This window comes from Castanea sativa, chromosome 1 (genome assembly GCF_040712315.1).
Source record: "Castanea sativa cultivar Marrone di Chiusa Pesio chromosome 1, ASM4071231v1".
NCBI classification, from domain to species: domain Eukaryota; kingdom Viridiplantae; phylum Streptophyta; class Magnoliopsida; order Fagales; family Fagaceae; genus Castanea; species Castanea sativa.
In genome coordinates this window covers 65,044,508-65,188,686 of record NC_134013.1, presented here as the reverse complement: position 1 = coordinate 65,188,686, position 144,179 = coordinate 65,044,508, and the positions used below count along the sequence as shown (strand labels likewise).

The 144,179-nt window shown below is 36.5% G+C and overlaps 5 protein-coding genes, 1 long non-coding RNA gene, 1 other non-coding gene and 1 pseudogene across 7 annotated transcripts; 7 read left to right on the top strand and 1 right to left on the bottom strand.

Moving 5' to 3' along the window:
• Positions 1-4,874: 4,874 nt before the first annotated feature.
• On the top strand, positions 4,875-8,973 carry LOC142642151 (protein SIEVE ELEMENT OCCLUSION B-like). The gene is made up of 7 exons (XM_075816509.1): positions 4,875-5,623; positions 5,894-6,001; positions 6,131-6,579; positions 6,831-6,940; positions 7,123-7,265; positions 7,438-7,920; positions 8,056-8,973. The coding sequence occupies exons 1-7, from the start codon at positions 4,958-4,960 to the stop codon at positions 8,713-8,715; spliced, it is 2,619 nt and encodes an 872-aa protein (XP_075672624.1). The 5' UTR covers positions 4,875-4,957; the 3' UTR covers positions 8,716-8,973.
• A 47,396-nt stretch (positions 8,974-56,369) lies between these two features.
• On the top strand, positions 56,370-56,876 carry LOC142632303 (uncharacterized). The gene has a single exon (XM_075806743.1). It carries the CDS (start codon positions 56,370-56,372, stop codon positions 56,874-56,876), a length of 507 nt encoding a protein of 168 aa, XP_075662858.1.
• Positions 56,877-59,063: 2,187 nt separating this feature from the next.
• LOC142622601 (uncharacterized) lies at positions 59,064-82,146 on the bottom strand. Its single transcript, XR_012841930.1, has 5 exons — positions 81,912-82,146; positions 74,784-74,912; positions 59,665-59,993; positions 59,445-59,563; positions 59,064-59,349 (listed from the first exon to the last, which is right to left on the bottom strand). It is a non-coding gene; the product is annotated as an uncharacterized LOC142622601 (long non-coding RNA).
• A 2,333-nt stretch (positions 82,147-84,479) lies between these two features.
• Positions 84,480-88,552, top strand: LOC142644538 (protein SIEVE ELEMENT OCCLUSION B-like). Its single transcript, XM_075819127.1, has 7 exons — positions 84,480-85,241; positions 85,567-85,674; positions 85,842-86,290; positions 86,522-86,631; positions 86,809-86,951; positions 87,122-87,604; positions 87,767-88,552. Exons 1-7 carry the CDS (start codon positions 84,546-84,548, stop codon positions 88,427-88,429), a joined length of 2,652 nt encoding a protein of 883 aa, XP_075675242.1. The 5' UTR covers positions 84,480-84,545; the 3' UTR covers positions 88,430-88,552.
• Positions 88,553-95,517: 6,965 nt separating this feature from the next.
• On the top strand, positions 95,518-99,458 carry LOC142642141 (protein SIEVE ELEMENT OCCLUSION B-like). The gene is made up of 7 exons (XM_075816499.1): positions 95,518-96,263; positions 96,575-96,682; positions 96,849-97,297; positions 97,526-97,635; positions 97,816-97,958; positions 98,104-98,586; positions 98,763-99,458. Exons 1-7 carry the CDS (start codon positions 95,577-95,579, stop codon positions 99,420-99,422), a joined length of 2,640 nt encoding a protein of 879 aa, XP_075672614.1. The 5' UTR covers positions 95,518-95,576; the 3' UTR covers positions 99,423-99,458.
• Positions 99,459-108,344: 8,886 nt separating this feature from the next.
• LOC142622429 (protein SIEVE ELEMENT OCCLUSION B-like) lies at positions 108,345-112,123 on the top strand. Its single transcript, XM_075795891.1, has 7 exons — positions 108,345-108,962; positions 109,273-109,380; positions 109,545-109,993; positions 110,222-110,331; positions 110,512-110,654; positions 110,800-111,282; positions 111,459-112,123. The coding sequence occupies exons 1-7, from the start codon at positions 108,345-108,347 to the stop codon at positions 112,116-112,118; spliced, it is 2,571 nt and encodes an 856-aa protein (XP_075652006.1). The 3' UTR covers positions 112,119-112,123.
• A 13,423-nt stretch (positions 112,124-125,546) lies between these two features.
• LOC142632293 (protein SIEVE ELEMENT OCCLUSION B-like) lies at positions 125,547-135,066 on the top strand (annotated as a pseudogene).
• Positions 135,067-135,565: 499 nt separating this feature from the next.
• Positions 135,566-135,637, top strand: TRNAT-UGU (transfer RNA threonine (anticodon UGU)). Its single transcript has one exon. It is a non-coding gene; the product is annotated as a tRNA-Thr (tRNA).
• Positions 135,638-144,179: the final 8,542 nt, after the last annotated feature.

Sequence of the window (144,179 nt, the reverse complement as noted above, 5' to 3'; positions counted from 1 at the left end):
TGAAGATCACGAAGTTGCTTGGTCACAAAACCCTACGGTGTATAAACATAGCAGTTTCTTCAAGATGAACTAGGGCAAACTAGGTTTCTAGTCACTCTTCTTCACACTTGTGCAATTGTGCTCTTTTGTGCTCTTGTGCGATTGTGCAACCTATGATGGCCCTTTAAAATAATCCTTATATATGTTTAAGGTTGCAAGAAAAGAAAGCCCAATTATGTATCAAGCAAAACTAAAATCTGATTTTCAGAAACCTCGATAGATACCCTATCTATCAAGCAGCTGTTAAGACTCGGGCTGAAACAGCTCTTTCAGTCTCGATAGATACTAGTTGTCAAGATAGCGGTCGAGCTTTAATAAACAAAATTTCTTCACTTGATTCTTGGACATACTTGCATGGCTTTAACACTTGAATTTGAAACCTTGTTTCTTGAAATATTAAACACATCCTAGATCTACCCAATTACAAGTAAAGTGCATTTTGTCAAAGGATTAGCCAATTACATAAAATGTTGACATATGTTCCTAATACGAATCACATATGTCCTAACACTTGTAGCCGCTTGATTGTTGATTAGTGGATTCTTAGGAGTGGTGATCTTAAAATCACCCCGTGGGGTTTTTGCCTTGCGAGGTTTTTCCCATTTGCAACAAATCACCATGTCTAATTTATTTTCCGTTGCACTTAGTATTTTTGGTGATTTGTTGGTGCCTTCACTATTTGCATGCAACTAAAATTAATTAATCAACTTGGGTAATTGAATAATTAACCAGGGTCAAGATATCTTAACCCAACAACCACCAATCCACAAAGGTACACTTAGGCCCTCGATTGGAATCATGGTCCACCTAGTTTTAAGTGACCTACTTATCTATCTTTTTAGCTTTAGGGAGCCTACCCACACTTAAAGAGATTCTAAATCCCATCAAAGGAGGATACTATTTATATCTCTTGTTTGTTCAACCATATATTTTGTGTTCACCTAATTCTAGAGGATAAAGTAAAAGGTATAAAATTGAAGGATGACTCAAAAGTTATGGCATACCCTAAGACGTTTTGGATAAAAGAAAAGAGGTTCTCACATATAAGTGACTTATCCCAAGGTCCAAAGGTATATCTTAACTTGAAAGGTTTATAAGATCATAGCCTAATTATTATCATAAGCCCAAACCAAAAGACCTTTTGAAAAATAGGGCCTTGGACTTAAGGTATCAAATATGCTATGGACTTCACATCCAACGTCTTACAAAGTCAAATGAAATTCCCTAATCTTGGGCCTCCTTGTTGTATGCCTAGGCCCAAAATGATGAGAAATTCATGGACTTTGAAGGAAATGCCACAATATATTCTAGCTAAAAGGCTACTTAAAAAAAATGATGATAATAAAATGAGAAAAAAGAGCCCAAATGTGATGAATACATTGTAGGCTCATATTTGAGACAAATGGTTAAAAATATCTAAGTACATTCTAATGAAAGCTCAGTAGAGAAAGGTGAGAGCATTATTGTAAAGGGACTAAAGCCTAAATGAAATAAGGGGCAAGGTTCATGAGAGGAAAGGGAGTGATTTTGTAATTGGACCTTCATTAAGATGGACTTAAAAGACAATCTAAGGACATCTAAAAGTTGAAAAGAATCTTTTAATTGGGACATGAACTTCATAAAGATGGGACTTCTTTTTAGGCACCATGGCACTGCCAAGATCAAGTAAACAAGCCCCATTCCAATTTGGGTCCAAGAGAAACACAGAAGACGCTTGGTCAAGATAGATGACACACATCAAGAAGAAGTATTTCAAGAAGGGGAATCATCTCAAGTAACAATGGTTGCTCCAATTAATGATAAGACTGCACAAAGGATATTCAAGGCAATAGAAGAGCAAAGCGATGTTCTAAAGAAGATTGGGGGTCGCCTCACCAAGCTAGAAGAAGCCAAGCTGAAGAAGGTCACACATGTAGAAATTCCTGATGATGAAGAAGTGGAAGGTTGGGATGAAAGAGACAAAGCCAATTATGAAAGGAACAAGTAATTTGAGAAGCTCACCATGGAGACCGTGGCTATGATAGAAAAGATGGAAAAGATGCAACTAGCCTTCCATAAGGCTCAAGGATGGATGACTGTCTCAATAACATAAGGGGCATAAGTTCAAAGACTCCTATCGCGTTGCCTCCAAAATTTAAGATTTCTGATGCGGAAAAGTTTGATGGAACTAGAGATCCAAAACAACATGTTAGGAGATATCTAAGCATTGCTAATATGAAAGGGTTGTATGAGAAGCAAACTTTGCATGCATTTCCCCTCTCATTCACGGGAGGTGCGTCAAGATGGTACTATAGCTTGGATCCGAGCAAGACTAAAGTGTGGAATGAGCTAGTGAAATTGTTTGTGGATCAATTCATCTTTAATACTATGATTGATGTAACTTTAAGAGACTTGGAGACCACTAAATAAGGGGTGGGGGAGACATTTTTCGAATATATGACTATGTGGAAGGGAAAGGCATCAAGGATGGTCAATAGGCCAAATGAGAAAGACCAAATCAACATGATATCAAGAATTTGCTCCCAGAATATAATAGTAGGTTCTTATAGTTGCCTATTAGTTCTTTTGGAGAATTGTGTGATTGTGGAACTAGAATTGAAAATGCCATCAATAATGGGCAATTGGAGAAAGGTGCGAGCCAACCTCCAATCAAGAAGACATATAGGGGAGGAGTAGCTATGTCTAAATCAACAAATCCCATGAATGTAAATTCCATCATACCTCAACAAACGTTAGCCTACCCACGCTTCACAAAGAAAGCCTGTTGAGAATTTTCCGACCTAGGAATGACTTTTGCCCAAGCATATGGAAATTTGTCCTCTAAGTGATTCATCAAACCTCTAGATCCCATACCTATGCCCAATCCTATACCTCCCACTTGGAACCTCAATGAATATTGCCACTTCCTCCAAAAATTCGACCATAAAACTAACAATTGTTTCCACCTCAAACACGAAATATAGGACCTCAAAGACAATGAAACTCTTCCAAATCCCAACATCAACACTAAGCCTAACATTAGGAAAAACCCTTACCTGATTATCACCAAGCTCCTTCCCCATATCAGAATTGGGTGCAAATAGATGAGATTAAATGGGATTGTTTAAAGTTGATAGAGATCATAGAAGTTAATGCGGTAGAAGTTCAAGGGATATGGGATGACGAGGATGAGATTTTGAAAAATGCGGTGGCTGTATAGGGAATACTCCCCAAAGGGATAACTGAGTTAAAGAAAATGGTTATGGAAGACAATGTGGCAAACATTACTAGGAGTGGAAAGCACTACAAGCCATCCTTTTTGGAAAATGATCATCCTAGAAGAGACATAAGAGAAGGGTCCAAGGCCACGGAACCTAAAGGGAAGGAAGAGAAAGGGGAGGAAGATAGAGTTTTGACTCAATTGAAAGAGACTCAAGCCCATATGTCTGTATGGGGCTTGCTAATGGCTTTTCATAAAAATCGTAGTACTCTCTTAGATGCCTAAATGGGAAGGAAGTACCCATAGAAACCACACCGCAAGAAGTGGTATCTCTCATGGGAGTTCAAGCTCCATCTCATCCTCTTCTTGCCTTTTTTGACGAAGAACTTCCTCCCGAAGGAGCCACTCACACTAGGCCATTGCAAATCACCATTGAGTGCATGGGTGCCAAGGTTCCAATGGTACTTATTGATAATGGGTCCTCATTGAATGTATGCCCTTTTAGGATCGTTTTCACCATTGGCCTAAATGTGGAGACAATCATTCCTTCTCCTTTGACTGTTAGGGCATATGACAATACTTCAAAAAATGTTATGAGAACTTTCAAGGCTCCATGCAAGATTGGTCCATTGGAGACGATTGTGGAATTCCACATGATGGACATCACCCCTAACTACAACCTTCTCTTGGGAAGGGCAAGGCTTCATCCCATTGGAGGTATTCCTTCTTCTTTACACCAAAAGATGAAAATCCTATGGAAGGGAGGTATTGCTTTGATAATTGGCAACGATGAGATCCTAGCTCTTGTTTGTGGACTTGAAGAAGGAGGAAGTGAGTTTCAAGTGAGTGGCTTTGAGTTTGTGAACATGGCTGACTATAAATTGAAGGATGAAAGGTATACTACGGACTTGGTCCTATGTTGTAGCCATGAGGTGATTGCAATGATGAAGAACATAGGGTATATGCCTGGTATAGGTCTTGGAAAAGAAGGAAAAAGGGTGATTGAATTCCCCAATTTCAAAACTCAACTGGCCAAGGAAGGTTTGAGATTCTTTGAAGGTTGCGATGGAATCAAAAGGAACCTTGGTACCCTTAATGGAACTTTGTGAAGGAAGAAGGAGACTTTCCTTTTGTGGCTTTCCCAAACTTTGGGTAGGTAAGGATGGAAAATTCTATCTGGGTTGGGAGATATCCTCCAATGAGAACCCTACTTTCAAGGAGAAACCTATTGTGGTGATTAAGGAAGTTTAATAGGAAGTCGACTGGGTTGGTGGTTTCGGATTTTGTCACTCCTACTATACATTTTTTTCTTCAATTTCCAAAAACATGTTTTTTTTTTGGGTAACAATATATATATACATACTGAGTAATAATCAAGTGTAAAATAGTTTTAGACCCATGGTAAAATTGTCCTGAACCCAAAATGGTCTGGATCCAGATTTGGTTCCTACTTTTTTAATGTCGCTAATTCAGGATCAAGATAAATGAAGGTGCGACAACTTGGGACCACAGGAGCTAAAACTTCCACATAACGTTTAGCTTTAACCGCAATGGAAGCAAGGAAGTTGATGCAGCTAGCTGCGCTTTATTCCTTTACTCATGGTTATATAAAGGCCAGCCAAAACTGATATCAAACACACAAGCAATCTTCTCTCCCTTTACCGTTATCCAAGAGTTTCCAACCTTCTTTTGCTTTGTTGTTGTTTTTTTTTCTGAAACATGGATACCAAGGCAGTAACTGGTCCTCAGCAGAAACCAAATGCCACCACTCCTGCCCAGCAACCAAGCCAAGCTAGCAATGTGCTATTACAAGCTAATCAATTGTTGCAACCTGGCCAACAATTGGGTCCTTTGCAGCCAACCTCCAACTTGGGTTCTCTGCAGCAAACCAGCAACCCAGCTGGTACATACCAGCAACCCAACCCACAAACCAATTATGGTTATGGTGCAGTGCAGCAACCAAACCCACAAACCAATTATGGTTCATTGCAGCAACAAAACCCGCAAACCAATTATGGTGCAGTACAGCAACCAAACCCACAAACCAAACAAGTTTCATTTCAGCCATCCAACCAACAAACCAGCCCTGTTCCTTATCAGCAGCCAAACCCACAAACCAACCTTGGAGCCACATGGCACCAACCCAACCCACTGGGTTCTTTGCAGCCATCCAGCCTGCTCAGTAAGCTGGCACCTAATGCTATGAACCAACTGATCAGAGGTGACCGAAGCATGCTTACATTGTCTGATGACAGTGTTCTAGTCAGTCATATTCTGGGATCCCATGCTCCAGATGGCCGAGACGTTGATGTCAAACCCCTTCTTCATCTTGTTGAAGACATTCTTAGACGTGCCACTCTCACTCCAGACACCCTCTTAACAACGGTATAAACTAAAGTGTCATCAATAAAAAAGAAAATTCAAATATTCATTTATTATATTATTTAAGTTAATCCAATCATATTTTTATAAACTCATCACATTCATCTGTAAGTTTATATGTATGCGGGTTTACACCATCAAACATGATGCAGCAGATATATATACAAGTAATTTTTGGTTGGAAATGTATATATGTAATTTATTTGAATTGAAAGCATCCAGTTCTATGTTCTTTGTTTTCATTTTCTAATTATTGCTTGTGTTTTTGTACAGGGTTCCCAAACATACCTTGATCCAGGCTTTGATGACAAGACCCACCATACCAGTTTTCTTGCCATGCTGGAAGCTCTGTCATATACCATTGACCGAATTGCTTGCGAGGTTATAACAAATCACGATTACAAAATCTTGTCCCATCTATATTTACATCAACATTAAAATAGAAATTAGAATCTTTTGATTATAAAAAAAAAAAAAAATTAAAAGTTTATTTTTTTAATTTTTTTTCAGCTTCAATACAAGGCTTTGGGTAGCACAGATGCACACCAAACCACAGTGGCAATATTTAACATGGTATCGCACTATGGATGGGACGCAAAGTTGGTGTTGGCCCTAGCGGCATTTGGATTGAACTATGGAGAATTCTGGCTTCTTGCACAGATTTACTCGACAAACCAACTTGCCAAGGCAATGGCAATCCTGAAACAAGTGCCTGGCATCATTGAGCACGCAATCCCACTGAAACCCCGGTTCGATGCACTTAATGATCTAATCAGGACCATATTAGAAGTGACTTGGTGTGTCATTGAGTTTAGAGATCTACCATCCATTTATATCACAACGGACGTACCAGCATTAGCCTCAGCCATGACCCATATTCCAACTGCCGTGTATTGGACTATCAGGAGCATTGTGGCCTGCGCAACTCAGATTTCTAGTTTCACTACCATTGGTTACGAGTATGTCGTTTTCCTCTCCATCCCAATTTACAATTATTCTCATGCAATCTTTAAATTTAGATACAGTATGGCCCATAAAAGGTTTGTTAAGCATTTCTTGAATTTTTTTGTACACACTAATAAAAAGAAAGATCTAAATTGTTTTATCAGTAGTGTAAATACTAGAATGTTTGTAAGGCATTTAACATTCTCAGCAAAAAAAGAAAGAAAGGCATTTAATATTAACAATGCAAAATGGATATTGATTGCAGGTTTGCGTTATCCACCTCAGAAGCATGGGAGCTATCCACCCTGACTCACAAGCTCAAAACCATACTTGAACATCTTAAGAAGAAGATGGAAGAATGCGTTCGATACATTGGTAAGCCAGTTTTATCCTGCGTTATATAACATGCAATGCCATATATAAAAAATGAATACATAAAAGTATCTTATACAATTGCATACAATTGGTACAACACTCTTTGCACATACATGGACTCGATATATTTCCGTTACATAAGATACCACTCATAGACACTGAAATTCTCCTATTCAATGCAGAGGAGAGGAGGGATGTTGAATCTTATAAAATGCTTGTCGAACTCTTCAAAATGATCCACATTGACAACATGAGAGTTCTCAAGGCTTTGATTTGCCCTAGGGATGATGTGTTGGCACTTGTTGATGGTACCACAAAGAAAAGGGTCGGCTCTTCTAACACATATCATTATCATTACTGTTGCACAATTATCGACATTACAATTTCTACTATCAACATATAGCATATATATATACTTGGTCTTAATTTTTAAGTTGTGATAATATAATTAGTTATATGATTATCTATATTTGATTGTTTCATTTTGGTAAAACCAGGTTAACCTTGATGTTCTTAGGAGGAAGAATGTGCTATTGCTCATTTCAAATCTAGATATCACCCAAGATGAGTTGTCGGTTCTTGAACAGAGTTATAACGAGTCCAGGAACCTTGATATGAGGCTTCAAAGTCCATATGAGGTTGTATGGATCCCCATTGTGGATCAATTGACTGATGCCAGGCAAAGACATTTTGAGGAGCTGCAGAATCCAATGACATGGTACTCAGTGTACCACCCTTCCATAATATCGAAGGCATCAATCAAGTTCATCAGGGAGGAGTGGAACTTCAGGAACAAACCCATTCTTGTAGTCCTAGACCCTCAAGGGAGAGTGGTTTCCCCCAATGCAATTCACATGATGTGGATTTGGGGGAGCCATGCTTTCCCTTTCACTACCTTGAAAGAAGAAACTCTTTGGAGAGAAGAGGCTTGGAGGCTTGAGCTACTGGTGGATGGTATTGACGCAACCATATTGAACTGGGTAATTATATATATGCATTTGTGTTTGTGCGCAAACACTCTTTTAAGAAAAAAAAAATGTTAGAATAATGATGAGATAATTAAATTATAAGGATTTATCATAGTAATTCACATTTCCCTCTTTTTCATTGAACAGATTAAAGATGGAAAATACATTTTCGTGTACGGAGGGGATGACATGGAGTGGATTCGGAAATTTACAAAGGAAGCGAAAGCAATTGCAGCGGCTGTACGCATACCCTTAGAGATGGTGTACGTAGGAAAAGCCACAAAAAAGGAGCAAGTAAAGCGAGTGATAGCGAACATTGTACAGGAAAAACTCAGTACCTGCTGGCAAGACCCAGCCACAATATGGTTCTTTTGGACCAGGCTTGAGAGCATGCTGTTCTCAAAGATTCAGCTAGGCAAGGATGAGGAACACGACCTTGTGATGCAACAAATCAAGAGGGTGCTTAGCTTTGACAGAGAGGGTACATGGGCTGTGCTTAGCAGAGGGTCTAGTGTGTTGGTTAATGAGCATGGAAACATTCTCTGGTCTGCCTTGTTTGAGTATGATCAATGGAAAGAAAATGTGCCACTGCAGGGTTTTGACGTTGCTTTTCAAAACTATGTTGCCACGCTTCGTGGTAATTCTCACCCTTGTAGCCGCTTTGAGTTCTCACACTATGCTGGAAAAATCCCAGAAAGCATGAAGTGTCCTGAGTGTCACCATTACATGGAGAAATACACCTCGTTCCTCTGCTGCCACGATGAAGGCATTGTCCCAAGCTTACTTGCACTAACTACTAATACTTAAACCTACTAGCCTTTTCCTTAATTACTATAGCAGCTAATGATGTGTGTTTTATTTATTTATTTATTTTTTTCTTCTTTCATCTTTTATATGTAAAAGAGTTAAGTGTGAGATGTCCTCTCAGTTGCCACTTTCTAGCGGCTTATGTATCCTATTTGAAGGAATAAATAAAAGTTATGTGTGTTGCAATAATATTCAATGATTATGTACTTATATTGAAGACTATTATACAGTAAACTATACTCCGATTATAAAAACCAATGGAGTGTTTTCTTTGCATGACAAATTGATGACACTGCTTCCATATCTTTTCATTCCTTTCAAAAACAATTTTTTTTCTTGATTTGGTATTTTGCCACGGAGGTTGAATCGAATATGACCTTAAGAAGCTACACATTTAGTACAGAAAAGGCTAATTTAAAAAGAAAAAAAAAAATTTTGGTTCCGCAAAAGCATCATCTGCGTTTGCCCCAATAACTTTTAACTTAGTGGTAGAGTGTCAGTCTTTTATATTGAAGGTTTATAGTTTAATCCTGCCTGTGGCGTATAACATATGATATTCTTTTTCTTTTTTCCGGAAAACATTTTTTTCTATTAATATAAGTGATATAATGCACTTTTTTCTACTTTTAGAAAGAAAAAAAATTAAGGACAAAATTAAAATTGTACAAAGTTAAGTGTGTGAGAAGTATTTATTGCTAATTTCTCCCTCTATTAGGTTGCCACATCTCTCTTCTTTGATGTTGGAGTAAAAAAAAAAAATGAAAAAGAAGATAATTCTTGAATGTCTAAAAATTCTTTTAATTTATTTTCCATAAATTATATTTTATTTCATAGATTTTCAAAATATCTTCAAATAAAAAAATTATGGACAAATTTTAAAATTTATTATAAAACTTACTATCTATAAGATATATATCATTATTTCTTATAATTCTTATTTTTGATCGTGAGAATTGCGATTCGTGTGGACTGCTTTAAATTCTCATTTTCAATGGATAAAGAGAAAAATCTCCTAGTTGCAAATTTCACAGTGATTTACTTGAAGTCTTCACTTAATTAATTTAAAGGAAAATTAAATAAACTTTTGTTGGAGTTGATTTTAGTAAGTCCAAACAAAATAAGAATTGGCCCAATCAACTTTGATTCGAAAGAGAAGGCAGTCAAGCCCAAAACTTGTTTTATTTATCAAATATATAGAAGCTATTAATGCATGGCAAAGTAAGGCCAAAAGACATGAACTCACTATAGGGAAAATATATGAAATAATACTTTTAATATTAACTAGTCGCTAACTCGTACTATGCACGAGAACCTATCTATTTGTGAGGTAAACTAAAATAATGTTATAAAAAATTTGAGAAACTACACCATTGTACGATTTGCTCTTGTGTGACTTCAATTTGTGTTACAATTTGATGAAGAAGCCATTGCTTGAACATGCAATGACTTACAAAAAATTTGTCAGATAGTTTCAAATACTGCACAAACATAACTCAAAAATTCATATATTAAAACTTCTGAAAGACCAAAAAATATTAAAGAATCAAATAATTCACTGTTTAGAAATTATTGAAAAAATATATATGTATATATATATATATATATATATATATATATATATATATATATATATATATATATATATTGTGGGGGGTAAAAATGCTTTAAAAATGCTTAAAGGCACGTATGGGCCTTGGGCATGGTTAGTTGGTATAAGTCTGTTCAATCAGAATCTTCTGGGCCCACAAGTTAGTCCGCACTATAATGGTCCGAGGAGTAGTCCGAGGTGGAGCATCTCTTCGGACAAGCCCAGTAAAGGCCATGGGACTTGCTAAAGGGCTTAGAGACTGAATTCTGGAAGGTCTGTTGGGTAAAGACGTGATTCAAGTACCCAGTAGAAGCAGGAACGTGGGAGAAATATCTAAGGAAAAAGCTGCTACCATTGCATTAAAGGCCCTGCATCTGCCTCCCTGGCCGCATTAATGGGGAAATGACCTCTGAACAGTGGTATTCAACCTTTCAGCTATGATTTGAAAACTTTAAGAAGATGGTGGATGAGACAAGTATCTAGGAGAAAGATCTGTGTTACACGTGGATGAAACATGGAAGAAGAAGAAGGATATAAGAAGACGAGAAAGGGAAGAAGAAGGGGATCTTTTTTGAAAGCTAAAAATTGTAATCTTTTGCGTAGAGAAAGAAAGGCTATACAAATTGTCCTCGGCCTACGTCCGAGGAGGGTTTTTTGTCATATTCATCTATTACTTGCATACTGCGGCATTCTAGCCTGTTTATCAAACTTTCCAATATCCCTAACCTAGGTTTCAAACCCATACTCTACAAATTTCATTGCATAAGGCTCTTTGGGCCTGAGCCCATCACTCGTTTGGGCCCGGGTACAAATTGTGCACTTATAATTGGTGTCGTCTGTGGGAATCTAGTGTTGAAGGAATTGGAACATCATGGCAGGCTTAGGTTCGCATCATGCAGAATCTCAGGAGTCCCAGCGCGAAGATCATTTTGAGCGTTTTGAGCGTCGGAGGGATCGAAAGGGAAGCGTGCATACCGTATACCCTGATGCAAGCCATTTGCGTGGTGGAAGCAGTGCCACCCATGAGGATGATGCCAAGGCCATGCAGAGGGAGATTGACCACCTTAAGAAAAAGCTATGTCGTGTCAGACGAAGGCAGGCTTCACCCCCATCCAATCCTTCCTCAAGGGGGTCCCGGGGAAGCAGTTACAGTCCAAGGTCCAGGACTCCCCTTAACGAAACCTTCTCTTACGAAAAGGATGACCTACCAAGTTGTAAGCATAAGAAGTTTCCCTCCAAGGGCTTGGGGAACGATGCTATGAGCCAAGCGTTGCACCAACTCTCCAAGTCACCCTTCTCATGCAGGATCGAGAAGGGAAGGCTCCCAAGACGATTCACTCAGCCCACCTTCACCATTTATAATGGCAGGACAGACCCAGTCGAACACGTGAGCCATTTTAATAAGAGGATGGCAGTACATTCTCAGAACGAAACCTTGATGTGCAAAGTCTTTCCTTCTAGCCTGGGACCTATTACTATGAGATGGTTTAACGGACTAAAGTCGGGGTCTGTCGATTCTTTCATAGAACTCACTAGGGCATTCGCGTCTCGATTCATTACATGCAGCAGAGTCCATCGGCCTTTGGACTCATTATTATCTATGGCCATGAGAGAGGGTGAGACTTTGAAAGCATATTCTGATAGGTACTGGGAGATGTTTAACGAAATCGATGGAGATTTTGATGAAGTGGCGATTAACACTTTCAAAGTGGGCCTCCCAACTGATCATGATTTAAGGAAATCTCTGACCAAAAAGCCCGTACGAAGTGTACGTCACCTCATGGATCGCATCGACGAGTACAAAAGGGTTGAGGAAGATCAACAATAAGGTAAGGATAAGGCGAAGGTTATCCTGCAAGAAAGAAGGGATTTTAGGTCGGACAGGTACCATAACAATAAGCCGAGGAGAGATTTCTCTAGGCAATCTGGTTCAGCCACTCCTCAAGTAGTTAATACCGTATTCCAAGAACCAGTGCACCAATTACTGGAGAAAGTTCGTAAGGAGCCCTACTTCAAGTGGCCCAGTAAGATGGCGGGGGACCTTACGAAATGGAATCAGAACCTTTTTTGCCAGTATCATCAGGATGTGGGTCATACCACCGAGAATTGTCGGACTCTTTGGAACCATTTGGAGCAGCTTGTTAGTGAGGGAAAATTGAAGCAGCATCTATATCAACCCAACAGACAATGAAATCATTCGGGTTCAAACAATTAGAAGAACAACTCATCTCGTCCGCCCTTGGGAATGATTAATGTCATCTTCGCTGCACCTAACAGGACCGGTTCCTGTCCTACAAGGGTGATAGTGGTGTCGCATTCCCAGGCCGAGGAGTTTGGCTCGAGGCCGAAGAGGATCAAAGGGAGTACGCCTATACTGGGGTTCTATGATGAAAATAAGGTTGGGACTATTCAACCACATGAGGACGCCCTAGTGGTCACATTGAGGATAGGGAATTATGACGTCAAGAGGGCGATGGTCGATCAAGGTAGCGGTGTGGATATTATGTACCCTGACTTATTCAAGGGGCTTAAGTTAGGGCTGGAGGATCTCACTCCCTATGACTCGCCGTTGATAAGTTTTGAAGGGAAGGCTGTTATACCAAAGGGACAAATTCGATTGCCCATACAGTCTGGCTCGAAAACGGTCGATGTGGATTTCATTGTGGTTGACGCATATTCTCCATACACGGCCATCGTCGCCAAGCCTTGGCTGCATGCTTTGGGTGCTGTCTCCTCGACTTTACATGTTAAAGTAAAATTTCCCTCGGGTGGATTCATTGAAGAAATTATTGGTAGCCAATCAGTAGCAAGGTAATGCATATCGGCTGCAGTGCTGCATCAAGCCAAATCAGAGTCCTCGGCCTTAGCTGTGGAAGACTTATAGCAATTAATAACTCTAGATGAACCCGGTGCGGTGACAGTAGAGGAGGCCACATGTGAAGATTTGGAAAGATTTCTCATAATTGATGACCCCAAAAGATTCTTTCAAGTTGGGATACGGTTACCACACTAAGAGAAGATGGAATTGGTGATGTTTTTGAAAAACAATATCGATGTTTTTGCCTGGGATCCCTATAAGGCTCCGGGGATTGACCCAAGCTTCATTTACCATCATTTGAACGTTAACCCTGCTGTTGTTCCCAAGAAGCAACTATCTCGGCGTTCTTCGAAAAAGCATTCCGAGGCCGTCAAGGAAAAGGTGCTCAAACTCAAAAGGGTTGGGGCTATTAAAGAAGTTTTTTACCCAGAATGGTTGGCGCACACTGTCGTAGTAAAAAAGAAGAGCAGAAAGTGGAAAGTATGTGTGAACTTCATAGACCTGAACAAAGCCTGCCCAAAAGACTTGTTCCCGATGCCTCGCATCGATCAGCTAGTGGATGCTACAATCGGGCATCCTCGGATGAGTTTTTTAGATGCCTTCTAGGGTTATCACTAGATACCATTGGCATTGGGTGATCAGGAGAAGATTGCCTTCATTACTCCTACGGGGAATTATCACTATAAAGTGATGCCATTTGGTTTGAAAAATGCAGGGGCTACTTACCAAAGGATGATGACCAGGATGTTCGAATCGCAACTTGAGAAGACCATTGAGGTATATGTGGATGATATGGTAGTGAAGAGTAAGATAGTACCTATGCATGTGAAAGATTTGGATGACACCTTTCAAACACTTAGGAAGTACAAGCTGCGCCTTAATGCCTCAAAGTGTTCTTTTGGTGTGGGCTCCGGAAAGTTCTTAGGCTACATGGTGACTCATAGAGGAATAGAGGTGAATCCGGCATAAGTCAGAGCCATTCAGGGCTTGCAACCACCTCGAAATCCAAAGGAAGTTCAAAAATTGACCGGGATGACTGTTGCTCTCAGCAAATTTATCTCTCTATCCACTGATAGGTGTAGACCTTTTTTTCAACTGTTAAATAAATGGAAACGATTCCAATGGTCCGAGGAGTGCGCTTTAGCTTTTTAGCAACTTAAGGAATATCTTTCCCAGCCACCCATCATGTCTCAGCCGGAGGTCGATGATATCCTGTTTGCGTACCTAGCTGTAGCTATCCATGCAGTCAACCTGGTTCTGATAAGGGACAATGGTAGGGTACAAAGACCGGTTTATTATGTCAGCAAATCTTTGAATGAAGCTGAGGTGCGTTATTTGCCTTTGGAGAAGGCAATTCTAGCCGTAGTCCATGCTACACAAAAACTTCCTCACTATTTCCAGTCCCACACCGTCGTGGTTTTGACTTAATTGCCTCTCAAGTTAGTATTACGAAGTGTTGACTACTCGGGGAAGGTAGCCAAGTGGGGAACTATTCTAGGAGCTTTCGATATCAAATATATGCCATGCACCTCGGTGAAGGGTCAGGTTCTCGCTGATTTGGTGGCAGAATTCGCCGAACCATCGTTAGAAGAAACTGCGAAGGAATCGCACATGGATGAAAAATCAATTGGCATGATCACGAGAAAATGGCCTCCGATTTGGAAAGCGTATGTTGATGGGGCAGCAAACCAGAGGGGATCTAGCGTTGGACTTGTTTTGGTATCCCCTGAGGGAATTACCTTTGAGAAATCATTGAGATTAGCGTTCTCGACCACTAGTAACGAGGCTGAGTACGAAGCTGTCTTAGTCAGTATGGATATGGTACGAAGAATGGGGGGAAAGGTGGTTCATATATCCTCGGATTCTCAATTAGTTGTGGACCAAGTGACGGGGACCTTGGAGGCTAGGGATCCAAGAATGCAAGAGTACTTGACCCAGGTCAAATGTTTACAATCCGAGTTTGATTCTTTCATCCTTTCACACGTTTCTAGGAGTGGAAACACGCATGCGGACTCGTTGGCCACCTTGGCGACGTCCTCGGCTCAGTGTTTGCCTAGGATTATCCTCGTCAAAGACTTGTTGAAACCGACTTTAACTGCCACAGGTGCCGTCCATATCCATCTGATAAGGCTCGGACCTAGCTGGATGGACCCCGTGGTTTCTTTTCTAAAAAGCGATGTTCTGCCTAAGGAGAAGTCTAAAGCATATAAAATTCGTCGAAAGGTGCCTCAGTTCTGGTTGTCCAAGGATCAGAAGTTGTATAAACGCTCCTTTTCTGGACCATACCTGTTGTGTGTACATCCTGAAGCGACGGAGGCACTTTTGGAAGAATTGCACGAGGGAATTTGTGGAAGCCATACTGGGGGGAGATCCTTAGCCCATAGGACTCTGACTCAGGGATATTGGTGGCCCAATATGCAGAGAAAAGCTCAAGACTACGCAAGAAAATGTGACCAATGCCAAAAGTTTGCTCCCAATATTCATTAGCCTGGGGGAGTCCTTAATCCTTTGTCTAGTCCTTGGCCATTCGCTCAATGGGGACTGGATATAGTCGGGCCTTTTCGGAGGGCTGTGGGAAACAAAAAATGGCTACTCGTGGGAACTGATTACTTCACCAAGTGGGTCAAAGAGCCCCTATCAAATATTAGGGATGTGGACTCCAAGAAATTTATCTAGAAGAACATCATCACTAGATTTGGGGTACCTCACATGCTTATTTCAGATAATGGTGTGTAATTTGATAGTAAAGCTTTCAGGAAATATTGTAATGACTTAGGTATCACAAATAGATACTCTACTCCCGCTTATCCTCAGGGAAATAGGCAGGCCGAGGCCGTTAACAAAGTTATAGTTAGTAGACTTAAGAAGAGGCTGGATGACGCAAAGGGTAGATGGGTGGAGGAATTGCCACACGTTTTATGGACATATCGGACTACGCCGCGAAGATCCACAGGAGAAACACCCTTCTCCATGACCTACGGGGCCGAGGCAGTAATACCTTTGGAATCTGGGTTCCCCACATTAAGGACAAGTTCTTTCAGCTGGGAAATAATGATGGCCTCCTGGAAAGAAGCCTGGATTTGGTTGAGGAACGGCGAGAGGCTGCCATGGTCCAAATGACTTATTATCAGCAGAAGCTCAAACGAGGATATGATGCTCATGTGAAGCTGAGGCCACTAGCGCCTGGGGATTTGGTGTTGAGGAAAGTCATGGGTACTGCCAAAAATTCAGCATGGGGAAAGCTAGCACCAAATTGGGAAGGACCATATCGGATCATTTCTATAGCGGGCATAGGGTCATATCGTTTAGCTGATCTAGATGAAAAAATTGTACAACGCCCTTGGAATGTAAACAACCTACGAATGTATTATTATTAATAAAAATCATTTTTGTCGTTCGTTGTCCAAATTATCATTATACATTTCAATTCACTATTTCTAAGTATCAAACAGAAACTTGGTCATGCATGGTCCTCGGACCACATGCGTTATGGAAATTGATATCCTATTATTTGTTAAACAGAACCTTAGTTATGTCAGGTCCTCATACCTTCTACTTTGGAGAAATTAACATTTCAATTCACTATTTCTAAGTATCAAACAGAAACTTGGTCATGTATAGTCCTCGGACCACATGCGTTATGAAAATTGATATCCTATTGTTTGTTAAACAGAACCTTAGTTATGTCAGGTCCTCAGACCTTCTACTTTGGAGAAATTAACATTTCAATTCACTATTTCTAAGTATCAAACAGAAACTTGGTCATGCATGGTCCTCAGACCACATGCCTTGTGGAAATTGATATCCTACTGTTTGTTAAATAGAACCTTAGTTATGTCGGGTCCTCAGACCTTCTACTTTGGGAAAATTAATATTTCAATGCACTATTTCTAAGTATCAAACAGAAACTTGGTCATGCATGGTCCTCGGACCACATGCCTTGTGGAAATTGATATCCTACTGTTTGTTAAATAGAACCTTAGTTATGCCAGGTCTTCAAACCTTCTACTTTGGGGAAATTAACATTTCAATTCACTATGTCTAAGTATCAAACAGAAACTTGATCATGCATGGTCTCCGGACCACATGCCTTGTGGAAATTGATATCCTACTATTTGTTAAACAGAACCTTAGTTATGTCAGGTCCTCAAACCTTCTACTTTAGGGCAATTAACATTTCAATTCACTATTTCTAAGTATCAAACAAAAACTTGATCATGCATGGTCCCCGGACCACATGCCTTGTGGAAATTGATATCCTACTATTTGTTAAACAGAACCTTAGTTATGTCAGGTCCTCAGACCATCTATTTTGGGAAAATTAACATTTCAATTCTCTATTTCTAAGTATCAAACAAAAACTTGGTCATGCATGGTTCTCGAACCACGTACCTTGTGGAAATTGATATCTTATTGACTATTAAACAGAACCTTAGTTATGTCGGGTCCTCGGACCCTCTACTTCGGTAAAATTAGCAGAAACCATATGACATGAGTGTTGATACGTTGATGAGCCACAGTAAGTTTGATGGATTGCTTTATGCCCCAACTAAATGCTAAAGTTCAGTTTTAGATTGTGTATTGTTGTATTACATGTATTATGGTTTTGAGGCATGATTTACATATATACACCAAGTGTATGTACTGTTATTTGAAGCTACTGCTAATCGAAATGTTGCAATGACATTAGTATTGTTGTACTGAAGGTTGAAAGCCAGTCGAAAGTCAAATCTTCCAAATTTCTCATTAATTTTTGTCAATGAATACATCGGAGATAAAATTTTGAAATAAAAATAAAAAAGAAAAAAATTGAGCCTTAAGGAGAGTCCTAATACACAAAAAAAAAAAAAAACCTCATCACAAAAAGGAAAAAGGGAGTCCCAAATGGCTTGAGCCTTAAGCCTTGGAAGGGGGGTCCTGCTCGGAAGTGTTGGCAGCCCCTTTCAATTTGCTGTCCTCCTCTGTTTGTTTCAGCTCTGCTTCGAATGAGAACTGGACTTGTTTCCCTTTGTCTCTTGCCACGGGTGGAGGGACATTGGGCTCGGCATTCTGGCTTGTAAGCTTCTCAGCTCCATCGCCTTGTTCCTTCTCTTTGTCAAAACCAGCAGGTTCTTTAGGAGTTGGAATGGGCAGTGGAATCATGGATGGATGCGTTAGAGGCGCCGTCTCAGGGGTAGGTGCGACAGGAGGAAGCTCTTCGAGCACCTGGATGTCTTGGGGAAGCCAAATGTTTTCGGGCTTCCTCAACTCGGAAGTTGTGGGAATCCCTACCACATTTAGAGCTTCCGCCCACACTTGTTGGCAGTACTCCCGGCACAGCTCAGCGAACTCCTTTGTCAGTTGATTTTCTGTCGCCTCCACCCCTTCTTTGTAAGCAGCCTTCTTCGCGGCCTCCATGCTGTCCTTGAAGGTACGAGCCTCTTCCCTCATCCTAACAATCTCCTTTTTCAGGTCGGAGTTTTCTTGCTAGGATTTGGACAAGTCCTCATCCTTCTGACGTAGAAGCTTGCGTTGCCCCTCCACCTGGGTTCTCATCGTCTTCAGGCTGGCCTCAGCACTATCCCTCTCCCTCTTCTGCTCTGCCAACTACGTGGTTAGGTTCTCGTTCTGCGCAAGAGCTTGGCCTAGGGACTTCTCGGTCTCCTGCCTGACATCAAGTTCAGCTGCAACTTTCTTCCGAGAGTCTTCCACCCACTCCTCGACAGCAAAGACTTCTTGAATGGCCTGTGTTAAAATATTAAAATAGATTCATTATTAGTAAAGCAAATTCAAAGTACATGAGAACGATTTTTTCATTAAAGTGTAGTGAAAGCAGTAAAGTGGGAGTAAGACCGAGACACTCACCAAAGCCAAGTCCCTTTTGAGAGAGAGAAAAAGGTGCGGTTGCTTCATCTTATCCAGGGCATCCATGTCCTTTGGCAAGAGAAGAGGCCATTCCAAAGCCTCAGCCAGGTGATGAGCGTGACCTTGCTGGAACGCCCTGATGTTGGATTGGCAAGAGATTGGTGCCCCATCTAGCTTCAGCTCAGGAAACCAGTTGGCCGGTGTACGGCGTACCTCGGCCAGGTCACGGTTCTCCCCACTTTCCTTTGAAGAGGCACGTCCCTTACCCTTGCCGACTTTTTGCTGTTGTTGTTGCTGTTTTAGTTTCTTCTGCCTCTCCACATCTGCCTCCTCGACCTCATTTTTCCTTTTCTTCTTAGGCTCTAGAATGGGAAGCTTAGGGTCGGAGGGAGAAGGGGGAGGTGGCAAAGATGGAGGGATCTGTGACTCACCCGCGTCCTTCTTAGAGGCTTTCGAGCCCCTCTTCGTCATCAGCTTCCTTAGAGTGGACATGTCGTCTTCTTCGGAGTTAGAGTCGGGCCGTGCAATTATTAAACCTTGTATGCCCAAAGTTTCAGCAGCCATGTACTCTTCGTTCGAGAGGATGACGAGTTGATCCTCTCGAGGTCTCTCTGCTTCTTCAAGGTGAAACTGGTCGATCTCCTCGTCCAACGATTGTTGCGAGGACGCAGGCTCTTCTCGGACGGCGGTTGTTTGGGAGTGTGCCGAGAGAGGAATTGCCGCGATGGGGCGAGAGTATAGGATGATGGAAGGGTTGTCTGGGAGTTCGTGGTCAGAAAGGAAGCCTCTTCATGAAACGTCTATCCTTCTGCGTTGTTTGTCTCCTGTGGTGATCGCGTTGTCAATCTCTTGGAAATCCTTTAATAAAGGATTGTATCCTAATATCAGGTGGGCTACTCTCACTTGTAGATCTTCGCTAACAAAGACTTCGGAGCGAAGAACGCGGTTGAGTTCTGCGACGTTGCAAAGGTTTAGACGCAGACGTACGTGTTGTTTATCTGCGAAAAACATCCGAGGAGACGAGCATTGTTAGATTAGCGATAAATATCAAAGGAAAGTGCAATAATGCGCAATGTAATCACAAATGGTAAAGATAATGGGATTAAGTCATGGGTTAGGAAATCTAACTCTTATGGAGTCACACTTGGGTCTCCCCATTCGACGGGGCAGTGAGGGCAGTCAGACCAGTTTCCCGAGGCGATGAAATAGTCGTCTTTCATGCCTTTGTTAGACTTGGGAAGACAGGATATGAGCCTAACAATGCTAGACCTGGATTTAAGGTAGTATCCTACACTCTTAAGTTTATGGCACTCGTATATGTAAACAGCATCGTGTCATGTGAGGTTCAGACCCATTTGCTTGTTTAAAACATCGACACAACCTAAGACTCTAAATACATTTGGCGTGCACTAATCTGGGCATAACCTATGGTTGCGTAGGTATTCGCTGGTTACGTTTTTCATGGGGAGGGTCATCCCACCTTCTAGGAAGGCGATGATGGGGATGATAACTTCTCCCTCTCTCCTAGCGTTACCTATGGCTTCTACTGGGCAGTATCTTAAGCCTACGTCTTGGGGAATATGATATTTGGCTCGAAAACCCTCCATACCAGCGTCGGTATCTACTAAACACTTAAATCTACCCATTTGGTGGGAGTGAGAACGAAAATTTAGAGAAGGGAAGGGGTCTAGATGGTGGCCGAGGTCAGAAGCCGAGAAGAAATGAGTAAAGGAAGTTGAAAACTTACGGGAAATAATTAGGCTATTCTTCACGAGCTTCTTGAGAGGAAAGATAATGATTAACTCTTAGATGTGATTGATTTTTGAAAGAATGGATGGAGATACGGATTTCTAGGCATTTTGATGTGTGGGAGGCCTCGAATCAGAAATGCGTCCTATTTCTTAATCTTAATAAAGGCTTGTTCAATACTTGCTTGCACACACTTCACTTGGTTCTTTTATCCCTTTACCTCAATTGGGGATGAGTGGGAAGATGAGTACACTCTATTCGGGCCAAAGTCTTTTGAAGTTCATCCCACCAACTCATAATGTGTGCCATTACCTATGATAGGCTTTGAGTACGTTAACAGTTTGCCACAGTTAGGGTCATATTTTATTGTAATTGGCTAATCCTTTGACAAAATATACTTTACTTGTAATTGGGTAGATTTAAGATGGGTTTATTACTTCAAGAAATATGTTGTTTAAGTCAAGTATTAAAGACATGAATATTGGTCCAAGAAACAATTGAAGAAAAGCTGTTCATTAAGTCTCGACAATAGTTGGACAGAAGCCTACTATCGAGACTTAATGTGAAGCTTGACAGATAGCTCGACAGTAACTCGATCTATCGAGAATTACAATTTCATAATTTCCAGATTTGAAATTCGGCCCAGACTTTTGTATTTGTTTAGGATTTCTTTTCTCACAACCCTAAACATATATAAGGCTTATTTAAAGAGCTGTCACATACGGATACAGAGACCAAGAGACTTATTTTCTCTGTGTGAAGCTACTACTTTTGTACGCCATAAGGTTTTGTAACCAAGTGCTTCCTGATCTTCATTGTTGATGAAATGAAGAACTTTGTAGCCAATAAAATTTGTTCAAGTTGCTGGAGTTAATCACGTACTAGGATCCATGCAAAGGGTTAGTCACAAATTAGAGGTTTGTGCATCAAAGGAAAGAAGGCTACTACAAGATCAAGTCCAATTGGATATTGGAGCAAAGGTTCAACTTTAGGTTGGTATTGCAGGATAGGCAAGGGTAGTTGGTAAGATTTTTTATAATTGTAACCGCTTGATTGTTGATTAGTGGATTCTTGGGAGTGGTGACCTTAAAATCTCCATGTCTCCATGTCTAATTTATTTTCTATTGCAGGATAGGCAAGGGTAGTTGGTAAGATTTTTTATAATTGTAACCGCTTGATTGTTGATTAGTGGATTCTTGGGAGTGGTGACCTTAAAATCTCCATGTCTCCATGTCTAATTTATTTTCTATTGCACTTAGTATTTTTGGAGATTTGTTGGTGCCTTCACGATTTGCATGCAATTAAACTTAATTAATCAACTTGGGTAATTGAATAATTAACCGGGGTCAAGCTATCTTAAACTAACATGTGGTATCAGAGCGGGCACACTCTTATTTGGTTTTAATCTTTGCTGTGTGATCCATTGATCCCTGTTGTTATGGATCATGGGCAATCCTTGATTATTACTCCTTTATTTGATGGTACTAACTATGCATACTGAAAGTAAACATGAAAACTTTTTTGCAGTCTTTAGATGAGAAAGTATGGCTGGCAGTTGAAGTAGGTTGGAAGAAACCTGAAGAGCCACCTGCAACATGGGATGATGCTAAGATCAAGGTGGCAAACTTTAATAGTAGAACATTGAATGCTCTGTTTAGTGCTGTGACCAATGAAGAATTCAAGAAGATCTCTTCTACTGACAATGCTAAGGAAGCTTGGACAATTCTTTAGAATACCTACAAGGGGCATTAAAGTTGTTAAAGATGACAATGCCAAAGGCTCACTACCAATTTTGAGGAAATAAGGATGGATGAGGATGAGTCATTCAATGAATTCTATGTCAAGCTCAAGGACATAGTGAATTTAGCCTTCAATCTTGGAGGATAGATTCCAGAGCCCAAGATTGTTAGGAAGATCCTCAGATCTTTTCCAGAGAGATTCCATGCCAAGATCACTACCATCGAAGAATCAAAGGATCTTGACTCTATTCTTTTGACAGAGCTAATTGGAAACTTACAAACCTATAAACTAGGGTTAGCAAGGGTTGGTGGCAAAGGTAAGAACATGGCCTTTAAGACTAAGAATGATGATAATGATAAGTCGTCTGATGATGAGGATAACAAGTTGAAATCATATATCATCAGAAAATTCAAGAAGTTCATTAAAAATGTGAATTTAAAAGTAGGTGATAAGGATCGCAAAAAGTTTTCATTTTCTCAATTTAAGTCCTAAGACAAAGGCAAGAGAGAATCCAAGGATGCTGGTCAAGGCAACAGTGTTCCTGCTAGACCAAAGTGTCCTTGGTGTCACGAATTTGGACACATGAAGCAAGAGTGTCCCACATATCTCAAAACCATTGGCAAAAGCAAAGCCTTAGCTGCCACCTTAAGTGATTCGGAACCAAAAATAGATTTTGATGAAAGTGACCAAGGAGGGAAGTGAGTGCTTACACAGCTACTATTGGGTCAAATGAGGAAGTAGTATACGTAATTGATAAGGAAAAAGAGTTGATGGAATCAAATTTTGAGAAGATAGATGATCATGATGACATCCATACTGCCTACATAAAGTTGTACAAGGTCTCTAAGAAGCATGAAAAGCTCTAAAGGTTGGCCACGATAAAGCTTAGTGAAGTCGATTTAGAACGTGAGGAACTCTCCACCAAGGTTGATGAAGTTAATCAAACCGCTGGAGCACTGAGGTTTGAGAACAACCTTCTTGTTGAAATGACCAAGAAATTAGATGTTGAACTATTTCGGGTTAGAGCACAACTGGAAAGGACTTCAAGTGCCAAACTGGATGACATGCTGAATGTCCAGAAGTCTACATCAGACAGAACAGGTCTCGAGTATGATCACTCTCTCTCCTCTTTTAGTACATTTTCTAATGCTTTAAATAGAGTTATTTTTGTTCCACTTGCTAATAATGATAACTCTGAGGTAACTGATCTTAAAACTAAAAATGTGAGTGAGGATAAAAGTGGTAAGGGAAGATCCAATCTAGGAGGACCCCCTAAGGTTGGTAAGAAAGAGACTAAGTAGAATAATCATTGCTCCACCAACAAGAAGTCTTAACCAAAGAAGCCTCATTTTTGTCACTACTGTGGAGCATCTAAGCACACTCGTCCAAATTGCTATAAGTGGTTAGCCACCCAACAAAGCAAAAATTTGTCATCGCTGGGGAACCAAAATCAACTCCAACTCCCTTTAGCCCCTTTAGGAGAACCTCTTAAGGCGATCATGCTTCTCTTGAACTTCATTGGTTTCAACTCTCTTCCTTATCCACCTGGACAAAAGTTCATGCAAAAGAAAGGATCTCCATCCAGGTCTCCCGTCTGGAAGGAAAAAGATTCTAAGTGATTTCTTCTCTTTTCCGATCTCTTGCATGGTTCGTGTTGTGGTTTGAGTCAATCTAGTTTTGATGCTTTGTTTGTTTGTTTGCTTTTTTTTTTGCTTTGTTTTAAGTTTTTTTTAATAATAAAAAAAGAAAAATTAGAAAAACACAAAAATAATGTGTGTTTGTGTATACTGGTACTTGTGTACCTTGGATGGCTTTTGAAACAAAGTTTCCCAACTTCGTATCATTTGTAGCTTAGATGAGCATCTTCATGCACAACTAAGCAATTTAAGCTTTGTGGCCCATTTTATGTGATTTGTATGATTTGGTTGATCTCCTATCTTTCATATCTTAAATCACTCTTTTTGACGGGAAGGACTGGAAAATCGTAAGAGAAAAACATAAATATCCATCTTACCACTAAAACTCGTCAATCATAAGACATCTGTGTGCAATTCATAAAAGCCATGCTTGGTAAGGTGTTGCACTTACACAACAAAATAAGGATGTTCAAGCTTACATAATTGGGTATTTTCTTTTCTCTCCTACATGCCCATACATGATATGCTTAAAAGAAAAAAATATGCAAAGAACATGCAAAACAAAAAGAATAAAAATGCTTTTAATATGGTTGCATGTGTGTTTCTAGGAGATATGGGAGTTATATAATGTACCATAAAGGTGATAGTCCCTATCAAATAGTTATGATTGTGTGTGAATGTATTTGATCCTCCTATATCATTACTTTTCATATAATGAAGTACTTATGCTCTCTTGCTAAAGTTTCACACACAACATTCATACTCTTTGCTCCTTTAGATACTATTGTACAGGTACAATGTGATTTGGCTATTACAAGGAATACGTGTGGTAGTATATGCTTTCTAAATTGTCTAAACTTGTTTTGAAATAAAAGTTGGTTAGACTTGTTTAATGTGTTTTGATCTAGGAATGCTTTGCATCTAGAGTTGAGGTTGTGTTTTTGTTTAACATGCTTTTTGAGTTCTTGCTTTGATGGTTAGCTTGGTTGCATTCATCTTGTGTTGTTTCTCCTCCTTGGTATCTTTCCTTCAATACTCTCGACATATAGCTCGATACCTGCTCGACTCCTCCTCGATACAAGCCTCTTCTATCAAGATTTTTGGGTTTCTTCTCGATACGTCTCGATAGATAGCCCGATCCATCGAGCCAAATTCTTTGGGGTCTTTGTCTTCTCGATACCTTCCTCGATCTATCGAGAATTTTTGCCATCGATACCTTCTTGATACCACTCGATCTATTGAGCTACATTTTTCTATATGTACCTGAAGTTTGATCCGCTTCTTTTCTATCTCAAATATCTCAATTCCTCTCCTTCTCTCTCAACCCTAACCCTTTCCTTTCAACAATAATCCTTTTCCCTCCTCTTTTCGGCCTAATCCAAGCTTTGATTTGTTGGTAAGTCCCTCTTAACTCTCTTTTTCTTCATCTTTCATGCATTCATGCATCATTTTGACTTAGGCTTTAATTTTTGGGAAATTTGGAGGAGGGGGGGGGTTTGTGTTTTTTTTCGAAATTTTTGTCTTTTTGACTTAGGTTTTAATTTGATCTTACATGATCATGCATTGCATTTTATGTTCATTATAACAATGTTTCATGCATTTTAGGATTGTTTATACATTGTGAGTGTTGTTAGGTTGGATTGGGTTTCTACCCATGATGCAATTTTCTTTAGCACGTAACATGTTCTTGAATTATCCTGCATTGCACATTTCTTGTTTCCTTTTTTTTTCTTGTGCCTTACTGTTAGGACATATGTGAATCATGTTAAGAACATATGTCATTTAAAATTGGCTAATCCTTTGACAAAACACACTTTACTTGTAATTGGGTAGATCTAGGATGGTTTAAGTCTTCAAGAAACATGTTGTTCAAGTCAAGAGTAAAAGCCAAGCAAATCTGTCCAAGAAACAAGTGAAGAAGTGCTGAATTTTAAAGCTCGACAGCTAGTTCGATAGATGGCATCTATCGAGGTTTAAAATTCAGTTTTAGCCCGATGCTTGACAGTTGCTCGACAAATATCTTTTTTATCACGATTTACGAAAATTAGTTTTTCAAATCTGATTTTACGCATATCCATGTGTATGTGTTTAGGCTTTCTTTTCTCATAACCCTAAACATATATAAAGATTATTTTAAGGGTTGTCATAAGGTTGTTGCACTTGTTGTTGCAAGCATATTGTGACCGGAGACAATTTGCCCTAGTTCATCTTTCTCTTAAAGAAGCTTCTGCGTTTGTATACCGTAGGGTTTTATAACCAAGGAGCTTCGTGATCTTCATCGTGTTGATAAACTGAAGAAATTTGCAGCTAATATCCTTCTTAAGTTGGTGTGTTAGTCACGTACTTGGATTCGTGCAAAGGAGTAAGCCATGTACTGGGATCCGCGCATCGATTGGTTAGTCACGTACTAGGAGCTGTGCATTGACAAGAAGAGATTGCCACTACAGAACAAGTCCAATTGTGTATTGGGGTAAGGGTTCAAATGTAGGTTGGTATAAGGTACTAGAATTCCTTTACTTGTAACCGCTTGTTGTAATAATAGTGGATTCTCGGGAGTGGTGACCTTAAAATCACCAGATGGAGTTTTTGCCTTTGAGGTTTTCCCCATTCGTAAACAAATCACCGTGTCAACTTTATTTTCCACTACATTTAACTTAGTTGGTGATTTGTTTGTGCTACCACCCGTATTGCATGTTAATTGAATTAATTAATTAATTTGATTAATTAATTGGTTAATTTATCACAAAGGGTCAATACATTCTTGGCCCATCACTTACCTTCTGTTATGACCTTGTGGCTTTCTTCTCTCTCTCTCTCTCTCTCTCTCTCTCTCTCTCTCTCTCTTTTGGTCTCCTTGTCATGACACTTAAAAAATCAGTTTCGTCTAAAAACCTCATCCATTGTGGTTCTTCTTCTTCTTCTTCTTCTTCTTCTTTTCCCTTTGATTTTGTTCAGTTCTGCAACGAGAAGGCACGAGATGACTTCTCTAAGAACTTTGATTGGGCGATTCATTTGGAACGCTAGGTCATTTTGTCTGATTTCCCAGACACCCCTCTACCAAGTGCATTTAGCTCTTGAGGATGGGCTTCTCTATGTGAGAAACCCTTGAGGTGTCTTGATGTGTTCATACATGATTTCTACTCCAACATGCACTCCATCGATACCTCTGTACCTCAGTTTACTTCGGTATTTCGTGGTACACGTATCGTAGTCACCCCAGAGCTCATTTTTGAAGTACTACATGTCCCTAGGGTGGATCATCTGGATTACTTTAGTTGTCGTCGTCTCTCAACTATCTCTAGAGATGAGTTGGCCTCACTCTTCTATGAAAAGGCCATGTTGTGGGGAGGTACCCTAAATTTCTCCACAACTGAGTTTGCTAAGGGTCAACGGATCCTTAATATATTGATGACCTTTGTACTCACTCCACAGTCTCACTATAACACTATCACTGAGCCTCGTGCTTGTTTCCTTCTTTCCCTCATGGAAGGTCTTTCTATAGACTTTCCATCACACATGATAGAATCTATTATAGATTGCTATCGAGACACGACTACATGTGATAAGCTCATCTTTCCTTTGGCTTTCACGCACATCCTCACACACTTGCACACCACCATTCCTCATTCTCCTCTCTTCTAAGTCATGGGTGCCATAAGCAAGGAGTCTATTCGGAGGAGTGTAGTGCAGCTTGCTACGAAGCAGCCGCGTGTGGAGTCTTCGGATGCAGCCCCTACAACCCCTTCCTCTCGACCCTCTTCCTCTTCTGCCCCTTCTTCCTCATCTAGGGTAGCTGTCTTCGTTGTTGACATCATGGAGCAGCTCCAGCACATGCATGCTAATTTTAGTAGTCGTCTTGACCATCTATCTGATGAGATGTGTCAGATGAACACCAAAATCGATTGCATCGCTCGTCTCTAATCTTATCTTGGTGATTTTGCACGCTCACCTTCACTTGAGCATGCTGAGGAGTCCTTTTCTAGTGGAGATGATGATGATGATGCTTCTGGCTCTGAGTCGGATGATGAGATGATGACCTTTCAGTGATACACCCTTTGTCACTCGAGACAAAAAGAGGGAGTAGTTTTGTAGATGAGAGTAGTCTTGTTGTTAAGGGGAGAGCTAGCATAGGATATATTAGATAGGGGGAGAGTGTTTTGAGGGATGTAGTGAGGTTTTGGTGTATTCTTTTCTTATTACATGTACCATGGTTTTGTGACCACTTTTATTACATACATTGTATTCTTTGATATATATTAAATAATGTATGTTTTCTTCACCTTTGTCTCACATGTGTTGTTTCTTTTCTATCTTTATACATATGTTTCTTCTTGTATACAGCTTGTCTATGTTTATGTTAGGTTCTAAAAGTTTAGAACAATTGGCAAAACGTGAACACATAAGAACATACAAGCTGCAGAAAGAAGATTTCAGAATTTGCATGGTTCAATCGATCGAGAGTTGTATCTACAGAATTATAATTAAGCCCAAACAGTAGTTCAAGCCCATTAAAGATTAAGGTTTCAGATCTACTTCTCTCAGTATATAAAGGAAACCCTAAGCACGTTTTTATAAGGCTTTTCAGAGAGAGAAGAGTGTGCTTCTTTTGTATTTAGGGTTTTGTTCCTAAAAAGCTCTCTCATATCTTCTACTGGTGTTATTACTTGAAGAATCTCAAGATTCGAATTTGTAGAAGCTGCTGCCTTCTCTAGTCATCAAAGGTGCTGATGATCTAAACCTTCAAGGGTGGTCTTGGAGTCACAAACAGGAGAGTTTATGTTGCTAAACCTTTAAGTGGGTGTTTGTGTTTTGCAAAGGCTAAGGAAAGAAGTAGTCCGTGGACTCGGAGCTATCATGGGGTCATGGTAGTAAGTTTTCTACTCAAGGTAGCAATAGGATGTTAGCGGTCTAAGTCACTATTGTACAAACTTCAATTCTTTCATAGTGGATTTGTTATTTTACCTTGAGGATAGCTAGGTCAAATCCTCCCCAGGTTTTTTACCGGTTTTGTTTTCCTGGGTCATCATATCATTGTGTTCTTTATATTTATGCTACTTTACATGATATGATTGTTATTGTTTTAACCTAGATCTGAATAATAAACCTAAGTATTCACTTGGTTAATTAATTAGGTTAAACAATCTAGTTTACAAGGGTCTAAAAACAAACAGTTTCACACTTGATGCCTTGATGAATCTTGTTTAAGTGTTTCAGATAAGATAGGTTGCAAGTCCATCATGCCATGATCTCTCTTTTTGTAAAGTTTTCAAGAGTTCGTTGTAGGGTTAGACTTATGTACTTTTGTAAATTATGGGATAGCTATGTTAGACTTCTCTCATAATTGTTCTTTGTGGTTTTGTCACAGATTGCTAAAGGGAGAGATTGTTAGGGTCATATTTTATTGTAATTGGCAAATCCTTTGACAAAATGCACTTTACTTGTAATTGGGTAGATCTAAGATGTGTTTAGTACTTCAAAAAACATGTTGTTCAAATCAAGTATTAAAGACATGAAGATTGGTCCAAGAAACAAGTGAAGAAAATCTGTTCATTAAGTCTCAACAGATAGCTCGATAAAAGCTTGCTATCGAAACTTAATGTGAAGCTCATAGATAGCTTGACAACAACTCGATCTATAGAGAATTATGGTTTTAGAATTTCCAAATTTGAAATTTGGCCCAGGCTTTTGTATTTGTTTAGGGTTTTTTTTTCTCACAACCCTAGACATATATAAGACTTATTTTAAGAGCCGTCACATATAGGTATAGATACCAAGAGACTTATTTTCTCTGTGTGAAGCTACTGTGTTTGTACGCCATAAGGTTTTGTAACCAAGTTTTTCTTGATCTTTCTTATTGATGAAGTGAAGAACTTTGCAACTAACAACATCTATTCAAGTTGTTGGAGTTAGTCACGTATTGAGATCCGTGCAAAGGGTTAGTCACAAATTGGAGGTTTGTGCATAAAGGAAAGAAGGCTACTACAAGATCAAGTACCATTGGGTATTGGAGCAAAGGTTCAACTATAGGTTGGTATTTTGGGATAAGCTAGGGCAGTTGGTAAGATTCCTTATACTTGTAACCTTTTTGATGATGTGTAGATCGTCAGTCAAGTTGGGTCGTCCAGATGGTGCAGGACCTTCATCACTACTCCTGCAAAATGGGACAAAGGCTCTCTTGAGAGTGGTCACCGATGTGGCACCTACCACAACGTCTTCGATGTCAAAGTTAGTATGTAGAAATCTTTTGAGAGAAAATGAAAAGTGCAAAAGTATTTTTTTGGGGTAAAGATTATGTACTTTTGGTGCCCCTAATGTGTGTGTATATATAGTTTTGAGGTTTCTAGCCATTAGGGCCTTTGATTGTGGTTTTAATGCTCTTCTCGTAATGCCTTAGGGCTTAATACTACAGGTCTTGATGGGGCTCCAACGGTCTAATAGCTGGTTAGTAACTGTTTGAGGCATTGAATCCTCTTATTAATGACTTGCCTGCCCTCGTCCATGCTGCTTTGTGGGTGGACGAACGTGTTTCATGATCTCGTCCAAGGAGTGGTCTCGTTAGTCCCATCAGCTACCCCCCAGGTTCCGTGGTCGTCGTGGTGTGTCAGGAAGACCATCGGAAGATGAAAGGTTTTCTGACTAGACGTGGCTCTTGGGGTTTTGTTCCGCATTTAATGCGTATTGGAGGTGCTTCACACTATGTGGCCACGTGGCGCATTTTGGCCAGAGCAGTTAATGTGCCAATTGGGTGACTCTTGGTTTTCCCGCTGAATTTCAGTTTTTTTGTGTCTAGTTTTTAAATCTTCTCCCTTTCCTCTTTACCCTTCACTTTTTCCAACTCCCAATCATTGCTCTGAACTTCTTCCTCTCCAACTTTTTCTCTGTGATTTTCTCCGAGCCGATGCGTTCTGTGGCTGAGCTCTCCGCATTTTCCTTTTGAGGTATGCCTTTCTTCCCTTCCCTCTTTTATGGCATAGACATAGATTATGACAAATTTATGATTTTTTTTTCTTTTTCTCTCTTTTTTTTGTGTTTTTTTGGGGTTTTTATGATTCATCTCTTTCCTTCCATTTTCTGGTTTTCATGGTCAATAGTGCTGAGGTTAGGGCAGCTTGCCTCTCAGTTTCCTTCTTTTTTGCACATTTGGGGGCTTCTTTAGGTAGTTTTTGTGCTTTTCTCTGTTTGGTTGAGAATTTTGTTTTTGAGGGTAGTGGTTTCGGTGTTGTCAATCGATTAATTGGTTTGAGAGTTTGGTGAGTGAGAGAAGGGCAATGTTTGAGGTGAGATCGAGTGAACTTAAGACTGGGCTGTCATCTAGTGATGACCCCATGGAGGGGAATACTGCAGTCTCTGTCCCTTAAGTAGTTAGGGCTTTTCACGCCCTTGAGGAGGTGTGTGGTTTGGACGGGGAGACACTCTCCAAATTTAAGGATAGATTTCAATTCCCAGATAGGGTTAGGGTTCGTCTACCTCATGAGGAGGAACGAGCTTGCCACTTCTCGCTTGGGGAGGTGTGCTTTTATGAAGTTGCCTTCCTAAATGGGCTTAGATTACCCGTCCAACCATTTATTATGGAACTTTTAGGACATTTTGGTATTGTTCCCAGGCAACTTATACCCAATTCGTGGAGGATTGTGGTTATCTGTATAGAGATATGGTTGGCTGCTACAAACGGGGATATGATTAGGGTGGACGAGCTTGTTTACCTGTACTGTTTAAAGCCATCTAAGGAGCATAGGTACTACGAACTGGTGCCTTGGGAGAGGAGGACTAGGATCATCTGGGACCTGCCTTCATCATTCAGATACTAGAAGTCCTTGTTCTTTTTTGTGTCCCAGGATGACTGGGAGACTCCCTCTGATGAAGTTTGGGGTGATCTCCCTAGGTTGCTCCGTCGGTGGAGAACCCCGATTTTGGGTACGTCATTATTTCTTCTAACCCCTTAACCTTTAATCTTCTTGTGTTCATTTTATCGTCACTAACTCTTTTGTTCATTGTCTCATACAGTTAAGAGACGACCTAAGCTTAAGAGCATGTATAAGGAGTGGGTTGAGAAGGCCATCGAGTACGCGAGGACGATCGAAGATTTTGACGATTTGGTTGATCCGCAAACCCTAGCTTTTTACTGCCTCGGTCCAGAGCCGTCTGCCTTTGTCCTTCGAAATATAGACATCGAGTAGAAAAAGAGTAAGTGTTTGTTGAGTTTGTCCGTACGGCTCCTTTCTTCTTCTCCTCCTTTTTTTTAAAACATGTTTTCTTCTTGCAGAGATGACGACGAAGTTTAATCAAGGGATGTATGCACGAATGAGGGCCAAGAAGAACGAGCCCCTTTCCAACCTTGGAACCAGGGCTGTTCGTGTGACGGATAAGGGGGCCTCCGTCAATCCAGGTACTCCAGCCACCCCCGGGACTAAGACGACGAAGACAGCCTCCCAGGCTACCTCTATTGAAGAGATTATCCCCCAACGATAGAGGCAGTGTACTAGTGACAAGGGGAAGGATAAAGCTGATTCTCATTCGTCCAGTGTCTAGGACAATGCTAGGGTCGCGTTGGCGAGGGCGCAAGAGACCTTTACTACCAAGGATATGAAAGTGTTCTCGGGCTCGTATCCTAGCGAGGTTGTGAGCCGTCATCTCCACAAGCTCGTCCAGGTAGTGTACTTGTGCAAATTCATCCTTTTTTTTTTTTTTCTTACATTGTCTTAAGATCTAGTTCGTCTTTTGTAGGTGCTGAGGGAGAGCCTTCACATTACCTCGGAGTTTCTTACCTAGGAGGTGAAGGTGTCGTCGGCAGTGTTAAGGGTGGAGGCTTTGGAGGCAGAAAATTCCAAATTAAAGAAGGATCTGATCATTTTTATGGGAGAGGCTAACACCGTCAAGAAGCAGGTTAAGGGTCTCTTCGACGAGCTGAGGATGGAAAAGCAGCTAGTCTCGGAGAAGGATGAGCAGCTCTTGGCCGCGAAGGAAAAATCAAGACAATTGTTGTGAAGTTCGTGGAAGTCTTCCAGACGACGAAGGATTACAACACCGTCCTCTTCAGCTGGTACTTCAAAGGCTTTGAGCTCCTAAGGTGGTATCTCATCAAGCATACAGCTGGAGTAGATTTAGAGAACCTGGACCTTGAAGAGGTGGACAAGGAGATGGCTGCTGACGAAGCTTCTCAGTCCACTGCTCTTGAGGGTGATGCTCCTGGGGACGCCACTCTGCCTCCTCTAGACGCCTGAACCTACTTTTTCTTTATAACTTCTTTCATATATATATATATATATATATATATATATATATATATATATTTTTTTTTTTTTCTTTTTGGGTGCCTAGTGTGTTTTGGGCTTTTTTATTCTACTTTCAAAAAAATATTTCTAATTTAAGAACAATGTTTTTAGCCCAGTATTTTATGGGATTTTAAATTTAGTATGAAAACAATGGTGGCTGCCCATTGTTTTTGGGCCTTTAATTATATTCGTGATTGTATACTTACTTATCTATATTCTTGTTTTTGTGTGATCTCTGTTTTCCTCATTCCTTTAGTTACTCCTTCTGCGTTAGTACCTTGTGACTTGCACTTTTATTGAAGGGGTTTTGATCTGTCAATAACTTATCTTCGTCTAGGCGAAATCTGGTTACTTGGCCGTTCTTCATGATTTACCCTCATTTAAGGGTTTTTGTAATTCATTTGCCTTCATTAGCAACTTACATCAGTCTAGGTGAAATCTTGTTACTTAACCATTTTTCTTTTTGTGACTTACACCCATTTAAGGGATTTCGTCATTTTTGGCTTCGTCAGTAACTTACATCCGTCTATGCAGAATCTTGTTACTTAGCCAATTTTTATGCCTTACACCCTATTTCAGGTATCTTCTCATTCTTGGCTTCATTAGTAACTTACATCCGTTTGTGCTAAATCTTGTTACTTAGCCAATTTTTGTGACTTACACCCTATTTCAGGGATCTTGTCATTCTTGGCTTCATCAGTAACTTACGTTTGTCTATGCAGAATCTTGTTACTTAGCCAATTTTTGGGCTTTTAGGCTGCTAGGTTTGCTCGTATTAGGTCATTGGCTTAATAGTCCTTTTATTACTTCTCAAAAATGAATACAATTATTTGTTACATCTATTGATGGTACTTCTTCAAGTGTTTAATGTTCCATGGTCGTGGCAGTCTCTGTTAGTCTAAGGTCTATAGGTGGTAACTACCTTGTCTTGAGTAATGGACGACCTAATAAGGTCCTTCCCAGGTTGGGCCAAGTTTCCCTCGGGCTAAGTCCTTGGTTGCCAAGGTGACATTGCGTAGAACAAGGTCCCTTATGTCAAGTCGTCTAAGCTTCACTCTTTTGTTATAATACTCGGCCATCTTCTACTGCTTCGTCAATTTATCGGAGGCTTCATCTCTAGCCGCGTCCAAATAATCTAGGTTGACCTTTAATTGATCGTCGTTGCTTTCTTCGTGGAATGTCTCTCGTCTGATGCTGGTTATTCCCACCTCGACTGGGATCACCGCCTCGGTGCCGTAAGTAAGTCTGAAGGGGGTCTTTCCTATTGGGGTTCTTGCTATAGTCCTGTAAGCCCACAAGGCATTGGGCAATTCCTCCGGCCAGGCCCCCTTAGCGTCGTCCAGCGGCTTTGATGATCTTGAATAGTGTTCGGTTGGTCACCTTTGCCTATCCATTTGCTTGTGGGAGTCTTGGGGATGAGTACTGGTTCTTGATCCCTAGGACTGAGCAAAAATCCTTGAAGCCTTGACTATCAAACTGCTGCCCATTGTCTAATACAATTGTCCATGGAATCCAAATCTGCAGATTATGTTCTTCCATATGAAGCTCTGCATTTTTTCTTCAGTGATGGTTGACAATGCCTCTGCTTCAATCCACTTTGTGAAGTAGTCAATAGCAACTAGTAGAAACTTTACCTGTCCCTTACCTCATGGCAATGGACCGACGATGTCAATTCCCCATTGTGCAAATGGCCAAGGGGAGGCTATTGTCGTTAGCCTCTCGGCTGGAAGGTGTTAGACATTTTTGAATCTCTGGCACTTGTCGCACTTCTTGACGAGCTCCCTCGTGTTTACCTGCATAGTAGGCCAAAAGTAACTTGTTCGGATAACTTTGCTTACCAAGGACTTGGGGCCTACATGGTCTCCGCAAACCACTTCATAGATCTCTTCTAGAATGTACTTGGCTTCCTCTTCATTGACGCACTTCAAGTAGGGCATGGAAAAGCCTCTCTTGTACAGGGTATCATTCAATATCGTGAATCTGGCTGCTCTGTTCCTGATCTTCCTGGCTTCCTCGACATCTTATGGGAGGTGTCCGTCTTGGAGGAAGGATATGATCGGGGTCATCCAACTATTTGTACTATGGATTGCAAATGTAAAGACTTCTTCAATACTGGGGTGTTTATGGACTTCCATCTCCATGTCTATGCTCATTGATCCTTCTTCTGACGATGCTAGCTTCGTGATCTCATCTGCTATCATGTTCTGGCTTCTTGGGATTTGCATGAATTCCACCCTATCAAACTCTTGTGTTAAGTGCTTCGTCAACCTAAGGTATTTTTGCATTCTCTCCTCCTTTGCTTCATATTCTTCCTTTATCTGCCCTATTACCAGCTTAGAATCACTCTGGAGGAGCAAGTTTCTTGCTCTTAGTGCTTTCCCGACCTTTAGCCCCGTTAATATTCCTTTGTACTCGGCTTCATTATTGGTGGTCGGGAATTTTAGTTGGAATTTTAGTTGAATTTTATCTCTGCTTGGGGTGATGATGACGACCCCTACTCCTCCCCTCTTTTGGGCTGACGAACCATTGGTCTATATCGTCCAACGTTCTATCTTGTCGGGGTGGTTGTCCTCGTTTAGGAAGGTGAACTTGGCAATGAAGTCTGCCAAAGCCTGCGCTTTGATTGTTGTCCTGGGGTGGTATTCAATGTCGAATTGGCTAAGCTTAGTCACCCATTGGACCATTCTCCCTATTGCCTCAAGCTTGTTCATGGACTTTTTAATGGGTTGGTCCGTCATTACCAAGATGGGGTTTGCCTGGAAATACGGTCGCAGCTTGTGCAAAGCTACTATCAATGCGAATGCAATCTTCTCAATTCTTGGGTACTTGGCTTCTGCCCCTTAGAAAGCTTGGCTGACATAGTAAACTGCAAGCTATTCCTTGTCCTCTTCTCGAATTATGGCTGTGCTTACGACTATAGCTGATACTGCCAAATACAAATACAAGCTTTTCCCTTCCTTAGACGGACTTAGGAGGGGTGGATTGCTCAAGTAACGCTTGAGTTCTTGAAATGCTGCCTCACATTCGTCAGTCCTGGCAAAGACTTGCTTCAATGTCTTGAAGAAGGGTAAGCATTTGTCCGTCGTTTTAGAGACGAACCTGTTAAGTGCTGCTATCCTTCCTGTGAGCTTCTGAACTTCTTTGACGGTCTTTGGTGATGTCATGTTGAGTATGGCTCTCACCTTCTCTGGGTTTGCTTCTATCCCCCTTTGGGACACCATGAACCCCAAGAACTTCCCCGAGGCTACTCAAAGGCACACTTACTAGGGTTCAGCTTCATCTAGTACTATTTGAGTGTGGCAAATGTTTCCTTGAGGTTGTCTAGGTGAGCAAACTATTCTTTACTCTTGACAAGCATGTCATCCACATATACCTCCATATTTTTCCTGATCTATTTGTTGAACATTTTATTTACTAACCTCTGGTAGGTTACTCCTGCATTTTTCAGTCTGAAGGGCATTACCTTATAGCAATAGAGCCCTTGGCTCTTTACCCTTGACGAGCATGTCATCCACATATACCTCCATATTTCTCCCAACCTGCTTGTTGAACATTTTATTTACTAACCTTTGGTAGGTTACTCTTGCATTTTTCAGTTCGAAGGGCATTACCTTATAGCAATAGAGCCCTTGGCTCGTGATGAAAGCATTATTCTCCTGGTCTTTTTCATCCATTTTTATTTGATTGTATCCCAAGAATGCATCCATGAACGTCAGTAGTTTATGCCCTGCTGTATAATCCACTAGCTGGTCTATCCTGGGCAGAGGGAAATTGTCCTTCGGGCAAGCTTTATTTGGGTCCGTGAAATCCATGCACATTCTCCATTTTCCCATTTGCCTTCTTCACTAGGACGACATTGGTGAGCTAATCTAGGTAGTAAAGACCTGTCGTCTTATTGACTCCATTTTCCCGAATAAAGCCTGCTGATAATAACTTATTGACTTCGTCTATAATTACTTGGTTTCGTTTTGGAGCGAAGACCTGTCGTCTTTGTTGGACGGGTTTCTTCTCGGGGTCCACATTTAACCTATGCTCAATGACTTTTGGGGATATGCTTGGCATGTCCTCGTGACTCCATGCGAAGACGTCCATGTTCTCTTTAAGGAACTAGACGAGTTTCGTCCTCATCTCAGGACTCAAAGCCATCCCTATTCTAGTCGTCCTTGTGGTTTCTCCTTCGACCAACGCTACTGTCTCTAAGGCTTCCACTTTATCTTCTCCCATCTCCTCGATCATCCATGTATGATTTTCTTTTGAAGCTAACACGGCCTGGTAGCACTCCTTGGCCAATACTTGATCCCTCTTCACTTTGCCTACACCGTTTTCCGTCAGGAATTTCACCTTCAGGCAATACATGGAAGTGGCAGCTTTCCAGCGGTTGAGTGTGGGCCTCCTAATGATCACATTGTATGAAGAGGGACAATCTACCACCAGGAAATCCAACTGACGGGTCAACTATCGTGGATAAGACCCCACTGTGACTGTTAGAGTCACTATGCCCTTAGGATACACCCTGTCTCTACTTAAGCTGATGAGAGGGGACTCAAAAGGGCGCAGTCTTTTTGGATCTAGCCTCAATTATTGAAAGGCGGAGAGGTAGATGATATCCACAGAGCTGCCATTGTCCACGAGGATCATCCTAGTGTTGAACCCTTCTATCGTCAACATTATGACCAAAGGGTTGTCATGAGGTTGCTTTACTCCTCTAACGTCTTCTTCATAGAAAAAAATCCCTGTCCGTTCGTCTATGTTTTAAAGGGGGTATCCTGTGGACATTGTTCACCTGTCTCTAATACGACTTCTTGAGGGATTTAAACGACCCTCTTGTAGATGGTCCACCTGTGATCGTCTTTATCTCCCCGATCATGTTTGGTGGACGCTAGGACGTACGATCCTCATCCTTTGGTGAGGCTTCACGATTTCCCTTATCATCGTCCTTGGTCCTATTGGGTTCTCCCTTCTTTACAAACCGCTGCATTTTCCCTTTTCGTATGAGCTCTTCTATCTGCTCATTCAGGTGTTTGCAATCCTCTGTGTAATGGCTATGATCCTTGTGGAAGTGACAGTATTTCTTCCTATCACGTATGTTAGGTGATGAATATAATGGCCTAGGCCATTTGAGGTAGTGCTCATCTTTAATTTGTGCCAGGATCTTGTCAACTGGCATAACTAAAGGAGTGAACTTTACCGTCCGAGGAGTTTTCTCGTCTCTCTTTTTACCCCTATCGTTAGTCTAACGATCTAAGTGCTCCCTCTTTCATCCTCTCCGGTCGTCCTCTTTTCTTCCTTTTTCACTGGTTTTCCCTTCATCTTTTATCGCGGCTAAAGCGTCTTCGGCGTTCATGTAGTTTTGTGCCTTCAGGAGCACCTCAGCCATTGTTTTTGGAGGATTCTTTACGAGTGAGACCATGAATTCCTTGAATTTCAACCCAACTTTAAAGGTTGTGAGCTGCACCTTGTTATCAGCTTCGTCTACCTCCAAAGCGCTTCATGTACGACGTCAGGGTCTCCTTCTCTCCTTACTTGATGGTGAGTAAATGGTCTGCTGGCCTCCTTGGGTGTTGTCCTCCAATAAAGTGGCGTAGTAAGGAACTACTCAACTGCTTGAAGCTGTCAATTGACGATGAGGGTAGCTTCGTGAACCATTCCATTGTAGCTCCCTTGAGAGTAGTGGGGAAAGAGCGGCACAGTATTTCGTCAGGGGGTTGTTGGAGACCTAGTGTCATCTTGAAAGTGTTGAGATGGTCCAAGGGATCTTTAAGCCCATCAAACTGTTCAAGTTGGGGCAGGTGAAACTTTAACGGTACTGGGCATTCAAGAACTGCTACCGTGAAGGGGGAATCTGTTGTCCTGACCATCCTATCCAAGCTTTGATCGATTTTTTCTTTGATCGCGTTCCTTAGTTCCTCCATTTCCTTCTTCATTTCCCGAAGAAGCTCTAAGCTTGGTTCATCTGGAATAGCTGGCCTTTGATAGCTTCGTCTCTGGCTATCCCCCTCGTTTTCCTGGTTGTCTCTTGACCGGTTGGCTTCATGCTGGAGCCGCTACCTTATTTCCTAGTTTTGTCTGGTGAGTTCTTCCACGCTAGCTGTAAGTGCTTGGATTTGCAGGGCCAGTGTTGCAGGGTCTTGGTTGGACTCCATCTGAACTCAGAGAATGAATGGAATTATATTCTTGAACCGTAGTACGAAAATATCGTATTTCCCACATATAGCGCCAAATTGAAGATGTGTAGATCGTCAGTCAAGTTGGGTCGTCCAGATGGTGTAGGACCCTCGTCACTACTCTTGCAAAATGGGACAAAGGCTCTTGAGAGTGGTCACTAGTGTGGCGCCTGCCACATCGTCTCCAATGCCAAAGTTAGTATGTAGAAATCTTTTGAGAGAAAATGAAAAGTGCAAAAGTATTTTTTGGGGTAAAGATTATGTACCTTCTATGCGCCTAATGTGTGTGTATATATAGTTTTAAGGTTTCTAGCCATTGGGGCCTTTGATTTTGGTTTTAATGCTCTTTTTGTAACGCCTTGGGGCTTATTACTGCAGGTTTTGATGGGGCTCCAACGGTCTGACAGCTGGTTAGTAACTGTCCGAGGCATTGAATCCTCTTATTAATGACTTGCCTGCCCTCGTCCATGCCGCTTTGTGGGTGGACGGAGGTATTTCATGAGCTCGTCCAAGGAAAGTGGTCTTGTCAGTCCCATCACTCTTGATTGTTGATTAGTGGATTCTTAGGAGTGGTGATCTTAAAATCACCCGGTGGGGGGCTTTTGCCGTGCGAGGTTTTCCTCGTTTGCAACAAATCACCGTGTCTAATTTATTTTCCATAGCACTTACTATTTTTGGGGATTTGTTGGTGCCTTCACTATTTGCATACAATTAAACTTAATTAATCAACTTGGGTAATTGAATTATTAACTAGGGTCAAGCTATCTTAACCCAACAGCCACCAATCCACAAAGATCCACTTAGGCCCTCAGTTGGAATCATGGACCACCTAGTTTTGAGTGACCTACTTATCTATCCTTTTAGCTTTAGGAGCCTATCCACACTTAAAGAGATTCTAGATCCCATCAAAGGAGGATACCATTTATATCTCTTGTTTGTTCAAACATATATTTTGTGGTCACCTAATTCTAAAGGATAAAGTAAAAGGTATAAAATTGAAGGATGACTCAAAAGTTATGGTATACCCTAAGACGATTTGGATAAAAGAAAAGAGGTTCTCATATATAAGTGACTTATCCCAAGGTCCAAAGGTATATCTTAACTCGAAAGGTTCACAAGACTATAGCCTAATTACTATCATAAGCCCAAACCAAAAGACCTTTTGAAAAATAGGGCCTTGGACTTAAGGTAACAAATATGCTATGGACTTCGCATCCAACATCCTACAAAGTCGAATGAAATTCCCTAATCTTAGGCCTCCTTGTTGTATGCCTAGGCCCAAAATGATGAGAAATTCATGGACTTTGAAGGAAAGGCTACAATATATTATAACTAGAAGGCTACTTAAAAAAATGATGATAATAAAATGAGAAAGAAGAGCCCAAATGTGATGAATACATTGTAGGCTCATATTTGAGACAAATGGTTAAAAATCTCTAAGTACATTCTAATGAAAGCCCACGAGAGTAAGGTGAGAGCATTATTGTAAATAGACTAAAGCCTAAATGAAATAAGGGGAAAGGTTCATGAGAGGAAAGGGAGTGATTTTGTAATTGGACCTTCATTAAGATGGACTTAAAGACTATCTAAGGACATCTAAAAGTTGAAAAGAATCTTTTAATTGGGACATGAACTTCATAAAGATGGGACTTCTTTTTAGGCACCATTGCACCACCAAGATCAAGTAAACAAGCCCCCATTCCAATTTGGGTCCAAGAGAAACACAGAAGACGCTTAGTCAAGATTGAGGACACACATCAAGAAGAAGTATTTCAAGAAGGAGAATCATCTCAAGTAACAATGGCTGCTCCAATTAATGATAAGACTGCACAAATGATATTCAGGGCAATAGAGGAGCAAAGTGATGTTCTCAAGAAGATTGGGGTTTACCTCACCAAGCTAGAAGAAGCCAAGCTGAAGAAGGTCCCACATGTAGAAATTCCTGATGATGAAGAAGTGGAAGGTTGGGATGAAAGAGACAAAGCCAATTATGAAAGGAACAAAAAATTTGAGAAGCTCACCACGGAGACCGTGGCTATGAAAGAGAAGATGGAAAAAATGCAACTAGCCTTCCATAAGGCCCAAGGATGGATGATTGTCTCAATAACATAGGGGCATAAGTTCAAAGACTCCTATCGCGTTGCCTCCAAAATTTAAGATTTCTGATGCGGAAAAGTTTAATAAAACTGGAGATCCAAAACAACATGTTAGGAGATATCTAAGCATTGCTAATATGAAAGGGTTGTACGAGAAGCAAACTTTGCATGCATTTTCCTCTCACTCACGGGAGGTGTGTCAAGATGGTACTATAGCTTGGATCCAAGCAAGACTAAAGTGTGGAATGAGTTAGTGAAATTGTTTGTGGATCAATTCATCTTCAATACTATGATTGATGTAACTTTAATAAACTTGGAGATCACTAAATAAGGGGTGGGGGAGACATTTTTCGAATATATGATTAGGTGGAAGGGAAAGGCATTAAGGATGGTCAATAGGCCAAATGAGAAAAACCAAATCAACATGATTATCAAGAATTTGCTTCCAGCATATAATAGTAGGCTCTTGTAGTCGCCTATTAGTTCTTTTGGAGAATTGTGTGATTGTGAAACTAGGATTGAAGATGCCATCAATAATGGGCAATTGGAGAAAGGTGAGAGCCAACCTCCAATCCAGAAGACATATAGGGGAGGAGTAGCTATGTCTAAAGCACCAAATCCCGTGAATGTAAATGCCATCATACGTCAACAAACCTTAGCCTACCCATGCTTCACAAAGAAAACTTGCCGAGAATTTTTCGACCTAGGAATGACCTTTGCCCAAGCATATGGAAATTTTTCCTCTAAGGGATTCATTAAACCTCTAGATCCCACACCTATGCCCAATCCTATACCTCCCACTTGGAACCTCAATGAATATTGCCATTTCCACCAAAAATTCGGCCATAAAACCGACAAATGTTTCCACCTCAAACATGAAATATAGGACCTCAGAGCCATGAAACTCTTCCAAATCCCAACATTGTCACTAAGCCTAACATTAAGAAAACCCTTACTTGATTATCACCAAGCTCCTCCCCCATATCATAATTGGGTGCAAATAGATGATATCGAATGGGATTGTTCAAAGTTTATAGAGACCATAAAAGTTAATGCGGTAGAAGTTCAAGGGATATGGGATGACGAGGATGAGATTTTGAAAAATGCGGAGGTTGTATAGGGAATACTCCCCAAAGGGATAACCGAGTTAAAGAAAATGGTTGTGAAAGACAATGTGGCAAACATTACTAGGAGTGGAAAGCACTACAAGCCATCCTTTTTGGAAAATGATCATCCTGGAAAAGACATAGGAGAAGGGTCCAAGACCACATAACCTAAAGGGAAGGAAGAGAAAGAGGAGGAAGATAGAGTTTTGACTCAATTGAAAAATACTCAAGCCCATGTGTCTGTATGGGGCTTGCTAATGGCTTCTCATAAAAATCTTAGTACTCTCTTAAATGCCTTAAATGAGAAGGAAGTACCCATAGAAACCACACCGTAAGAAATGGTATCTTTCATGGGAATTGAAGCTCCATCTCATCCTCTTCTTGCATTTTTCGATGAAGAACTTCCTCCCGAAAGAGCCACTCACACTAGGTCATTGCAAATCACCATTGAGTGCATGGGTACCAAGGTTCCAATGGTACTTATTGATAATGGGTCCTCATTGAATGTATGCCCTTTTAGGATCATTTTCACCATTGGCCTAGATGTGGAGACGATCATCCCTTCTTCTTTGACTGTTAGGGCATATGACAATACTTCAAGGAAGGTTATGAGAACTTTCAAGGCTTCTTGCAAGATTGGTCCACTGGAGACGATTGTGGAATTCCACGTGATGGACATCACCCCTAATTACAACCTTCTCTTGGGAAGGGCATGGCTTCATCCCATTAGAGGTATTCCTTCTTCTTTACACCAAAAGTTGAAAATCCTATGGAAGGGAGGTATTGCTATGATAATTGGCAACGATGAGATCCTAGCTCCTGTCTGTGGACTCGAAGAAGGAGGAAGTGAGTTTCAAATGAGTGGCTTTGAGTTTATGAACATCGATAACTATGGATTGAAGGATGAAAGGTATACTACGGACTTGGTCCTATGTTGTAGCCATGAGGTGATTGGAATGATGAAGAACATAGGGTATGTGCCTGGTATGAGTCTTGGAAAAGAAGGAAAAGGGGTGACTAAATTCCCCAATTTCAAAACTCGTTTGACCAAGGAAGGTTTGAGATTCTTTGAAGGCTGCGACGAAATCAAAATGAACCTTGGTACCCTTAATGGAAACTTTGTGAAGGAAGAAGGAGACTTTCCTTTTGTGGCTTTCCTGAAATTTGGGTAGGTAAGGATGGAAAATTCTATCTGGGTTGGGAGATATTCTCCAACGAGAAGCTTACTTTCAAGGAGAAACCTATTGTGGTGATTAAGGAAGTTTAAGAAGAAGTCGACTAGGTAGACTACATGGATGCTGAAACAATGGAGACTATGCTAAAGATGGAGGGGGACGTAAATACAAATTCCAATGTACTTTTCAACATTTTCAATAAGATAAATTCTGATTTGAATTATTTTGATATGTCCCATAATATTGAAATTCTACACTTAAATGATTCTAATGAATTTGAAAATAAAATTAATAAACATTTGGAAAAGAAAATTGAACCTATGGAACCAACTTTTGGAACTATTAATTTGGGCAATAATGAGAATCCACGTTTAATTAAAATTGGCTTAACCCTAAATGAAAAAGAAACCTTAAATGAAAAAGAAAGGAAAGATCTCAAAGAGCTTCTCACAGAATTTCAAGAAGTGTTTGCGTGGTCCTATGAAGATATGCCCGGCATCGATCTTAAGATATCTCAACACCACATTGATACTCATGCTCACATGGTACCTGTTAAGCAAAAGTTGAGGCATATGAGAATCAAATGGCTTTTAAAGATCAAAGAAAATGCCACAAAGCAATTAAAGGTAAGGTTCATCAAACCCGTACACCAAGCTGAATGGATAGCCAATGTTATGCATGTACCAAAGAAGGATGGAAAAGTAAGGATGTGTGTATATTTCAGATATTTGAATAATGCTTGCCCTAAGGATGATTTCCCTCTCCCCCAAATAGATGTCCTAGTGGAAAATACGGTCAGTAGTTCCTTAATGCCTTTCGTAGATAGTTTCTCAGGATATAACCAAATCAAGATGGCCCTTGAGGATATGACTAAGACCACCTTCACCAGAGAATATGGGATCTATTGCTACACGGTAATGCCATTTAGGCTCAAGAATGTGGGAGTGACTTACCAAAGGATGGCCATAACTTTGTTACATGACTTGATGCACAACGAGGTTGAGGTATATGTAGATGACATGATCGTAAAATCCAAGGATGGAGGGGGTCACATCATTAACTTGAGAAAATTCTTCGAGAGGATTAAGGAGTATAGATTGAGGTTGAATCCCCAAAAGTGTACCTTTAGAGTGACAACTGGAAAGTTGCTAGGCTTTTTTGTCATACCCCAAACCCAAAAAGGTCCAAAGCATGAGAAAAGAAACTCAAAGGTACCTTTGTATTTTTCCTTTTTGACAAATCAACCTAGATAATCCATAACAAGTACCAACATCAAGAATATTCATAATAATTTCATTAAATATACTCCCAAAGTAAGTCAGAGTTTCATGCAATAATTACAAGGATCATTGGCCACAAAAAAATGGAGGTTTGAATAGATATAATTGCATATCATCAGCTTGTCCCATCAATGGGAATAAAAGTCATAGCCACTATAATATACAAAAGAATGAGTCAAGCCTACTCTAGAATATACATCATCTAAATATCTCCATCACAAAAATCTAGCCTCCATCAGTAGTTAGTCTAACTACTACTAGCCACAAAAACATGTCTCAAAATGATCATTGCCTACTTTGAAAAATTTTGTAAAAGAATGCGATGAGACAAAGCCTAGTAAGTAGCATAATTAATGGGGGTGGAGGAAATGCAAGTTTCATGATGATGAGCAATTTACAAAACGTGTTATAATTTGGGAATTTTCATTAGGATCATGCAAATCCATTTTTCTTAATAAATTGACAAGAATGATTAAAAAAATTTAGAACCAAGCTTTCTTAAAATATTTCAACGTGAAACTACATACTATTTACTGTGAGCTATCAAAACACTCTTTTAAAACTTGAAAATCCAACCCAAGGCCACATGACAAGCCACAATAAAGACGTTAGGTATGCCATTAAGACATCAAGTTATGCCACGAAGACATCAATTATGCCACAAAGACATTAATTATGCCACAAAGACATCAATCCCCCACACAGATGGGGTGCCAAGATACCAATGTCACAAAGACTACAACATCTAGTTGGGTAATCACATGTCACAGCCTAAGGGTAAAATTATAAAGAGCTCACAGTTTACATGAAATCAAAACACTGTTCAATTTCAAGTAGTTTCACAAAAACCTTCGAAATACCCAATATATTCACAAGGTTCTTAAGTTTTCCAAAATCTTTTCTTGTCAATAAGATTTTCTATCAATTTTCCAAATATCACAAGTCAAAACAAAGTATCTTTAGAATTTGCAAATATTGCAATAAATCCATAAAACTCATTCCCAACACAATACTCATTTATAATAGGGTCACAACACAATACTTTTTAAGAAAACATAGTTCCACAAATAAGTTTCCAAAATGTGTTTGACCCAAAAACAACTTTTATGCAACATGATTATTTTCCAAAAATCTCATTAAAAAGCTACTTACCTTACAACCCACAAAAACCTAGTTCTCCAAGTTCCAAAGGAGATTAGCTAGAACCTAAACTATATTAAGCAAACCTATCATAATAAGTTTAAAGCTTGAAATAGTATCTAACTACAAATTAGGATGCCAAATAAGCACTTTGATCAGGCAAGCCTAGTATTTAACCTCACAAATAATGTATTCTACTCCCAAAGTTTCTCAACAATATAATTTACAAGGCATAGACCCCAATTTATAGACTTAAATCATGTCATTCAAAGCCTTCTCCTTTATCATAAGAGATCCTAACACTTTATAAATTTCTTCCACAATATATACCTACCGTTTTCAAGAGACCCATGAAACAACAACATATATAACAATATCCACCATTACAAACCCAAATGTAAATCCTCCACTAGCTCTAAATAAACAATAAAAATTAGATTTACCAACCATTTCACATTAGCAAGCAAAAAACCCCAAATCTTTACCATGGGTAAACCTTAAATGGCTACTATTGTACAAAATCCACAACCATTCACCAAATATGTCCACCAAAACAAAACCCATATACATAAACACATGAATACCACTTCCAAAACTTAGATTAAAATAACCTCAAGCAAAAGTATAGATATAAACCAAAAGATTAGGAAGTTTTTACCTCAAATAAAAGATATGAAGATGCAAAGGTTCCTACGAAGTTTTTCGAGTGATCTTGCTAGAAAAATTGTTAGGACATATGTGAATCATGTTAGGAACATATGTCAATTTTATGTAATTGGCTAATCCTTTGACAAAATGCACCTTACTTGTATTTGGGTAGATCTAAGAAGGGTTTAATACTTCAAGAAATAAGGTTTCAAGTTCAAGTGATAAAGCCATGCAAGTCTGTCCAAGAAACAAGTGAATAAGTGATGATTCATTAAATCTCGATAGCTCCTTGATAGCTCTCGACAGCTAGGCTATCTATCGAGACCTTTTAGCTTTTCTTTATTGCAATCTCGATGACACTCGATAGCTACTTTGATCGATCGAGAAACTTCTGGATGCTCGATAGCTTCTCAATAGCTCGCAACAGATAGCTTGATAGCTTTTTAATAGCTCTTGATAGCTTGTAACAAGTCTCAACAGATAGCTATCTATCGAGCTATCTATCGAGAATCACAAAAATCAATTTTTCAGATATGATTTTCGGCCCATGCTTATGTATTTGTGTAGGGTTTCTTTTCTCACAACCCTAGACATATATAAGGCTTATTTTAAAGGCTGTCACACATGAGAATACAAGGAGAACATATGCAAAAGGTGACTGAAGCCTTATTCTCTCTAAAAGACGCTATTGTGTCTTTGCGCCTTAGGGTTTTGTAACCAAGTGTTTCTTAATCTTCATTGTTGATGAAGTGAAGAACTTTGCAGCCAACATTCTTCTTCCTCAAGTTGGTGAGTGAGTCATGTACTGGGATTCATGCAAAGGAGTTAGTCACGTACTAGATCCGTGCATCAAAAGGGTGGCGTTCACATATTGAAAAGTTTAGAGGTTCTAAAGCGGTAGAAAGTTTCTGCTATAAGTTCATCTACGGGGATTATAGAGTCTAGGGATAAAGGTTTTATATTGAATCTGAAATTTTTCTTTACTATAGTGAATTACTTTTCGAGAAGGTTTCCCCCTCCAGGTTTTTTACTGTGAAACTAGTTTGTTTCATTGGTTTTCCTAGGTCATCATATCTTGTCTTATTTATTTTTTCGCTGCATATGATTTTGACATGATATTGATGTTTGTTTGTTTTAACAAAGTTTTATTCATAATAAATGTATTTAACAACTTGGGTTTAAAACTTGTTATTTTTAGCAACCGAGGTCTAAATTTCCTAATAAGTGGTATCAGAGCGGGTATACTATGATTGGATTAATTTTCTGAGTGTGATCCTTGACCTCCATTGTCATGGATCGTGGACAATCTCTTTTGATTCCTCCTTCATTTGATGGCACTAATTATGGTACTGGAAAGTTCGTATGAAAGTTTTTTTGCAGGCTCTAAGTGAACAGGTGTGGCTAACTATTGAAGTTGGCTGGATTAAGCCAAAGGAAGCGTCGGTGGATTGGGATGAAGTAACAATCATAGCGGCAAATTTCAATAGTAGGGCCTTGAATGCTTTGTTTTGTGGGGTGACCAATGAGGAATTCAAGAAAATATCATCCACGGAAGTTACCAAGGAAGCATGGACCATTTTGGAGACCATCTATGAAGGTACTGAGGCAGTAAAGACCGTAAAGCTTCAAAGACTCACTGGTAGTTTTAGAGAAATAAGGATGGGGGAGGATGAGACCTTTGATGAGTTCTATGCTAAACTCAAGGATATTGTGAATTTTGCCTTCAACTTTGGAGAATCTATAGCAAAATCTAAAATTGTTAGGAAAATCCTTAGGTCCTTACTTGAAAGATTCCATGCCAAGATCACTGCCATTGAAGAAGTGAAGGACATTGATCAAATCCCCTTGATTGAGCTTGTAAGGAACCTTCAAGCCTATGAGATGGGATTAGGTTTAATGGGAAAAGGTGAGAAGAGTAGAAACTTGGCTCTTAAGGGTATAGAGAAGGAGATTGAGGACTCTGAAGATGAACATGAAAGTGAAGATGAAGATGAAGGTGAGGATGAGGATCTAACCTTCATAACTTATGAGATTATCAAGCTTCTTCAATTTAGGAAAAAGGATAAGGACAAACCTCCTAGGAAACCTAAATTCCCTAGGAAGGGCAAGAATGAGAAACCCTTTATCCAGTGCCATGAGTGCAAAGGTTTTGGTCATATGAGGATAGAGCGCCCAAACTATCTTATGAAAGAAAAGACCAAGAATTCAAAAGATAAAAGGTTGGTTGCAACCTAGAGTGATACTTAGAATGGCTCTTCTGATGAGTTTGTGGATGAATGTGGTCACTTTATGGCTTTTCCTGCCACAACCGATAAGATGATTGTAGAGAGTGCTAGTAACAGTGAGGATTTTTCTGATGATGAAGTACCTAAGACAATGACCCCTCAGGAAGCCTATGATAAGCTATGCACTGAATTCATAAAATCTGAAAAGACTTCTCGTCTTTGTAGAAAAGAGCTCAATGAGGCAAAAACTGAAAAAGCTGATCTATTAGTCAAATTAGATGAGACTACAAGGTTGTTTGAGACTCTTGTTGTGGAGAACACCTCGTTAGAAGAGAAAGTCAAGAATCTTGAGGTAGAGCTTTGTCAAGCTAGAACTCAAATAGAGAGGATGTCTAGTGCAAAACTTGATGAGGTCTTAAGTGCTTAAAAGCCTAATTCTGATAAGACTGGCTTAGAATATGATGTCTCCTCTAGCCCCTCCTCTTCCATGGCTTCTAAATCAAGGACTGTCCTTGTGCCCCAATCTAAGAAAGGTGATAAAGGTATGAAATCCAAAATTGATTTGGCTAATTCTAAATCCTTTGTTAGACCTAATGTTTGTCATCATTGTGGTGTTTATGGACATATTCGTCCTAATTGCTCTAAGTTGTATCCTCAAAAGTAAGTGTCCAAACGGTCACAGGTTTCCTCTCAAGTACCTATACCTTTGTTTGGAGAGTTATTAAAATTTTTGAGCTTTTTAACTCAATTTCAGGAGAATTATAATTTTTCTATGTCCTTTAGTAGACATACTAAGACACATGCCTTTTCATCTTCACGGCCAAAGACTCATCCAGTGAGTGTGAGAAAGGAGCCTAAGACTTAATTGTCTTTTCTGTTGTCCTCTGCTTTAATTCTTTTTTTATTATCTAAAGTAGGACTTTCTTGCTTGATTTCTTATCTGTTTTTGAAATCATGTCTTCATGCATCTGCATATTTCTTTCATGTTTTCATGTTGTTTGTCTGTTTTTATTTGGTTGTTTAGTTTTTTATTTTGTTTGTTTTCAAAATAAAAATAAAAAGGAAAAATTAGAAAAATACAAAAATAGTGTGTTTGTGTACATTGGTACTTGTGTACCTTGGATGGCCATTGAAACAAATTTTTCTAAACTTTGTATCTTTTCTAGCTTAGATGAGGATCTTTATGCACAACTAAACAAGTGAGCTTTATGGCTCTTGTTTGTGATGAGTAAGGTTAAGTGATCTCTTGTACTTAACACTCGTATCACTCTTTTTGATGGGAATGACTAAAAAATCCTAAGAGAAAGGGATAAATAACCATCTCATTACTGTTGCCTGCCAATCATGAAATGATATCTATATGCTTCGACATAGCAAAAGTGCAATGTCAATAGCTTAACACAATTGGGTATTTCTTTCCTCTCTCTTATATGCCTATGTATAATATGCTTATTAAAAGAAAATATGTAAAGAAAATAAAGGCAAAAAGATCAAAATGCTTTATATATGATTACAAGCATGTATTCTAGGAGATGTGGGAGTTATAGGATGTACCTCAAAGGTGATAGTGCCCAACAAACAATTATGATTGTGTGTGAGTTAAAATGATTTTCTTAAATCTCAAATCGTCATAACATGTTAACTCTTATGCAATCTTGCGATGCTTTTCATACACAACACATAATATTCTTTACTACTCTTGATTCATGTGCAGGCATAATGTGATTTGGCCATCACAAGGAATACTTGTGTTAATGTATGCTCACTAAACTGTCTTAACTTGTTTTTTGAAATATAAAATTGGTTAGACTTGTTTAGTGTGTGTGCGTGTTTTAGATCTAAATGCTTGACATTTTCTTTATTGAGAGATGATTTTGAGACTTTAAAATGTTGTTTGGATCTTTAGTTGAGTAGCATGCTTGATTGCATTCACATCTGTGTTTTTCTCCTCTTTGAAAAACTATTTTTAAAGCTTCTCGACTGCTTCTGGACACCTCTTGACAAATTGCTATCTATCAAGCCCTTCTTTCTTCTTGTCAATCCATCGAGATCCTCTTGCATGCATTGTTTTTACATGTTTTGCATCTTTCTTTTATCTTATCATCGATAACATATTGTTTCATTACATTTATCCATTTATATGGATTCCTTGTACCCCCCTTGATCATCTTTGATCATCCTTATGTTTCTTGGGTGAAGTTTTATATCTTCTTGTACCCTTTGTCAATCATGACAAAAAATAGGAGAAATTGTGGAGAAGATGTGATATCTTTTTAAAATTCTACATGTTAGGGGGAGAAATACATGCCCTTGTAAGGGGGAGATGCGTTTCATCTTGTTAGGGGGAGTGCTTACCTCCTTCTTCTTATACACTGGTCTTGTGATCATATTTACATACATTGTGTTTATCTTTGATATATATATGTGATAATGTATGTTTTCTTCACCTACTTCTATATGTGTTGTTTCTTTTCTATCTTTATACACATGTTTCCTCTTTATTTATAAGCAATCTTTTATTTTTGTCTCATACTAAGATGCTTTGATGAGTTTTGTTTAAAGTGTTTCAGAAACACATGTTGTCAAAGTCTTCCTTGCCATGAACTCTTTTCTTGCAAAGTTTTTCAAGAGTTTGTGTTAGGATAGATTTTATTGTATTCAACAAGTGAATATGAGTTGAGTGATTTATGACTTCTCTCATATGTTCATTTGTTTGTTGTGGTTTTGTCACGGATTGCCAAAGGGGGAAATTGTTAGGACATATGTGAATCATGTTAGGAACATATGTGAATCATGTTAGGAACATATGTCAATTTTATGTAATTGGCTAATCCTTTGACAAAACGCACTTTACTTATATTTGAATAGATCTAGGATGTGTTTAATACTTCAAGAAACAATGTTTCAAGTTCAAGTGTTAAAGTCATGCCAGTCTGTCCAAGAAACAAGTGAAGAATTGCTGATTCATTAAATCTCAATGGCTTCTTGATAGCTTTCGACAGCTAGACTATCTATCAAGACTTTTCAGCTTTTCTTTATCGCAATCTCGATAGCTCTTAATAGCTACTTTAATCGATTGAGAAACCTTTTGGATGCTCGATAACTTCTTGATAGCTCTCAATAGCTCGCAACAGATAGCTCGATAGCTCGCAACAGGTCTCAACAGATAGCTATCTATCAAGGTATCTATCGAGAATTATGAAAATCAATTTTTCGGATCTAATTTTCGGCCCATGCATATGTATTTGTGTAGGGTTTCTTTTTTCACAGCCTTAGATATATATAAGGCTTATTTTAGAGGCCGCCACACATGAGAATACAAGCAGAACACATGCAAAAGGTGACCAAAGCCTTATTTTCTCTAAAAGAAGCTATTACGTCTTTGCGCCTTAGGGTTTTGTAACCAAGTTCTTCTTGATCTTCATTGTTGATGAAGTGAAGAACTTTGTAGCCAACATTCTTCTTCCTTAAGTTGGTGAGTGAGCCATATACTGAGATTCGTGCAAAGGAGTTAGTCACGTATTGGGATCCATGCATCAAAAGGGTGACATTCATATATTGAAGAGTTTAGAGCTTCTAAAACGGTAGAAGGTTTCTGCTGGAAGTTCATCTACGGGGATTGTAGAGTCTAGGGACAAAGGTTTTGTACTAGATCTAAAACTTCTCTTTACTATAGTGAATTGCTTTTCGGGAAGGTTTCCCCCCAGGTTTTTTACTGTGAAACTAGTTTGTTTCATTGGTTTTCTTAGGTCATTATATCTTGTCTTAATTATTTTTCCGCTACATATGATTTTGACATGATATTGATGTTTGTTTGTTTTAACAAAGTTTCATTCATAATAAATCTATTTAACAACTTGGGTTTAAAACTTGTTATTTTTAGCAACTGGGGTCTAAATTTCCCAACAAAAATGATGGTGGAGATGGTGGTGTGGAGTGGAACTTGGTGGTAGAGTGAGGGAGTTTGAGAGAGGTGTGTGTGTTGAGAGAAAAGAAAAAGAAATACAATAAGATGAAGAGGGTTGGTTGGTCAAAGAGTAAGGGAGATATTTGTGAGATGTGTGGTGGGTAGTGAATGGGTAGGTGGGGCACGTATGTTCCCAAAAATCTGACCATGAAATGTGTGTGTGTGTATTTTAAACTGGGATGTTACATTTTTAGTAAGTGATAGAGGGATAGGAGTTGACCCATCCAAGAGCAAATCCATATTAGAGATGCCTTCACCCAAGAGTGAGAAAGAAATAAGGGGATTCCTAGGTTGACTACAATACCTCAGCCAATTCATCACCAAACTCACCTCCACTTGTGAGCCCATCTTCAAGCTCCTAAGGAAGAATGAACCCCACACATTGAACAATGAATGTCAGAAAGCCTTTGAGTTTATCAGTGAATACCTCATTCATCCACCCATCCTAGTGCCCCCACATCACGAGAAGCCACCACGACTCTACCTCGCTATCATAGGAGATGTGGTCGGGAGCATGCTTGCACAAGAAGAAAATGATAAGAATGAGAGGACAGTGTACTATTTGAGCAAAAGGTTTTGAAAGCTCAATTAGTGTAGAAACACTAATGCTTGTTTAGATACCCAATATTAAACTATGACTTAGTTGCTTTTACTTTAACTTAACTAAGTGCGGAACAAGAGTAAAAAATGTGCGATAAACCGGAACACTACTCTAAAGCATAATTAAATACAATAAGTGATAAATGTAAAACTTAAAGAGTAGGGAAGATAGATGCAAATACAAGATAACATCGAGTCATGTTATCAAAGAGGAAACCGAAGTATTTGGCGAAAAACCTCTCCGCGGCCTTCCAAGTCGAAATCGATCCACTAGTGAATATGTTGGAGTACACAAATATCAAAAAGACACTCCAAGCCTAATCTACCCAATATACTTGAACCCTCAAAGCTCCAGCTACCAACGGACTTCTTAGGGTCTTATTTTCACTAGTTATTTGGATCCTACAATTCTGCCCGATTGCATCTACCACTCAATGGCTTCTTCCAATGCTTCCCAAAAGTACCAAAACTTCTCTCAACACTCAGAGTGGGTAAGGTAAGTGTTTGGGCTAAGAACCTCTCAAGGATATGTAGATGAAGAGGTAGGAGTAATAGAAACTTTAGAGAAATGATGTAGAGGATTGTGGGTAAACAATCACTAACTCTCAAGTGCTTAGCTAGGGGTTTCTCACTCAAAATTTTCTTGGAAAAACTCATTGTTCTGCTTTCATTTTGTGGGTAATGAGGGTTTATATAGTATTGGTAAAGGAATGTGAAAAGACACAATAAAAATAATCAAGCGGAGAGTTTCACGGGTCACTCGTGACTTGGCCTGAGTCGCGAATGACTCGTGAAATCCAGCCTATCAAAACCTCTTCAAATTTCAGCATGTGCTTCTCACGTGGCCTATTTTGTGGGTTGGCACTCGCGAGACAGTCGCGAGCTAGTCGCGACATCTTCATCTTCACCAAACTCTCACACACAACCCTTACATTAAATCCCACAAAAATACAGGGAAATGATTGAACAGAATTACAATCAAATTTGACATGAAATTAAAGTCAACATAAAACATAGTTGTAAATCACAACTTTTAGGTTCCACGATTATGAGACAAGATATACGCCCATAGAAAAGTCATGTTTTACACTTGCATGGGCCGTGCAGAAGTTAAGACACATCATTCTACCATTCTAGATATGGATAGTAGCCAGAATGGATCCATTAAAGTACCTATTTGAGAAACCCACCTTAAGTGGAAGATTTTCAAGATGGCTGATCTAATTGGCAAAATTTGATTTAAAGTATGTGGCTAGAAAAACGATCAAAGGAAGCGCCGTGTTAGACTTTTGTGCCCGGAACCCTATAAAAGGAGATGATGGAAGAGATGATTTCCTAGATGAGGATATTTTGGATATTGAACTAGGGGCATGGAAAATGCATTTTGATGGAGCTGTAAACTAATATGGGAATGGGATAGGAGTACTTTTGATCACCCTCGATGGATCTCATGTGCCTTTGGTGATCAAGTTGAACTTTGAGGCAACTAATAACATGGTGGCATATGAACCTTGTATCGCTAGAATGGAAGCTCTTCAAGAGTTACGGATAAAAAGAAGCAGAGGTATTTGGAAATTTGACCTTGGTTATAGCTTAAGCACAAAAATAGTGGAAGATAAAGTAAGTACACCTAAAGCCTTATCAGCAATATTTAGAGGATTTGACCAAAATCTTTGATAAGGTCGAATACACTATCATCCCTAGAGCTTAATTCAGTTTGCAAATGCCTTGGCTACCTTAGACTCTATGGTGGAAATACCCGAAGAAGTCTAGACACGACCCATAGAGATTGGGCGAAGCTTTGAATTAGTACACAGGGGAAGACCTAAGTATTTAGTCTTGGCTATAGAAGAAGAAAAGGTTCCTTGGTATTATGACATCCTAAAATTCTTGGAAGTAGGAGTGTATCTTGACGGCATCAATAAGAGAGAACGTCGTTCGATAAGGATGATGGCTATGCAATACATCCTATGTGGAGGACAGCTCCATAGGAGGTCTTATGATGGCATACATCTCCATTGTTTGAAGAAAGAAGAAGATGAAAGGGTTATGAAAAAAGTTCATCAAGGGATTTATGGTCCTCACATGAATGGGAGAATATTAGCCAAAAAGATCTTAAGGATGGGATACTATTGGAATACAATGGAGATTGATTGTGTAGACTTTGTGAAGAGTTGCCATGACTACTAAACACATGCAAACTTGAATCACATGCCACCTAGTGAGCTAGTGAGCTATACAACATGACCTCTCCTTGGCCTTTCTTAGTCTAGGGCATAGATGTGATTGGAAGGATAGCCCCAAAGGCTTCGAATGGACATAAATATATCCTTGTGGGAATTGACTACTTTACCAAGTGGGTGGAAGCGGCCTCCTACATTGTATTGAAAGCTACGCATATGGCTTGGTTCATAGAGAATAACATCATTTGCCGGTATGGGGTACCACAAGAGATCATCTTAGATAATGGCTCCACTTTAAAGGAGAAGTTCGAAGGAACATGGAGTTGTACAACATTGAGTGTTACAAGTCTTCATCCTACCGACCATAGACTAATGGGGTTGTAGAAGAAGAAAATAAGAACATCAAGAACACTCTAGCCAAGATGGTGGTGACATACAAGGATTGGGCTGAAAAACTTCAATTTGCTTTATGGGGTTACAGAACTTCTATCTATGCGTCGACTGAGGCAACCCTTTACTCTTTGGTCTATGGATGCAAGGCAGTCCTTCCCATTGAGGTAGAGATACAATCTTTGAGAGTGCTAGTGGAAACCAAGGTCCTAGAAGAAGATTGGATGAGAGAAAGATATGGACAATTGGCTTTGATAGATGAGAAAAGAGGTAGGGCACAATACCATGCACAAGGGTACCAGAAAAGGATTGCAAGAACATTTAACAAAAAAGTGAAACCTAGAAACCTTAAAGAAGGGGACTTGGTCCTGAAAGTGCTTAGAGATGAAACTTTTAATCAAAGAGGGAAGATGAAGCCAAGATGGTTTGAGGCTTTTATTATCAAGAAAATCATGTCAAAAGGTGCTACAAGAATTACAGATTTGGATGGAGAAGAGATGCTTTGCTCAATCAACATGGATAGGCTCCGAAACATATAACATTTAAAAAAAAAAAAAAAAAAAGTCTGCTAGGTTGAAAACCCGAAGAGGCAGCCTAGGCAAAAATTAAGGCAAAAAACCCCTGTTAGATTGAAAACTCGAAAGGGCGGTCTAGGCAAAAGATAATGGAAAAGACCATGGGTATGGCGAAAATTCATGTAAGGACATCACAGGAAAAAATTACATGGTATGAAAAAAAAGAAAAGAAAAAGAAAGAAAGAAAAATAATGACAATAAGCAAAGATAATAAAGGGATGATTCTCTTATTGCTCAAATTAAAAGGTAATAAATTGTTTCCATAGGGAATTTGGAACACTCCAATCCTTTATTAAATTAAAAAAAAAAAAAAAGACATGAGAATCATAAAGTGTAGAAAAGTAAAATTTGGGGCATATCAAGTTAGTCAGTCAGTCCTCTTTCTTTTGTTGGACCTCTTGTAAACTTTTTCATCTACGGGAACCCACTTCATATCAGCCTCTAATCATTTCTTGTACCCCGAAGTTGGATGAAGGAATTGAGGAAAACGGATGCCTTTGGTCACCCTCTATCGCAGCCAAGACTCACGAATTCTGCCCAAGATCCTATTAGAAAATGCCAAGGTATGGAATGAACCATCATTACTAGGAGCCCCTTGACGGTCACCAAATTGCCTTGCAATGCGACATGTGGAGTAATAAGAGCAACAACGAAGCCTAACCAAAGGAACACAGTTATCCTTGAAGCTGCTGTTGACCATGCTTGAAATGCGCCACCATTCCACTACCCATTGAATATCTGTGACATCAATGCGCTTCATGAACTCATCAAATCTCATCTCAGCACATTTGGGCCTACAATCACAATAGTGCCTGGGGAGATATTGACTAGGAGGAATAGTAGGGGGATGGAGCAATTGAAGCCTCTCATATAGTCATATTTGGAAAAAAAAAAAAAAAAAAAGGAGAGAAAGAAATAGGGAAAAAAAAAAAGCATGAGTGGAAAAGGAGAGACAAAAAGAAAAAAAAATGACAAAGATGATATAAGGAGCCTAAGTTGAAAACTGAAAGGAAATCCACGAAAAAATTAGAGAGATCCCACTAGGTTGAGAACTTAGGCAAAAATTAGGGATTATACCTGGAGAAGGAGAGGGCTCCTAGCAAAGAAATTTGCTTCCTTCCTATGAAACACATCCAAGCTATTGAGAGTTTCAGCCAAGATCATGCCCACAAGGTTTCCACTTCTCAGGTCGCTAACCACCAAGCACATTCTTTGATCTATGTGAGCCATCTCTTGTACCAAGAAGTATCTTGCAAGGATACATAAACAGAAAGCATTAAGATAGTAGGAACATGGCCTATCAGTCACAGGAATAGTTAGCCAAGAGAAGTATACAAAAATTGAACGGATGTTCAACTTGTCAAACATGCACCAGTGTCGTGCTGTGTCAAAAGAAACCCCCCAAAAGAGCTTGGACTAAGGCAAGAAGATCCCCATCAGTAGTGGGAAAGGTAAAAGTTTTAACTTTGGGTTCAGCTATGATTGCACTTAAGTTTTCAAGAGTAGGGCATATTTCTACACTATTAAAGTGAAAAACATGTCGAGTGGGAATCCAAAAGTTGGTAGCAGCACGAAGGAGAGGTTCATCCACTTTGATTTAGTGATAGAGAAAGATGTAAGAGAGACTGAAAGGAATGTAATCCTTGTTGAAACTAGGTCCAAGCTTCTTGATCCATACTGAGACTTCTAAAGGAGAAAATTCTGCCATTGGAAAGTCTTAAAAAGCGTTTTCTGAGTTCAAATACATTTGGTGAAGGTTTGGAGGCCCTCAACGGTATTTTATACTTGAATAGGGTGGCTAGGGTTTTTCGGACCTGCGTACACATGGTCAAGACCTACATATGCAGGTGTGCGTATGCGTATGCGTATGCATGAAGGAAGGCATAACCAAGTTCCTTTTCCTATTTGGAGTGTGATTTCTGCACCAAGACCCCTCCCATGATTCCTACGGCTTAAAAGGCTACTTAAGGCACAATCAAGCTCAGATTTTCAAGCATCAAAGATCAAGAAAAACAAAATTGCATAGAATTATGCAATTATCCCCATAAGTTGTAAATTAAGTACATGTTCTAAATTAAGCATAAATGTAAAATATTTTCTTAAATACAACCCAATGTCTCAAATAAAAGATAAAGTGTAGAAATACATGCTAATAAAAATAAAAAGAAATAAAAAAGAAAATATGTTGTATGTCTATGTTTGTCTTTCTATAGGATTACTCGAAGCACCTCTTCCTTGGCTGGTAGCTAGGAGTCGCCTCTAAATCGCCACTACCATCACCATCACCATCACCACCACCACCACCACCATCATCATCATTGTCATCACCTGGGTAGGCAAACCTTCCAAGACCATAGATCTGCCGAGAGTACTTTATCATCTCCAACTTGAGGTTTCCCGCAAGCCAAACCAACTCCTCATGCTCCTAAAAAGTGGGCTAAATTTTGAAAGGAAAGGGTGTTAGAACAAGTATTGGGATGCAAGAAAGAAAGAAGAAAGACAAAAAGGAAGAAGAACTCATCGCTTATGTACCCTTAGGAAAAGGGTATCCCATGACATTTATGTTGCGGCCCATTGGAAGCTTACGAGCAAAACCATCAGGACCATAGACATAGACCGACCATGGTAAGTGAGGAGAGTCGATGGGAGCACTAGTAGCAAGGGTGGCTTGATATGAGTATCCCATGTGAACATCATTATGTGAAGCAATGCAAAGGAAAAAGGGAAATGAATGAAAAGGGAGAACGCATACCGTAGGAGTGAGGGAAGGCATGAGGCAAGTGTCGTTGAACTCCTCATAGTCCAACTCATCTGAAACCCGTGGGTATAGGGGATACCACTCCTCCACAATTGGTATTCTGTATCTATCATAGACATTGGGGTAAGCATGAACACTAGAGGGTCCATGGGAACCTGTGGGGTATCCTCACCCACCAATTGACAGCGTACCCTCTCTGCCAAGTATTACGCCCTCAAACTAGCCCCCTCGAAAGGATGAGTAATCCCAGAGATGACAATTGCAGCCACCTCCAAGTTTGGGTTTGTAACAGGAGGGGCTTTCGCCCAAGGACTCCAAACGACCTGTAACAGCACATAGAGTTACTAAGAAAAAAAAATCCAAGAGACATGCAAGAGAAATGACGAAAGGCATTGAATTTCTAACTCATCTCATTAGAAGATAATAGTGTGCAAGATGACAGTATGCAAGATGACAATTTGCAAGATGAATGGGTACAATTTGCAAGATGATAGTTTACAAGATACAAATATGAACAGGTATGAACAGTTTGCAAGATGGAAACATGAATATAGTTTACAAGAGCATGATGCACAATTTAGCTTAGGTGACATACAAATGGATATGATTGCAAGAGGAAATACATAAGCCACAAAAGAGAAAAGGAAAAAAGACTGCCTCAAGGAGCTTCCAAGGCCCCAAAAGCTAGCGTAGAGTCCCCCGGTTGAGTGTGTCCAAGGAAGAGTACAAGTAGGCAAGACACGCCTGCCCCCAGTTGGCATCCTGAACCCTCTCAAAGTCATAGAAGAGGGCCAACAACCTCAATGATACCAACTGCCCTCCGTTGGTGAAGAGATATGCCCTTAGAAGGTACAACAAGGGCTGACAGTAGTCAGTTGTCACTTATAGGAGAGGCTTATAATCCATCTCGATGTCGAAATTGTTAGGATATGTGCCCTTAAATCCTATTGTATGACATTATCTATGACATAATGTTCTGATTAATAAAGTTGTTTTATTATTATCTAAAATAATGGTAACATGAATATTTGGACATTATCATATAGTTCATATGATGCATAGTATGTGATTTATGTGAAAAGTCACAGAAGATATAAATCACAAGTTCTTTGTAAACTCAGAATTATAGTTCGTAGTCGGTGATGAAATTGGTGATTTCATCTGTGAAGACTAACATATCAACTAAGATGACTTGTCTTGATCATGGAAGTGGAGACTTCTAGTTGATATGTTGATATGTTTTAAGAGTTAAGACATTAAACTGGACTGCTGTGAGATTTATTACTCTCCTAATGACTGTCAAATGAATAATAAATCTCACAGCTTCTATTTGCATGAACTCTTAATCTTGAGAGAATAATGGACCTGATCATAAGGTGTAGGTTGCTTTGATATATCAAGAGTGAGATCTAAAGTCACGATCAAAACCTCAGTATGTTGGGCAGCCACATTTAGTATTGATGGAACATATATTCTTAAGATGGAATTCATAATCTCTTAACAGAGATATAAAATATTCTCTTGAGATAAGTTTAATGGGTTTGGTTATTCAGAGTGTTACACCTAACCACTTTAGTAAGGAGTCACTAAAGTATATATTTATGAAATTGGATTTCATAAATATATGATAAATAACTTAAAGGATTAAATCGGGTACTCAAGGATTAAGATGTAGTAATCTTCAAAGTGGCAGTTTACACTCATGACTTTGTATTACTACGAATATTTAATGAAGGGGTTGCATGTATAATAAAATCTTGTGATATAATTTATTAATAAGGCCTAGAGTGCAATTATATTTATATAGTGATATTAAATATAATTAATGGTGACTTTGGACTTGTCAAGAGTTGATAGAAAAGCCCAAGGCCCACTGGAGTTAGTGTCTTATTGGACCATTTTGGTCCCACTCCAAGCCACACACTAAAACTCAATTGGAAAGGCCCAATAGGCCAGCCCAATTAGATAATCAGTTAGTTATAAAGGGAGAAACATACAGAATTTTTTTATAAGAAAAAAGAGAGACATCATTGTGAAATTGTGTGTATGTGTGAGTGAAGCCACTTGATAATTCCCCCTTGGAAACTGATTGAGAGACCACACTTCTTGGGCGTAAAGTGGAATTGGCCTGAAGATTAAAAGTGTTCCTAAGTACTTCTAATCTTTTGATTTGAATTTCACCACACCAAGGTATGCTATCTTGTTCTTAAATTCTAAAATTTACATAGTGCATGTTATCAACTATGAATGAAATAGATCATTGTTTGTTGCTTCTACTGTGTGTTTTGCATGAGATACAAAACCAGTATTTTCCAACAGAAATAGCATATCGTCTCGGTGGCGCGCCTCCTCCCAATCAAGTCTATGCCCAGCTGAGTGCTCGACTCACCCTCTAGTTTATGAAAGCCCCATTGCACCTGAGGCCGGCCATGCGGTGGAAGTCATGGGGAGTCACAGTCATCTCCCTATCAATATGGAAGGTGTGGGTAGTATCCCACCACCTCTCAGCCAAGGTCTACACCAGAATGGCACTGGATCTGGCAGCAAACAGATGATTGGATCAAAGCCTGCAACAAGTATATGGCCCATGGTCTCCTCAGTGAGAGTCCTATACCACGTTGCCACTCGATTGGTGCTCCCCCTACCAAAAAAAAGGGCCAAAATCTACACAAAAAAGAAAAAAGAAAAAAAATGATGTTAGATTCATAATGAGATGAAAAATGATGTTGGGATCACAATCGGATGTAAAATTAATGAAAGAGGATGTTAGATTTGCATTTGAATAGGAAATAGTTGAAATGGAGGTTAAGTGAGGGTTTCTGCTTGGCAACATGCGCACTTGGGCTCGTATTTGCGTACGCAGGCACTAGATATGCGTACACATAGTGGAAACCATATGCACATGAACTCAAGAACAGATACGTGTACGCATGAACAGGTCCACGTACGCATGAAGACTCGTTGCACACGCATGAACGAAAGTTACATATGCAAGCTCGAGTCTGCATACACATGAACACAGACAGTGGGTCGTTCTTTGACATTTTCAAGCATGCTTTGATCAAAACTCATCCTAAACATGTTCCTACCCCTCCTATGGTATCAGGTTTTCATCTAAACCCATCTCACAACAAAACCCAAGCATTTACATGTCCAAAAATAGATTAAAATTGAAGATCAAAGGAAAACTTGAAAATGAGGAAAGTTTGAAAAACTTACTGATCCGGTCCTTGCACCATCTGAAAGATGATTTTGTGGCCTGTATGTCAACGGAGGGGGCTCATTCAGCCTTACCATTCCATTCCAACTCGTGAGGTTAAAGGCATTGTTAGAAAGCATGTAGGAGGTTTTCTTGGACTTGGGTGCTATGGAGAAATGAGAGAGCTTGGAGAGGGGGGGAGTTTCAAATGAGGAGATTTGAGAAAAAGGAGTCAAATAGTGCGAGGAAGGAGAGAGAGATTAGGAGTTTTGTAGAGAGAGAAAAAAATGGAAGTTAGAGAGTTGGAATGTGAAAAGATGATGAAGATGAAGAAAATAAAAAGAAAAAGAAATGGTCGGTAACCATTGAAGAAAAATTGAAGAGGCAGGAATGCATTTGATGGCTAAACTACATGTAGTTTAGACCCCACTAAACTATGTGTAGTTTAGTTTTAAAAAAAAACTAAAATATCCCCAATGGGTTCCTAGAAGGTAGAAAATGAAAAAGAAAATTCAAGACTGCACCAGAATGAAAGAAATATCCTCAGTTGGGTAAAGGATACAGAGACCCTTAAAGCATCCCTAATGTATGGAAAGCATCAAAAGCACCCCTCAATGGATCAGAAGTTACCAAGGAAATTCCCCTGTGGGTTAAGATCATCACCCAAATCCCTAGTAAAGTATAGTACCATGGAATAACCCCCCGTGGGTCCAAGGCATAAAGGCAACCCTTCATGAGTTGTGAAGAAATTTCACCATTTAGCAGATAGGACCCCCTTTTGGGTAGAATCAACACAAGTTCCCCAGTGAGCCATGAAGAAAAAGAATAATTTTTCCTTGTGGACCACACATTACTAAAGACTTCCTCGTAGGTCAGAATCACCAACACACTTCTCAGCAAGTTACCATCCCTAGTAAGCTACATACCAAGGAGGCTCCCACGTGAGTCACTGAAAACTTTTGAGCAAATCATACTCCCCAGTGAGTCTTTCATCATCCCTAGTGGATTCTTCACCTAAGATTCCCTCGTAGGTCAGAATACTAGGCCACTCATGCGCACACCCTCCGGGAATTGAACATGGAGGCACAGGCCACATAACACAGAATTTGTGCACATATCCTTTAGGAATTGAACATGCAGGCACAGTAGAAGAGGTAGAAATAGAGACTAGGACCAAGGTTACCCCAAGGCAAGAGCCTCACCGGAACAAGTAGAGATAGAGATGGAGAAGATAAGCATTACCTAGAGGTGCAAGTCACCCAGAGAAGTTTGTGGCAAGAGCCCAAGATGGGCACCATATATATATATATATATATATATAGATCCTTTTAAGCTCGTAAGAGCACCTTGTTTGTTTGGTTGATGGTTGCGGCCGTTGGGCTTGTTTGTATTTCTTTTTTAGTGACTCTAGGATAGTGAGTCACTCGCCTTTTTCTTGCAATTGGTAAAATAGGTTCTGGAATCGTGAACCTATCGTTGCTCCTTTCCCAAGCAACAAGGGAGGGAATTCGGACATACTAATCCCATACGACTTTAAGAAGTTTCACCCTGCCCCATGAATGCATGTTGTGTGCCATATGCATGGGTTGGGCCCGAGCCATACATCGAAACAATTTTTTTCTCTTATTCTTTTAATTCCATTAGTGAACCTTAAGAATCAAAAGAGGGGCATCTATAGACACCACATTTTGTACTTCTTACGACCCGGGCCCCCGTTCCCCAATGATGCTAAAATTCTAAAGCCAAAGGTTGGTTTAGGGTACAATTAGATTACAAATTGACTTGATATATGTTAAAATGGTGTTGATGCTTATTTTGGAAAAGCACAACAGCAGGAAGAAGCCCAACTATATGGGAAGGAAGTGAGTTAGTGGATTGAGAGAAAAACCCATCAAGCCTGAATGGCAAGAATGATGGGTCATAGGCCCATAAAGTAAACAAATGGGCCTCAAGAAAAGAAAATGGGCTTAAAGGAGTCCAAAGGAAGAAGTAGTAAACCTATGGGCATTATGTGATGTAGAAAAGTGAGAATGAGTCATAGTAGGCCCGAAGTAATGAAGTAAGAAAGTAAGGGGTTGATGGAAAGCCCATGAACCCAAGGATGAAGGACATGGTAATTGGGCCAGGGAAGCCCAAACGAGTTAGTAAAAGCCTATAGGAATATAGAGTTGGAAATGGGTTGAGGATGCCCAAGGGAAGAAAATGGGCCGAGGATGCCCAATGAGGAAGAAATGGGTCAAAGGAGCCCACAAGCAATGTAGTGGGTCAAGAAAGCCCAAAGTAAAAATGAGTACAAACCTAATGACAATATTGGGACATTGTAACTAATTGAGGGAAGAGCATACAGTAAGGTCCGAAAGAGGCCCAACAAGTATGGACCAAATAGCACCGTAGCAGGAATAACAGAATGGCATGGTAGAAATACTAGCGAGCCAATGGAAGGAAAAAACGGTGGACTAAAAGAAAGAAAAGCCCACAATAAAGCAAGGCCTAGCCCTTGGGGAAAGCAAGCCATAAAGAATAGAGGATCAAAAAACAATTCATGCCACAAGAGGTCAAGAATGAGTGGCATAATGCACAAGCAAGCCTCTAGTCCACGGCAAACGCATGAGCAGTAGACAAGCTTAGGACATACATGGAAATGGAGCACGCACAAGGCTCAGCCATCACCAACTTGTACCTAGCCAATACAGGAATGGTGGGCCACGAGTCAGAGGTAAGAGAGGGTATGGTCTAGCAGTGGGGAGAAGGGACATTCTATTCTATGGTTCCCGCTCAAACGCTTTTGGGGGAATGTCCTGTTGGAATGACATACCACCCAAAAGAGGGAAAAATGAGTTGGAACCACTAGGTGCATGCCATGAGAGATAGTAAGAGAGAATACCCATACTATGGTGGATAAGAATGTCACGGTGAACAAGTAAACAAAACAATTTTCTTTGTTTGGTAATGGGGAGTGGCATGACTAGCACAGGTAAGTGGTGATGACTGGGTAGCTAACAAACCAGTGGGTGGTCGGGAAGGATGCCCACATCCAGATAAATGTAGTTAAAGGGTAAAATGGTAAAAACTAGTCACTGCAGGCAGTATATAAAGGGCTCTTGTCGTGCATAGTGGAATCATCGTAATAGTAGCAACCACTAGAAGAGAATCATAGCACCTCCATCACCATAACACTACATGAGCAAGCACTAAGAAAGAAAGAATAGAGTGGGGGAAAGAATCAAAGTAACAAAACACAAAAAAAGAGAGAGAATGAGGAAGAGAAACAGAGAGTGTAGAATGATAGACATGCACCAATAGGCTAAATCCTTCTCTCCCTGTAAAAGCCTACCCTTTGTTGAGGATAAATGATTTGTTTGGGCATAGGCCATTCAGGCCCGTTCCCTTAAAGTGGATAATTTATATAGTAGGATCCTCTTGCGAGGTTACCCATGTTGAGGAAGTGGTTCCCTCCTTGGTCTTAGTCCTCATAACACAACTGAACACGACAAACTAACATTTTTCTTTTGATTTTATTATTTATCGTAATTATTTCCTTTCTTGCTTTTGAAATTTCACTTATAGCTTGTTTCTTTTTGCTACGTTGCTCTTTTTTTTCTAATGACTTCTAATTTATTTCATCTAACGAGAAGTGTATTGTCTTTATTATTATCATTCTGTATTTGTTTGCCATAACTCTTCTATAATTGCTTCGCCTGCCATGGGCATGTGACCAAAGTTTCAGTAAAAGGGGCATAGTTTCTACACAAGCCGGCTCAAGGTGGGTTGCAATTGGACCGGTTCTAACTCTCCTATCCAGCCCAAGATCACAAAAGGCCCACCACAAATGGAAAATATACTTTTTTTTTAGCAAATAAATCTATTTTTGAGAAATAAAGGCCACAGAAACCCTAGGCTTGTGTACGCATACACGCGTTTGTGTACGCAGGTTTGAGGCATGTGTATGCAAGCATGAACCTGCATATGCAGCTAGGGTTTTAGAAACGTATGACAGGCAAGTTTTATAAATTAATGTTGAGGTTTGGAATGAATTTCACATCTTCTAGGAGCCATTTTAAACCCTTATTTTCTCACTATATAAAGCCATAAATGGCACCTTTTCAAAATACATAGAAAATCATAAGGGAAAAACCTAAGATTCACTAGAAATAGTGAATCAAAGGGGGAGTTTTTCACAAAACATCCTCAAGTCAAAATTATTTTGATTAGACCTTTTCTGGTCTTGACCTTGAGTTTTGAAGTTTACTAATAATTTTTGTTTAGTTGTGAATAGATTTGACTAAGGGGAACGGTCAAAATTAAGCCTAAGAGCTTTTGTTTTGAAGTATATGTTCTAACCTCTTTTCTTTCATTTCTTCCTTTAATCCTGTTGCTTTGCTTTGTTTATGTCTTAATATGCTCGTTTAGTTCAGGTTTTAGTTGTTTTCTATTTTAAAGCATACTAGGTTGCTAGATTTATAGCTTTTTTAGTTCCAGTTCTTGCTTTCTAGGTTAGTGTTCTTCTGGGTGTGTCTATGTGCGCATGCTTTTGCATGCGTGTGCAAGCTCGAAGCATGCGTACGCATACAATTGGCCTACGTATGCAGGCCTATGTATGCACACGCATACTCATGCCTAGAAACCCTAATTTAGGTTTTTTGCTTCTATTTCTTTGTTTATTTCATATCATATGCTTATATTTTATCCCTTTTTTATACATTCTAAGTCTCTGTCCCTCTATTTGTATACTTGTTTGCTTTAACATGTTAGATTAGGGTTTTCTTTGTTTTTCTTGCTTTGATGCCATGAACATGCATTCACATGTCCATTCATTAATGCATAGGTGCTGAGATGCAGTAAGGTAAGTGAGGTAAGTTAAGCATTCACATGAACATGCATTAGAAATATGTTTGATGATGATTTTTTCTTAATGTAATCACATGTTTATTTGGATCTTTCCATTCTTGTGCTTTTGCCATGTATACTTGCAGCCCTATTTTGTTTGCTGCCTCGAATAAGATGTTTGCCATGATAGATGTATGCTAGGGTTTATGATGTGGTGATAAGCATAATAGATGTATGTTAGGTTTGGGATGAAATGCCATGTTGTATGCTTAGATGTATGCTAGTATGTGTGTGTGTGTGTTAAGATGCAATGTTGAATGTGTTTTTAATAGGATTAAGATATAGGATACGATGAGTGGAAGCCGACCCATGGGTCGGGGGATTTTGGGTGGCTAGCACCTTTCCAAAATTGTACCTAAACTCCAAACCCATACTCTAGTAGTAAGATCAGTCATTCCACGTAAGGGTGCTATATTCATGGTTCCTAGACCATAAAATTAGGTGGCGACTCTTTTTTTCTCTGCCTCGGTACACTCGGCTGAGGCGTACTCCCTGAAAGCTCCCAAGCACAATGCGTTGTGCCCACATGGACGAGGACTACTTTCTAGTTTTTAGGCATTGGCATGATAGGCTCCACTGCCTTATCTCCGAGGGAGAACCAGGTGGGCATAGGAGGAGCCAAGGAAAGATAGAAAAAACTCCCTCGTCCAATTTATTTAATTTTTCTCTTAATTAGCTTGCCTTTCCTTACTTTTGACCCATTCCTTTTTTTTTCAATACTTTTTTCTCACGGTCCGTGCTCTCTTTCATTTTGCTAATAAGAAAGCCATCGATCGAAATAAAAACTTGATAAATGCTCCCAACTTAAACCACATACTTGGATCTGAGATCTATATCAACACAAACGGTTAGATCTAAGTGGCATACATGATTAAAGCCTAGTTACACACGTTTTCAAGCTCTGAATTACGTGATTAAAGCCAAAGACCCCAGGCTTGCTCGTATTGACATTCTGGTTGAAGGCTTCATAACACCTCCCCCTACAGGTACTTTTCAAACCGTTCCTTCTATCAAACATTTATCAGACACCATCCCAACTAAGGAGGAAGCCCCTTTGGAAGACAAGGTTTTGTAAATTGAGAAGGAAAACTCTTCAGAGGATGAGGAGTACTGTAGGCACCTCATTTTGTACCCGTTAATAACCTTTGGTCCCTAACCCCAATGATCAGCTTGACATATGTCAACCAAGGAAAATTAAAGAGTTCACAATAGTTTGGAAGTAATCACAGCTTAAAAGTGCTTAAATCGCTTTGAAAACAATGCTGAAAAAGGTCCTTTGCTCACCATTTTGACCATAACATTTTCTCCACGAACAAATTTTGAGTAAAATTTGTTTCATTGGAAACTAGACATTCTAAGCTTTAATTTGAACATAAATTTTGCATGATTTGGATTTATATTGAGTGAGTTATGACTGTTTGAGTCATGCTAATAGAGTTTTCAAGAAATAGGGTTTCAGGAAGCATGAGTACGTATAGGTATTAAGGGTGTGTACACACCCTTGACCCTGTGTACGAACCTTCATTCCTAGACCTCTAGAACTTTAGTTTTATGGGACAAAAATATTATTCTTTGACGTGGGCCGGCCCCTAGACACTTGGGAACGTCCAAAGGCCTCTAAAAATCTCCAAAAACCCTAATTTTAACGTATAAATACTCACCTTATGTTTCCAATCAAAACTGTTGTTAGAAAGAGTGCCTTCATCTTTTCTAAACCCTAAATCATCTTTTCATAAGTCACCACAGCACCTTTGCACATTTTTGGTCTTTCAAAAACCTCTTTCTAGCATTGAAACTAAGGCAGAAACTTGTTCTTAATTTGGTTTTACAAAACCTTTTCAAAACCTTTTGTTCTTGAGTTGTGATTACTAACAATTGTTGTGTTTTTCAATTATCTTTGTTCTCTCAATCTAATCTCAGTACTGTAGGCACTAAGGGGTTAGTTAAACAATCTTAAATATGTAGTTTTAAAGCAAGGTAAGTCTCTTTCCCATGATTTCCCACTTTGCTACATAGGATTCACATGATTCTTTGTTTGATATTATCTTAAGTGTTCTTATTATCATATTTGATTCATGTTATGATCTTTTTATCTATGTTTTAATATGATCTTGGGTTGATTATAATCTGTTCTTGTTGTTTTTGCTTTGTTATTTTAGTTTTACGTAAGTTTGACATGATTATTTATTTAATGTAGTTTAGTATATTTACTTGGTTTGTTTTATGTTTATTTGTTTATATTAATGTTTTTTTTTCTTCATGTTAGTTTAGGGTTTAGGGTTTCTAACATGCTTGTTTGATTTTTGTTTCAATATCTTTAATTGTTTAAATTTGCAAATATGTGATTTTCCAAATTTCTATGCTGAGGATGTATATGTATACTCGAGTATGTGTGCACATGTTTTTAAACATGCGTACGCATGTGTTAAGTTTTAGACCCCTGGAAAACACAATATGTTTAACCTAATTTATTAGCCAAGTTGTTACTTATGTTAATTAATCAGATCTAGGTTAAACATTCATCACAATCAACATGCACAGCGGAAAACTAAATAACACAAGATGTGATGATCCAGGAAAACCAATGAAACAAACTAGTTTCAAGAAAAAAAAAAAACTTAGGGGGAATGATCCCAAAAGAATAATCTACCATATCAAATTGAGATTTACAGTCAAGAATACCAATTCATAGTAAATCTAACTATAGTTACCAAACTGAGCTCTGAACCCCTTAGACTTCTTCAATGTGGATATGCTCTCACATGAACCTCCATTTCATACTTCAGGTCTCCCACATAGACCTCCAGTCTATGACTCCAAGACCGCCCTTGAAGGTTTATAACTAGCACCTTTGATGACTAGTACTTTAGATATACCAGTTCAGGTTGTGAGTAGAAAGATTTCTAGTAGTGACTTTGAATGGAGAAGGCACAAAATCTTTTAAATCTCAAAAGAGAAACTCCAAAGTCTCTACAAAATGTACCTTAAGGTTTCCTTTAAATACTATGTGAATTCGATATGAAATCCTAATTACTTGATGGGCTTAATGGGCTGTTAGGTTTCAATTAAATTCTACAGATTCGCATCTTGATCGGTCGAGCCTTCTTCTCGCTCAGTCAAACCTAGCAAGTTTTCAAATTCCTGAACTTGCAACTTCCTTGTTATCGTATTCTAACTTGTAGCACATTGAGCATTTTCTAATCACACCTATTGAATCTAAGATCTATATCTAGCAAAGTTTGTGCACACGGTTTGCCAATTGTTCTAAACTTTTAGAACCTAACAATCTCCCCCTTTGGCAATCCGTGAAAAAACTTACATACAAAATGAAATGCTCAAATACAAAAACAACCCTATTACAATAAAATGCCCAAATACATCACAAATCTCAATCTAATACTTCTAACTCAGAAGTTGCAAAATGAGGCAGAAGATCTTGATCAAAATGTACCTATCTTTCCAGAAACACTCAAAAAAGTACATCAACGCATGTGTGGAAATAAAGACAGATAACAATATGAATCACAATATAAGCATAAAGCAAGTATGTAGCAAATATTCAAACTAACAATCCCCCTAAGTTAGATACATCAAAAACTTTTTATTTTCTCCCACTTTCAAAAAAAATTTCATCTCCCCTTAAATAATAATAGTTAAAAACCTTTTAAATATGATTCCCAAATTTCATCTATTTCTTCCCTTTTTGTCACGTATTGACAAAGACAGCACAATCAGAAGGTAGATTGAAAAGCATACACAATAGAGGTTAAGAGAAAATAGTGAATCGAGGAACCATAAAAAAAAAGCTCTATAGAAAATAGAAGCAATTCCCCCAATGAAAAGCAATAACTCCCCCTATAAACACCATGGGTTTAAAAATAGTTTTCTCCCTTTTGGATCTCCTTCTCCGACTACTTTGCTTTTCTCTGGAGCTTGAGCTAGAGCTAGAAGAAGGGCTCATATGTTTCCTTAGATTAACATCCTCACGCACTTGCCTTTGTAAGAGATGAACTTGCTCTCTCAGCTCATCCATCTCTCTGTCTCTTGGATTTGTCTGTAAAGAAGCTGGACACTCCTGACTCCTCTATATAGAATGTACAAGAGACCCCCTACTACTTCTGATGGATTGCATTTAGGTCATTGCTCCTCCTCGGGGTCCTAAATTCACCCAACGCTCCGTAGGCCTTGATCCAACAGAATCTTCCCCCTTGTCATAAGCCATAGTTCTAATTACATCCCTACTAGCCATTTTGTTAGCTCTTTCTAAGAACTATTGGGCACAAAGTAGTCTTCCCCACGACAACACCAATTATATGGGCTAAAATCCGATGGGCCCAAAAAGTACTTAGGCTAGATTAATATCCACAATAATTAATTTATAGAAGTGAGTTTCTAGACCAACAGTTGAGGTTAAAATAGTTATTTTCACAAAGAACTGATAATAAACAACACTACGGGACAAATTCAGGTGATAAAAAAAAGTTTCTGCTTTATTACTTCTTCCTTGACATTACTGAGGAGCTTTTACACTTAGGAAAATACAAGGTTGAATTGTTACTCAATATTCACTGTATTCTCTCTCTCTCTTTCTCCCAATTTTTGGATTAGCTACTTGTATAGGGGGGGATTCTCTTCCTTTTTATAGTATCAATTCTTCAATCCTAGTCCTCCACCTAGATGGTGGTTGATTCTTCTTTTAGATACTTGTCCCATCCTTCTCCCCTCCTCCTTTTGAGGTTTTGTTGAGTAGGTAACATGTTATGATGACACTATTCATGTGTCATTCGGCCATTAGTATGGCATGCTTAGTTGATGTAGTGTAGTTAATGTGGAGGTGATGTTATCTTCGCCAGGAAGTTTCCTCCAAGAATTATCTAAGTCAACTAGTGTTACCTTCCTCGGACTAATACGTTCAACTTGGCCCATGAACTTTGTAGCTTCCTCGGCTCATCCATATTCTAGCTCCTTCGGACTAGCTAATTCTTCAGATGATCTTTTCCCTCAGTTTATGTGGGCTTGCATAGCTCATTTGGATCTTTAGTTGGGCCTAATTAGAGTCCAACTAAGGCCCAATTTGTTGTATGTTCCTTTGGTCCTCACAACTGTATATTAATCAAAATTCAAAACTAAAATTCTTTGCTAATTTGAAGACAGAAAAAAGGCAAGTTTTCGGTGAATTACCTAGTGCTAATTTGTTACAGAAGCTAAGTAATATAGGTGAGAAAATTAAATTATCGATGTTTAGGTATTTACTTTAGGATTTTGATGTGTTCCTTAACCGGTTTTACTAGCAAATTGCATATGAAATTGAATCGTGTAAAGCATCGATTTTGCTATGTTTCTCTACCTTGATGTGGAAAATTTTCAAAATTGGGTTGTTTCTCTATGATTATTAGTGGGCATTTGTTGAGTCTTACTTTATAGTGTTAACATCTTCTCTCTCTGTTACAATTTCTTAATCCTTATGAAGCTCTAAAAAAAATATCCATGTAGCCAGGTCTTCAACACTGCTAGAAAAGAAGTTAGTCATTAAATTGATTCTTATTGTTCATTAAATTTTGGTAGTCATTAAATTGGTAGTCATCATCTCATTGCACCCTTAGGTATATTTATGATTGAAAAATATATCAAGCTCATATTAAGTTCAATTATGTTGATTTGAAAGTATTGTACTTTGGAAAAAAAAAAAATGGAAGAGCCTCAAAGCACACACAATGCTTGTGTGTAAAGACTTGTAATTTAATAAATTTATCACTGATGGTTGTTAGGGTACAATTTTTTTTACACCTAATTTTATTTGAGTACCACCTATTTATTTTCAAATACCACTAATAAGTTATTGGGTTTTCCCAAATATTTTTTGCACTATTATTATGTTAATCACAAATGTTTCATATCTCATTATCTAAATTGGGTCATGATATAAACTATTACAAAAAGCCCAAAAACTCATATTTTATCAAATTTTATTATCATTATTTAGCTAAACCCAAAACCGGCCCTATGAACCCAATACACACATCCTATTCTATTTAAAGCCCAAGAACACTTATACTTGGCAATATTTGAAAAGCCCATGATTCAAGTCCATGGAAAAAACAATTTTACCAATGGAATTTAAATCCATAATCAAAGCCCATGATTTAAATCCATGGCAATTTTATTTATCCAAAGCCCAATTCACATTGACAATATTTAAAGCCTAATTTTCATTGGTAACATCAAAGCCAAATTTTTATTGGCAATATCAAAACTCAGTTCTCGTTGGCAATATTTAAAGCCCAATTTTCATTGGCAATATTAAAACCCAATTCTCATTGGTAATATCAAAGCTCAGCTATCGAGAAGCTATCGAGATTGCGATAAGAGAAAGCTGAAGAGCTCGATAGATAGCCTAGCTATTGAGAGGTGTCGAGGAGCTGTCAAGATTGTTTAAGAATAGTTTTTCAAGAAGAGAAAAACACAGACATGAATGCAATCAAACATGCAACTCAACCAACGATCCAAACAACATTTAAACCTCTTAAAATCATCTCTCAACAAGAAAAATGTCATGCATTTTGATCCAAAACACACACACACACACACACACATGCACACACACACACACGCACACTAAACAAGTCTAACCAATTTTATATTTCAAAAACAAGTTAAGACAGTTTAGTGAGCATACATTAGCGCATGTAAACCTTGTGATGGCCAAATCACATTGTACCTACACATGCATCAAAAGTAGCAAAGAATATCGCATGTTGTGTATGAAAACATCACAAGATTGCATAAGTGTCTCTATGTTATGACGATTTGAGATATGAGTAAATCAATTTAACTCACACACGATCATAACTGCTTGATGGGGACTATCACCTTCGAGGTACATCCTATAACTCCCACATCTCCTAGAATACATGCTTGCAATCATGTTTTGAATCATTTTGATCTTTTTGCTTTTATTTTTCTTTGCATATTTTTCTTTTATTTAAGCATATCATGCATGGGCATATAAGAGAGAGAAAAGAAATACCCAATTATGTTAAACTTTTTGACATTGCACTTTTGCTATGCCGAAGCATACTGATGTCATTTCATGATTGGCGGGCAACAATGGTGAGATGGTTATTTATGCCTTTCTCTTAGGATTTTTTAGTCCTTCCTGTCAAAAAGAGTGATACGAGTGTTAAGTACAAGAGATCACTTAACCTTACTCATCACAAACACGAGCCACAAAGCTCACATAAAGATGCTCATCTAAGCTACAAAAGATACAAAGTTTTGAAACTTTATTTCATTGGCCATTCAAGGTACACAAGTACCAGTGTACACAAACACACACTGTTTTTGTATTTTCTGATTTTTCAAATTTTTTTATTTTTATGAATGAAAAACAAAATAAAAACAAAAACTGAAAAATAACTAAACAAAAACAAGTCAAATAAAGCAATGCATAAAAACTAGATGCAAATGCACAAAGAAGAGGAGGAGAAGAGAAGATCATTCCATGGAGATAACACCGATGTTTTGACGAAGGAACTCAAACCATTTGCTATCAAGAGGTTTGGTGAATAAATCAGCCTTCTGGTCATCAGTGTGAATGAACTCAAGAGTAAAGGTACCATCTTCAACTAGTTCACAAATGAAATGATGTCGAATCTCTATGTGTTTGGATCGAGAGTGTTAAACCGGATTCTTAGAGATATTGATGGCACCGGTATTGTCACAATAGATAGTGAGGTATTTTTGACGAATACCATAAGCATGGAGAAGTTTTTGCATCCACAAAAGTTGGGTGCAACAGCTACCGGCAGCGATGTATTCAGCCTCTGCAGTGGATAAAGAGATGGAATTCTGCTTTTTTCTCATCCAGAAGACAAGATTATTACCCACATAAAAACAACCCTCGGAAGTACTCTTCCTATCATCAGCATTCCTAGCCCAATCAGTATCCGAATACCTAGCCAAGACATCAGTTGTGTCTTTGCTAAACCACACACTAAAGTTGACAGTGGTTTTGACATACTTTATGATTCTCTTCAAAGCAATCATATGAGACTCTTTGGGATTAGCCTGATACCTAGCACACACTTCCACATTATAACTAATTTCTAATCTACTCGCAGTAAGGTACAAAAGACTATCTATCATGCTTCTATAGAGAGATGGATTAACACTGTTTCCTAAGTCATCACTAGCAGATTCCAAACCAAACTTCTTCACAAGATTTCTAGCATAGTTAGATTGAGATATGAATATACTTGTCTCTTGCTGACGGATCTGCAATCCAAGGAAGTGATTTAACTCTCCGATCATGCTCATCTCGAACTTAGCCTGCATGAGTTTAGAGAAACCATGAGCAAGTTCATCATTTGTTGACCCAAAGATGATATCATCAACATAGACTTGAGCAACTATCAACTTGCCATCTTCCCTTTTGATGAAAAGAGTTTGATCAGCCTTTCCTCTTGTGAACCCATGTGACATTAAATATTGTGTGAGCTGATCATACCAAGCTCTAGGGGCTTACTTCAACCCATAGAGTTCCTTTTTAAGGTACAACACATGATCCAGAAAATGGGGATCAATGAATCCTTTTGGTTGAGCCACATAGACATCTTCTTTAAGGAACCCATTTAAGAAAGCAGTCTTGACATCCATTTGGTAAAACTTGAACTTCAATTTGCATACTAGGGATAGAAGGATCCTGATGGACTCTATGCGAGCTACTGGAGCAAATTTCTCATCATAGTCCACTCCTTCTATTTGTAAGTATCCTTGAGCCACAAGACGAGCCTTTTTATGGACCACGTTACCCTCCTCATCAGTCTTATTTCGAAAAATCCACTTTGTGCCAATGATGTGCTCACCCTCTGGTCTAGGTACTAGTGTCCAGACACCATTCCATTGAAATTGAAACAGTTCATCATGCATAGCCTCCACCCAGCTTTCATCTTGAAGTGCTTCCTCAACCTTGGTAGGTTCAACCTGTGACAAATAGCAAGAATAAGACACAAAGTTAGCAACACATTTATCAACTATGCGTTTCCTCAATGTAAGTTCATTCATATTTTCCATAGTAGTTTCAGGAGGATGATTCAACTGAATTCTGGAGGAAGGTCCTTTCTCTTTATGAGATTCAGAATCAAGTGAGATAGATCTGTCTGCTGAACCTTCTGTAACACTTGGAGTATTGGGAGTACTTGGAGAGGCAAGCTCTTGATCAGCAGGTTCTTAAATGTCCTTGGGCTTGGGAGGAAGAATCTCTCTGGGAATTTCCTCGTTAACATTTCAGAACAGGACTCCAAAACTTCATCGATAACAACATTTACAGTTTTCATCACTTTCTTGATTCTCTTATTGTATACTCAATAGGCCTTACTTGTGGAGGAGTATCCCAAAAATATTCATTCATTACTTCGAGAGTCAAATTTTCCCACATTCTCTCTACCCTTGAGAATGAAGCAAGTACTTCCAAAGATTCTGAAATACTTGATATTCAGCTTCCTTCCCTTCCATAGCTTATAGGGAGTCTTTTTAGTACCGGGTCTGAAATATACCCTGTTAACCGTATGACACGCAGTGTTGACGGTTTTTCAACACAAGTTTCTAGCCACACCCTTTTTGTGCAACATGGCCCTAGCCATCTCTTGAATCACCTTGTTCTTTCTTTGTACTACACCATTCTGCTGAGGAGTAATAGGTGTCGAGAATTCTTGAGATATACCCAATCTAGTACAAAAGGACTTCATGTATGAGTTTTCAAATTCTTTGCCATGATCACTTTGAATTTGATCAACCTTTAAGTCTTCTCATTTTGTAATTTTGTGCACAAGGCTTCGATGTGCTTAGGAGCATTTGACTTGGATCTTAGAAGAATAACCCAAGAGTACCTAGTGAAGTCATCTACCACAACCATGATATATTTCTTTCCCCCAAGAGACTCGGTTTGAGTTGGACCCATAAGATCCACATGTAGTAGCTCCAATGGTTTAGATGTAACAGATGTCTAAGTGTTTGGATGTTTAGCTTTTGTTTGTTTTCCAAGCTGGCATAGTCCACACACAACATTGTCCACTCTACTGAGCTTTGGCATCCCCAACACTGATTCATGCTTAGATACAATTGAGAGATGTTTGTAACTAGCATGTCCCATCCTTTGGTGCCATAGATCTTCGTTTGGCAAATGAATACAATTGTACACAATATCAGCATTAGGTACCAGACCATAATAATTGTCTAAAGTGCAAACACCACTTATGAGTTTCTTTCCAGATTCATCCAGCACAAGACATTTTCCTTTGGAGAATAACACCATGAAGTCTTGATCACATATCTAGCTTATGCTCAACAGGTTGACCTTCTACGTATAGCACATTTGCAATATCTGGCAGTCCATGTAAAGAGATTATTCCCTTTCCTTTAATCTGTGATTTGCTCCCATCGCCGAAAGTGACAATTACCACCTTTCTTAGACTTGAAGACCTTAAAGAGAAAACGATTTCTAGTCATGTGTCGTGAGCATCCACTATCAAGGTACCACAAGCATGTATCCATTGAAGGAAAAATTCTGGTTTTGCATCTCATGCAAAACCCACAGCGGAAGCGACGAACTAGAATCTATTTCATTCATGATTGATAACGTGCACAATGTAAATTTCAGAATTTAAGAACAGGATAGCGTACCTTGGTGTGGAGAAATTCAAAACAAAGATTAGAAGCACTTGGGAACACTTTTAATCTTCACTCCAATTCCACTTTACGCCCAAGATGTGTGGTCTCTCAATCAGTTTTTCAAAGGGAGAATGAAAGTGTGTCTCACACTCTCTCACACACCGTTTCTTTTTCTTTCCTAAACTCTTCTTATAAAAATTCTGTATGTTTCTCCCTTTATAACTAACTGATTATCTAATTGGGCTAGCCTATTGGGCCTTTCCAATTGGGCTTTAGTGTGTGGCTTGGAGTGGGACCAAAAGGGACCAATAAGACACTAGCTCCAATGGGCCTTGGGCTTTTCCGTCAACTCTTGACAAGTCCAAAGTTACCATTAATTATATTTAATACCACTATATAAATATAATTGCACTCTAGGCCTTATTAATAAATTATATCCCAAGACTTTATTATACACGTAACCCCTTCATAAAATATTCGTAGTAATACAAAGTCATAAATGTAGACTGTCACTTTGTAAATTACTACATCTTATCCTTGAGTACCCGATTTAATTCTTTAAAGTTATTCATTATATATTTATGAAATCCAGTTTCACAAATATATACTTTAGTAATTTCTTACTAAAGTGGTTAGGCCCAACTCTCTGAATAACTGAAACCATTAAACTTATCTCAAGGGAATATTTTATATCTCCATCAAGAGACTATGAATTCCATATTAAGAATATATGTTCCATCAACACTAAATGTGGCTGCCCAACATACTGAGGTTTTGACCGTCACTTCAGGTCTCACTCCTGATATATCAAAGCAACCTACACTTCATGATCAGGTCCATTATTCTCTCAGGATTAAGAGTTCATGCAAATAGAAGTCGTGAGATCTATTATTCATTTGACAGTCATTAGGAGAATAATAAATCTCACAGCGGTCCAGTTCAATATGTTTTAACTCTTAAAACATATCAACATATCAACTAGAAGTTTCCACTTCCATGATCAAGACAAATCATCTTAGTTGACACGTTATAGTCTTCGCAGATGAAATGCCCAATTTCATCACCGACTACGAACTATAAATTCTGAGTTTACAAAGAACTTGTGATTTACATCTTCTGTGACTTTTCACATAAATCACATACAATGCATCTCATGGACTATATGATAATGTCCCATATTCATGTTACCATTATTTTAGATAATAATAAAATAACTTTATCAAACACAATATTAAGTCATACATCATGTCATACAATACACAATGTCATACATAATATCATACATAGCATCATGCAATAGGATTTAAGGGCACTAATCCTAACATCCATTACATTGAATGCAGACTTCAACATAAAGCATACTTCATGATTTGATGATAGATCTGTAGGAATGGTGTTCTCTTTCATTTTCCATTTACAGCCAAGACCTTTAACCTTCACCCTTCTCAGATGAACTCCTCTACACATTCTCAGTCTGTGGCAGTCTAGTTTCTTCTTTGTCATGTTAAGATTTTTTCCAATCATCATCATGATGGCTTTCATATAACTTTTAGACTTGCATTTTCTAAAATACTCAATTGAATAGAGATTAGAAAAATAAGATGTATTTGAAATAATAGATCTTTTCTTTCCAATGGCAGCCATGACAACTAGGGTCAATGGATCTCACAGCAAATATTAAACTCTAATTAGAGTGTGCCTACTCTGATACCACTTGATAGGCCAAGAATGTATTGACCCCTTGTGATAAATTAACCAATTAATTAACCAAGTGAATTAACTAGGTTCAATTACATGCAATAAGCGTGGCAATACAAACAAATCACCAATTAACTAAATATGTAATGAAAATTAAATGACACGGTGATTTGTTTAAGAATGGGAAAAACCTACACGGCAAAAACCCCATTGGGTGATTTTAAGGTCACCACTCTCGAGAATCTACTATTATCAAAACAAGCGATTACAAGTAAAGGAATCCCAGTACCTTATACCAACCTACAGTTGAACTCTTACCCCAATACCCAATTGGACTTATTCTGTAGTGACAATCTCTCCTTTTCAATGCACAGCTCCTAGTACGTGACTAACCAAAAGAGGCGCAGATCCCAGCACGCAACTTAATTACCAACTTGAGAAGGATGTTGGCTGCAAAGTTCTTCTTTTCTTCAACACGTGAAGATCACAAAGTTGCTTGGTCACAAAACCCTACGATGTACAAACACAGCAGTTTCTTCAAGAATTAGGGCAAACTAGGTTTCCGATTACACTTGAGGAATGATGCTCTCGTGCAATTGTGCTTTTGGTTGTACAACCTAATACGGCTCTTAAAATAATCATTATGTATGTTTAGGGTTGTGAGAAAAGAAAGCCCAAACATATAAACACGGATTGGATGAAAATCAGTCCAGAAAAAACTGAGTTTCATAAACCTCGACAGATACCATAGCTGTCAAGCAGCTGTCGAGCCTCGGGCTTAAATAGCTCTTTTAAACCTCGATAGATGCTAGTTGTCGAACTAGTTGTCGAGCTTTAATGTACAGTATTTCTTCACTTGTTTCTTGGACAGACTTGCATGGCTTTTACACTTAAACTTGAAACCTTATTTTTTGAAGCATTAAACACATCCTAAATCTACCCAAATACAAGTAAAGTGTGTTTTGTCAAAGAATTAGCCAATACATAATATATTGACATATGTTCCTAACATCCAATCACATATGTCCTAACATAAGATACAAATGGGCTATCTAAACACCCAATCTTCATGCCAATTTACAAAGCCACTCCTCTAGATATCTAGTAAATACTATATCAATTTCAAAGTCAAAACATAAAACCATGATTTATTAAAAATCATTCATGACAACATGATCAAATTTGTCCTGACAGAATTTCATGCAACTTAGAAATTAAACCATTATTTTTATATTGAACCAATTGCTGTGAGACCACTTCCATTACAACCATATGTGTCTTAGATTTCATAGGAAATATCTCTAGCATCTAAATTCACTGTATACAATTTAATACATAATTTATCATGTGTAAACACATAATCTGTCACAGTGACAGCTTTGCAACATTTTCTTGTAAATTCACAAAAAATTATCAAACGATGGTATTTCATATAAAATTTAATACATGATTGATAATGACTAAACAGGTTAGCCAATGAGTGCAACTCTTAACAAGTTCATGAACTAACTCTCAACAAGCTTCAATTACTGAATCAACTACACATTTAGCACCTCAAATAGCAATTCCATAAAATTTATCTAGCTATTTTACTCCTTTTAACACTTACCCATAAGAGATTTTATCTTAGTCTATCATCTAGGAGCACATGCAAGCATAAACAATAACTCTCTTCATATTCAGTCAATCAACACACTCTAAAATCCAACACACCCATATACAAATTCATATAACCATCACTTAAGTTTAAAATGGATAATAGAATAAAAGAATTAGATTTTCCCCTTACCCAAAGCACGGTTCTTGGAGTGATAGAGCTAGAATCACTCTAGCTTTAAATTGAGAACAAGAGCTTGGAAAGAATTGAAAGAAACCTTTTTCCTTGCTGCTGGACCCGCAGGTGTGAGAGGGAGAGAAGGGTTGAGAGTTTTTCTTTCTTTTGCTGTTGGACCCTTGGGTATGAGAAAGGGGACTCAAGAGACCTTCTACCTCTTTCCTTAAGAGAAAAGAGAGCAAAGTGAGGTGAGAATTTCTGATTTGTGTGGACCCGTGGGAATAGAGAGGCTTCTTGGATGTTCTAGATATTTTGAGAAAGTCAAAGAAGAATGAGATGAAGTGATGCTGATAAGAACAAAGAAAGAAGAAATCAAAGGAATAAAGAAAGAAGAGTGGTGCAGCAAAGAAGTCAAGGAAATATCTTGGGTGGGGCACGTGTATGCTAAGAGGGAATAGTGAGTTGATGACTTACTTTACTACCTTTTTAAAGTTCACTTTGCACCCCCCTCACAAGCTTATATTCTATAAAGGCCCAAAATATAAAATAAATTTGCATATAAACCCTTCCCTTTATACTTAATTAAACACCAACAACTATATATCTAATAACTTAACCACTTAATATAGTTTTGTATATACTTATACTTAGTATATATATTTATAATACAAATAGTCATTCAATTATTTATACTCTTTACAGTTCTTATTTGATGGCATTATAAAATAATATGTTTATTAAATACTCATATTAATTTTAGAAAATAAGTAACTCAAATAATAATTAACAACTTGAAAGTATAGGTTAACTATAAAATTGGGTCGAGGTGTTACAGTATTGTGAAGTATGTTGAAAACATCTGTTTGCAAAGATCGTTTGAAAAAAAAGATCGATTTTTTTAAGTTTATATATATATATATATATATATATATATATATATATATATATATATATATATATATATATATATATTCTTTTTTGAATTGTTTTGGAGAAGAGTGCAAAAAATGTGAGATGGAAGGCTAAATAATAAATTAATATAGCAAAGTGCCACGTAATAAAATCTCATGGTCTCCCACATTATATTTTTGCTTTCTTATATAAAAAAGTAATCAAATAAACTATATATATATATATATATATATATATATATATATATATATATATATATATAATTAGGTAATTATTGAGTACTTTCAGAGTACTATAAATGCGTACTTCCCATTCTCACATAACTGTAGGTCCTACTAATTAAATTTTTGTGGGACCCACAATTTATGTGAAGGGTGGTGAGTAAGCATTTATGGTATTTCCGAAGTATTCAATAATTTTCCTATAAAGTTAGTGCACGCTTATCAATAATTAATATGTACATTTAACGTAGGGACACATTCAATGAACTAATATATATTATAAAATCTCTCACATGAGGTCTCTGCCTATATATATATATATATATATATATATATATGTTTTGACTATATGAGTTAACATTAATTCGACATGTTTATTAAACGGATTAGTATTCTTCAATCCTAACTTGATCTATTTGTTTAAATGGGCTAATTATGTCGATCCGTTTATCAAATTTTATATAAAAAAAAAAGTAATTTAATTGATCAGAAATATTAAAAATCAAACATATAAATTTTTTAACATAAAATTTAAAACTAGTAGAGTAATTGCATTACAAATAATTATTCCAAACAAAATCATATCTCAATATCGCAAATAATCAATCACAAAATGTCAAACAAGATAAACAAGAATAGTTAATGTCAGATCTCAGCAATCAATTTAAAAATAATAGATAAAAGTAAAAGTAAAGGATGACAACGACTAGGGTATCAAGTGATAGAGAAAAGTGATGGACGAGGGTGATGGAGGTTTGAGGTCTGAGAGTGGCTAAGAAAATGAGGGGAGTTGAGCTAGAGTGGCTAAGAAAATGAGGGGAGTTGAGCTAGATTTAGGTCTGAGAGTGAGAGGTGATCATTGACTCATGGGCTTGGGAGAGTGTAACTAGGAAAGAAAATGAATTTATATACCTACAGTTTTAAAGGGTTTATTGGTAAAGTGACATTTAGTTAAATAAGTTAAATAGGTTTAGTGAGTTGAATATGAACACGAAACGCTTATTAGATAGGCAGTCATGTTAATCCCGAATATGACACGAACTCATTAAGTCTCAACTCATAACTTGCTAACTTTGTATTGTGTCATTTTCGTGGGTTGTTTCAGATTTTGACATCTAATATATTTTTGCACGTTCCAATAACGTGTATTTTTTTTTTAACTATAAACATATATATGCTAATATACTAAGCAATAATCAAGGGTAAAATAGAGTTAGACCCATGGTAAAATGGTCTGGATCCAGATTTGGTTCCTACATCAGTAATGTTGCTAATTCAAGATCACGATAAAAAATGGAGAGACAACTTGGGACCACAAAAGCTAAACCTTCCACATAACGTTTAGTTTTAACCGCAATCGAAGCAAGGAAGTTGATGCAGCTAGCTAGGCTTTATTCCTTTTCTCATGGTTATATAAAGGCCAGCCAAATTGATGCCAACACACACGCAATCTTCTCTCCCATTACCCTTATCAAAGAGTTTCCAACCTTCTTTTGCTTTGTTGTTTTTTTGCGACATGGATACCAAGTCAGTAACTGGTCCACTGCAGAACCCAAATGTCACCACTCCTGCCCAGCAACCAAGCCAAGCTAGCAATGTGCTATTACAACCTACTCCATTGTTGCAACCAGGCCAACAATTGGGTCCTTTGCAGCCAACCTCCAACTTGGGTTCTGTGCAGCAAACCAGCAACCCAGCTGGTACCTACCTGCAACCCAACCCACAAACCAATTATGGTGCAGTGCAGCAAACCAACCCGCAAACCAATTACGGTGCAGTGCAGCAACCAAACCCACAAACCAAACAAGTTTCATTTCAGCCATCCAACCAACAAACCAGCCTTGTTCCTTATCAGCAACCAGACCCACAAACCAACCTTGGTGCTTGGCAGCAACCCAACCCACAAACCAATCTTGGGGCTTGGCAACAACCCACCCCACAAACCAACATCGGCGCCACATGGCACCAACCCAACCCACTGGGTTCTTTGCAGCCATCCAGCCTGCTCAGCAAGCTGGCACCTAATGCTATGCACCAACTGATCAAAGGTGACCGAAGCATGCCTACAATGTCTGATGACAATGTGCTGGTCAGTCATATTCTGGGATCCCATATACCAGATGGACGAGACGTTGATGTCAAACCCCTTCTTCGTCTTGTTGAAGAAATTTTTAGTCGTGCCACACTCACTCCAGACACCCTCTTCGCAACGGTATAATACTACAAATTTTACTATGTCAAATAAGCTTTATAGATTAACGTGTCATCAATATATAAAAAATTATTCAAATGTTGATTTATTATATTATTTAAATTATATCAATCATATTTTTATAATCTTATCACATTCATTTATAAGTTTTATATATATATATATATATATATATATGCTGGTACACACCATATATCAAGCATGATGCAGAAGATATGTATACAAGTAATTTTATGGTTGGAAATGTATAAGATGTAATTTATTTGAATTGCAGTTGTATTTTCTTTGTTTTCATTTTCTAATTATTGCTTGTGTTGTTGTACAGGGTGCCCGCACATACCCTGATCAAGGCTTTGATGACAAGACCGACCATACCAGTTTTCTTGCTATGCTGGATGCTTTGTCATATACCATTGACCGAATTGCCTGCGAGGTAATAAAAAATCACGTTACAAAATCTTGCCCCATCTATATTTACATCAACATAATAATAGAAATTAAAAGTTTTTTTTTTCTAAAGCTTTTGAAAACAATAAGCCTATTAAAATAATTGTATATCTACCTTAAACTGTTTGTAATGGTATATGAATGAATTTTCAGCTTCAATACAAGGCTTTGGGTGGCACAGATGCACACCAAACCACCGTGGCAATATTTAATATGGTATCACACTATGGATGGGACGCTAAGTTGGTGTTGGCCCTAGCGGCATTTGGATTGAACTATGGAGAATTCTGGCTTCTTGCACAGATTTACTCGACAAACCAACTTGCCAGGGCAATGGCAATCCTGAAACAAGTGCCTGGCATCATTGAGCACGCAGTCCCACTGAAACCCAGGTTCGATGCACTTAATAATCTAATCAGGACCGTATTAGAAGTGACTTGGTGTGTCATTGAGTTTCGAGATCTACCACCCATTTATATCACAACGGACGTACCAGCATTAGCCTCAGCCATGACCCATATTCCAACTGCTGTGTATTGGACTATCAGGAGTATTGTGGCCTGTGCATCTCAGATTTCTAGCTTCACTAGCATGGGTTACGAGTATGTCTTCTTCCTCTCCATCCCAATTTACAATTCTCATGCAAATCCTTAAATTAAAGATACAGTATGGCCTATAAAAGGTTTATTAAGCATTTCTTGAAATTTTTTGTACATAGTAATTGATTTACACACATATAAAAAAGAGATCTAAATTGTTTTATAAGTAGTGTAAATACTAATATGTTTGTAAGGCATTTAACTTTAACACTGCAAAATGGATATTGATTGCAGGTTTGCGTTATCCACCTCAGAAGCATGGGAGATATCCACCCTGACTCACAAGCTCAAAACCATACTTGAACATCTTAAGAAGAAGATGGAAGAATGCGCTCGATACATTGGTAAGCCAATTTTATGCTGCATTATAGACCATGCCATATATAAAAATTAATACATAAAAGTATCTTATACAGTTGATTACTATTAGTACAATGCTCTTTTGTATATACATGGACTTGACATATTTCCGTTACGTAAGATACCACCCATATACACTAAAATTCTCCTATTCATTGCAGAGGAGAGAAGGGATATTGAATCTTATAAAATGCTTGTCGAACTCTTCAAAATGATCCACATTGACAACATGAGAGTTCTTAAGGCCCTGATTTGCCCTAGGGATGATGTGCTCGCACTTGTTGATGGTACCACCAAGAAAAGGGTTGGCTCTTCTAACACATATCATTATCATTACTGTTGCACAATTACCGACATTACAATTTCTACTATCAGAATATTGCATATATGTTCTTGGTCTTAATTTTTAAGTATTGATAGTATAATTAGTTATATTATTATCTATACGTGACTGTTTTATTTTGGTAAAATCAGGTTAATCTTGATGTTCTTAGGAGGAAGAATGTGTTATTGCTCATTTCAAGTCTTGATATCACCCAAGATGAGCTGTCGGTTCTTGAACAGAGCTATAACGAGTCTAGGGACCACGTAATGAGGCTTCAGAGTCCGTTTGAGATTGTGTGGATCCCCATTGTGGACCAGCTAACTGATGCTAGACAAAAACATTTTGAGGAATTACAGGCTCCAATGACGTGGTACTCAGTGTACCACCCTTCTATAATATCGAAGGCATCAATCAAGTTCATCAAGGAGGAGTGGCACTTCAGGAACAAGCCTATCCTTGTAGTCCTAGACCATCAAGGGAGAGTGGTGTCCCCCAATGCAATTCACATGATGTGGATTTGGGGAAGCCATGCTTTCCCTTTCACTACCTTAAGAGAAGAAGCTCTTTGGAGAGAAGAGGCTTGGAGGCTTGAGCTGCTGGTGGATGGCATTGATGCAAACATATTGAGCTGGGTAATATGTTTGTGTGTTTGCGTGCAAACGCACGCTTTAAGAAAAAAAATGTTAGAATAATGATGAAATAATTAAATTAACTATTTCTTAATAGTTTAAATTTTTTAGATAATAAGAATTCATCAAAGTAATTCACATTTCCCTCTTTTTTTAATCTAACAGATTAAAGAAGGAAAATACATTTTCTTGTATGGAGGCGATGACATGGAGTGGATTCGGAAATTTACAAGGGAAGCAAAAGCAGTTGCAGCGGCTGCACGCATACCCTTAGAGATGGTGTATGTAGGAAAAGCCACAAAAAGGCAGCAGGTGAAGCGAGTGATAGCGAACATTGTTCAAGAAAAACTCAGTACCTGCTGGCAGGACCCAGCCACAATTTGGTTCTTTTGGACCAGGCTTGAGAGCATGCTGCTCTCAAAGATTCAGCTAGGCAAGGATGAGGAACACGACCTTGTGATGCAACAAATCAAGAGGGTGCTTAGCTTTGACAGAGAGGGTACCTGGGCTGTGCTTAGCAGAGGGTCTAGTGTGTTGGTTAATGAGCATGGAAACATTCTCTGGCCTGCCTTGTTTGAGTATGAACAATGGAAAGAAAAGGTGGCACTGCAGGGTTTTGACATTGCTTTTCAAAACTATGTTGCTTCGCTTCGTGGTAATTCTCACCCTTGTTGCCGCTTTGAGTTCTCAAACTATGCTGGAAAAATCCCAGAAAACATGAAGTGTCCTGAGTGTCACCACAACATGGAGAAATACACCACTTTCCTCTGCTGCCACGATGAAGGCATTGTTCCAAGCTTGCTTGCACTATCTACTACTAATACTTAAACCTACTAGCATTTTCCTTAATTAATATAGCAGCTATATACTTATGTTGCTGGTTCTAAATAAGAGAACAATATATATATGATGTGTGTTTTACTTATTTATTAATTTATTTTCTTTGTTTCATCTTATATATGTTAAAGAATTGAGTGTGGGATGTCCTCTCTCAAATGCCACTTTCTGCTGGTGCTTCCATATCTTTTCATTCCTTTCAAATCTTTTTTTTTTTTTTTTTCTTGACTTGGTATTTTCCCACGGAGGTTGAACCGAATATGCCCTTAAGGAGCTACACATTTGATAAAGAAAAGGCTAATTAAAAATGGTTCTACAAAAGCATCATCAGCATTTGCCCCCAATAAATAAGTGGTAGAGTTTCAGTCTTATATATATATTGGTCTGTAGTTTAATCCTGCCTGGGGCACATAACAAATGATATTTTTATAGGATAACATTTTTTTTCCATATAATGCACGTTTTCTACTTTTAGAAAAAAAAATTAAGGATAAAGTTAAAATTGTACAAAGTTAAGTAGGTGAGAAGTATTTATTGCTATTTTCTCCCTCTATCATAAGGTTGCCAAACCTCTCTTCTTTGATTTTGGAGAAAAAAAAAAAAAAAGAAGATAATTCTTGAATGTCTAAAAATTCTTTTAATTTTTTTTCCAGAAATCATATTTTATTTAATATATTTTTAAATTATCTTCGAATAAAAAAATTGTGGATAAAATTTAAAATTTATTATAAAACTAACTATCAATAAGATATATATCACTATTTTCTCAAAACTCTTATTCTTGATTGTGAGAACTGTGATTTGTAGGGACTGCTTTAAATTCTCATTTTCAATGGATATAGAGAACAATCTCCTAGTTGCGAATCTCAGCACATTGATTTACATGAAGTAGCCACTTAATTAATTTAAAGGAAAATTGATAAAGCTTTTGTTGGGGTTTGATTTACATGAAGTAGCCACTTAATTAATTTAAAGGAAAATTGATAAAGCTTTTGTTGGGGTTGATTTTGGTAACTCCAAACAAAATAAGAATTGACTCAATCAACTTAGATTTGAAAGAGAAGGGAGTGAAGCCCAAAACTCGTTTTATTTGTCAAATATATAGATGCTATTAATGCATAGCAAAGAAAGACCAAAAGACATGAACTCACAATGGGAAAATAGATGAAATAATTTTTTTTTTGATACAGATGAAACAATATTTTTAATATCTATGACTATGAGCCATAATTCATAAATATAATTGAGAGAGAGTCTTGTAAATTGCACAAGTATAAGTACTTGTAGGGTGTGGGGGGCAAGGGCCGGAGTTCAAGTCTCTAGGAGGAAGCTTCACACACATATACACTTAGATTAGACTAGAATAGAATTCTATCTTGTATAATAAAAAAAAAATCTATATATAGTTTGGTTGTTCATGGGGATATTAAACGTTTGGTTTTTCGTTTTTTAGATAACTTTTTTCTTTTAGTGTTTTTTTCATTAATTATAAGTGTTATAATGCACCTTTCTACTTTATGATAAAATATATATACATATACACTTAGATTATGATAGAGTAAAATTTCTATCTTGTATAAAAAAAAAATAAAAAAAAAAATAAAAAAAGAAAAGAGGGACAAAATTAAAGTTGATATAACATTTAGAAAAAAAATAAAAATAAAAACCAAAACAAAAACATAGTCCACATATCTCTTTTCTTTGGTAATAAGAAGGTTAAAAAAAAAATGATATCTCCCAAAAGTATAAAATTTTATTTCTAAAATTATATGTTATTTAATGTATTTTTCTATTTTCAAATAAAAAAGAGGATAAAAAAAAACATATTACAAAATTAACTAGATGAAGTGTATATTTATCATTATAGAGTTTTTTTAAAAAAAAAAAAAAAATTATTCATTATTTTCATAGAACTCATATTCTTGATGAGAGTCCATTTTAAGATCAATATTTAATGTTTTATGAATCTAAATATGAAAATAGTGTGTTTCTCAACAACAACAAAAAAAAAAAAAAAAAAGAAGAGAAAAGAATATAGTGCTATATTATTCAAATTCATATTTTTATTGGGATATTATAATTTAATAAATTTATCCATAATGGTTTGGTGTTATTAGAATTTATTACATAAAATGAATTACTATATTGACCCTCCTGTTTGGACCAAAATTAAATCATTAGAATTCCATCCAAAAACTACTTAATGATTTAATTTAAACCCAAATCTTAGGATCTCAAAATATAGCATATGACATGTTTATGAGAGTATGTGATAGGGTCAAAACATAAGGACTAAATTGTAATTGTAAGTTTTTCCTAAAAATACAAAGTTTGTTAAGTTGGAAAGAACCATAACAATTTTTACACCATAAGATGTAGTTCTTGGGATTTCATCTTCGTTGAGCATGTATGTGATAGGGTGAGAAATTATTCTGTCCTTACGGAGGACCATATCAACAATGTCTAGTGGTCCTCCAAACTAATAGTATTGAGTCATGTGTTATAATTTATTGATTAAGCTCCTAGTCATAAAAATAAATAAAATGAAATATAAAAAAGAAACTACTACCTCCACCTTCACCATCCTTGTTCCCTGGCTCCTCCACCACTATCACAACTTAGGTAGTGACAATTTTGCTGCCCTAGTAAAGTTCAAGCTCGATTAGTTTATTCAGGAAATAAATCACACGCATAAATGTAAAACTAAAACAAACTCTAGTGCTGACAGGACAGTACTCTTCCTAAAATGAATATCCCATCATCATGTTGAAATTCTGTAAAGCTTGACCTGAATCTCTCTTCATAATATTATCAATTTGCAACAAGATTCTACGAGTTTAGCCAATGATTGTCTTGTTAAGGAAATAAACCACAGTCAATTTTAATAAAAATTTATAAAATTTAACATGGAGATGGATGAAGACAAACACACAACTTAAATAATTATTCCCATTCCTGGAATTAAATCAAGAAAGATATTTATTGGACAATAATTAGATCCTTGAACATGTTGAGTGCAATGGACAACTCCTCTCTTCACAACATTAGGGTTTATATTGACATGCTCTCCTCCTTTCCATATCTCAGCAATTGAACTTAAAAAATGAAGTTGAGTGCGAAATTGCTTCAAGTTTATTGGGGAGGAGCACCATCACTGCCAACACCATACATGGGGATGGTGGAGCCAGGTGGTAAGGAGCCAAGGACGATGAAGGTAGAGGGGAGGGATTTTTCTTTTTCTTTTTCTATTTAATGTTATTTTTATGACTATGTTGGTGACTAGGGTCTCACTCAATAATATATAGCACATTGCACAATGTTATTAGCTTGGAGGACCACTTGGCATTGTTGATGTGGTCCTCTATGAGGCCTGAATAATTTCTTGTGATAGGGCCAAACCATAAGGAACAACTCGAGATTTCATTTTCATTGTTTTTCGAATTCTATAAGAATTTACCATCATTTTCAAAATATATTCTCCAAAATATCCATATATTTCTCAAAAAAAATCTATAAAAAAATCTTTTAAAAAATCCACAACAATTCTTGAGTAAGAAAAATGATTTTCAAAAACTCCAAAAAGATATTAATAAAATCTTTTCTTGAAATTCCCCTTTACAAAAGCTTGCTGTAAATGAAAATTTCATTTTTCAAAATAATTTTGAAAAACTCCAAAAAAATAGTGCTTTTTTCATGGCTTAAACCAATTAAGTTTATGGACTCCAAAATCAAGCAAACAAGTTTCCCCTCCCCAAATTCAACCATTGAGTTTCTTATTGTCTTTTGCATGAGGAAAAAACAAGGAAGAGGAAATTGTAATTCTAGCTTGCTATTGCTTCCTAATAGCACTAGCATTAGTTGTTGCAAAAATAAGTCATTTTAACATATCAAAAGGCTACTTTATAACTTTAACACACCATTTTACAATGTACCCTACATCATATCTTCTATTTTCTAATTTCATAATTAAAATAAGATATACAACACATTAAAATAATATTAACTAATAACAAAACCCAAAAAAAAACATAACCAGTGCAGTGGTCACCACCACATCCTCCACACAACCACCACATCCTCCACCACACAATCTCCACATCCTCCACAACTCAAAACAAACCCAATCAAATTCAGTCAAATACGCACAACAAACCCACAAGTACCACTGCCACTGCCACAAACCTACAGGCACAACTGCCACAAACCCAATCGAATTCAACCAAACACCCACAATAAGCTCACTGCCACTACCACCATAAACCCACAGCCACAACTGCCCAAATCCTCCTACAAATTTCAAATCCAAAAAAAAAAAAAAAAAAAAAAAAAAAACCCAAATCAGCCAATAAAATAGAGATAGAGATTAAAAGAGAGGGAGAAGAGGGTCGTCATTGCAGGTTGCCGTCATGGTAGGTCTCCATGGTGGGTCACAGGTCACCTACTTCATCATGGGACACCCAAAGAGAGAAAGAGAGGAGAAAAAAGAAAATAGAATAAAGAAAGAAAAGACAAAAAAGAAAGAAAGGGAGAGGCATTCTAAGAAGAAAGAAAAAAGATGAAAGAAGAGAGAGAGAAAGAGAGAAAGAGAGAGTGACAGGAAAAAGAGAGAGAGAGTGAGAGAGAGAGAGAGAGAGAGAGAGAAGAAAGAAGAAAAAAGAAAGAGAAGAAAAAAAAGTTATAAAGAGGAGAGAGAAAAAGAATAAAAACATACTTTTTTTTTTAAGTATTTGTGTCTGTACCATTCTAAATTTGGAACTATACTATTCATCTATGCCAAATATTTTGGCACTTAGAACATCTCATGTGAAAGGGTTTTTGGTATTTGATGTACCACATGATGCTAATGTTCTAAAGAAGTGAGGTTAATTAGCTGCACTTATTTCAAATGCCATTTATTTTCCTAAGTAGTAAAATTGGGTATAATTTATTTTCAAAAAGTGATTTACAAACAAATTTCTTTTGAAAATAAATGCCAACAAATGGGCATTCTAGTATACTTATTACTTTCCTCACACATAACCGAGTTTTATAATTCATGATTTTTTGTTCAGGACATAATAATTTTGATCTATGTATAGCCTAAGACTTCTTAAAATTTCCTTAAGCTAACTAGAACAGTATAATCAATTAGGTATAAATAATAAATTACACCTTAGAAATTCTATGGTTAATAGTGACTCTTAAAAAAAATGATAAAATGATGAATGATGTAATCATCACAGCCGCACAATTCACAGATCTAAATATTTCATAAAAGTGTCAACTTGACACTGAAATTCAGATGGGGCTTGAATATACAGGGTCCGTTTGGATAGAACTTATTGCTGAAAACTAAAAACACTGTAGCAAAATAATTTTTAAATGTGTGAATAGTGCTGTGGAACCCATTTTTAATATTTTTTCTGAATAAAGTGCTTGTGGGTCCTATGAACAGTGCGTAAATAGTATGTGAACAGTAACTTTGTCTCCCGCACAATGAAATAACGTGCATGAATAGTACCAGTTACTGTTCATGCACGTTGGAAAAAAAAAAAAAAAAAAAAAGAGGAGAAAACACAAAACGCAGCAAAATTCATCTGGATCCAAACGGTCACATAGTGTTGACTTGACACTGTATATTCTACCTACCTTCTGATACCACATGATGCATACCATGCTTTTAAATCATAAAGCCAAGGAAAATGAGTCAAAAGACTCAAAACCGACCCACATTCAACAAATCCCAAGGTTTGAACCCGTGTCTTATCTTGACCCAGGAATGTCCAACAATTTGACTATTAAATGGTTGGCATTGATTAAAACATTCCATTACATGAACAAAATCCTATATGTTGGGTGACAATTCGTGATTGGATGTCGGATTTGTGTTATATCAATTCATTAGTATTTGATTATGTGAATTGACACTAATTCAATATATTATTAAACGAATTAGATTTCTTCAATCCTAATTCGATTTATTTATTAAATAGGTTGTCATGTCAACCCATTAATCATATTTTATTTACAAAAATATAAATTTTAATATTAATACAATTGATCGGAATTATGCAAAACCAAACAAAATAGATTTTTTATTTCATATAAGATTCAGAACTAATAGAGTAACAACATCACAAATAATTATTTACAACTAAAACGCTTCTCAATATATATTACAAACAATTAATCACAATATGTCAAATGAAATAAACCACAACAGCTAATGTCATATCTCAACAATCAGTTAAAAGAAAATAGGCAAAGGTAAAAGTAAAAGACGACATTGATGATTTAATAGTAACAGAGAGTTCAAAAATGAAAGTAAAGGACGATAACGACTAGGGTTTCAAGTGATGAGAGAAGTAAAAGACAAAGGCAATAGCAGCTTGGCACCGCAATGACAAAAGGGTGATGATGACTAAGAAAATAAGGTGAGGTGAGGTGAGATTAAGGTTTGAGAGTGAGAGGCAGCCATGCGGTTTTAGAGATTGCTACTAGGAAAGAAATGAATTTATATACCTAGGCTTTGGAAAGTTATATTGGTAAAATGACATTTAGCTAAACAAGTCAAACAGATTCTATGTATTGGATACGAACACAACAAGTTTATTAAATGGACTAGTCAACACATTTATTAAATGGACCAGTCATGTCAACTTCAATAGAACACAAACCTATCAAATATCAACTCATAACCTGCTAACTTTATGTTATATCATATTATTTGTAGGTCGTTTTGAATTTTGCCACCTCTAATTTAAATTTGCATATTCCAATTTCCAAAAATAAGTTGTGCGCATGCGCGCTCCCAAACGCACATATACTTACTGAGTAATTATAAGTGTAAAAATGGTCCATAACCCGAAATGGTCTGGATCCAAATTTGGTTCCAACTTCATTCATGTTGCTAATTCAGGATCATGACAAAAGATGGCGAGACAACTTGGGACCACAAAAGCTAAAGCTTCCACATAACGTTTAGTTTTAACCGCAATGGAAGCAAGGAAGTTGATGCAGCTAGCTGGGCTTTATTCCTTTTCTCATGGTTATATAAAGGCCAGCCTAAACTGATGTCAAATACACAAGCAAATCTTCTCTCCCTTTACCCTTGTCCAAGAGTATCCAACCTTCTTTTTCTTTGTTGTTATTCTGAAACATGGATACCAAGGCAGTAACTGGTTCTGTGCAGAATCCAAATGCCACCACTCCCGCCCAGCAACCAAGCCAAGCTAGCAATGTGCCATTACAAGCTACTCCATTGTTGCAACCTGGCCAACAATTGGGTCCTTTGCAGCCAACTTCCAACTTGGGTTCTGTGCAGCAAACCAGTAACCCAGCTGGTACATACCAGCAACCTAACCCACAAGCCAATTTTGCACTGCAGCAGCCAAACCCACAAACCAATTATGGTGCAGTACCGCAACCTAACCCACGAGCCAATTATGCATTGCAGCAACAAAACCCACAAACCAATTCTGGTGCAGTGCAGCAACCAAACCCACAAACAAAACAAGTTCCATTTCAGCCATCCAACCAACAAACCAGCCTTGTTCCTTATCAGCAACCCAACCCACAAACCAATCTTGGGGCTTGGCAACGATCCACCCCACTGGATTCTTTGCAGCCATCCACCCTACTCAGCAAGCTGGCATCTAATGCTACGCACCAACTGATCAAAGGTGACCGCAGCATGCTTACGATGTCTGATGACAATGCGCTGATCAGTCATATTCTGGGATCCCATATTCCAGATGGCCGAGACATTGATGTCAAACCCCTTCTTCGCCTTGTTGAAGACATTCTTCGACGTGCCACTCTCACTCCAGACACCCTCTTAACAACGGTATAATAGTACATATTTTACTACATTAAATAAGTTGTACAAACTAATGTATTACCAGTAAAAAAAATGATACATATATTCATTTATTATATTATTTAAGTTATACCAATCATATTTTTATAATCTTATTACATTCATATATAAGTTTATACATATGCGGGTTCACACCATCAAGCATGATGCAGCAGATATATATGTATACAAGTAATTTTTTGGTTGGAAATCTATATATGTAATTTATTTGAATTGAAAGCATTCAGTTGTATATTCTTTGTTTTCATTTTCTAATTATTGCTTGTGCTTCTGTACAGGGTTCCCAAACATACCTTGATCCAGGCTTTGATGACAAGACCCACCATACGAGTTTTCTTGCCACGCTGGAAGCTCTGTCATATACCATTGACCGAATTGCCTGCGAGGTTATAACAAATCACGATTATAAAATTTTACCCCATCTATATTTACATCAACATAATAATAGAAATTTAAAAAAAAAAATTCTAAATTTTTTTAAAACAATAGGTCTATAAAACAATTGTACATCTACCTTAAACTGTTTGAAATGGTATATAAATGAATTTTCAGCTTGCATACAAGGCTTTGGGTGGCACAGATGCACACCAAACCACAGTGGCAATATGTAACATGGTCTCACACTATGGATGGGACGCTAAGTTGGTGCTGGCCCTAGCGGCATTTGGATTGAACTATGGAGAATTCTGGCTTCTTGCACAGATTTACTCGACAAACCAACTTGCCAAGGCAATGGCGATCCTGAAACAAGTGCCTGGCATCATTGAGCACGCAGTCCCACTGAAACCCCGGTTCGATGCACTTAATGATCTAATCAGGACCATATTAGAAGTGACTTGGTGTGTCATTGAGTTTAAAGATCTACCATCCATTTATATCACAACGGACGTACCAGCATTAGCCTCAGCCATGACCCATATTCCAACTGCTGTGTATTGGAGTATCAGGAGTATTGTGGCCTGCGCATCTCAGATTTCTAGCTTCACTAACATGGGTTATGAGTATGGCTTTTTCCTGTCCATCCCAATTTACAATTCTCATGCAAATCCTTAAATTTAGATACAGTATATCCTATAAAAGGTTTATTTCATTTCTTAAAATTTTTTGTAGATTGTAATTGATTTGCACACTAATAAAACAGAGATCTAAATTGTTTTATAAGTAGTGTAAATACTAAAATGTTTGTAAGGCATTTAACAATAACACTTCAAAATGGATATTGATTGCAGGTTTGCGTTATCCACCTCAGAAGCATGGGAGCTATCCACCCTTACCCACAAGCTCAAAACCATACTTGAACATCTCAAGAAGAAGATGGAAGAATGTGTTCGATACATTGGTAAGCCAGTTTTATGCTGCGTTATAGACCATGCAATGCCATATATAGAAATGAATGCAAAGAAGTATTATACAATTGCATACAATTAGCACAACACCCTTTTGTACATACATGGACTCGACATATTTCTGTTACATAAGATACCACCCATATGTACTGAAATTCTCCTATTCAATGCAGAGGAGAGGAGGGATATTGAATCTTATCAAATGCTTGTCGAACTCTTTAAAATGATCCACATGGACAACATGAGAGTTCTCAAGGCCCTAATTTGCCCTAGGGATGATGTGCTAGCACTTGTTGATGGTACCACCAAGAAAAGGGTCGGCTCTTCTAACACATTAATGATATTACAATTTCTACTATTAGCACATTGCATATATATACTTGGTCTTAATTTTTAAGTTGTGATAATATTATTAGTTATATGATTATCTATATATGGCTGTTTCATTTTGGGAAAATCAGGTTAACCTTGATGTTCTTAGGAGGAAGAATGTGTTATTGCTCATTTCAAGTCTAGATATCACCCAAGATGAGCTGTCAGTTCTTGAACAAAGTTATAACGAGTCCAGGCTCCACGAAATGAGGCTTCAGAGTCCGTATGAGGTTGTGTGGATCCCCATTGTGGACCAGTTGATTGATGCCAAGCAAACGCATTTTGAGGAGTTGCAAGCTCCAATGACATGGTACTCAGTGTACCACCCTTCCATAATATCAAAGGCATCTGTCAAGTTCATCAGGGAGGAGTGGCATTTCAGGAACAAGCCTATCCTTGTAGTCCTAGACCATCAAGGGAGAGTGGTGTCCCCCAATGCAATTCACATGATGTGGATTTGGGGAAGCCATGCTTTCCCTTTCACTACCTTGAGAGAAGAAGCTCTTTGGAGAGAAGAGGCTTGGAGGCTCGAGCTGTTGGTGGATGGCATTGACGCAACCATATTGAGCTGGGTAATTATATATATGTGTGTGTGTGTGTGTTTGCGCACAAACACTCTTAATTTAAGAAAAAAAAAAGTTAGGATAATGATTATATAATTAAATTAACTATTTCCTAACAAATTAAATTTTTTGAATAATAAGGATTTATCATAGTAATTCACATTTCCCTCTTTTTCATTGAACAGATTAAAGACGGAAAATACATTTTCGTGTACGGAGGGGATGACATGGAGTGGATTCGGAAATTTACAAGGCAAGCGAAAGCAGTTGCAGCGGCTGTACGCATACCCTTAGAGATGGTGTATGTAGGAAAAGCCACAAAAAAGGAGCAAGTAAAGCGAGTGATAGCGAACATTGTACAGGAAAAACTCAGTACCTGCTGGCAAGACCCAGCCACAATATGGTTCTTTTGGACCAGGCTTGAGAGCATGCTGTTCTCAAAGATTCAGCTAGGCAAGGATGAGGAACACGACCTTGTGATGCAACAAATCAAGAGGGTGCTTAGCTTTGACAGAGAGGGTACATGGGCTGTGCTTAGCAGAGGGTCAAGTGTGTTGGTTAATGAGCATGGAAGCATTCTCTGGCCTGCCTTGTTTGAGTATGAACAATGGAAAGAAAAGGTGGCACTGCAGGGCTTTGACACTGCATTTCAAGACTATGTTGCTTCGCTTCGTGGTAATTCTCACCCTTGTTGCCGCTTTGAGTTCTCAAACTATGCTGGAAAAATCCCAGAGAAGATGAAGTGTCCTGAGTGTCACCACTACATGGAGAAATACACCACTTTCCTCTGCTGCCACGACGAAGGCATTGTTCCAAGCTTACTTGCACTAACCACTAATAAGTAAACCCACTAGCATTTTCCTTAATTAATATAGCAGCTATATGCTTATGCAGCTGATGCTAAATAAGAGAACAATATATATATATATATATATGATATGTGTTTTATTTATCTATTCATTTTTTTCTTTTTTCATCTTATATATATGTAAAAGAATTGAGTGTGAGATGTCCTCCCAATTGCGACTTTCTGGCGGCTTATGTATCCGATTTTTGAAGGAATAAATAAAAATTATGTGTATTGTAATAATCTTCTTTGATTCCCACTGTCCCTGTCTACTATCCAGCGAAACCACAGCTTTTGAATGTTTAATATGCATTACAAATTGATAATGTGCAAATACGACGTTGATCCTTTACTGTCGAATCTTTATTGATATTTTCCCATGGAGGTTGAAACGAATTCCATTAGTAGCGTACACGGTGATAAGGGATGACATGCAATTTAAACCGCCACCACTGGTGCCTATCTCACCCGCCTTTAATTGACCGGTTTTACACCCGCATAGTAAATCGGGTGGGGATGAGATTAACATTTTTCTAGATACCTGCCTGTTTATATTTAAACTATTATAAAATATCTTTTTATTGGCTTACTATATAACTCTATAAGGCGTATATACGTGCTTTTACCCTTCAAACTTTAAATTTATGATTTTTTAAATATTGTATCATTGAATTTATGTTTTTATGTTTTAAGATTTAAATTATTTATTTGTTATATTATTATGTTTGAATTGTTTTTGTATTTTTTAATACTTTTATTGTTGTACTGTTATGCTTTGAGAATGTTTTGTAATGTTAATTTTTTTTAAGCTTTATGTGTTTTAATTTAATGTATTCAAAATTATTTTTTAATAAATTATATATATATATATATATATATATATATATATATATGTATATATATAATTGAATGTGATGAGATGGGTATCAAAAGTATCCGCTAGAATAGGGTGGGAAAAAAAATCTGCCCCAAAGCGAGAGTGGGGCAGGGGTGGGGGTGGGGAGTGGGAAACCTGTTGGAAAAATCTGGTTTTATATCTCATACAAAACACATAGCGGAAGCAATAAATAAGGATCTATTTTATTCATGATTGATAACGTACACTATGTAAATTTCAAAATTTAAGAACAAGATAGCGTACTTTGGTGTAGAGAAATTCAAAACAAAGATTAGAAGCACTTGGGAACGCTTTTAATCTTCACTCCAATTCCACTTTATGCCCAAGATGTCTGGTCTCTCAATCAGTTTTCAAAGGGAGAATGAAAGTGTGTCTTACTCTTACATACACACCGTTTCTTATATCACTAATAAAAATTTTGTATGTTTCTCCCTTTATAACTAACTAATTATCTAATTGGGGGTGGGGAGTGAGAAACCTGTTGGAAAAATCTGGTTTTGTATCTCATACAAAACACATAGCGGAAGCAACAAACAATGATCTATTTCATTCATGATTGATAACATGCACTATGTAAATTTCAGAATTTAAGAACAAGATAGCGTACCTTGGTGTGGAGAAATTCAAAACAAAGATTAGAAGCACTTAGAAACATTTTTAATCTTCACTCCAATTCCACTTTACGCCCAAGATGTGTGGTTTCTCAGTCAGTTTTTAAAGGGAGAATGAAAGTGTGTCTCACTCTCACATACAGACCGTTTCTTATATTACTAATAAAAATTCTTTATATTTCTCCCTTTATAACTAACTAATTATCTAATTGGGTTGGCCTATTGGGCCTTCCCAATTGGGTTTTAGCGTGTGGCTTGGAATGGGACCAATAAGACACTAGCTCCAATGGGCCTTGAGCTTTTCCGTCAACTCTTAACAAGTTCAAAGTTACCATTAATTATATTTAATACCACTATATATATATATATATATATATATATATATATATATATAATTGCACTCTAAGCCTTGTTAATAAATTATATCCCAAGACTTTATTATACATGCAACCCCTTCATAAAATATTCGTAGTAACACAAAGTCATGAATGTAGACTGCCACTTTGTAAATTACTACATCTTATCCTTGAGTACCCAGTTTAATCCTTTAAAGTTATTCATCATATATTTATGAAATCCAATTTCATAAATTTCATAAATATATACTTTAGTAATTTCTTACTAAAGTGGTTAGGCCTAATACTCTGAATAACCAAACCCATTAAACTTATCTCAAGGGAATATTTTATATCTCCGTCAAGAGACTATGAATTCCATCTTGAAAATATATGTTCCATCAACACTAAATGTGACTGCCCAACATACTGAGGTTTTGATCGTCATTTTAGATCTCACTCCTGATATATCAAAGCAACATACATCTCATGATCAGGTCCATTATTCTCTCAAGATTAAGAGTTCATGCAAATAGAAGTCGTGAGATTTATTATTCAATTGACAGTCGTTAGGAGAATAATAAATCTCACAGCGGTCCAGTTCAATATGTCTTAACTCTTAAAACATATCAACATATCTATTAGAAGTCTCCACTTCCATGATCAAGACAAATCATCTTAGTTGATACGTTATAGTCTTCGCAGATGAAATACCCAATTTTACTACCGACTACGAACTATAAATTCTGAGTTTACAAAGAACTTGTGATTTATATCTTTTGTAACTAAATCACATACTATGCATCTCATGAACTATATGATAATGTCCAAATATTCATATTACCATTATTTTAGATAATAATAAAATAACTTTATCAATCACAATATTAAGTCATACATCATGTCATACATAATCTCACACATAATATCATACATAGCATCATACAATAGGATTTAAGGGCACAAATCCTAACAAAACCCACCTGTTTTCATGTCCTGTAAATTGAAGGTATGTAGTTCGATTTGCATGACAACACCTAAAATTTGGTTTTCCTTGTTTTTTGATAAATGTTTTCTTCTGTTTTGCAATAATTATATGTAAGATAATGCCCTTTTCTTTTTGATAACAAAGATAAGTACAAAATTAAAATTTATACTAAGTTTTTTATAAATAAAAAAAACACACACACACACACACCATAAGAGAGAGGGGATGGGGTTTTAATAAAATGGCAAAATTAAGTAGTTCAAAAAGTATTTATCACCATTTTCTGCCTCTCAAATATATATATATATATAGTCCACCTTTTCTTCTTTGATATTAATAAAAAAAAATGATATTTCTTATATGTCTAAAATTATTTTAATTTTTTTCTAAAATTATATTTTATTTAATGTATTTTTCTATTTCCAAATAAAAATACAAAAATTTATTAAAAAGTTACATAGATGAAAATTTATTTATCACTATTTTCTTAATTAAAACTCACATTCTTGATGAGAGCCCATTTAAAGTAATGATTTTTCTATAAATCTAAATATCTATATAGTATCACGTCATTTAAAATCATATTATTTTGTTTGGAGAAATTATAATTTATCCTTAATTGTTTGGTCTTATCACATTTTAGTCAAAACTTTCAATTATTCTATTTGACCCTCCTGTTTGGATGAATATGAAATCATTATAATTTCATCCAAAAACTCTTCAAAAAGAAATGAAATCAAATATGAATAAATAATGGATAGAGTGGTAAGTAAATTTTTCCTTTTGTGTTATTTTCTTACGAGTGTTACAAATACATTTTGTGCTCTATTAGAGTTCTTGATCCAAGTCATAAACTTTCACAAATGGCATTTTTTTTATCTTATTTTCTCTTCTTTTTTTGTGTTTCTCTTTTGGGAGGCGAGAAATATAAAAGGGGAGCAAAAATATATATTTACCCCATTTTTAACAAATGTACAAACAGAACAAACTTTAAGTGGGTAAAGTGATGCTTAACCACAGGTAAGTAATATGAATTCAGGTCTAACCACAAGTAAATTTATTGTAATGACCCTTAAAAGAATTGAGTGTGAGATGTGCTCTCAACTGTCACTCCCTAGTGGTTTATGTTTGTGATTTGAAGTGATAAATAAAAGCTCTGCATGTTGTAATGAATAATCTTCTATGATTATGTTGAAGACTTTTTTTATTTTTAGAATCATTATAATAATTATTATTTTTTTAGAAACAAAGATATTTAGATTTCTTGGAGTATTTGACTTTTTTTTAGACATGTGAAGTCATGTTGTCTCACACACATTAAGTTATTACAAAGAGAAATTCTTCTAGGGCGACCCTAGATGCTAGTAAGAGATTTCAAATCTAAAATCTAATGTATATCATGAAGTTTTAGGAACTACTAAGCCAACCTTTTGAAGTTAGAATCATTATATATCGAAGACTATTAATATACGGTAAACTATACTACTATTATAAAAAGGCGTTGGGACTTGAGTGTTTACTTTGCATGACAAATTGACGCTGCGCTCATATCTTTTCATTCCTTTAGAATCTAACTTTTGTCTTGATTTGTTATTAAAATAGCATGGAGGTTGAAGCGAACATCCTTGAGTAGCTACACACTTGATAAACAAAAGGCTACTTTAACAGTTTAATTAACAAGATCCAAATCCTGTACAATAGCTTGGGTTATTGCACTATGCAATACTGAATCAGTAGATGAGATTGAAGGTTGTAAATTTACCATTGTATCTACCCCTTGCTGTTTTAGTTAAGGAAAAGATATTATCACAATTTCTCAAACTAGGGTTGCATTTTTCATTTTCCCCTAGGCCTGGCCAACACAACAGCCAGTTTGGACCATGAGTTAATTCATAACAGGATGTGTCTCTTTGTCAAAATACCTGCGCTGCATACGTGAGGAAATAACTATCATTAATTATTAAAGCAATTTTGGTTACATCCATTTATCATCTCAGAATCACAACGGGCATGTATTCACAAAATGGTTTTATGTAATGCTTTATTTGGTATTGTTAATTTGTATTCATTTCACTAAACAAAAAAATAAAATAAAAAGATTGTGTCGGGAGCGGTTTTTGCGCATAGCTACGTGTTTTTCACTGGAGGTGTGACTTTGCTAAGCTCGGATTTGTTTTGGAGAGTTCAACCCGGAACTCGATATTGGGCCGCATAGACCAATGGCTTCCGGTGTATTTTTAAGCCGACAAATTAGATAATAGTTGAAATATATAAATAATATGCTTAGCATAATAGCTTTGATTAAATGATAGGTTGAACGTTATTATTATGTGTGTTAAGTGATGTTCATTAGAATGCAATTAATTAAGTGTCATATGTCCAGTAATGGGATGAGTCCAACAGTCCATCTCTAACTGTGATATAATTTTACGTCCAATATAATAAGGTATGTCTAGCAATAGTTTACATCCAAATAAGGTATGTCCAACAATGTTTTATATTCAAATAATATATGTCAATAGGTGGTATATGTCCAAATAATACATGTCAATAGGTGGTATCTCAATTGATTAATATATATGTTCATTAATGAAGTATTAGTGAAATCATGTTTTATTAAATAGTGAGATGATATTAAAGTAACTTGCATCCAACGTGCAATAGTAATGAGTTAATGTATACTTAATGATGTAATCTTGAATATAGAGAGATTGACTTATATTGTATGTTTCTGACTCCAGCTGTACAATATCACTTTGTTTTTTATATGATTTGTGGCTCCAGCCATATAACGTTAGTGAGGTTCATAGTTTGTGGGTCTAGCCATATAGCATTAAGGAGCTGATAACATTCTAGCAACAGAATAATATAAATACAATAGTACAATGATAATAAATTAAAACATACTCAATAATATAAAAAAATATAATGACTTATCTTCACAGTTGGTAGCTCTAGTTGTATAATAGCAATGGACATAATATTTTAGCAGCATGATGAAGTGAGTCCTTTCATGGTGACTTAATGATTGAAAGGGAAAAATGGGTGCAACTGGAGGGAGAGAGAACATGTCCAGCCGTGTGCATCAGTTGGTTAAGTTTGTCCCCTTAATCATGCACTTCAATGATTTTCTCCATGTAATACTCTTTTAGTTTTTAGTCAAGTATGAGTGATATTGCCTTCCATAAGAAGGGCTTTTAATTTCATAAGTTTGTGCATTTCATAAGAATAGCTTTAAGTATTAGAAATGTATGTCTTCAATGATAATGACTTTAATATGAAGTCTTTGTGCCTTTTAAGAAAAAGGCTTTAGTGTTGATGTTCATATGCCTTCCATGAGAAAGGGCTTTTGTAATGTGTTCTTGGAAGAGTGTTTGGTATCTTTTAAGATGTATGGGAATGACAAGAAATATATATATATATGTTTTGTGAGATGTGGTGTTTGTAAGATGAATTAAAAATATATGTAAGAAGTATGTATGGATGGTTTGTGAGGAATGTGTTTGTAAAATATATTGGAGTATGAGGTAGATAATATGAAGGTCAAATATAGTAATACATGAGCTCATAGTTGCTGCTGGAGTGGTTTTTTGTGTTTTGTCATGGATTATGTTGCTTTCTAAGAAGAGAGGTATTGTAAGAGAAATAGAGAAAGAGATGGAGATGTGCTTTTGTTCAGCAAAATGATGAAGTTTCAGAATAAGGGGGTGAGAGAGGGATGGATGGTGTGTTAATATGTGTGGCTTGGTCTTTTTTATATAGAGCCAAGTATGTAACTAGATTAGAATTAGTTGAAGGGAAATTCAGCAAATAAGGAAAAAAATTTGACAAAGTAATTGGTTCATTAGTGGGTTTTTGTTTTTTTAGCCAAAAAAAAGAAAGTTTGAGACTTTAATACTATTGGAGCTACTATTACAGCTGTCAGTCACAATGGTTATAGTTGGATGATGTCATCTAAATGACATCTTTTGCTGGAGGAAAATATTTCGCATTAAATTCATGATTTGACTAAAAATGGTAAGATAATCTTTATGTGATCCTTCTGTTTCTGGTACTACAGCTGGAGGCAAAGGATCTTAGCTTAAAATGGTAGGATTTCTTTTATGGGATCCTTACTTCTTTAGGTATGATAGCAAGCTGCTAGGATTGGACATTAATGAGTAAGTGATGTCATTTTAGGACATGGGTCAACCTATTGGAGCTACTGCAACTTCTGTTGGAGCTGTTTCTGCAGATGATGTTGCAGCTTCTGCTGGAGCTGCTGTTGGTATTTTTGGCCAAGTTTCCTCTTTTGAAAAATTATATGTTTAGTCCATATATAATTTTGGTAAGTAATAGACTAGTTAGTTGATATTTGATGAAATTTTAAAGATGTAATTATGGTCTTTTGTATTTTAACCAAATCTTGGAGACTAAGGAGAGCATTTAATGCTAGATATGAGATATTAATATATATTTAGCCATGTGCTTGGAATTGATTTAAATGAAAATAATAATATAATTTATATATGAAATACTATAATTACAGCTCAGGGAATTGGGAAGGACATGCCAAGCAACATGCTTTCCTTTATCAATTTTGAACTACTAGAGCTTTACTAAACATAATTCTTGGCCCTCCAAACCACGACTCCCGAATTCCCCCGATGAGACTCATGAGCTTGGATCATGAGCCGAAAATGAGATGTTATGCCATGAGCTCGAACTATGGACTTTGATGAGATTATATTGCCATGAGTTTTGGACCACGGGCTTCAGTCATTTTGTGAATATGGACTCTTTTGGGCTTTAAAAGAGATTTTTCCAAAATCCATGATAGTGTTAACGTGGTGCGAGTCGCCAATAAAATGAAGCCATGTGGTGTGAAAATTTTGTTCTCAACAAATATTAGACCAATTTTTTTTTTTTTAAGAGCATCATTGAACTAACTCAAATATTTCAAAAAGCCAACTCTTAGTTTTGTAGGCTAGCTTTTATATTTGTTTCCATTTTCTAATTAGTGCATGTATTTTTTTTTTTTTTTTTGCAGGAAGTTGCCTTTCTTAAGAACCTATCATCTACGATCGACCAAACTACTAATGAGGTTACAACAAATCACTATCACAAAATTGAATGATGCTAGAAATATTATAGGTTTTACCATAAAAATCTTACAACCAATGACAAATCATATTCATTAGCACATTAGCTTGTAACTTTTAGTAATTATATTTGATGTTGTGTTAATATTGTTTTACAAGATTTTCATGCTACATTTTATATAACATATTATATAACGAAATTATTTCAAATAAAAATCCAATAATCAATTATGTTAGAAAAATGGATTTTGTTAAGCGGGTGGTTGGCTAACACTGAGTCCAAATAAAAATGGGACTTGCCAATCGTTTGAGGTTGGCCTGAGTTGGATTGTACTCTCCTCTTTGAAAGAATAACGTCAAGTTGTCACTTGTTTGTGTTAAGGAGTGACTAAAAAATTGACTCATATAATGCTTTATTTAAATATTGGTGAAAGTAGCTAAAAAAAAATGATCTCCTGCGTTGGAAATGTTATAAGCATTTTATGGGTTGTATTAGTATAATATGTGTCAAATTTATCATATATATACTTGATTGAATCAAAATAAAGATCAATCAACATTGTCTTTGATTTAGTCTCAATGAATGGTCATTTGTCCCCAGCGGCAGAATCAGGAATTTTTGTTTAGGGGGTCAAGTTGTGACACTAATATATTAGTTAAGACACACACACATACTTACTGAGTAATTATAAGTGTAAAAATGGTCCATAACCCGAAATGGTCTGGATCCAAATTTGGTTCCAACTTCATTCATGTTGCTAATTCAGGATCATGACAAAAGATGGCGAGACAACTTGGGACCACAAAAGCTAAAGCTTCCACGTAACGTTTAGTTTTAACCGCAATGGAAGCAAGGAAGTTGATGCAGCTAGCTGGGCTTTATTCCTTTTCTCATGGTTATATAAAGGCCAGCCTAAACTGATGTCAAATACACGAGCAAATCTTCTCTCCCTTTACCCTTGTCCAAGAGTATCCAACCTTCTTTTTCTTTGTTGTTATTCTGAAACATGGATACCAAGGCAGTAACTGGTCCTGTGCAGAATCCAAATGCCACCACTCCCGCCCAGCAACCAAGCCAAGCTAGCAATGTGCTATTACAAGCTACTCCATTGTTGCAACCTGGCCAACAATTGGGTCCTTTGCAGCCAACTTCCAACTTGGGTTCTGTGCAGCAAACCAGTAACCCAGCTGGTACATACCAGCAACCTAACCCACAAGCCAATTATGCATTGCAGCAACAAAACCCACAAACCAATTCTGGTGCAGTGCAGCAACCAAACCCACAAACAAAACAAGTTCCATTTCAGCCATCCAACCAACAAACCAGCCTTGTTCCTTATCAGCAACCCAACCCACAAACCAATCTTGGGGCTTGGCAACGATCCACCCCACTGGATTCTTTGCAGCCATCCACCCTACTCAGCAAGCTGGCATCTAATGCTACGCACCAACTGATCAAAGGTGACCGCAGCATGCTTACGATGTCTGATGACAATGCGCTGATCAGTCATATTCTGGGATCCCATATTCCAGATGGCCGAGACATTGATGTCAAACCCCTTCTTCGCCTTGTTGAAGACATTCTTCGACGTGCCACTCTCACTCCAGACACCCTCTTAACAACGGTATAATAGTACATATTTTACTATATTAAATAAGTTGTACAAACTAATGTATTACCGGTAAAAAAATGATACATATATTCATTTATTATATTATTTAAGTTATACCAATCATATTTTTATAATCTTATTACATTCATATATAAGTTTATACATATGCGGGTTCACAACATCAAGCATGATGCAGCAGATATATATGTATACAAGTAATTTTTTGGTTGGAAATCTATATATGTAATTTATCTGAATTGAAAGCATTCAGTTGTATATTCTTTGTTTTCATTTTCTAATTATTGCTTGTGCTTCTGTACAGGGTTCCCAAACATACCTTGATCCAGGCTTTGATGACAAGACCCACCATACGAGTTTTCTTGCCACGCTGGAAGCTCTGTCATATACCATTGACCGAATTGCCTGCGAGGTTATAACAAATCACGATTATAAAATTTTGCCCCATCTATATTTACATCAACATAATAATAGAAATTAAAAAAAAAATTCTAAATTTTTTTAAAACAATAGGTCTATAAAACAATTGTACATCTACCTTAAACTGTTTGAAATGGTATATAAATGAATTTTCAGCTTGCATACAAGGCTTTGGGTGGCACAGATGCACACCAAACCACAGTGGCAATATGTAACATGGTCTCACACTATGGATGGGACGCTAAGTTGGTGCTGGCCCTAGCGGCATTTGGATTGAACTATGGAGAATTCTGGCTTCTTGCACAGATTTACTCGACAAACCAACTTGCCAAGGCAATGGCGATCCTGAAACAAGTGCCTGGCATCATTGAGCACGCAGTCCCACTGAAACCCCGGTTCGATGCACTTAATGATCTAATCAGGACCATATTAGAAGTGACTTGGTGTGTCATTGAGTTTAAAGATCTACCATCCATTTATATCACAACGGACGTACCAGCATTAGCCTCAGCCATGACCCATATTCCAACTGCTGTGTATTGGAGTATCAGGAGTATTGTGGCCTGCGCATCTCAGATTTCTAGCTTCACTAACATGGGTTATGAGTATGGCTTTTTCCTGTCCATCCCAATTTACAATTCTCATGCAGATCCTTAAATTTAGATACAGTATATCCTATAAAAGGTTTATTTCATTTCTTAAAATTTTTTGTAGATTGTAATTGATTTACACACTAATAAAAAAGAGATCTAAATTGTGTTATAAGTAGTGTAAATACTAAAATGTTTGTAAGGCATTTAACAATAACACTTCAAAATGGATATTGATTGCAGGTTTGCGTTATCCACCTCAGAAGCATGGGAGCTATCCACCCTTACCCACAAGCTCAAAACCATACTTGAACATCTCAAGAAGAAGATGGAAGAATGTGTTCGATACATTGGTAAGCCAGTTTTATGCTGCGTTATAGACCATGCAATGCCATATATAAAAATGAATGCATAGAAGTATTATACAATTGCATACAATTAGCACAACACTCTTTTGTACATACATGGACTCGACATATTTCTGTTACATAAGATACCACCCATATGTACTGAAATTCTCCTATTCAATGCAGAGGAGAGGAGGGATATTGAATCTTATCAAATGCTTGTCGAACTCTTTAAAATGATCCACATGGACAACATGAGAGTTCTCAAGGCCCTAATTTGCCCTAGGGATGATGTGCTAGCACTTGTTGATGGTACCACCAAGAAAAGGGTCGGCTCTTCTAACACATTAATGATATTACAATTTCTACTATTAGCACATTGCATATATATACTTGGTCTTAATTTTTAAGTTGTGATAATATTATTAGTTATATGATTATCTATATATGGCTGTTTCATTTTGGGAAAATCAGGTTAACCTTGATGTTCTTAGGAGGAAGAATGTGTTATTGCTCATTTCAAGTCTAGATATCACCCAAGATGAGCTGTCAGTTCTTGAACAAAGTTATAACGAGTCCAGGCTCCACGAAATGAGGCTTCAGAGTCCGTATGAGGTTGTGTGGATCCCCATTGTGGACCAGTTGATTGATGCCAAGCAAACGCATTTTGAGGAGTTGCAAGCTCCAATGACATGGTACTCAGTGTACCACCCTTCCATAATATCAAAGGCATCTGTCAAGTTCATCAGGGAGGAGTGGCATTTCAGGAACAAGCCTATCCTTGTAGTCCTAGACCATCAAGGGAGAGTGGTGTCCCCCAATGCAATTCACATGATGTGGATTTGGGGAAGCCATGCTTTCCCTTTCACTACCTTGAGAGAAGAAGCTCTTTGGAGAGAAGAGGCTTGGAGGCTCGAGCTGTTGGTGGATGGCATTGACGCAACCATATTGAGCTGGGTAATTATATATATGTGTGTGTGTGTGTGTTTGCGCACAAACACTCTTAATTTAAGAAAAAAAAAAGTTAGGATAATGATTATATAATTAAATTAACTATTTCCTAACAAATTAAATTTTTTGAATAATAAGGATTTATCATAGTAATTCACATTTCCCTCTTTTTCATTGAACAGATTAAAGACGGAAAATACATTTTCGTGTACGGAGGGGATGACATGGAGTGGATTCGGAAATTTACAAGGCAAGCGAAAGCAGTTGCAGCGGCTGTACGCATACCCTTAGAGATGGTGTATGTAGGAAAAGCCACAAAAAAGGAGCAAGTAAAGCGAGTGATAGCGAACATTGTACAGGAAAAACTCAGTACCTGCTGGCAAGACCCAGCCACAATATGGTTCTTTTGGACCAGGCTTGAGAGCATGCTGTTCTCAAAGATTCAGCTAGGCAAGGATGAGGAACACGACCTTGTGATGCAACAAATCAAGAGGGTGCTTAGCTTTGACAGAGAGGGTACATGGGCTGTGCTTAGCAGAGGGTCTAGTGTGTTGGTTAATGAGCATGGAAGCATTCTCTGGCCTGCCTTGTTTGAGTATGAACAATGGAAAGAAAAGGTGGCACTGCAGGGCTTTGACACTGCTTTTCAAAACTATGTTGCTTCGCTTCGTGGTAATTCTCACCCTTGTTGCCGCTTTGAGTTCTCAAACTATGCTGGAAAAATCCCAGAGAAGATGAAGTGTCCTGAGTGTCACCACTACATGGAGAAATACACCACTTTCCTCTGCTGCCACGACGAAGGCATTGTTCCAAGCTTACTTGCACTAACCACTAATAAGTAAACCCACTAGCATTTTCCTTAATTAATATAGCAGCTATATGCTTATGCAGCTGATGCTAAATAAGAGAACAATATATATATATATATATATATGATATGTGTTTTATTCATCTATTCATTTTTTTCTTTTTTCATCTTATATATATGTAAAAGAATTGAGTGTGAGATGTCCTCCCAATTGCGACTTTTTGGCGGCATATGTATCCGATTTTTGAAGGAATAAATAAAGATTATGTGTATTGTAATAATCTTCTTTGACTCCCACTGTCCCGGTCTATTATCCAGCGAAACCACAGCTTTTGAATGTTTAATATGCATTACAAATTGATAATGTGCAAATACGACGTTGATCCTTTACTTTCGAATCTTTATTGATATTTTCCCATGGAGGTTGAAACGAATTCCATCAGTAGCGTACACAGTGATAAGGGATGACATGCAATTTAAACCGCCACCACTTGTGCCTATCTCACCCGCCTTTAATTGACCAGTTTTACACCCGCATAGTAAATCGGGTGGGGATGAGATTAACATTTTTCTAGATACCTGCCTGTTTATATTTAAACTATTATAAAATATTTTTTTATTGGTTTACTAAATAACTCTATAAGGCGTATATACGTGCTTTTACCCTTCAAACTTTACATTTATGATTTTTTAAATATTGTATCATTGAATTTATGTTTTTATGTTTTAAGATTTAAATTATTTATTTGTTATATTATTATGTTTGAATTGTTTTTGTATTTTTTAATACTTTTATTGTTGTACTGTTATGCTTTGAGAATGTTTTGTAATGTTAATTTTTTTTAAGCTTTATGTGTTTTAATTTAATGTATTCAAAATTATTTTTTAATAAATTATACATATATATATGTATATATATAATTGAATGTGATGAGATGGGTATCAAAAGTATCCGCTAGAATAGGGTAGGAAAAAAAATTTGCCCCAAAGCGAGAGTGGGGCAGGGGTGGGGGTGGGGAGTGGGAAACCTGTTGGATAAACCTGGTTTTATATCTCATACAAAACACATAGCGGAAGCAATAAACAAGGATTTATTTCATTCATGATTGATAACGTATAATATGTAAATTTCAAAATTTAAGAACAAGATAGCGTACTTTGGTGTAGAGAAATTCAAAACAAAGATTAGAAGCACTTGGGAACACTTTTAATCTTCACTCCAATTCCACTTTATGCCCAAGATGTCTGATCTCTCAATCAGTTTTCAAAGGGAGAATAAAAGTGTGTCTCACTCTCACATACACACCATTTCTTATATCACTAATAAAAATTGTGTATGTTTCTCCCTTTATAACTAACTAATTATCTAATTGGGGGTAGGGAGTGGGAAACCTGTTGGAAAAATCTGGTTTTGTATCTCATACAAAACACATAGCGGAAGCAACAAACAATGATCTATTTCATTCATGATTGATAACATGCACTATGTAAATTTCAGAATTTAAGAACAAGATAGCGTACCTTGGTGTAGAGAAATTCAAAAAAAAAATATTAGAAGCACTTAGAAACATTTTTAATCTTCACTCCAATTCCACTTTACTCCCAAGATGTGTGGTTTCTCAATTAGTTTTCAAAGGGAGAATGAAAGTGTGTCTCACTCTCACATACACACCGTTTCTTATATTACTAATAAAAATTATTTATGTTTCTCCCTTTATAACTAACTAATTATCTAATTGGGTTGGCCTATTGGGCCTTTCCAATTGGGCTGGCCTATTGGGCCTTCCCAATTGGGTTTTAGTGTGTGGCTTGGAGTGGGACCAATAAGACACTAGCTCCAATGGGCCTTGGGCTTTTCCATCAACTCTTGACAAGTTCAAAGTTCCCATTAATTATATTTAATACCACTATATATATATATATATATATATATATATATATATAATTGCACTCTAATCCTTATTAATAAATTATATCCCAAAACTTTATTATACATGCAACCCCTTCATAAAATATTCATAGTAACACAAAGTCATGAATGTAGATTGCCACTTTGTAAATTACTACATCTTATCCTTGAGTGTCCGGTTTAATCCTTTAAAGTTATTCATCATATATTTATGAAATCCAATTTCATAAATTTCATAAATATATACTTAATTAATTTCTTACTAAAGTGGTTAGGCTTAACACTCTGAATAACCAAACCCATTAAACTTATCTCAAGAGAATATTTTATATCTCCGTCAAGAGACTATGAATTCCATCTTGAAAATATATGTTCCATCAACACTAAATGTGACTGCCCAACATACTGAGGTTTTGATCGTCATTTTAGATCTCACTCCTGATATATCAAAGCAACCTTCATAAAATATTCGTAGTTACACAAAGTCATGAATCTAAACTGCCACTTTGTAAATTACTACATCTTATCCTTGAGTACCCGGTTTAATCCTTTAAAGTTATTCATCATATATTTATGAAATATAATTTCATAAATTTCATAAATATATACTTTAGTAATTTCTTACTAAATAACCAAACCCATTAAACTTATCTCAAGAGACTATGAATTCCATCAAGAGACTATGAATTCCATCTTGAAAATATATGTTCCATCAACACTAAATGTGATTGTCCAACATACTGAGGTTTTGATCGTCATTTTAGATCTTACTCCTGATATATCAAAGCAACCTACATCTCATGATCAGGTCCATTATTTTCTCAAGATTAAGAGTTCATGCAAATAGAAGTCGCGAGATTTATTATTCAATTGACAGTCGTTAGGAGAATAATAAATCTCACAGCGGTCCAGTTTAATATGTCTTAACTCTTAAAACATATCCACATATCCATTAGAAGTCTCCACTTCCATGATCAAGACAAATCATCTTAGTTGATACGTTATAGTCTTCGCAGATGAAATACCCAATTTCACTACAGACTACGAACTATAAATTCTGAGTTTACAAAGAACTTGTGATTTATATCTTTTGTAACTAAATCACATACTATGCATCTCATGGACTATATGATAATGTCCAAATATTCATATTACCATTATTTTAGATAATAATAAAATAACTTTATCAATCACAATATTAAGTCATACATCATGTCATACATAATCTTACACATAATATCATACATAGCATCATACAATAGGATTTAAGGGCACAAATCCTAACAAAACCCACCTCATACCCATCTTGTTGCCATTCCTATTTTCATGTCCTGTAAATTGAAGGTATGTAGTTCGATTTGCAGGACAACACCTAAAATTTGGTTTTCCTTGTTTTTTGATAAATGTTTTCTTCTGTTTTGCAATAATTATATGTAAGATAATGCCCTTTTCTTTTTGATAACAAAGATAAGTACAAAATTAAAATCTATACTAAGTTTTTTATAAATAAAAAAAAACACACACACACACACACCATAAGAGAGAGGGGATGGGGTTTTAATAAAATGGCAAAATTAAGTAGTTCAAAAAGTATTTATCACCATTTTCTGCCTCTCAAATATATATATATATATATAGTCCACCTTTTCTTCTTTGATATTAATAAAAAAAATGATATTTTAATATGTCTAAAATTATTTTAATTTTTTTCTAAAATTATATTTTATTTAATGTATTTTTCTATTTCCAAATAAAAATACAAAAATTTATTAAAAAGTTACATAGATGAAAATTTATTTATCACTATTTTCTTAATTAAAACTCACATTCTTGATGAGAGCCCATTTAAAGTAATGATTTTTCTATAAATCTAAATATCTATATTGTATCACGTCATTTAAAATCATATTATTTTGTTTGGAGAAATTATAATTTATCCTTAATTGTTTGGTCTTATCACATTTTAGTCTAAACTTTCAATTATTCTATTGGACCCTCTTGTTTGGATGAATATGAAATCATTATAATTTCATCCAAAAACTCTTTAAAAAGAAATGAAATCAAATATGAATAAATAATGGATAGAGTGGTAAGTAAAGTTTTCTTTTTGTGTTATTTTCTTACGAGTGTTACAAATACATTTTGTGCTTGATCCAAGTCATAAACTTTCACAAATGGCATTTTTTTATCTTTTTTTCTCTTCTTTTTTTGTGTTTCTCTTTTGGGAGGCGAGAAATATAAAAGGGGAGCAAAAATATATATTTACCCCATTTTTAACAAATGTACAAACAGAACAAACTTTAAGTGGGTAAAGTGATGCTTAACCACAGGTAAGTAATATGAATTCAGGTCTAATCACAAGTAAATTTATTGTAATGACCCTTAAAAGAATTGAGTATGAGATGTGCTCTCAACTGTCACTCTCTAGTGGTTTATGTTTGTGATTTGAAGTGATAAATAAAAGCTCTGCATGTTGTAATGAATAATCTTCTATGATTATGTTGAAGACTTTTTTTACTTTTAGAATCATTATAATAATTATTATTTTTTTAGAAACAAAGATATTTAGATTTCTTCGAGTATTTGACTTTTTTTTAGACATGTGAAGTCATGTTGTCTCACACACATTAAGTTATTACAAAGAGAAATTCTTCTAGGGTGACCCTAGATGCTAGTAAGAGATTTCAAACCTAAAATCTAATGTATATCATAAAGTTTTAGGAACTACTAAGCCAACCTTTTGAAGTTAGAATCATTATATATTGAAGACTATTAATATACGGTAAACTATACTACTATTATAAAAAGGCGTTGGGACTTGAGTGTTTACTTTGCATGACAAATTGACGCTGCGCTCATATCTTTTCATTCCTTTAGAATCTAACTTTTGTCTTGATTTGTTATTAAAATAGCATGGAGGTTGAAGCGAACATCCTTGAGTAGCTACACACTTGATAAACAAAAGGCTACTTTAACAGGATGCTACGCAAAGAAAAGGCTACTTTAACAGTTTAATTAACAAGATCCAAATCCAGTACAATAGCTTGGGTTATTGCACTATGCAATACTGAATCAGTAGATGAGATTGAAGGTTGTAAATTTACCTTTGTATCTACCCCTTGCTGTTTTAGTTAAGGAAAAGATATTATCACAATTTCTCAAATTAGGGTTGCATTTTTCATTTTCCCCTAGGCCTGGCCAACACAACAGCCAGTTTGGACCATGAGTTAATTCATAACAGGATGTGTCTCTTCGTCAAAATACCTGCGCTGCATACGTGAGGAAATAACTATCATTAATTATTAAAGCAATTTTGGTTACATCCATTTATCATCTCAGAATCACAACGGGCATGTATTCACAAAATGGTTTTATGTAATGCTTTCTTTGGTATTGTTAATTTGTATTCATTTCACTAAACAAAAAAAAAAATAAAAAGATTGTGTCGGGAGCGGTTTTTGCGCATAGCCACATGTTTTTCACTGGAGGTGTGACTTTGCTAAGCTCAGATTTGTTTTGGAGAGTTCAACCCGGAACTCGATATTGGGCCGCATAGACCAATGGCTTCCGGTGTATTTTTAAGCCTACAAATTAGATAATAGTTGAAATATATAAATAATATGCTTAGCATAATAGCTTTGATTAAATGATAGGTTGAACGTTATTATTATGTGTGTTAAGTGATGTTCATTAGAATGCAATTAATTAAGTGTCATATGTCCAGTAATGGGATGAGTCCAATAGTCCATCTCTAACTGTGATATAATTTTACGTCCAATATAATAAGGTATGTCTAGCAATAGTTTACATCCAAATAAGGTATGTCCAACAATGTTTTATATTCAAATAATATATGTCAATAGGTGGTATATGTCCAAATAATACATGTCAATAGGTGGTATCTCAATTGATTAATATATATGTTCATTAATGAAGTATTAGTGAAATCATGTTTTATTAAATAGTGAGATGATATTAAAGTAACTTGCATCCAACGTGCAATAGTAATGAGTTAATGTATACTTAATGATGTAAACTTGAATATAGAGAGATTTTGACTTATATTGTATGTTTCTGACTCCTGCTGTACAATATCACTTTGTTTTTTATATGATTTGTGGCTCTAGCCATATAACGTTAGTGAGGTTCATAGTTTGTGGGTCTAGCCATATAGCGTTAAGGAGATGATAACATTCTAGCAACAGAATAATATAAATACAATAGTACAATGATAATAAATTAAAACATACTCAATAATATAAAAAATATAATGACTTATCTTCACAGTTGGTAACTCTAGTTGTATAATAGCAATTGACATAATATTTCAGCAGCATGATGAAGTGAGTCCTTTCATGGTGACTTAATGATTGAAAGGGAAAAATGGGTGCAACTGGAGGGAGAGAGAACATGTCCAGCCGTGTGCATCAGTTGGTTAAGTTTGTCCCCTTAATCATGCACTTCAATGATTTTCTCCATGTAATACTCTTTTAGTTTTTAGTCAAGTATGAGTGATATTGCCTTCCATAAGAAGGGCTTTTAATTTCATAAGTTTGTGCATTTCATAAGAATAGCTTTAAGTATTAGAAATGTATGTCTTCAATGATAATAACTTTAATATGAAGTCTTTGTGCCTTTTAAGAAAAAGGCCTTAATGTTGATGTTCATATGCCTTCCATGAGAAAGGGCTTTTGTAATGTGTTCTTGGAAGAGTGTTTGGTATCTTTTAAGATGTATGGGAATGACAAGAAATATATATATGTTTTGTGAGATGTGGTGTTTGTAAGATGAATTAAAAATATATGTAAGAAGTATGTATGGATGGTTTGTGAGGAATGTGTTTGTAAAATATATTGGAGTATGAGGTAGATAATATGAAGGTCAAATATAGTAATACATGAGCTCATAGTTGCTGCTGGAGTGGTTTTTTGTGTTTTGTCATGGATTATGTTGCTTTCTAAGAAGAGAGGTATTGTAAGAGAAATAGAGAAAGAGATGGAGATGTGCTTTTGTTCAGCAAAATGATGAAGTTTCAAAATAAGGGGGTGAGAGAGGGATGGATGGTGTGTTAATATGTGTGGCTTGGTCTTCTTTATATAGAGCCAAGTATGTAACTAGATTAGAATTAGTTGAAGGGAAATTCAGCAAATAAGGAAAAAAATTTGACAAAGTAATTGGTTCATTAGTGGGTTTTTGTTTTTAGCCAAAAAAAGAAAATTTGAGACTTTAATACTATTGGAGCTGCTATTACAGCTGTCAGTCACAACTGTTACAGCTGGATGATGTCATCTAAATGACATCTTTTGCTGGAGGAAAATATTTCGCATTAAATTCATGATTTGACTAAAAATGGTAAGATAATCTTTATGGGATCCTTCTATTTCTGGTACTACAGCTGGAGGCTAAGGATCTTAGCTTAAAATGGTAGGATTTCTTTTATGGCATCCTTACTTCTTTAGGTATGATAGCAAGCTGCTAGAATTGGACATTAATGAGTAAGTGATGTCATTTTAGGACATGTGTCAACCTATTGGAGCTACTGCAACTTCTGTTGGAGCTGTTTCTGCAGATGATGTTACAGCTTCTGCTAGAGCTGCTGTTGGTATTTTTGGCCAAGTTTCCTCTTTTGAAAAATTATATGTTTAGTCCATATATAATTTTGGTAAGTAATAGACTAGTTGGTTGATATTTGATGAAATTTTAAAGATGTAATTATGGTCTTTTGTATTTTAACCAAATCTTGGAGACTAAGGAGAGCATTTAATGCTAGATATGAGATATTAATATATTTTAGCCATGTGCTTGGAATTGATTTAAATGAAAATAATAATATAATTTATATATGAAATACTATAATTACATTTTTAAACTTATATTATATGATGAACATTAAATTTTTTTTTTTACGTAAAGAGCATGGGGAGTTTTATCATTTTAAGTGTTATGTGATATGAGAGGCTTACCAAGTGTTACCCATTGCACAATGACCCATCAGAGCTCAGGGAATTGGGAAGGACATGCCAAGCAACATGCTTTCCTTTATCAATTTTGAACTACTAGAGCTTTACTAAACATAATTCTTGGCCCTCCAAACCACGACTCCCGAATTCCCCCGATGAGACTCATGAGCTTGGATCATGAGCCGAAAATGAGATGTTATGCCATGAGCTCAAACTATGGACTTTGATGAGATTATATTGCCATGAGTTTTGGACCACGGGCTTCAGTCATTTTGTGAATATGGACTCTTTTGGGCTTTAAAAGAGATTTTTCCAAAATCCATGATAGTGTTAACGTGGTGCGAGTCGCCAATAAAATGAAGCCATGTGGTGTGAAAATTTTGTTCTCAACAAATATTAGACCAATTTTTTTTTTAAGAGCATCATTGAACTAACTCAAATATTTCGAAAAGCCAACTCTTAGTTTTGTAGGCTAGCTTTTATATTTGTTTCCATTTTCTAATTAGTGCATGTATTTTTTTTTTTTTTTTTTGCAGGAAGTTGCCTTTCTTAAGAACCTATCGTCTACGATCGACCAAACTACTAATGAGGTTACAACAAATCACTATCACAAAATTGAATGATGCTAGAAATATTATAGGTTTTACCATAAAAATCTTACAACCAATGACAAATCATATTCATTAGCACATTAGCTTGTAACTTTTAGTAATTATATTTGATGTTGTGTTAATATTGTTTTACAAGATTTTTATGCTACATTTTATATAACATATTATATAACGAAATTATTTCAAATAAAAATCCAATAATCAATTATGTTAGAAAAATGGATTTTGTTAAGCGGGTGGTTGGCTAACACTGAGTCCAAATAAAAATGGGACTTGCCAATCGTTTGAGGTTGGCCTGAGTTGGATTGTACTCTCCTCTATGAAAGAATAACGTCAAGTTGTCACTTGTTTGTGTTAAGGAGTGACTAAAAAATTGACTCATATAATGCTTTATTTAAATATTGGTGAAAGTAGCTAAAAATAAATGATCTCCTGCGTTGGAAATGTTATAAGCATTTTATGGGTTGTATTAGTATAATATGTGTCAAATTTATCATATATATACTTAATTGAATCAAAATAAAGATCAATCAACATTGTCTTTGATTTAGTCTCAATGAAGGGTCATTTGTCCCCAGCGGCAGAGTCAGGAATTTTTGTTTAGGGGGTCTAGTTGTGACACTAATATATTAGTTAAGACACACACACACACACACACACATATATATACATGTACACATAAACTTTTATTTGATAAGTTTTAAATATACACACGAAAAAAAAATCATAGTATTTTCTATTAAAATTATGTTTATTTCAAATTGTATACCAAAGTGCGTAAAAAATATTTCAATTAAACTAATGAAACTTCCATATTTGATCCAAAACTTAAAGCAACAAGTTTGACTCCAAACATGTATGGAGTTATCTTATTCTAACCCATTATGCAACAACTAAAGAGATATATCATAGGTAGTTTTAGTCACAAGATTGTTTTGAATGAGTCAATGACTTGTTTAATCATCACATAATAGATTGAAAAGATAGATCCAAACATGCTTGGTGCCAAGCTTTATAAAATATTTAATAGGTATAAGAGAACATTTTACAATAACAAATGAAATTGAGAAAAATAAAGTACTTTAGTCCAATCATTTTATTTTAAGAGCTTCATTGGACTAACTCAACTATTTGGGAGGGGGAGAGTCATTTTTTTTATGCCAACTTTTATATACTTTTGTTTTCTAATTATGACTTGTATTTTTTTGCTGGATGCTACCTTGCTTGAGAGGCTGTTTGATAGGATCGACCAAACTGCTAAAAAGGTTACCAAAAATCACTATAACAAAAGTGAATGATGCTAGAAATATTACAAGTTTTACTGGAAAAATCTTACAACCTAATGCACCAATTTTAAGTACAAGACAAAAAAATAATTTATAAAATCTATTATTTCTATGTTGTTGATGTGTACACTAATGACAAATTATATTCATTAGCACATTAGTTTGTAACATTTTGTAATAATATTAGATGTATTTTTAATATTGTTTTACAATATTTGCATGTTGCATATTATATAACGCAATTATTTCTCAAAAAATCCAATAATCAATTATGTTAGAAAAATGGATTTTGTCAAGCAGGCGGTTGGGTATCTTTGAGCCAAAATAAAAATGGGACTTTCAAGTCTTTTGAGGTTGGTTTGAGTTGAATTGTATTATTCTCTGTGAAAGAATAACGTCTAGTTGTCACTTGTTCAAATTAAGGAGTGATTGATAAATTGACTAATATAATGCCTACATAAACATTGGTGAAAATAGCTAAAAATGCACGATCCACCCACCCCCCTCAGAAATGCTATAAACATTTTGTGGGTTGTGTTAGTATAATATGTGTCTTATTTATCAAATATATTCTTGATTGAGTTGAAATCAAGAACAATCAACATTGTCTTTGATTTTAGTCTCAATGAAAGATCATTTGTCCCCAAGGGCATAGACAAGAATTTTTGTTTGAGGGGCCGAGTTGTGACACTAATCTATTAGCCAACACACATGTACACACCTTTTTATTTGATAAGCTATATATATACAGACAAAAAAAAAAAGTATTTTATATGAAAATTATGTTTGTTTCAAATTGTATGCCAAAGTGAGTAAAAAATATTTCAATTAACCTAATGAAATTTTCAAAAACAAAAATAATCCAAAACTTGGAGTAGCAAGTTTGGCTCCAAACATGTTTAGAGCTATCTTATTCTAATTCATTATATGGCAACTAAAGAGACATTTCATAGGTAATTTTAGTCACAAGATTTTTTTTTAATAAGTTAATACCTTGTTTAATTGCCACATAATAGATTGAAAAGATAGATCCAAATATGTTTGGTTCCAACCTTTATAAAAAATTTAATAGATATAAGAGCACATTTTACAATAAAAAATGAAATTGAGAAAAATAAAGTATTGTCTCAATAAATTTTAGACCAATTATTTTATTTTAAGAGCATCATTAGACTAACTCAAATATTTTTTTGGGGGGTAGGGGGGAAGTCTTTTTTTTTTTTTTACGCCAACTCTTATATTTTTTTTCATTTTCTAATTACTGCATGTATTTTTTTGCAGGATGTTGCCTTGCTTGCGAGGCAATTGTATACGATCAACCAAACTGCTAAAATGGTTACCACAAATCACTATTACAAAATTTGAATGATGTTAGAAATATTACAAGTTTTACTGGAAAAATCTTACAACCTAATGCACCAATTTTAAGTAAAAGACAAAAAAATAATTAATAAAATCTATTATTACTATGTTGTTGATGTGTACACAAATGACAAATTATATTCATTAGCACATTAGTTTGTAACATATTATAATAATATTAGATGTAGTTTTAATATTGTTTTACAAGATTTTAATGTAGCATAATATATAACATATTATATAATGCAATTATTTCTCAAAAAAAAATCTAATAATCAATTATGTTAGAAAAATGGATTTTGTTAAGCAGGTAGTTGGCTATCTTTTAGCCAAACTAAAAATTGGACTTTCAAGTCTTTTGAGGTTGGTCTGAGTTGGATTGTATTCTTTTTTACGAAAGAATAACTTCCAGTTGTCACTTGTTCAAATTAAGTAGTGATTAAGAAATTGACTAAGATATGCCTACATAAACATTGGTGAAAATAGCTAAAAATGCTTGATCTCCCCCCCACCCCCCCCCCTGCGGGAAATATTATAAACATTTTGTCGGTTGTGTTAGTATAAGATGTGTCATATGTATTGCATATATTCTTGATTGAGCTGAAATCAAGAACAATCAACATTGTCTTTGATTTTAGTCTCAATGAAAGATCATTTGTCCCCAGGGGCGTAGACAAGAATTTTTGTTTGAGGGGCCGAGTTGTGACACTTAGCTTATAGTCAACACACACATACACACCTTTTAATTTGATAAGCTATATATATACACACCAAAAAAAAATTATTTTCTATCAAAATTATGTTTGTTTCAAATTGTATACCAAAATGAGTAAAAAATATTTCAATTGACCTAATGAAATTTTCAAAAACACAAATGATCCAAAACTTGGAGTACAAAGTTTGGCTCCAAACATGTTTGCTCCAAACATGTTTGGCTCCAAACATGTTTGGAGCTATCTTATTCTAATCCATTATATGACAATTAAAGAGATATTTCATGGGTAGTTTTAGTCACGAGATTTTTTTTTAATGAGTCAATGACTTTTTTAATCGCCAGATAATAGGTTGACAAGATAGATCCAAACATGCTTGGTTCCTGGCTTTATAAAAATTTAATAGATATAAGAACACATTTTACAATAAAAACAAAGGCGTAGCCAGGAATTTTTATAAGGGGGGCCGATTCGAAATATTGATATAAAAAAACATAAATCACAAGTCTATTGAATATGAAATTTCAATTTTGATATATCTTAAACATTAATGAACATACAAAAACTATCTAGTTCACTATAGACATATATAAAAATATCCACACACAAAAAAAACTTTTCACATCAAAATCATGTCTAACGACGATTTTTCATGGAATAGAATTCATCCATAATCATTTCCATGGTGAAATTCTCAGCAATTTTCTTTTCTATATAAACTATCATATTATCTGCCATAGGTGTCCTAATTTCTGAATTGCTAACATCTTTTTTCTTAAAGAATGCATCAATTGTTTTTCGTTTGCTCATAATTCTTTTAGTTTTAAGATTATGACTCAAAAATTAACCTGAAAAGAACTTTAAAAAATAAAATTTTAGTTAGAAATTTTTACTTAGTTATATGGATGTTATTCATGATTAAGAAAAAATAAAATTTCCACTATAATTTAAATAGTCAACCCATTTTTAATACAACTTTAATTAATATTAACCCCTCAAACAAAACAAAAATTAAACACACAAGTATTATTACACAACATAAACCAAACAATTTAACAACACCATAGTACTAATTAAAGATAAGAAAACTCACCACTAGTTACAGCTTATACTAATATACACTATAAACAGGCTTGCTTTCCTTCAATGAAGTCGAAATCGCTGAATCAATCAACTCATATGCATCTTCCAAATTATTCACCACAGCCTACAACAACAAAATTAAGCAAAAAAATCACAACTTTAACCAAATTTCCATATGACAATCACATTTTTTTCAAAGTAAAAACTTAAAAACCCAACTGAGTCTCAATCATTTTTTTTTTTACCTGATAGCAAGTGACAGGCTCACAGGCTAAAAACATAAACATGAAACACCAAACTCACCAGGAATTTTTTTTTTTTTTTTTCGGATTGTGAGGACAGAGGAGAGGACTGATGCAGAGAGCTGGGTTTAGGGGCTAGTAGGCAGTGGAGTGGGAGTGTGGGAGTGGGACTGAAAAGTGGAAGTCAGGAAGTGTGTCAAAGAAGACAAAAAAAAAATATATATATATATATATATATATATATATATATATATATATATATATATATATATATGTAAAGGGAAAAATGGGATTCCATGGGTCATGTGGGTGAGTTTTTTGAGATGGAGAGAAAGTGTAATTTTGTTGTTGGTATTTGGACAATTGGACTTGATGTAAGTGGGCCAAATTTTTTTTTTTTTTTTATTTGGAGTAGGCCTAAAAATTCAGCTGGGCTTAGGAGAACGGTGAGTATATGGGCTATGGGGGCCAAATGTCCAAAATTGGGGGGTCCAATTATTTTTTATATATACTTTAGTGGATTTTTTTTTTTTTTTGCAAGGGCCTGGGCCCTCCCAAGCCACTATGTGGCTCCACCCCTGAATAAAAACTAAAATTGAGGAAAATAAAGTACTGTCTCAATAACTATTAAACCAATTTTTTTATTTAAAGCATCATTGGATTAACTCAAATATTTGGGGGGCCAAAACTTATTTTTGTAGGACAACTCTTATATTTGTTTTCATTTGCTAATTACTAGTTTTTTTTTTTTTTTTTGTAGGAGGCTCCCTTGCTTAAGGAGTTGTCTTATATTCTCGACCAAATTTCTAATGAGGTTAGAAAAAATCACTATTACTAAATTTAATGATTCGAGAAATATTATAAGTTTACCATGAAAATCTTACAACCTAATATTCCAATTTTACTTACAAGAAAAAATAATAATATATAAAATCTATTATTACTATGTTGTTGATGTGTACACTAATGACAAATCATATTCATTAGCACATTAGTTTGTAACTTATTTTAGTAATATTAGATGTTGTTTTAATATTGTTTTACAAGATCTTCATGCTGCATATTATATAATGAAATTAATTCTCAAAAAATCCAATAGTCAATTATGTTAAAAAGAAAAAAAGGATTTCGCTAAGCAAGTGATTTGCTAACTTTGAGCCAAAATAAAAATGGGACTTGCAAGTCCTTTAAGGTTGGATTGTATTCTTCTTTGTTAAAGAATATCGCCAAGTTGTCACTTGTTTAAGTTAGGGAGTGACTGAGAAACTGACTCATATAATGCCTACTTAAACATTGGTGAATGTATCTAAAAATGCATGATCCCCCACCTTGGAAATGCTATAAACATTTTGAGGGTTGTGTTGGTGTAATATATGTCATAGTTATCACATACATTCTTGATTGATTTAAAATCAAGAAGAATCAACATTGTCTTTGATTTTAGTCTCAATCAAGGATCATTTGTCCCCGGGGATGGAGCCTAGAATTTTTGTTTGTAAAATTTTCAAAAACATAAATGATCTAAAACTTGGAGCAACAAGTTTGGCTCCAAACATGTTTAGAGCTATCTTATTCTAACCCATTATGTGGCAACTAAAGAGACATTTCATGGATAGTTTTAGTTACAATTTTTTTTTTAATGAGTCAATGAGTTGTTTAATTGCCACATAATACGTTGAAAAGATAGATCCAAACATGCTTGGTGCCATGCTTTATAAAAAACAAATTTACATATATATATGAGCACATTTTACAATAAAACATCCTTTGTATGTAGAAATTATGTTCAGTACAACTACACTTTATACACAATCTATACTTTTTTTTTTCTCTCTTCCTTAATTTTACACATAGTATTAGAGCCACCACTTTGTGGCCTCCAGTAGTTTTGTTCTATGGTCGCAACAAGCATAGTCTTGCTCAAATTCTGCTTGACATCACCAACCTTGCCCAATTGCGAAACTGATCTCACAGACCAGATCAATTATTTTTTTTTCCAAGATTGGCTTGTAAAGTTGAATGAGTTGATCCCAAGCATTAGAAATGTGTATGGTTCAGGTTAGGTCAGATTGGGGGGGTTTTCCAACCCAAAGCATGCTTGTTAGGTTGAGAAATTCCAACCCATCAAATGTGTAGAAATTAACCCATTTCAACCTGTTGATACCCATTTTTCATAAAAATGGCCCTACGGCAAAAAAGCCCATAAACAAGTTAAAGGAAGGAAGGAAAAGACTAAGGAATAATGGCAGATACAATGGGGCTAGGAAGGCCCAAGGAAAAGGTATACCCATGAAGAGGTAAGGAATTGAATATGCTAGCCCATGGGCAGCATGGAAGAGCCAACCACGGTGAGACAACCCTCTTTAAGACAAAGGAGAACAGGCCTTGAATGAGCCAAAAGATGGAAGGGAGAGGAGAAGGCCCAATGGGCCAGCCCTGTAGGAATTAGCAGAAAAGTAATAAGATTTTGAAAAGTCCACGGGCCCAAAAAAAGTAAGATGGGGCAAGCCCAACAAGCCCACACCGTTTCCCATAAAGGGCAACCACGGGTGGTGAGCCTTAATCTCAACAAATAACAAAACTAGACAAAATCAAATAGGAATGGCAAAAACTACGTGGGAAAGAAAGAAGACGAGGCGTGAAGCAATAAGACAACCATATTATGGCCGAAGCACCACCAACTTGTGCCCAACTAGGCAAGGGAGGTGGGCCCATGGTCAAGGGAATTACAAAGGGTGTGGTTTGGTGGAGGGAAGAAAATGTCCTATTTTGGGTATCCAACCAGGGCCCCTTTTGGGAGGCGCTATGCTGGGGAGGCATCCTTCCCCGAAATAGATAGCAAACTAGCTAGGACCACTTGATGCATGCTAGAGAGATAGGTAGAGAGAGACCCAAGGCTTTACCCATCAAAGGAGAGAGAAAAGTATACGGCAAAATCAGATTGGACAAGGATTTGCCATGGGGTGAGTAATGGAAGCAAGAGAAAACACTTGCAATGCCCAGATGTAGTGGAGGCCAAACGGCTAGAAGGATAGTGGGCACCTTAGAGAAGTGTTAGCAGCAGACAAAAATGGTTAGTAAGCCACAAGAGTAAAAAAGAGAAATCACATGGGATTAATTCAGTATAAATAGAAACATTAGCCATAAGTAGAAGGGGGTAATGACTAAGGCAAGGAGCACAAAGAACTGACAAGGAAACAAGAGAGCAAAGAGAAAGAGTGATGTAAAACTTAGAAAGGCAAAAGAGTGAATACAACAGAAAAATCATGCATCAATAGAAAATTTTTTCCCTCCCTCTCATAGCAAACCCACTCTTGTAATCCCAACAAAACAAGAAGTAGCAATCCAGACCCATTCTCCAAAATACACAAATTAAATGTCTAGTAATAAGGTTGTCTAAGTTGGAGTTTAGGTTCTCTTTAGTTCACTTCCTACGAAAAGCCCATTATTTATAACTAGTCTTTCTACTTAAATACATATAGAAGTACATACATTATATATATATATATATTTGTTATTTGTTGTCTTTCTTTTGGGATATTTAGCTTGTGCACATACTAGCCCCTCAGCAAGGTCTTGCTAAGCTAGTAGGACAGGCCCAACTCTCTAACCCATAGCAGAAAAGACCTTAGCCCAAGAGCACAAAGAACCCATACATTAAATTGGCAACTCCACTAAGGAGTTGAGAGACAGAAAGGGGAAAAATAAGAGAAGGACCATAGAACCCTCGCAAGCCATGCCTCTTAGATCAAAGACAACACGCAATACCAGTGTTGTACCTTCCCAAGCAAAATCTCGACCAGCCAGCCCTTGACCGTTTCGTCAAGGGGAAGGAACATCTGCAATAGGGGCTGGGCCACAGTAGGAACAGAGAAACCATTGGAGACAACACCAACTTCTTTATTGAGATGATGCAGTCCATGCATCACACCCAGCAATAGCTGGTAGAGGAGATCCACCAGTTGAAGGTTGACAAGACCAAAAAGAAGGGCACCCAACACAACCTAGAAAATGTGGTAGACAAAGAAGAAACACCAGTGGAGGGATGCCTACAGAATGCTAAGCCACGATTTGTGACCATGGTAGACGTAGCAGCGCTGCCAGAGAAAGAGAAAGCTAAGATGCCAAAGGAAAGACTTTTCTCAAGAAGGCCACTGTACCTGGCGAAACTACTCAACAATCCATATCCTAAGAGGTATGAGCAACAACATTCTCCCAGTATGACGTAAGGAGGGGAAGCACTGTCGAACACATGAGCAATTTCCTAGACACTATAGGACCTTACGTGGGAGATGAAGATCTATGCCTCCGCGAGTTCTCGAAGTCCCTAAGCAATGGCACTTACACTTAGTACACTGGCTTAAGGCTAGGGTCCATCCCCACCTAGGATGACATGGTGGAAGTTTTTTGCAGCAAGTATTTTCATGGAGAAGAGACTGTCACCTTGGCAACCCTCCAAGGGATGAAACAGCGGCCTAGGGAAAACCTCTTGGAATACATAAAGAGGTTCAGAGATATAGCGCTTGACTGCCACAACCATAAAGAGGTTCACTAAGAAACCATTTTTTTTTAAAAAACTTCAAATCTAGAAAGTAAAATCCTATATCCTAAATACGATGATTTTTTTTTTTGTTTTTGTTCACTGTGTTATTTCTCCAGACCAGTGTGTATGTTCACCTTTCACGGTTGCACCTGTTTTGAGTTGTTGCAATTTTCCCTATAAATACATTGTCCCTCATTCATTTTGTTGACCTTTTGTCTTCATTTTTAGATATAAGAGTCCAAAATGTCCATCAAAGAGTAAAACAAAGTTCTATATGCTAGGCATGAATTGTTAAGGTCCTATTTGATTATCTGAAAAAAGTGGTGCTTTTTGTTTTCATTTTGAGTTTGCAATGGGATCCACCAAAAAAAAAAAAAAAACTTGTTTGGTTTAAGAATTTGTACTCAATTTTCATTTTCAGTATCCTAAAAGTTGAATTTGAACACAAAAAATGAAAACACTTTTTTAGTGTTTCATTTTCATAAAAAACAAATATAGTGGCAATTCTGTATATATTGTGAAAATGCAAAGGGCCCCACCTGATTGATGTGTGTATGTAAGTGAAAAAATTAACTTTTAAAAAAAAAATAGAAAAAAATACCAAACTGTGTATGATGAATTTTATACCCAAGTTCTGTATTCAAAATAACTTGCCGAACAACCTCAAATGCAAAAATCGGTCATTTTTTCTATATTGAATTTTAGAATTTGAATACAAAAAAGAGAAAATGAAAAGTGAATACACCACTTTTTAGAACCAAACAGGGATTAAGTTTCTTTTGTGTGTAGGAAATCATCTTATCTTGGGAGATAGATGCCTAGGAAACTCAAAGCATCACTGTGAGTGATGAAATTTGTCTTAAGGACATAATGTAAAATACTAACCTTGATAAAAAATGATTTTTCTCTCTTATTTTCTTCTTAGACTGTAAGTTTCATGTGTTAATTTAATTATTTATAAGTTAGACCAATTTCCATTTTTGTGGTTGTTTTGTTTACCAAATCACAAATAATAAATATATGCATTGTATTGTACCCACTAACTTCAACATTAACAATTAGAAATATATAATATGTGAATTTTCAGCTAGCATACATGGCTTCGAGTGGCACGAAAGCACATTTAACGACAGTCATAATATTTAACATGCTAGCAAACTATAATTGGGGGGTTAAGTTGGTACTGACCCTCTTCGCTTTTGCTTGGAACTGTGGACAATTCGATGCTCAAACTGAGCACGGTGCGCCATTGAAACCCCAGTTCAATATACTTAAAGATTAATCGGGACGGCATTGGAAGTGCCCCATTGTGTCATTGTGTTTAATGAACTACCATCCAAGTATATCACATTGGAGGTACAAGCATTATCCTCTGCCATGGCCCAGAGTCCAAGTGCTGCCTATTGGACTGTCAGGAGCATCGTGGTCTGCACATATCAAATTGTTAGCTTCACTAGCAAGGGCTACGAGTATGTTTTCCTGTCCAATATCCCAATTTGTAATTCTTTTGTAAATCCTTCATTTAGATAAAATGTGGCATTTATATGTAATTTTATTAAAAGTTTCTTGAAATTTCTATACTAAGTAATTGACTTTTTTATATAAAAAAAATTTATCCAAATTGTTTTACAAGTAGTGTAAATTTTAAACATATAAAATGTTCATGAGGCGTTTAACTTTAACACTGCAAAAAATGGCTATTGATTGCAGGTTTGCGTTATCCACCACAGAAGCATGGGAGCCATCCACCCTGGCTCTCAAGCTCAAAACCATACTTGAAGATCTTAGGAAGAAGATGAAAAAGTGCATTCAATACATTGGTAAGCCAGTTTTATGCATTGCCATAAAAATGGATACATAAACTTGACATACATGGGAAATTAAACAATGTTGTATAATCTATTACATAAGATACCACCATGTATACGCTGAAAGTCTCCTATTCAATGCAGAGGAGATGAGGGATATTGAATCTCATCAAAGGCTTGCTGATCTCTTCAACATATAACCCAAATTGACAACATGAAGGCTCTCAAGGCCTTGATTTGCCCTAGGGATGATGTGCAGGCGCCTGTTGATGGCACCACCAAGAAAAGGGTCGGCATTCTTCTAACACAAATCATTATCATTACTGAAGCAAAATTACCAATATAACCATTTAAGTTGTGATAGTATAATTAGTTATCTAATTATCTATATATAATTGTTCGATATTGGCAAAACCAGGTTAACATTGATGTTCTTAGTAAGAAGAAACTGCTATTACTCATATCAAGTCTAGATATAACCCAAGATGAGTTGTTGGTTCTTGAACAGAGTTATATCAAGTCCAGGGTCCACGAAATTAAGTTCCAAAATCTATATGAGATTGTGTGGATCCCCATTGTGGACCAATTGACTGATACCAACATTACAATTTCTACTATCAGCATATTGCATATATATACTTAGTCTTAATTTTAAAGTTTGGATAGTATAATTATTGATATTATTATCTATATGTGATTGTTTTATTTTGATAAAACCAAGTTAACCTTGATGTTCTTAGGAGGAAGAATGTACTATTGCTTATTTCAAGTCTAGATATCATCGAAGATGAGTTGATTCTTGAACTGGTTTATGATAAGACCAGAATATTGAGGCTTCAGGGTCCATATGAGGTTGTGTGGATTCCCATTGTGGACCAATTGACTGATGCCAGGCAAAGGCATTTTGAAAAGTTGCAGACTCTAAAAATGAAATGGTACTTAATATTTCACCCTTCCATAATATTGAAGACATCAGTCAAGTTCATCAAGGAGGAGTGGCACTTCAGGAACAAGTCCATCCTCGTAGTCCTAGACCCTCAAGGGAGAGTGGTGTCCCCCAATGCAATTCACTTGATGTGGATTTGGGGAGGGCATGCTTTCCATTTCACTACCTTGAGAGAAGCTCTTTGGAGAGAAGAGGCTTGGAGGCTTGAGCTGTTGGTGGATGGCATTGACCCAACCATATTGATCTAGGTAATTACAGTGGCGGTTCCAGAAATTTTTCTCAAAGTGTTCTTTAAGAAGCATAATTTTTCCCAGTGGCGGCTCTAGGAATTTTTCCCAAATGTATTGTTGTTTAGTTGTTTTATTAATTTGTTTGTCTTTTATAAACTATAATTTTTTATATTGTTGTTTCATTAATTATAAAATTATTAATTGTTGTTTAGCCTAACATAATTTAATTTTTTTGTCTTTTATAATGTATTGGCTAATTAAATTATTAATTATTGTTTATTAGTTTTTTTTCCTAATTAATTATTGGTTAATTAATAACCCAAACAAAAAAAAATTAATTAGTTTAACTAATTACTATGGTTGTTTGATACTTGGAATATCATACTATTACTTAACCAAAAAAAAAGTCAATAAATTGTGCAGCAAAAAAATATATAGGCCATATAGCTTAAGTCCAAGTCTAAAAAAGAGTGATTTGTTACATATTTTATGACCACTAGTTAAACTAATCAACTAGCACACATCACACAGCCATATTTATTAATTATTAGTTGTACACTTGCACTTGCACCGGCACTAACACAGTAAATCAGATAAAGCCAACTGTATCTCACCAAAAGACCCCAAACCAACACCAATAATCTCACCAACACCAACACCAACACTGTATCAAAAAAAAAAAAACACCAACACCGGATAAAGCCAAAAACAAACAGGGTACATGTTAAAAGAGAGAGAGAGAGACTGAGATGAAGAGAGAGAGAGACTGAGACTGAGATAGAGAGAGACTGAGACAGAGATGAAATACCTTGAGGTTGAGGGAGCAAGGACGCCTGAGGCTGAGGGGCAACGCCGTCGGGACTCGGGACAACACGTCGAGGCGAGGAAGACCGATCCGATCTCCTATCCAATGTGTTCTGCCATTTTGGAGCTTGAGTTTGAAGCTCGATCCGGCAATCTCCTTCTCCGATCCAGTGATCCGTTGGTTCTAGCATTCTGTAGTTTTGGAGCTCAGTATATTGGGTTTATGGGTTAGGTTTTTTTCTTTAGACTTTAGGTTAGGTTTCTTTCTTTCTTTCAAGCGTCGTCCGTTGGTTTCTGATTTCAATATATTGGGTTTTGGTTTGTTTTGGTTTTTTTTTTTTTTTTTTTTGAGAATCCATGGGTTTGCTACTGTAAAAAGAAAGGGTTTGCTTTACCGATTAATGTTGGGCTTTTTTTCCTGGTGGACTTGCTCTGTTACCTTTTTTTTTTTTTTTTTGCATTTTTTAGTTCAATTTTTTTTTTTTGGGCTTTTTTTTTTTTTGCTTGAAAGTAAGAACAAATTTTTTTTTTTTTTTTTAGTTGAGAGTGTTCCTAATTTTGATTGAGGGTATTCCTCATTTTTTTTAAGGGTAAACAAATAAAATAATTTCAATTATTATATATAAAAAAAAAAAAAAATTTGTTTAGGGTGTTCCTAGGAACACTCTGGGATCAACGTCGCACCGCCACTGGGTAATTATATATATGTGTGTTTGCACAAACACACTCTTTAAGAAAAAAAAATGTTAGAATAATGATTATATAATTAAATCAACTATTTTTTAACGGTTTAAATTTTTTGGATAATAAAGATTTATCATACTAATTCACATTTCTCTCTTTATCATTGAACAGATTAAAGAAGAAAAATACATTTTCTTGTATGGAGGCGATGACATGGAGTGGATTCGGAAATTTACAGAGGAAGCAAAAGCAGTTGCAGCGGCTGCACGCATACCCTTAGAGATCATGTATGTAGGAAAAGCCACAAAATGGGAGCAAGTGAAGCGAGTGATAGCGAACATTGTACAGGGAAAACTCAGTACCTGCTGGGAAGACCCAGCCTTAATATGTTTCTTTTGGACCAGGCTTGAGAGCATGCTGTTCTCAAAGATTCAGCTAGGCAAGGATGAGGAACACGACCTTGTGATGCAACAAATCCAGAGGGGTCTTAGCTTTGACAGAGAGGGTACATGGGCAGTGCTTAGCAGAGGGTCTAGTGTATTGTTTAATGAGCATGGAAACATTCTCTGGCTTGCCTTGTTTGAGTATGAACTACGGAAAGAAAAGGTGGCACTGCAGGGCTTTGACACTGCTTTTCAAAACTATGTTGCTTCGCTTCGTGGTAATTCTCACCCTAGTTGCCGCATTGAGTTCTCAAACTATGCTGGAAAAATCCCAAAAAAGATGAAGTGTCCTGAGTGTCACCACTACATGGAGAAAAACACCACTTTCCTCTGCTGCTACGATGAAGCCTTGCACTAATTAAGTACTACTAATACTTAAACCCACTAGCATTGTCCTTAATTATTATAGCAGATAATGCTAATGCTGCTAGTGATAAATAAGAGAATATCTATATGTGTGTGTGTGTTTTTGTTTTATTTATTTATTAATTTATTTTCATCTTTCATCTTATATATGTAAAAAAATTGAGTGTGGGATGTCCTCTCAATTGCCACTTTCTACGGCTCATGTATCCGATTTGAAGGAATAAATAAAAATTATATAGGTGTTGTAATAATCTTCTATAATTATATTAAAGACTCTTTAGTCTTTACAGTGAATAATAATAATAATAACACTATTTCAAAGATGTTTGTTGAGTGTTTAATATGCATGATAAATTGAGAAAGCACCAAAACCATTTCGTTCCTTTCAAATCTAACTTTTGTCTTTAACCGAATACCGTTATGTAGCTCCACATTTCTGTAAAGCAAAGACTACGATTAAAAATAGCTCTGCAAAGAAATCAGTGGCAACTGCCCCTATAGCTCAGTGGTAGAGCGTCAGTCTTGTAAACTGAAGGTCTGTAGTTCGATCCTGCATGGGGGCATTTAGGTTTAGTTTTCCTTTTTTACATAACAATACATTTTTGCCATTAACAAAGTTTTGCTTCAAACTTGATTGTAGCTTAAGATCAAAAATTATGTGAATTTTAAAAAATCCATTATTGGATTATATTTTCTTCTTATATCTTCCACTTGTAAAATTCATAGAAAATCAAATATTTATAATTATGTCATCAATCAATTGTTTAAATTGCAAGTTTTTGTAATATAAAAAATTATGCAAAATAAATAAAATTATGTAAATATAGTAAATAATATTTGATTGGTACAAAATTTGATATTTGTCTTAAGAGTATAAAGAGCATACAATCTAATGTTTATATTTTCAAAATATGTAACAACAACTAAATTTGTTACCAAATTTTGTCCTAAATTATAAATCTTTGTGCATAAGGCTCTTTTTTGGGGGGTTTAGTGTTATAATTTTTTATTCATCACAATTCAATGTTTAAGAGTAAATTTGATCATTTATACATTTAAAAACTATTGGTACCGATAGGAGTGTCACGGGGATATCCTTAGAAAAAAGAATACCGAAGTAGTTTTGAAATCATTTGTTCTTGTGTAAATGTGTTCATTATTTTATGCATTTGTGGGTGTATTAATTTTTTTGTGCTACATCTCATTACACCCCTAAATATTTTTGTGATTGAAAAATGCATCAACCACAAATTAGAATAAACAAAAACTATTAACATTTTAAAAAATATAAGAGTTTTTGAGCGCGTGCGTAGCATGTGTGAAGAGGTTAGTCTATATTTATGCCTTCAAAAATATTATGAATTAACACAAATTTGAAATTTTTATACTTCTGTGACACTTCTATTCTCAAATAAAATTTTACTTTGTATCTTTCAATATATAAAAAATTGACGTTTTACCGAATAATAGTTGAATGAACCAAAATAATGCAAAATTGTGTATACTCCCACTTTGGATCTTCACATGTTCATGTTGGAAAAACTGGTTTTGTATTGTTAAGGACATATTTTTATGTAATTGGCTAATCATTTGACAAAACATACTTTACTTGTAATTTGGTAGATTTAGGATGTGTTTAGTACTTCAAAGAACAAGAGTTCAAGTCTAGTATTGAAATCATGCAAATCTGTTCAAGAAACAAGTGAAGAAATGCTAATTCATCAAAGCTCAACAGATACTATTTATCGAGGCTTGACAGATAGCTTGACAGTTGTATCTATCGAGAATTATAAAATCAGAATTTTCAGATCTGATTTTCGGCCCATGCTGACATGTATGTGTAGGATTTCTTTTTTCACAACCTTAGACATATATGAGGTTTGTTTTAAATGCCGCCACATTAGAGAATACAAGGAAAACATATGCAAAGGGTGACCGATGCCTTATTCTCTCTAAAGAAGCTATTGCGTCTTTGCGCCTTAGGGTTTTGTAACCAAGTGCTTCTTGATCTTCATTGTTGATGAAGTGAAGAACTTTGCAGCTAACATTCTTCTTCCTCAAGTTGGTGAGTGAGTCACGTACTAAGATTTGTGCAAAGGAGTTAGTCACGTACTGGGATCTGTGCATCAAAGGGTGGCATTTATATATTGAAGAGTTCAGAGGTTCTGAAGCGGTAGAAGGTTTCTATTGTAAGTTCATCTACGAGGATTGTAGATTCTAGGGATAAAGGTTTTGTACTAGATCTAAAACTTCACTTTACTATAGTGGATTGCTTTTCGGGAAGGTTTCCCCCCAAGTTTTTTACTATGAAACTAGTTTATTTCATTGGTTTTCCTAAGTCACTATATCTTGTCTTATTTACTTTTTCGTTGTGCATTATATTGACATGATATTGATGTTAGTTTTTTTTAACAAGTTTTTTACATAATAAATTTAATTAACAACTTGGATTTAAAACTTGTTAATTCTATCAACCGGAGTCTAAATTTTCCAACATGCATCTCATACAAAACCCACAGCGGAAGCAACATAAGAATCTACTTTATTCATGAGAAATAACATATATCCTTGAATATCTAGAACAAAGAAAAGAAAGCGTACCTTTGATGCAATGGAATTCAAAAACAAAACTTGAGAATACCTTCAATCTTCATCCCAATTCCACATGGTGTCCAAGATGAGTGATCTCATCAATTCTTGTGTACGTTGATTTTCCTTTGGAAAAGTGTATTTCCAAGATCTTGTAGAGAAAAACTGTTTTCTCTTCTTTTAATTATACATACATTTTAATTGCCTTGGCAGTTATTTTATTTAAAAACTCTTATTAAATAAAAACTGATTAGCTAATTGGGTTAGCCTTTTGGGCTAGCCCAATTAGGCTTAAGTGTGGGTTGGGATGGGACCAAATGAACTAATAAGGCTCTAGCTCAAATGGGCCTCAGACTTATCTATCAACTCTTAACAAACTCAAAGTTACCATTAATTATATAACAAGTATCACTATGGAAATATAATTGCACTCTAGGCCTTATTATTAAATTATATTCCAGACTCTAATATAATATCATTTGACCCCTCCATGAAATATCCATAGCAAACAAAGTCATAATAAACTGTCACTTTGTAAAAAACTATTTTATTCCTTGAGTACCCGATTTAATCTTTTAGTTATTCATATTTATGAAATCTAATTTCAATAAATATAAACTTTAGTAACTCTTACTAAAGTGGTCGCCCCTGAATAACAAGTTCTATTAAACTTATCTCACAGGGATATTTCGTGTCTCTATAGAAAGAGATTATAGATTTCATCTTCAGAATATGGGTTCCCTCAACACTACGTGCATTTACCAAACATACTAAGGTTTTGACTGTTAAACTAGATCTCACTCCTAATTTATCAAAGTAACATACATTTCATGATTGAGTTTACTATCCTCTCATGATTGAGAGTCTATGAAATTAGAAGTCGTGAGATTAATTATTTAGGTGACAGTTGTTAATTGAATAATTAATCTCACAGCAGTCCAATTCAATATGTCTTACACACTTAAGACATATCAACACATTAACTAGAGGTCTCCACTTCCATGATCAAGAAAAATCATCTTAGTTGATGTGTTATGGTCTTCGCAGATGAAACGCTCAATTTCATCACCGACTACAAACTATATTTTGAGTGTACAAGGAACTTGTGATTTATATCTTCTGTAACTAAATCACATACAATGCATCTCAAGGACTATGATAATGTCTCATTAGTTCATTTATAAATAGTCTCATATAATTAAATTATTTAATTATTTATAACATGCAATAAATTGGATTTTAGGGCATAAACCCTAACAATCTCCCACTTACCCTCAAAGACAATTTTGCATATATCTAACACTTATTTCCCTTTAGAGTAACTCATAGTCACTCTAAGGTAAGGTTTTGAAAAAATTTTCAGCCAGATTTATTGCATAAATTATATTTTCTACTACTACATCTCACATACTCATATCTCTCCAAAGAGATAATACTTACACTTAATATTTATCTTCACCACCTAGGATGAACGCATATCCTAAAGTCAAATTTCATGAATCACAATCAAACTAGAAATCGGTATTTGTACAACCAGTAACTATTAAATCCTCACTTTGGTGGACAAGCATATAATCCCTCATTCTCCTAAGATATTTGAGTATATGCTTTACTCCCACTAAGTTAAGTAATCCTGGACTTTAATTGATATTTGCCTATTATGCCCACTACAAAACAGATATTTGGCCTAGTATATAGCATACCATAATTGAGACTTTCTTTTAACATGGTATAAGGAACCGTCTTCATATTCTCTTCCTTTTATATGTCTTAGGGCTATAATAAAAAAAGAACTTCAAACTTGAAAGGAATGAATCCTTTCTTGAAGTATCACATGCTATACCTAACTAGAATATAATCTATTTATGCAGTTTGAGATAGACCCAAAATCCTAATTTTTGAATCTTACCAAAGTTTAACTCTTAGGATGTGACTAGTCTTACTCAAGTACTTCATATCAATCTAGTCTTGACAACAAAAAATTCTATTGATGACAATATCTATACATCATTCTAAATTATTAGAATGTCATCAAGATACATTAAGAGATTTATTACTCTATATAGCTTTTACACTCATAAGGCTTATCACTACTTGATCAAAATCAAACAATTTGATTGCTTGATCAAAGATGATACTGTATGATCTAGATGCTTGCTTTAGTCCATAAATGGATTTTAAGCAACTTGCATACTGAAAACAACTGGTTCTTTGCTATGAACTACTTTAGCTACATCATATAGATATCTTCCCCAAGATTGACACTAAGAGTAGCTTTCTTGATATCCATTACCATATTTCATTTGAATGAAATATAATGGATAAGAGAATCTAGATAGAGTCAAACATGACATTGGTGAAAAAATATTTTCATAATCGATCCTTTTCATTCTGAATAAATCTTTTTGCCACTAGTCTTGAATTTGAAGGTTTACACCTTCAATTCTATCAATCTCATTTTCTTCTAGACCTATTTGAAAACAATAGGCTTAATGCCATTAGGTGCCTCTACAAGTTCTAGACTTTAAATAGAATCTAATTCTATTTACATAACTTTGATCTAGTAATCCATACTCATATCATATATTGCCTCTACATAGGACCGAGAATCAAAAATTCATATCCTCATGGGACTTCACAAGTTTATCCTAAAAGTATGAATTTATTAGGTAATCTGATAATCCTCCCATTATGATATTGCACCGGTATACTAATTATCTATAGAATAATGTCTTGTGGTGTATTTAATACAACCAACTCATTTCTAAATGTATTTTATAGTTTTCCTACAACAAATTCTGACATTTTTCTTCTAGAACAATTCTACGTTTAGCTTTAAGGTTATTCACATAGTCATTATCTAGAAACTTTATATTTGTACTTTACAAAAACCTTGTTATATTTATGAATACTAAAATAATCTTCCACAATTTCTTTTTGGATACCCAACATAAACACATATTTTTCTACCTTTTGATTCCAATTTGTCAGACTTCATTTCTAGCACAAGTGATGGACATCTCCAAAAGTAGAAGTATCATATACTAGGTTTTCACCCAATCCACAATTTGACAAATATCCTAGGAACAAACTTTTGGAATCAATTTTAGAAAATGTATGGTAATAATTAGAGTATATCTCCGAAAGAAATAAGTAAATGGAAATATTTATCATGTACTTTACTATATCTAAAAGAGTCATATTCCTCTTTCATGTATGCATTGACTTAAAGAAGTCATTGGAACTAAATTCCTTTACAATAAAAGAGCCCTAGGTCATATTATCCTCTAAATAGAATTCGTAGACTGAGAATATAGCGAACACTAATGGTTCTATAAGCCCATCTTTCACCAGTCTAGAATAACATTTAGATTAATAAGACTCAAACATAAGTGCCAAAACATACAATACAAAAGGATGGAAACTTTCTCTTTAAAAGTAGAACATGTAAATTTCCACTTAGATTACAATTATGGACAATGCTTAGCTTTAACATAATGGAAACACTTTCCTTTAGGTCATGCTTTTCAGTCTAATTTCCTTTTTGGAAACTCCTTGGACAACTAGATTGCCCAACTGTTTGGTATCATTATTCTTCTTCTTACCCTTATCTTTCAGTTAAGGCTTAGAATTTGAATTAAGTCATATTGATTCTTGCCTTAGCTTTTAGGATGTCTTCCGTTGCGTACAACTCACTCATCAACTCATATAAAATAAAAAGAATTTATTTATTTTCAAAACAATCTGAATTGATCAAATGATCTAACACGGGCTTATGGAACATATTCATATGAGATTAAAAATTAATCTCTACATCCAAGAATTCCAATTCATTTAAAGATGAAAATATTTTCATAAAATGATATAGAATTGGAACTCCTTAAGCCTTTCTTAGCACTCAATATGATTCATACCAAATATCTCATTTAGACTTAATATAAAGTCTAAACCTAGTGCTAACTCTTGCATCTCATGTTGTAGCACAGTAGAGATGGAAGCCAATGTAATATGTGAGCATCTCAATAAGACTATGATCACATCATAGGCTATCCTCCAAAAGTGCATCATGTATAAGAAATTATGACTATGCTGAATTGAAAAATTATGCACTTTAGCTCCTTTAAGCACAATGTCCAAAATTGTTTCTTAGTCAATGTGACATAATTAAAATAGTATCTAGAGAACAAAAAATTTAGGACAACTTAAATTTGAGACTATGAACATAATTACGAGGACATTATAATTTTGCATCCACAACCATATAATATGGAACCCTAAAACCATATTATATTAGGTGCAACGACAACCCAATCTCGCAATTAAAATTCCTTGGTAGCGAGGTCATACCAATCACTTTGATCAGGCGAGAACTATTCTCATTATTAATGCTATCATGGTAAATCTTACCCAAAAATAATAATAATTTGACGCTCTTCCTTTAGCCTTTAAGTAATAATGACATAGCTCCATCGGGAGGTTAACATTACACTTAGTCTAGTGTACACCATTGCCTAAACTCTATGTGAGTCACCAAGTAAACGGTAGCATGGTCATTCTCAATGTAAAAACACACTTCATCCATCATTAAAAAGTTTAACTTGTAGTACCATGAATTAAACACCCTCTGTAAGGAGCAAGACATATACACCAAAGTGAGGTACCCAATCCCACTACTATAAACCGACAATGAAGGCCGTAAGACTTAACCCTTGAATCTCTCTCCCACTAGAAATTTTAAAACAAGTACACTGTCTTTAAATGATTGTGATCTCATCACAATTTTAACCCTACACATCAGATGTGTTTAATTGTTTAAATTTGATATAATTTGACTAAGTCACATCACAATAGTGTAACGAACATTCGCGTAATTACAAAGAAGTTTAATCATGTAATTCGTGAAGTAAATACCCTCTGCATGGAATGCAAGACTCAAGGCCAAGACAAGGTACCTACTATTAGGATTAGTGCCCTTAAATCCTATTGTATGATATTATGTATGATATTATGTATGACATTATGTATGACATGATGTATGACTTAATATTGTGATTGATAAAGTTATTTTATTATTATCTAAAATAATGGTAACATGAATATGGGACATTATCATATAGTTCATGAGATGCATTGTATGTGATTTATGTGAAAAGTCACAGAAGATGTAAATCACAAGTTCTTTGTAAACTCAGAATTTATAGTTCGTAGTTGGTGATGAAATTGGGCATTTCATCTGCGAAGACTATAACGTATCAACTAAGATGATTTGTCTTGATCATGAAAGTAGAGACTTCTAGTTGATATGTTGATATGTTTTAAGAGTTAAGACATATTGAACAGGACCGCTGTGAGATTTATTATTCTCTTAACGACTGTCAAATGAATAATAAATCTCACGATTTCTATTTGCATAAACTCTTAATCCTGAGAGAATAATGGACCTGATCATGAGGTGTAGGTTACTTTGATATATCAGGAGTGAGATCTAAAGTGATGGTCAAAACCTCAATATGTTGGGCAGCCACATTTAGTGTTGATGGAACATATATTCTCAAGATGGAATTCATAGTCTCTTGATGGAGATATAAAATATTCCCTTGAGATAAGTTTAATGGGTTCAGTTATTCAGAGAGTTAGGCCTAATCACTTTAGTAAGAAATTACTAAAGTATATATTTATGAAATTGGATTTCATAAATATATAATGAATAATTTTAAAGAATTAAACCGGGTACTCAAGGATAAGATGTAGTAATTTACAAAGTGGCAGTCTACAGTTATGACTTTGTGTTACTACGAATATTTTATGAAGGGGTTGCATGTATAGTAAAGTCTTGGGATATAATTTATTAATAAGGCCTAGAGTGCAATTATATTTATATAGTGGTATTAAATATAATTGATGGTAACTCTGAACTTGTTAAGAGTTGATGGAAAAGCCCAAGGCCCATTGGAGCTAGTGTCTTATTGGTCCCTTTTGGTCCCACTCCAAGCCACACACTAAAGCCCAATTAGAAAGGCTCAATAGGCCAACTCAATTAGATAATCAGTTAGTTATAAAGGGAGAAACATACAGAATTTTTATTAGTGAAAAAAAAAAAGAAAATAAGAAACTGTGTGTGTGAGAGTGTGAGACACACTTTCATTCTCTCTTTGAAAAACTGATTGAGAGACCACACATCTTGGGCGTAAAGTGGAATTGGAGTGAAGATTAAAAGTGTTCCCAAGTGCTTCTAATCTTTGTTTTGAATTTCTCCACACCAAGGTACGCTATCTTGTTCTTAAATTCTGAAATTTACATAGTGCATGTTATCAATCATGAATGAAATAGATCATTGTTTGTTGCTTTCGCTATGTGTTTTGTATAAGATACAAAACCAGAATTTTTCCTTCACCTACTCAGATTACAATAAACTTAACAAAAAAGGCTATTTTAAATTCAACACTCACACCTGTTATTTGGGTTTTCTTTAGACTATTGTGAATTCATCACAATTTATAACCTTGCACTTGTTAA

What these genes read in the sequence shown, in the direction of transcription:
- LOC142642151 (XM_075816509.1), top strand. Translation starts at nt 4,958, where the DNA reads ATGGATACCAAGGCAGTAACTGGTCCTCAGCAGAAACCAAATGCCACC. An exon ending in TTGACCGAATTGCTTGCGAG is followed by an intron (nt 6,002 to 6,130) that starts GTTATAACAAAT and finishes ATTTTTTTTCAG; the next exon opens with CTTCAATACAAGGCTTTGGG. An exon ending in ATGGTACCACAAAGAAAAGG is followed by an intron (nt 7,266 to 7,437) that starts GTCGGCTCTTCT and finishes TGGTAAAACCAG; the next exon opens with GTTAACCTTGATGTTCTTAG.
- LOC142632303 (XM_075806743.1), top strand. Translation starts at nt 56,370, where the DNA reads ATGGTGGTGACATACAAGGATTGGGCTGAAAAACTTCAATTTGCTTTA.
- LOC142644538 (XM_075819127.1), top strand. Translation starts at nt 84,546, where the DNA reads ATGGATACCAAGTCAGTAACTGGTCCACTGCAGAACCCAAATGTCACC. An exon ending in AGAATGCGCTCGATACATTG is followed by an intron (nt 86,632 to 86,808) that starts GTAAGCCAATTT and finishes TATTCATTGCAG; the next exon opens with AGGAGAGAAGGGATATTGAA. An exon ending in ATGGTACCACCAAGAAAAGG is followed by an intron (nt 86,952 to 87,121) that starts GTTGGCTCTTCT and finishes TGGTAAAATCAG; the next exon opens with GTTAATCTTGATGTTCTTAG.
- LOC142642141 (XM_075816499.1), top strand. Translation starts at nt 95,577, where the DNA reads ATGGATACCAAGGCAGTAACTGGTTCTGTGCAGAATCCAAATGCCACC. An exon ending in AGAATGTGTTCGATACATTG is followed by an intron (nt 97,636 to 97,815) that starts GTAAGCCAGTTT and finishes TATTCAATGCAG; the next exon opens with AGGAGAGGAGGGATATTGAA. An exon ending in ATGGTACCACCAAGAAAAGG is followed by an intron (nt 97,959 to 98,103) that starts GTCGGCTCTTCT and finishes TGGGAAAATCAG; the next exon opens with GTTAACCTTGATGTTCTTAG.
- LOC142622429 (XM_075795891.1), top strand. Translation starts at nt 108,345, where the DNA reads ATGGATACCAAGGCAGTAACTGGTCCTGTGCAGAATCCAAATGCCACC. An exon ending in CAGACACCCTCTTAACAACG is followed by an intron (nt 108,963 to 109,272) that starts GTATAATAGTAC and finishes GCTTCTGTACAG; the next exon opens with GGTTCCCAAACATACCTTGA. An exon ending in TTGACCGAATTGCCTGCGAG is followed by an intron (nt 109,381 to 109,544) that starts GTTATAACAAAT and finishes ATGAATTTTCAG; the next exon opens with CTTGCATACAAGGCTTTGGG.